Source organism: Aethalodelphis obliquidens, unplaced genomic scaffold (assembly GCF_003676395.1).
Source record: "Aethalodelphis obliquidens isolate GAN/ISIS:26980383/991018 unplaced genomic scaffold, ASM367639v1 scaffold2, whole genome shotgun sequence".
NCBI lineage: Eukaryota > Metazoa > Chordata > Mammalia > Artiodactyla > Delphinidae > Aethalodelphis > Aethalodelphis obliquidens.
Genome location: NW_020837946.1, coordinates 23,835,220 through 23,979,398, shown reverse-complemented (window position 1 = coordinate 23,979,398; position 144,179 = coordinate 23,835,220). Strand labels below are relative to the sequence as shown.

General features: G+C 38.4%; 1 protein-coding gene across 1 annotated transcript; it reads left to right on the top strand.

The window, feature by feature from the left end:
* The first annotated feature begins 40,656 nt into the window (after positions 1–40,656).
* LOC113625337 (PC-esterase domain-containing protein 1B-like) lies at positions 40,657–133,299 on the top strand. The gene is given in 4 exon segments (XM_027115810.1): positions 40,657–40,680; positions 41,052–41,580; positions 41,583–42,394; positions 133,147–133,299. Coding segments are annotated over 4 exon segments (1,518 nt in total).
* Positions 133,300–144,179: the final 10,880 nt, after the last annotated feature.

Here is a 144,179-nt window from a genome sequence, read left to right as displayed (position 1 = left end):
AGTCAAACAGAAATCAAAGGCAGGGAGACTTTCTGGTTCTTCTTTCCTCTGACTTTGAATATATAAAAATATTCCACAATATTGACCATATTTTAAAGTGATCTACTTTGCTGTTCAATATTTCCAGCAAATTAAACTTTTACACCGAAGGACAGTAAGTTCTGCGTCTAACAGCTTAGATGTACCTTATACCTTTAATGTTACATGTCTCATCATTTGACACAGTTAAATGACAACAGCTGCAAGAGAGTCAGTCTTAGACAACAATTAAGATAGTCTTGAAGGGACTTCCCTGGTGGCGCAGTGGATAAGACTCCGCACTCCCAGGGCCCAGGTTCGATCCCTGTTCAGGGAACTAGATCCCAGATACTTGCTGCAACTAAGGAGCTGGTGAGCTGCAACTACAGAGCCCGCCTGCCACAACTAAGACCCGGTGCAACCAAATAAATAGTAAAAAAAAAAAAAAAAAAAGATAGACTTGAAGATGAGGCAGAGATGTAGAAAGGTTCTGACTTATAGTAAAGTCTATGGAAGTGTCTGTTACACTAAAGAAGTAAGAAAACACAAATGGATTACACCTGAGGTGCAAAAGGCCCAAGGAGAGGGCATGGAAAAGCTAAATGGTCAGGGAGGTGGCCAGGAAGTAGACTTAAGAGCTAGCCAACCACCATCTCCCAAAGTCTCACAGCATGGAAGTCTCAGGTCTTCAAAGCAAATTCAAAGCCAGAGGAAAGAAGAACCAGAAAGTCTCCCTGCCTTTGATTTCTGTTTGACTCCCTGTAGAGACTGTTCTTCACATGTTGGCTGAAATAAAAATTGAGTTATGTAGCTCTCCCACTATGAGTTCTCCTGCAAATCCATCTACCTCTCCCAATTTATTTCAAACCATCTTATGTCTAATCACTCGACTGAGACCATACTGGCACCATTCCCTTTTCTTTTTTCTTTCAAGAGCCTGGGGCATTTTTACCCACCAGTAACTGTTGGTAGGTCTCTTCCTCTCAGACTTTTGCAAGGCTTACTTCCTCACTCCACTTCCCCATGTCCTGGTTCAAATGTTATCTCCTTACAAAGGCCTTAGCTGACCACCCTTCCTAAAACAGCAATTCCAATCATCCTGTCTTTTAATGCTGCTTTGTTTTTCTTCACAGCACTTACCTGGACCTCAGTTTATATTATTTATTTGGTTATGTATTTACCATCTCTCACCCCACTGGAATATTAGTTCAGTGAGTCCAGAAATTTATTTCATTCACTCATCTATTCCCAGAGCCTAGAAAGGTCCCTAGCACACAGCAGTCACTTGGTACATATATTTGTTGAATAAATGCTGGTAAAGGAGGTCAGTAGCTGAACGTCTGTGTTTCCACCACCTTTTGTTCATTCTAGTTTCATACTGTACAATAATTGTGAATTTCCATGTTCTAGTGCCACCAGTATTCTGTCTGTTCCTTAAGTAGAGTAAAGCCTACATCTTAATTCAACTTTGACTATACTGTCTGGCACACTGTGGCACCTGAGAAAATAGTTGTCTAGTAAACAGAAATTTTTAAAAACGAACAAAAAAAGACTAACTATTAAAACTATTGAAGTATTTTTAAAATTGAGGATCATAGTACATTACTAAAAGTAATTAAACATATCAAGATAAAACTTCTGTGGTGATCATTTTGAAATATATGCAAATATCAGATCATTATGTTGTACACCTGACACTGATGACATATATCAATTTTACCCCAGTTAAAAAATAAAATAAAATAGGGATAAAAAGTACTTCTGTGATATCAAATGCAGCCCACTAATAAATATCTCTCTGTCTCAGTCATTAATAAAAAGTACCAGACATTGTGATTTTATCTCGTGGAATTCTCAATATACCCCTGGCTGGATCTCATTATACCATTCCTAACTCATAGATGTAGAAATTGAGGCAAAGAATTGTTAAGTGTCTTACGCAGAGTCACACAGATAATAAGTGCCTACTCACTTGAATCCTAGTCACACAACAGCTCTGTTTCAGAGGCCTTTAATATCTACTCTTCAGACTGATCTTCTGACACTTCAAACATTATTTTCTCCATTTTCTTTTATCATTAATACCCATTTTCTACTTCCCTCTTCTAACGATCAAGTTAATAATCACTAAATTAAGAACTTAAATGATGCAAAGCTTCAGTAAGGTTTGGATGCCAAACTCTGAAAACATATTGAATAATAAATGCATATCCCCCCAAAAAAGGGGGGGTTAATGAAGATTAATGTTGTCCTTGGGGTGGTAGAATTTAAATTTCATAAGAGTGTCCTAAGCCTATTTAACAGAGAAAAAAATGTTGCCATCTTTTTGTAAAACATGCATTTTAAGGCACTTCTATGAATTTCTCTCCTATAGAGAGTGAGTGATGTATAGCTGGGGTCTAATTCATTCCAACTCATCACATGTATTTTGTAACTCCATATCACCCTTTGAAATCAATAGGCAGTTAACACTGAGAAGATGTATTTAGGTTTGAAAGAAGATAAAAATTGGACTGTGATCTATTCCTTGTATGGGATCCTGTTACCATCTTTTCATATGGTATCAGATCAAACAACTTAACTTGTTTTTTAGACTCATTGCCCAATATTCTTAAGCTCCTGTATAATTTACTCTTACACTAAGTTTGTAGGTAATATTAATTTGCATGGGTTAAAAAAAGGGTCATTGGTTTCTTACTAAGTATTTCATTCCCTTTGGCAAAGATAAAGAATAAGTAGTGACTGTGTGTGTCAAATTAATAGTCCCTCCCTCAGCACCTTTATTTTTAAAGTTTTCTTAATTTTGCTTTTGTTATCAGACAATTTATATAGTTCTATTCAAAAAGTTCATTATTTTGAGGTACCTTTCTTTTATTCACATATTTATTTATTCATTTACTCAACAAATATTTATTGAGAGGCTAATAGGCTCTGTGATTACACTGGAAATACAGTGGGGGGAAAAATAGACACAAAAAATGAAAAACAATGTGCAAAGGCATCTTTGAATGTCAATATAATTATAAAATTAAATGAATAGTCAAAACTTCTTGGTATATATGACATACAGGGCCAGGTCCTGTGGTTGAGGAAAACAATGCAGTACACACAAAATGTAAAATTAATTAGCTATTCTAATATTTGAACATGAAAATTGTAAATATGCAGGTTGCTCGACATTTTACTAATTTACTGAGGCATATTTATTTCTATGGAGTCTGCAAAAAAAAGAAAGTGTTCTTATCTTTTGGTCATGGTTTAGGTGTCTTTGGGATGCAAGACAAAGGACTGGGTTAATTTTTGAACCAAAAGTCCTGGTATTCCATGCATACAGAACCATATGAGATGAGGCAGGGGGTCTGTGTGCTCAGGACCGCAGTTAATCCCACTTGGTTAGGGCATAATGTAGTGCAGAAGAACAATCATGCTGAAAATGCAATTTGGCAGGAGTGTTGAGAGCTGCTCTTGGCAAGTCAAGAAGTTGACGTTTTTTAGGTAGGAGAGTAACACGATCAGAACTGGGCTCTTAAAAGATTACTCTGACAATGTTGTAGACAATGAATTGGGAGGGGGGGCAGACGAGAAGGAAAGAGACAAAAGGAGGACATATATGTCAACCCCAATGAAGGCCTGAGCTACAAGAGTTAAAATAGGAGTGCACAGATAAGAAAAGGGGCTGCAGAGAGAAAATCAACAGCCAGCATGGGGAAATGGACTAGGTTTGGGCTCAGAGGAATCTGCTCAAAAAATAAGGCAACTTGTTTAGAATACGTCTCACTAAAGTTTCTGATAATAATGAATCAATACAAGGGCTTTTAAAGTTACCTCACCTAAGACAGTCTCTAGATAAATAGAATTGCCTCTATAGAACATGTTACTATTTATTAATAATATTATATAATAATCATATGCTCAATATTATATTTACATATTTATTAAAGTCATTTTAATAATAAACTAATATTTATTGAGCACTTACCAAACAGCATGGTCAAAATGTTACGTTACATTCATTATCTAGTTAAGACCACAACGCATCTACAGTTATTACCCTGTTTTTCAAGTGAAAAAATTGAAAATTAGAGACATTAAGCAACATTAAGGCAGAATTTGAACTCAGCTCTGCCAGGCTCTGGAACATGATCACTGAGCCAGTCACACTTACATGTGAAAGAAGAATAATCACCTCACCCTGAAGATCAAAGAAGTTACAGAACTTGTCCTACCTCCTTATCAAAGTGAAATATTCAAATATTTTATTCAGATATGATGAACGTCTACTGAGCATCCACCATGTGCCAACCTCTGCTTTAGATGTTTAGACTCTGAATTCTTAGGAACTGAATTCTTACATGTCAGGCATGAAGGAAATAACAAACTTTCAGAGAATTCTTTCGTTCTTACTACTCAGGTACTTAAACTCTTTGTGCTGATTAGGGGAAGCAGTGGGGAAAAGAACCACACAGGGCTGAGAGGCAAACTTATTCTACCTATAAAGTAAGATGCAGCTGCCCAATGAACAACAAAAAAAGGCTCTGAGGGCTGGGATGGAGAAGTGACTAAGAATTAAGAATAGAGTTCGTAGGTGCTGAAGGCTTTGCAGGAAAAGAGGAGAGATTAAGCCATTTATGTTGCTGGAGAAGAGGAATTTTGGGAAAGAGGAGATGGTGAGCTGTGTAATCCCATCTTTCACATTCTCAAAAAAAATATTTAGGGAGAGACCCACATTACATTTCAAGAATTTGGGGGATTGGATTTTGTTAACTATGGCTATATCACCATGCTAATCAGGATATACTTAGATGAATCAGCTTCAACTTGTTATACACATGCTAAAGTATACATCATGACCATTCTGAGATATGGCCCCATGTAATTTGTTTCTAATAACCATTAAAGAACCAAAGTTTAAGAATAAATGAATTCCTTTTCCTTTGTAGATTAGAGCAGAGTCAAATATATGCCTATAATCATGTCACTCATTCAAATTCTGAAATCCTTTTTTTTTTTTTTTTTAAGAGGTGGCAATGAGGTAGAGGCATACCTAGCAGAGAGGCACTTGAATTTAACCTGAGTGGAATATGCAACAGCAGTTAGAATCATTTCCCATAATGGAATTCCAATGATTAAAACAATCTACCCAGGAGAAAAAGGAATGGGGTGGAAGTGAGAAATCAGGGATTCAGAATGGCAAACTTAGAAAAAGCTCCCACTCACAAGAAATATCCACCCACCTCTCTGTGTCTAATCCTACAGTCAACTCCCCCACCCTCCAAACTCTAGTACCAAGTCTTTCCATATTTAGAAGGCACATAAGAAACATTAGATCCATAGCTCACTAGGGCAAAATCAAAATTGCTTCTGATCTTCCCGTACCTTCATATTTCAGGAACTATTTTTGTTTTGTTTCGCTTTGCTTTGCATCCAATTTTCCCTGAAACCAGCTTCCTTCTCTATGCTCATGTTCTCCCATAACTACAATCACCAACGGATTCACGTTCCTAAACTGGGACCTATACTCTGAAAAAGCTTTGAAAAAATATATGTGAGAGAAAAACTCTGACAGATTATAACTCTGAAAGATTATTAAACATCATACCTGCTTGACTTTTTCCTATGAACTGTTAGCCAAGTATCAGACCCGTTTTTAGATTTGGATTCCTGTATAATTCCTTGGATAACTTACCCTGACATTACTCTCATTTTTGGACACTGTCTTGACCTCCAATATACTCAGTTTTGTTCACCCATCTCTTGGCCAGTTATAACTCTCTTCTTTTAGACTCCAGGATAACTCTGCCCCTACTCTCTTTCTAATACTCCATTCCCCAAACCAATCCCATCTTTAACTCTCCTGTTACTTCACTGTTGAGTCACCAGGGAAATGAGAAAAGCTAGGCTAGAACATGAGGACCAGCCCAGAACGATGTGAGGGCAAGTATGGCATACAAGAGAACATGTCTTGAGAAGTTCATATAGACAGGGGCCATGGGTATCATGAATTAATTCAGGAAGAATCTGGGCTGGCATCTAAGATCTAGATCCAACCAAAAGAGATTTATATGACACAGAGTTTGAGCCAACCAGCTGGAGGTTGACTATGAACACAGATGCAAGTTAGTCATGATGAAACAAGCTAAGGGGGTCAGGGATCCAGATTAAAACAGTGATGGGCAGGATGGGCTACTGGATAGATTCTGGATCAAGAAACCTAAAAATCATTTTAGTATGGTATAAACAAGCAGCCCGAACAGGAAGATGTGAATGATCCTAGGGCAAGGACAGGGTCCCTCCTATTCTGGTTATAAGAAACGTCCCTTCTTGGTTTAAGAAACCTTGGTTGCTTTGCAGAGTGAATCAGCACTATAAAGGTACTTTTGTTCAATACTTTTAACAGAGAGCTACAGACTTTTATTTAAGACTCATAATTAAATTTTCTAAACATATTGTACCCAATTATACAATCTATTTGCCTTAGTGATCGTTTCTTTCCCTAAAGTATGTGAGCATCGTTGCATACAATGTCTGCTCATTCAAAACTTTTCCATAATTCAATGTGAACTGAATAGCAATTATTTACTCTATAATAAAGACATTTGTCTAGCTAAATTTTTCTAAATAATTTCTCACACAACAAAATGTTAAATGCTATCATCTGCCAAGTTCTATGCATATTTCATAACCTATTGGTGGGATCTGGAATGAGTAGGTAAGGAGGTTAAGGGAAAAGAAATCATGGACTCAAGCTCTGTACCACAGTTATAGTGAAGAATGCAGATTTTTCCCCCCCATTTTAGCCAGCACTGCTGCTGCTGAGTGTGTTAGATTACCTTATTTCCTCACTCTACCCTAATGTCAACTCTTTGTGTACTACATAAGCATAAAAGGGCTAATTGTGAAGTTGTGGGTAAGGCTACATGAGCTCCTCTGAAAAATGTGTATAAAGAAGCACATTATAATTAAGACAATTCACACAGCCCTGAAATCCTCAAAAGGCCCCAGGCTTGGTTTGGTTTGGTACCAGGATATATCAATTTGATAGCCAACAGTCATTGCTTATTTCATTTCTTTTCAATAAAGAGAAGCCTTCTGGCATACTACTCCTGCATGCTACATCACCATGCTATCACAACAGTTTGATGAGTTTACACTGATTTAAGCAGCAGTCAACATAAAATGATAGAAACTGGACTGACATGAGGACAGGACAGCCATTTTTACCTTGGCAAAAAAAAGGGGGTAAAGCTGGCTTCTCTTCCTTTAACAATGCAGTGTTCCCTCCTTATCTTGTTTCTTTTAACTTCTGTCCAGTAGAAAATATTCAAAAACAGGTAAAGAATATCATGAAGATCTAAAATTACAAATACATTCAAGTAAGGCACACAAATGGCCAAAAGTCATAGGAAAAGTTACTCAGCATCACTAATATCACAGAAATGCAAATCAGAACCACAATGAGATATCACTTCACACCTGTTAGAATGGCTATTATCAAAAAGATAGGAGAGGGCTTCCCTGGTTGCGCAGTGGTTAAGAATCCACCTGCCAACGCAGGGGACATGGGTTCGAGCCCTGGTCTGGGAAGATCCCACATGCCACAGAGCAACAAAGCCCGTGTGCCACAACTACTAAGCCTGCGTTCTAGAGTCTGCGAGCCACAACTACTGAGCCCATGTGTCACAACTACTGAAGCCTGTGTGCTCTAGGGCCTGTGTGCCGCAACTCCTGAGCCCGCGTGCTGCAACTACTGAAGCCCATGCACCTAGAGCCCATGCTCCACAACAAGAGAAGCCACTGCAATGAGAAGCCCGTGCACCACAACAAAGAGTAGCTCCCGCTCGCTGTAACTAGAGAAAGCCTGTGCGCAGCAAGGAAGACCCAATGTAGCCAAAAATAAATTTTAAAAATAAATAAATAAATAAATAAAAAGGAGATATCAAGCGTTCTCAAGGGTGTAGAAAAACGGGAACCCTTGTACACTGATGGTGAGAATATAAATTGGCATGGACATCGTGGAAAACAGTATGGAGGTTCTTCAAAATATTAAAAATAGATCTAGTATATGATCCAGCAATCCAGCATCTGGTTATCTATCCAAAGGAAATGAAATCAGTTCCTCAGAGAGAAATGTGATCTCCCATGTTTATTGCAGTATAATTCACAAAAGCCAAGATATGGAAACAACCTAAGTGTCTGTCCACAGATTAACTGATAAAGAAAATGTGACATACATAGAGTGGAATATTATTCAGTCATAAAAATGAAGGAAAAACATGGAACATTTGGAACAACATGGGTGAGTGTGGAGGACATCATGCTAAGTGTTATTTCAATTATCTGCCAGACATAGAAAGACACACAGTGTATGATCTCACTTATATATACATGAGAAATACATATAAATATATATGTATGGAATCTAAAAAAAGTCCAACCCATGGAACCAAACATTAGAATGATGGTTGCCAAGGGTTCAGGGATGGGGGAAATGGGGCGATGTTGGTCAAAGGGTACAAAGTTTCAATTAGAAGATGAATAAATTCTGGGAAACTAATGTATAGCATGGCAACTATAGTTAATAATACTGTATGGTGTACTTGAAATTTACTAAGAGAGTAAATCATAAGTGTTCTCACCACACACATACCCAAAAAGGTAACTATGTGAAGTAATGGATGTCTTAATTAACTTGCTTATAGTAATCATTTCACAATCTAAACATATGTTAAATCATTACACTGTAAACCCTAAACAAATTACAAACACAAACTAATAGTTTGTTTTCTCTATCAATATTAAGTAGAAAATATTTTTAAAAGTGCGTTTAGTTGCCAAGATATGGAAGCAAACTACATGTCCATCAACAGATGAATGGATAAAGAAGATGTGGTTTATACATACAATGGTATACTACTCAGCCATAAAAAAAGAATGAAATGTTGCCATTTGCAGCGACATGGATGGCATGTTGGGGGGCGTTGTGTTAAGCAAAATAAGTCAGACAGAGAAAGACAAATACCGTATTATATAACTTATATGTGGAATCAAAATTACAACAAACTAGTGAATGTAACAAAAAAGAAGCAGACTCACAGACATTGAGAACAAACTAGTGGTTACCAATGGGGAAGGGAGAGGCAAGATAGGAGTGGGGGAGTGCGAGGTACAAACTATTGGGTATAAGATATGCTCAAGGATGTGTTGTACAACACAGGGAATATAGCTAATATGTTGTAATAACTATAACTGGAAGGTAGCCTTTAAAAATTGTATACAGGCTTCCCTGGTGGCGCAGTGGTTGAGAGTCCGCCTGCCGATGCAGGGGACACGGGTTCGTGCCCCGGTCTGGGAAGATCCCACATGCTGCGGAGCGGCTGGGCCCGTGAGCCATGGCCGCTGAGCCTGCGCGTCCGGAGCCTGTGCTCCACAACAGGAGAGGCCACAACAGTGAGAGGCCCGCGTACCGCAAAAAAAAAAAAAAAATTGTATACAAATTTTTTAAAAAATTAAGTGGATTTAGGATTAGAAACCCTAGAAACACTAAATAGTATGGGGTGAGCTAAGGAAGAGGAGCCCAGAAAGGCACAGAGAAAGAATGGTCAGAGAAGCTCAGAGACAGCCATAAAGAACTCTGTCACGAAAGCAGAAGGGTTACAGATTTTTTTTCCCAAGAAGAGTATATTAAATATGGCAGAAGAAACTTGCTCAATAAAGACATTGAATATAAAAAGGCCTGAAAGTGACCATCAGCAATGAAAATTAGGACAATGTTAATTTTCGTCATAAAGTAGCTTCAGCAGAGTTGAAAAAGGCGGATAAGGTATGTGGTATGTATGTATGAATAGAGAGGATCTGCACTTCAGATGGAAATGGGAGTGAGGGCTGTCACAAAAATGACAGGAGACAGCCAAAAAGAAGAATTCTAGGGAAACAAGGTCAAGGAAGACTTTTTTAAGAGTTGGAGAAAGAAGTATATTCATTGCCTAAACAAAAGGAGCCAGCAGAAGAAAACAGATTAAAGACATAGTTGACAGAGAAGAGTGCTAAGTCCATTCTGAATCCTACCTATGTGTTCAACTATCACCTAGATTCTGGGACTAATTCTTTGTCCAAGTCAGCCTTGCTGATTTCTGCCACTTTCTGTTACAGGCACTAGTTCCTGGGCTCTGACTTTATCCCCTGTGATCAAGCCCTTAACTTGAGCCCTAATTATTCAATACAAATTATTCTACTATTTGAAGTTCCCACCTTGATTAATATCCAAGAATCCTTGTTCTCTCTAGAAATGAGATTTTCACTTCATGCTCCACTTCCTTCTCAGATGTGGTACATATGCTTTGAACTGCCTAATCTCATAGCCATTTCCCCATCCCCTTCTTCTTGGTTAATATAGCCCCAATTCTAATCACGTGATTGTTAAGGGATATGATAACATATGTGTTAAGGGAAACTGAGCCCCTTGCCATCCCACAAAGAGGAATTTTACTTAGCACGGTTAGTTATGCTGTTTTCAAAGGGGATATGTCAAAATTCTCATCTGCGGCTGGTCTTCTAGGAAAGGAGAAGCCCCGGAAGAGATTTCAACTTTCTCTACTTTACGTAGCTGTGTCTACACAGAATACCTGGTATGAGGACATATCCAGTGATGATGAAAAAGCAAGACAGGACTGCTGAGCAAAAAGAGGGAAAAAATCTGGGTCACTGGAATATTGTTTTTTTGTTTCTTTGTTTTTAACATTTTTATTGGAGTATAATTGCTTTACAGTGGTGTCTTAGTTTCTGCTTTATACCAAAGTGAATCAGCTATACATATACAAATATCCCCATATCTCCTTCCTCTTGCGTTTCCCTCCCCCCCCCCCTATCCCCCCCCCCTCGGTGGTCACCAAACACTGAGCTGATCTCCCTGTACTATGCGGCTGCTTCCCACTACCTATCTATTTTACATTTGGTAGTGTATATATGTCCATGCCACTCTCTCACTTTGTCCCAGCTTACCCTTCCCCCTCCCCGTGTCCTCAAGTCCATTCTCTATGTCTGCGTCTTTCTTCCTGTCCTGCCCCTAGGTTCTTCATGACCTTTTTTTTTTTAGATTCCATATATATGTGTTAGCATACGCTATCTGGTTTTCTCTTTCTGAGTTACTTCACTCTGTAGGACAGACTCTAGGTCCATCCATATCACTACAAATAACTCAATTTTGTTTCTTTTTATGGCTGAGTAATATTGTTGAAGCTCTGAATTCGCTACACCCGGAATTGCCTACCTTCAGTCTTCTGGTTTCATGAGATAATTTCCTTTCTTGGATTCATTTTATTGGAGTTTCTGTTTCTTTAAACAAAAAGTATTCTAAGTGGCTTATTATGGAAGTAAAGGTCAAGAAAAAACTGATTTTACTGAGGTCATACTACATATCAGATATTTCATATGCATTATTTAACTTTTATAACAACCTGGTGAGGTTCATACTTGCTCCCCATGTAAAGATGGGTCTGACCCAAAAGCCTGCATTTCCCCAGAAGTTGGAAGTCCTGACACAAAATTCTAGTATGTGTCATTTAAGTGTTGCTTCTCAACTTCCCCGATACCAGTTTCCTAGGTTCAAACTTTTGTCTTATGAATATCAAAGTTCTGCAATAGAGCATAGGTCTATGAACGCAGAGAAATAAAACTGACTGTTCACACCTTAGTATATTTATTAGCTGGGTAAACTAAGACGTTACTTGGGTCCTAGATTCTGTATTATTACCTGTAAAAGACAATAACAGTACCTACCCCCAAAGGGTTGTTGTATTAAATTAGATGATGCCTGCATAACATTTAGCAAATACCATCACCGATTTAGTCATGTAACAAGTGTGTCTTTATTCGTATTAATACTGCTACTGTAAAATATACAGTCAATTTTTTAAAATCACATCATAGAAGTTTAAACCATAAGAGACCGCAGAGATGAAATTTTGTGATATCCCTGCCGTTGAGAAGTAATATTAACTAATTCAAAGACTAGCTCAGGGTAAAATATATAAATGACCTTTTTATGAGTTATTTTTAAAAAGCTAAATAGAATGAATTTATATCACCATTATGATAACGATCATATAGAATTAATGGCCAGTTAACTAAACATTGTAACATAGCTACATGGAGTATAGAAGAAGAATACATCTAGTTAAAATTTAAGAACACGATGATCTTAACTGCATTTTACCATATCTGGCTGACAACTTTGTAGTGTTGTACAGTTGAAAGAACACTGAACTTGGAATCAAAATAAGAAGCTGGGTTCAAGTTCCTTCTCCATTATTTATTAGGTCTGTAACTTTGTGCAAGTCATTTACCATCTCTAAATCTCAGCTTCTTTATCTTTAAAACGGGAGTGATGATTTAACCCTTTGTTTATCTCATAAGATGATTCTGAGAATCAAAGTATATGCAGAAGACTTTCATACATTGAAACGTGCAGTATACATGTAAGGGAAATAATAAAAATTTTAGTATACACAAATGGTGGAAACTTCAGACTCTGCATTCTGTAACATGTTCTTTAAATTTTTATCCTTGGGATGTTACTCGTTACTTATTCTGAAGCCTCAGCAGCCTTTCTGAAACTGCACAGAACACAGCACAGTACCACAGATGGCTGTAGGTTCAACCAGAGCCTTCTGAGGATGATGATCTTTGAAGATTTTCCACCTATAGAGCTGTTCTCACTTTGCTCACTTTAGCTGATAGAATCAAGCTACAAGCTTAACATGTGATAGTCAGTTTGAGTCAAGGTTGGAAATCACTCAATCAAGAAACCACTCCATCACTGTCTAGAAAACAAATGGATTAGAGAAGAAAAACCAAGATGACTCAGACTCAATTCTGAAAGTGTTTTTAATGGGGCATTGATTCAGCCTCTACTGAATATTTACTAAAAATAAAAAATGATATTGGCAATACTTTTTGCGGCATCTCTTCCAGACAGCTGTGACATTTGAGGAACACTTGGAACACTGCATATAAAAATTCTATAAACAATAGAATCATCCTTGTCTTATTATTTTTCTCATTCCAAAGGCCTTGAATAAATGAGCTATTTTCCAGGAATGTCAGAAAGCTCTAGAAATTAGTAAATTGGGCACCACTACTCACAATCTATTATTGAAATTTTCAGTTAGTAGAAAAGTCCAGAATCCCTCTTCCCCATAGAAACTATGCTTTAATGCTGGCTAGATTCTCAGACTTGTCCAAAATGTAACAGCAAGCTCCGTGTGAGACAAAATGGGAAGGGGATGCTCAGAAAGTTAAGGAAATCATTGACAGCACTGACAGTGGACACTATATAAGAGTCAGAACAAACCAGGGGCAAGAGGGTCATGTACCACTACTGGAGGCCATGTTCGAGGAGGAATATGTCCAGAAAAGACCAGCGAATCATGTATAAACCACAAGTTATCTCTCTCTTTCCCTTTATAGCCAAGCATCCAAAAGGAATAGTCTACATTGATTGACTATGGCCTATTCATTGAAAAATTTATAATATTTGATAATACAAAAGGAGATAACCAATTTTACAAACTAAAATATACATCTAGGACTACAATTATTTGGTTTTAGGGAATGCAAATGCCCAACTTTTCACGGAAATATCACATTTTTTTTGAGATTATTATACCAATTTATTATCCCACCAGCAGCATATAAATTTTTACACAGGTCTCTATCCTTCCCAATAGTTGATGTAGTCAGATTTTTTGATTTTTGTCAATCTAATGGGTATAAAGTTATATCTGATTATATTCTTAACTTGCACTTTCCTGATTATTAAAGAGATTGATTCATTTTTTTCATTTATTCCTCATTTTCATGTATGTTCATGTCATTTGTCTATTTTTCTATTAGGTTGCTTATATTTCTTATTGATTTATAAAGGTTATATACATATTTATAAACAGGAAACTAATCCTGTGTTAGTTAAATGTGTTGCAAATTGTGTCTCCAGTTTACCACTTGTCTTTTTATTTATGTACCTTTTGATGAACAGAAACTCTTCAATCCAATGTAGTTAAATTTATCAGTCTTTTCTCCTATGTTAGCATGTTTTATTTCTTGTTTAAGAAGTCTGCCCTTACCCAGAAGGCATGAAATACTCTCCTACATATTTTTTTTAAAGTTTCAAACATTTCACATTTAAGCTCTTAATCCACATGGAACTGATTTCTGAGCATGCTGTGGTCCTCGAATAACTTTTCAATTCATGCATTTTTAATTGTGCTGTAGTCCTTCCCCCAAATTTCTCTGGCTCAAGTCACAACTAGCCTTCATGTCATCAAATCCAATGTGGTATTTCTTGTCTCTCATTTTTCTTTTTAGCATTTAAGGTTCTCCAGAACCCTTTCCTTCTTGAAATCGTGTTCCATTTCATCTGTGACATTACTCTTCCTTGGCCTTCCTTCCGCCTCTTGATCTTATCTTCTTTGGCCTTCATAGATTTCTTCATTTATATCCTAAATGATGATGTGCCCAAGGTCTCCATCTTCAACCACTGCTCTTCTCATCTATTTAGTCTTTCCCAGTATCTTCCCCATACCCATCGTTTAAATAGATACATATCTTCTAACAACTCACACATGCGTTAAATTCAGCTCAGGTCTCCTCTATCCATAATGCTTGAGCCAAGTGCCTACTGGACACTGCTGTTGGGATATCCCAAAGACATTTCAAAATAAACATTTTCAAAAGAGAACCTTTCTTCCATCCTTTCACCTTCCAAAATCTGCTCCTCTTGCTTCATTCACTAACAGTGAGATTCACAGCATCCTCTACCTGGTTAACAAATCAGAACTAGGAAGCCATCCTATACTTTTTGCCTTGCCATCATTCTCCTTCATCTTTTACACCTAATCAATCACCTAGACCTATGGATTCCTTTACCTAATTAGCTCTCACATGTGCAGACTCCTCTCTATTCTCTCTTATGCTTCCTTAGCTCAAGGACCCATCACTTTTTACTTGGGTTTTTGCGGTAGCCTTCTAAATTGTCTTCCTGGAGCCAGGCTGGTCCTCAGAAACCATCACCTGCAACTGTCTGAATAATCTTTATAAAAAGTAAATCTGACAATGAGGCAGGAAGGGAACACCCTCTCCTCATATACACAGTATTCCTACACCCCTCAACCCTCACATTGCTCCAGCCCACACTTCCAGGCACAACACTCCATACGGAGATGGCCATCAATCCTCCTGCTATTACCATCATAGAAACTTCTGTTGAGCTGCTATCATTGGATTAGGAGGAATGTTTTGCCTGCCAGTCCTTACTTCTGCCAGTTCCTGGCCCACTCAGCTGCTACCCACAGCATGGATTCTCACCTCAGCCACTTTTCTCTCTACCTAAATTAACACTCTTATCTCTGAATTTCCCTCACAACTAAAATATTCTGTAAATTCTAAATTCTTTACCACACGTTCTCCTGACCTTAGACAAAATCTGACTCTCACCTGAAGATATCATCAATCATCTCAGGTCTTATCCAAGACCTACTATAAGGTCTGCATAAAGTCACTGCCATCCTTGCTCCTACTACCTTCAGGCCATGACTGTTCCATGAAGCTATTCATCTACAAACTGAGGTCTTTTCAATCTCCATCAAACAAGGAGGATCAACAGCAGTTTGCTTTCACCTGGAGTGGACAACAATACATATTAGTCTTGCTTAAAGCCTAAATTACTGCCCTTGATCTCTCATAATGTAGTCCAAAAGAGCTTTGATAATCTTGACATTTTCACAAGCACCACACTGACATTTTATTGATGAATCTGAAGAGTAGGAAGTGACATTACACGTGCCACTGGTAAGACGTACGTGCACCAGAGGGTGACAGATAAACCTTAAAATGATTCAAGATCCTGACGTATCGGTGAGGATTTTAGAAGTTCATTGTCTACAGATATTCTTGGATATCTTCTCAAAGCTAATGGACAGGCTCACATGGTGCCTCTTCTACTACTAAGAAAGAAGCACAACACTTAAAAGGCCTCCTTATATTTTAGATAGAGATTATACTACATTTGGAACTACTGCTCCTCTACATTTATAGGGTAATATGGACACAGCTTCCAAATTTGATTAGAGACAGAGAAAGAGAAAGAGAGGGCTCTGCAGCAGATTAAGGCTGCAGTGCAAGCAGACCTTCTACTTGGCCACCTTACGCACAAGCTTCCATTTTTCTAGAGATATTCCAGATAGATAAGAATGCTGTGTGGAATCTAAGATTTTTTTTGAGGAAGGTCATCTGATATACAACAGAGAATGAGTAAAAAAAAAAGTTTCTGGCATATTACCGGTAGAGACAAAGTGCATGGGCCCTAGTAGAAGCTAAATGGAAGACCATGGGAAATCAATTGATAATGCAACTGAAAATGCCCATCATAATTGGTTATTTTCAGACCCCTTATGCCATAAACACAGTACAAATCCATAGAAGAGTATAACTGGGAATTGAGTCCTAAAAGGCCCAAATGGTACAAGTTAACATGAAAAAGTGGCTCAGACCTACCCTTTTCCTCCATTCACACATATGGTCCCATGAGGCATTCCTTATAGCCTGATAGGTCAGCTCTACATGTTGAGGTAAGCCAGAAATTTACTGATGATGCATTATAGCCCAAGTCAGAGGTGGCTCTGAAAGATGGCGGTGAGGCAAATTGAACAGTATACCTGGTCATCAGCATCATGTGGAGGAAGAATCAAAAGCTCAGACTGCTCAGCGATGAAGAGAAAAAGTTCTGGGTAATACCACCAGACAGGAAGAAGTGTTGAACAAGATGAGGGAAATCTAGAATAACTGGTGGAGGACACAAATGATATATTTCCTATTTGGGCTTCTGACCAACTACAGCAGCAGGGACTATGGCTTATCCCACAATCTCTTCCATTGCAAGTCTTTCTTTTCTTAAGTTGTGACCAACAACTTTGAAGATCCACTGACAGAACAGAGAGGACTCAGTATGGGACGCTACAGTGAGCACATTCTACTGCAAGCACCCATGACTGCATGAGAGCTTTCCCTGGAGCTTGTTCAACCTACTGGCCAATCTGGAAATGTTGGGGAGTTAATATCCCTAAGAACAGCCTTCAAATCACTTACAGATGGAATTTGATGGATAAATAACTTGGCTCCTTACCTCTCAGGTATCACAATTATGAGGCATGCTCTCCACAGTCTTCCAGGGTTCTACAGAGGGACTGAGCTCCAGCTGTTCAAAGAGATAACCTGGTCATTAATACATTCTGTATTTAGTTTCTTACCTTCTCAATCTTTCTTCTCCACTCTCCTCTGATCATGTCCTAAATAAAACACTTTCACTCAAATTCCTGCCTCAAGACCTACTTCTGAGGAATCCAACTGAAGACAATATGAGCTTTATTTCAGATCCTCAGATATCTCCCTGCTCTGTTTCCTCTCTGGTACATTCTCCCCACCCCATCAACCTCCACCTCTTGGTTCTCCTAGCCAAGTTTTGTTTGCCTTTTTAGTCTTAGTATAAAGATTATTCCCTTAAGAAGTATGACTCTAATCCCAGGACATTTTAGATTCCGGAAATACATGTTCTCATAGCTTTCCATATGTCCCTTATTCTAGTACCAGATTTGTTGTTACTGTCAGTCTTTATTTTCCTATTGACTGTAAGTATTAAGAAGACAGGGATGATGTCTTTGTTCACAACAAATCCCAAATGTCTAGCATAGGCCAGTACATAGTAAGAACTCAATAAATATTTGTTGAATAAAGTCACTTACAAACTAAACTTATTATAAAGGCTCCCCTCTACCACAGTTTAGGACAGAAAGTCTTATTGTCCTCTCCAATCACTCCTCTAGCTATTCCCCTAGATGCACTCTTCAGTCCAAGAAATTAAACTGCTGGCAATTTCCTACCCACATTATAACCAGTCATATTGTCAAGATTTGCCCATTTGTTCCTTCTGCTATTACAGTATCTCCATCCTCTCTACCCACCTTATTTCTACCCATCTTTCAAGTCCCAAACTATAACCATCACTGGAAATCTTTCTCTAATGCCCCAGTAATACTTAGAAGTCTCTCTTTGCTCCCAAAGAATCTTGAGCATAAATGCATCATAATTATTTCATGTACTATAATCAGTTAAAACTAATTTCTCCCCCCAAGACCTTTAAGCTACCCAACAAATTAATCTTTGAGTGTTTTATTTTTATACAATGTCTACCAATGTTCCTGGGGGAAAAAGTAGGTGCTCAAAAATATTTTCCAGCTGAATATGAAATATTATTAAAGAACTAGGGATGTTTGGTCTTGAAAGGAGAAGTCTTAAGGAAGTCAGGACATCTGTTCTCAAGTGTGCAAGTGCCAGCCAAAGAAAAAAGTAAGCATCATAACTGAGCTGCTCTTTGCAGTGTATTATAGCTAATTGCATTCTGACTTTGCAGATGCTGGGAATGTTAAAAGGAAAGAAAAGAAAAAAAGCTTGTTGGTTGCAACACCTGCTGATGTGTGTATTTCCTTATATCAATTACTAAATACTGCTGTTGGCAGTTGTTAACAGTTTGATGTGTACCTGTATTTAGTAATAGCAAATGGCTTGGAATCTAGCTGCCTGGGTTCAAATACCAACTCTGTCTCTTAATAGCTGTATGACCTTGGGCATTGTAACATTCAAGGCCTCAGTTTCCACATCTGTAAAGTGGGGTTGATAAAAGTGCCTAACTCTCAGGGTTGTTGTGAGGGATAAATGAAGTAACATATGTGAAACACTTAAAACAATATGTGTTACAGAGATGTTTGCTATAATAAAAATTAATATTTTTATTAAATCCACTAGGTAAAAGCAGGTCCAGTAAGTGTGAGTATTAGAAAGCATACTTTGATTCAATTGAAAAATGACTTTCTGATGATTTAGGCTATCCAACAGTGTAATTAGCTGTCTTGCAATGGTAAATATTACACCACTGGAAATGATACCATCTAACCAAGCAGTGGCTACCTATTCTGGAAAATAGTAGAGATTATTTTTCTAATTTTAAGATATTCTGATTCCATAACTTCCCCAGAGCCACCTTGTGATAGCAAGTGACAATTTATATATAATATCTTTACTAAGAACCTCAAATCTCTTAAATTTTTAAACTTTTTTCTCCCTTTCAGAGGTAGAAAACTAAATATTGATCCAAGTTGGCAAAAGAGAAGATTTATCTTTAACTATTTCTTTAGTGTCTCTTTGAACTAGATAATAGCCATAACTATTTATCTGAAGAGGACACTGCTACAGGCTGGCTTGAACCATAACAGAACATGAGCACCAACTTTCTGTCTGCCAATATTATTCCTTAGCTGAGATCCTTTCTGGGTTTCACAGTCTAGATAACACATACTGGAGGGTCATAATATTGATACTCAGTTTACCATGTGCATAGGTAGGAGGATCTTGCAGAAAAGAAAGTTTGAAAAATATGACAAAGTATAAGGAAGTTCTAAATTCTCATTTAATACTTTGCAAGAACCTGCATGTCCCATAAAGAAAAGTCAAACAACAATTTACTAAGGCCCACTTCTGAGGTTTGGTCTGGAAAGAAGCACTGTTTTTTTTCCAATGTTCCATATTATCCAGTACCCCCGGCCCGCCACCACTCTCCTCCCCAGATATGTATCTAACCACGGACACACAGGAACTCTATGTAGAAACAGAACTCTATTTTTTCTCCTGACAAAGCTACTATATTATATTGTATTCCTTGTTTCACCACCATTTTTATATTTTCTAGCAGTATTCTAGGTTGCATAAATCCAAGATTTAGAAAAAGAAATTGGTACAGAGGTTGAATTGAATCGCTCAAGCAGAAGAATCACTATGAAAGTTCTCTAATGACAGTGCAGGAATTGAAATTCAATAATAAATTTCTAAAAAATTTGTAGGTTTTATTGCACTATTCTTTAAATGCAAACTTCACAGAAAACTAAAACTTCCATTAGCACAAAATTGTTCTCTCCCAAAAGAATGAAGACAAGTTGTAATCCTAAAAGGACAGCTTTACTAAGCTAATTGCACATGTATATTTTTTAAATTGTCACCATACTCCCCTCTCTTCTGTTGTGTACTAATTAAAATTTGCTTCTTAGGAAACACTATTTGCAGTTTCTGTTTGGAACTCTTAAGTGGTATTATTTATAAGGTGGCTTTCCCCAGACCAAATCCATATAATAGTCTATTTCTGGTTTTACAGTCTCTCTGTTGTAACATTCTTGTCATCTGCATGTATATTAAAGGCTACGAGTATGAGGGACTTGCCTTCTAAAAGGTAAACCAACTGGTTTAACTTCCCAGAGTAATTACACATGAAAACTCTAAAACTCTCTTTGCTAGGTAGACTTTTCAATTACTTTGTCTCTTCCTTTTTTGTGAAAGAAAAAAGAAGACTCTTTGGAGGCTAGTAAACAAAAGATAGACTAGCTATGGTTGATAGAAATGTCTCCCATATTAAGTTATTAAATATATAAAATAAAATCTTTTCATGAACATTTGTTCAGAGAGTCTTCAACTTTATTTTATAATCTTGAGTTAAATTCTACTCTTTTATTTTATAATGTTGAGTAAGTCTTTTAGCCTCAACTCTTTCTCAAACCCTTCATTTCCTATACCCTATAAAAGGCAATGGAAGTCTTAGTTCATAGATTGTTTTGAGAATCCTAAATTAAAGCCGCTAGTAGACAAGTTCTGAAATTGCAGGCTTTGTACCAGGAATGTTTGTCCTGGTGAGCCACACCACCTGGGGCATGTGTGTTAGCTTCCTTCCAGCTCATTGTCCTAACTGACTGTTACCTCTCATATTATTGAATATTCCAGAGAAACAGGTATTGAAAATATGGTAGGGTTGGCCTGCCTCAGCACAGTTTCTTTTGTTTTGTTTATAAACAGAGAATGTAGTATCTGCTAGAAATTTTGATTATCTGAGTAAAAATTCGAAGAACCCTGGGAGTTTGGGGGCAGTATTTACACTATGAGGAAGTATTTACACTACCTCTATCTCCCCCCAAAACCGATCAAGACTCACCCTATTTATGTGTAATCTGATGTGTTTATTATACTGGGCTAAATTGGGATTCCATTCTCCACAATCTCTGCCTTCCCAGAAAACAACACAGGATGCAGAACTCTTTGTTTCATCTCCTCATTTCCCTTGTACATCTTACGTGGTAGATGGTTAATGGCCTCAAATTCTTCCTATCCCAGAAAGCAGGCCTCTTTGTAATGTGACTTTGCTGCTTCTCCCATCTACAGGTGTTCATTTTTCTACTGCTTTGACTATGGGCTGTCCTGTGACTTACTTTGAGGGGATGTGGCAGAAGAGATGAGTAGTTCAGGTGTCTAGACCTCAGGAGGCCTTACAACTTCTTCCTTTGCCCTGTTGGAAGACTTCCCTGAGACTTTCAGGTAAGGAAGCCAGTCGAGACTACGGAAGAAACAGGAAGTCACGTGAAGACCTGAAGTGACCCAGCTGAGAGCCAGCACCAACTGCCATCTTGGCCATTCCAGCTGACCCTCTAGCAGAAGGACAGCCACCAGAAGGGCCCAAGGCAAGGCAGCAGAAGGTGCACCTGGCCAATCCACAGAATCATGAGAAATAATAAATCAGTCTTCTCTTAAACAAAGCCACTAAATTTTGGAGGAATTTGTATATAGCCATAGATAACTGGTATATCTTCTGTGAAAGTCCCATTTCCTCCAGTTCATTGTGGTTTTCTGGTGTATCTGGAATGGCAGCATATGCTTCTCACCTCTCCAGCTCTGGAGAAAGTGAGAATACAAAAGTCTGAACCTGGATCGATTCATGCTTTTCAACTTCTCCTGGCTTACCCTATGCTGCTAAGATCTGTAGCTGAGGTTTAGAGTTTTGAATCTTGAATGTGAATCATTCTTGGTCATCGGAAAAAGGCCTAATTCGGTTATTCGGGAATAAACTTCTATCTTCCAATTTTATTTACCCATAATTTTGTTGAAGATGTAGAACGATGAATACCCATGGGTTACTAGCAAACTATCTGATGTGGGAAGCAAGTTTAGGATTTTTGGACGATGAGTCCCAGTCTATTGTTTTCATCTAATGATAGTTTTGTGGTCTATTCTCATCTTTTTGGCCCTTGCCTGGGAAGAAGGAGCCATTCTGGCAAAATGCCTTTGCAGCTTTTTGGAAGCGATACAATCTGAACATGGCCATAAGTGCAACCAATGAAATATTAGGGTCTCAAAATTACTCTGAATCTTTCTGCCACTCTGCAATGGTCATGGTGTGATTAAAAAGTAAGGGTGAGCCACCATGGCTAGTATTTAGCAATGATTTTGTGACTTGTTTGTTCTATCTACCTAGAAACTACCTCAGAACAAAACAGGCAAGGATTTTATAAGCATGTAAGTGCTGTTTTGTTATAGTCGATTTGAAAAAGAAAGATAACGATGTGGTCTAGTGGTTTCCACATGTATTTGAGTGTCAGCAACTCTGAGTTGTAATCTCATCCAACTGTCTTTCTGGCTGACTCAGATTACTTAAGAAAAATTACCTTACTTATCTTTGTCTCCTTTTACTTACCCATAAAATGGAAGAAATTGCCCTTATTGCACAGAGAAAAATTTTAAAAAATTAACTGATATTTATAAACACCCTGGAAATAAATACCATGATTATCCCCAATACACACACATATAGACAGGCACAACTACATTTTTTTTTGACCCTCAAATTTCTTTTACTTCCCTCAAAATCCTAGGGAAAAATTAAGATGAGAGCAGGGAGGTTTATGATTTTTCTTTCCCCATTTTAAGGCATCTCACTCCTAGTTCAGCAGCATGGAGAAAGATTTGTTGTTAGCTCCCGTGCTGGGCAGTGATTCAAATTCCCAAGGTTAGTGGCAGCATCTCAGAGAGATTCTCAGAGATTTTCAAAGCTCCATTTTCTTTTAATTAGCTCCCTCTATGCCTCAGGGAACAAGTTCAGGGAATCAATAGGTTAGAATGAGTACAGACTTTGTTGGTATCAGGAGCTATGGTATGTTGGGACTTGTCAGACCCTGGATTCAGGTTTCAGGAGGTAAGCATCACTGGTCCAAGAACATTTAGAAAAGAGATTTCAAACTGAAGCAGCTCACCAGCTTCTGGAGACTGTCTGGCTCTGATTCCCAGACAGGGGCCGCCATTACTTGCAGCCACTCGATGGCCCTACACAAGTCAGTGAAGCTCCAGGGCTTGCCCTAGAGGCCTGCAGACTGAGCCAGACACTGGTTAAGAGTTAAATCACACTTGAGAGAAGCTGCAAGCATGAATTCAGCTGAGGTGCTAAAATACTCACGGAGAGGTTCTCAACTCCACACGCTCTCTGTTCCCCAACTCTTACTATTTCTTCTGTCATAATAAGGCTTTCTCTGCACCCAGAAGATATTGAGTAACACTAACAATGTTCTTACCTTGCGGGACGTAAATTTCATTTATGGCATTATTATTTTTTATTTATTATAAACATGAGCTCCACAGAGGCTGACAACAGCTTTGCTAAGAGGGATACGGTGGATTTGTTTCTAGAATTCAAACCTCAAGTGAATAGTTCCTGCTGCTTTAGGTGTTGCAATAATTGCTCTGGCACAAACTATACAGAGTCAAGGGCAGAACATTTGGGATTCTTTGCAAGCATTCATTATTTATGCTGGGAATGGAACTGCAAAATTCCTTTTTAAAAATATCTGATTAAGTGGCATGGAAAAAATAAAAAAGACAAAGCCTTAGTAATAAATCAGTCAGTAGCCAGTGTTAAGTGACAGTAAATACCGTTAGGCCCTGTTCTGTTTGAAGCTTCAAGCAGTATGACCCTGACTGTTTGTCTAAAGGATTCACAAGAAATCTGAAAAGTTGGGAAACACAGGTAAACTTATTTTTAAATTGTACGTTACATTTTCAAAAAAAACAGGCTCAAAGTATTTTTGGATGTAATACCTCTCAATTTCAAGCAATGGGTTTAATTTTGAATCTGAAAACGTACAATGAACATACACTGGATTGTCTAAAATGTCTGGAAACACAGAAAAATAATGTGCTTATTGATTTGTCGTTTGGGTGAGGTGGGTTGTTTTCTTCTTTCAGATTAGCACTTGGACCCACTGCTTTAACATTTCAAAATACTTCACCTGAAAATGTGTTTGGAAATTGAAGAAAAACATATATTGAACACATTTTGTGAAAATATGTTTAACGATGATTCCAAACTCTTTTGTATAAAGTATAATGATAAAAGATCCAACGCTGGGACTTTCCTGGTCCAGTGGTTAAGACTCTGTGCTTCCACAGCAGAGGGAGCAGGTTCGATCCCTGGGAAGGGAACTAAGATCCCGCAGGCCACACGGTGCGGCCAAAAAATAATTTCTTTTAACAAATAAAAAAAATAAAGATCCAACGCTGCTCATGCCAAAAACCAAAAGTAAGGGCTTAACTAGAATCAACCAATAATTTTAACAAAGCTAGGGAAAGACAAGTGTGTGGAGAAAAAGGAAGGTGTGATTGTAGGAGGATAAAATGCTAACCAAGAAAGTTAAAAGTTACTGTATGGCACTTGACAGAGAAAACTGGGGACAGGGATTCTGTTCAATCTATGAGTACATTGGGTCAGGGGCATTTTATCAGGCCTCCACGTGTATGAGGCGAAATACCCCTCAAGGCCAACCACCTCCCTTTGCTTTAAATTCTTGCTCTTGGGGAAACCTTCATGACTGCTAATTCCTGCTTTTCAGATATCTCAAGCCTGGAAAAGAGGGTGCTTTGGTTCCAATTTAGGCCTGAATTTGGTTCCAATTTAGGCCTGACTTTGGTTCCAATTTAGGTCTGGGGCACAAAAAGGATTTATATCTCTCAGCCCTTGTCCTGTTTTCAACATCCCTTCCTAATACGTGTGAGAGCAAATAAGCACCGCTAATATTTGGGATCTTAAAGCAGAGCCCTGTTAATTGTAGTGCAGAGATCAAAATATTAAACATGTAATTCCCCCTCTACCCTTTTTCTTCCCCTCAACCACAGACATTAGGCATTTCTTAACTTTGGGGATGGGAGAGAGTGAAAGGGCTGTGTCCAGACTTAGTCTCTGATACAAGAAAAGTAAGCTACAAGTCAAGTGCTTCTCTGACCCTTCCTAGTCACCCAGTAGTTATTGTTGAGCCCTTACAGTTTTTTGATAGTTAGCATAGAAAATCCATGCCATGTCTGTCCCTGGGGTTTCTATAATGGTGGAGAGATGCCAGCCAGGGAAGCCTCACTGACCTGATTGATTAGGGGTCTTTACTCTCCACTTCTCAATAGCAAAACTGAAGGACTGGTCAGCCATAATTAGAAATCCTCTGACCCTTTATTTTTGAACTATTATTACTTTTCTTCACATTTATTCAATAAATATCTCCACCTTTCTTAATTTTTCCCCAATACATGGCACAAATACTCAAAGCAATGAGGTATACTTGTCCAGACGATGAGCGCTTGCTAAGATCATTTTATCCTATAATATGTGGACAGTAAAAAAAATGCCAACCTTTCAATGTAAGTGATAAATTAATCAAGATTCATTATAATGCATACTAGACAGCATTCTATTGTGGATTTGGTCAGGCAGCATCACTCTGCAGTACCCTCTGTGGATACTACCGAAGTAGAGTTTCTGGATCTGCAAAACTGAAGATTAGATTCTACAATCTGATAAATTCACATACAGGCATACTCCTTTTTTATTTTCTTTTCATATCTGAAACTCTGGTTCTGCTTTTCCAGATTTTATCTTTACAGTGTTATATATCTATGAGAACTTTTAGAATAAGATTTAAACCAAACCCTGAAAAAGATAAAAGCATCATTCAAATTCCATGTTTTTCCAAAGAAAGAAAAAAGAACTTAAACTTTTTAAGTAAACAAGTGCAGTTTGAGGGTGACCTTGCTTTAACATCTGAGATCTAATCGTTTTTTTTTTTTTATGATCACATTTCAATCTCATTTATATTTTCCTTTAAATTGGTGGGTGAATTTGACAGCCCTGGAAAGAGCCGGAAAGAGGCCGTAATAGCAGTGCTGAGGGCCAAGGATTGAACAAGGTTTCCTACACCACCCCTGTATCTCAACAAGGGCTGTACCAAATGTCTAATTTTAGTATCTGGCTAAACACCAAACACCTGGAAATGGCATCCAGCCAGGGATGAACACAAAGCTAAACAGTGGGTGAGCAAGTGCATCTGTCTCCTCTTGTTTTCTACTTCTCAGCTATTAGGTAAAAAGGGTAGTTATTAGGTAAATAAAGTAGCTATTAAATGATGACTTACGCAAAGCCTGCAATTTTAGTGTTCCCACTTCATCTTACCAACATTATCAGGCTCCTCAGCAAGAAACATTTTGATAATATTTGTTAGGCAATTTGTGATATGAATATGACAATATTTGTGATGAAAACCAGTTTAACTTCCTACTCAATGCTATCTTTGAGGATGGATTTCAACCTCTTTTCTTCTTAGACCAGGATATATACATGAAGCATGTCAGGTGTCAGATTTGTTGACACGAAAAATTCAAAACTGATTAGTTTTCAATCACTGGTTTCTGCGTGAGCATGTCCTAGCCACCTTCCCCCCACCCCCAATACACATACACACGTACATGTCAGAGCACACAGGACTCCTGACTCCATTTCTTCACCCACAGAAACCACATTTCCTCTCACTCCTTCTCACTTCACCAATCCACAAACCCTTTAACTACCCCTGAAATATGGACCTATTTCCCAACATCTCCACAAATGTAACAGAAAGCTTTCGTGGTCTCATGTAACCAAACTTACAACCATATACATGCCTCACATGACCAAGAAAATCACTCATCTCTCTACTGTGTCCAATTCAGGATTCTTTGCAATAGACCATGGTGCATGGAATTTGAAGGCTATATTTTGGTGTTAATGGATTTCATGCATACATACAAAAACAATGAAAGCAATGACAGATTTTATCTAAGGCTTTGTCTTTTCAAGTATATAGCTTGCTTACTCATAAAGACTCTAAATTTTGCTTGCTTTCTGAAGGAAACATGTGGCTATTTCCCTTTGGTCTTAGAAGAGCTCTGCATAAACATGCTTTAAAACAAAATTTATTCATGTAATTATGAGTTCATAAATTATATATATTCCTAATGAATCCTACATAAATCCATGAAGTAGCAATAAGGAGTTTTATCCTTGATTATTATCATAAAAACCTTGTAGCTTTAACATGTTTCTGCATATTGTATTAATACCTCCTGTGCACCTCCTTGGGTACTTACTCTGTGTCTCACTTATCTAATTCCAGACACCAAAGTGACCACCTGGCCAGTGAGGGCTCTGGTCAGCCTCTCACAAGTGCAGCTAGACAGACTTTACCCTAGGACCCCATCTCTGGCTTCACACTCGGGGCTTTTCTGTCAACTCCTCAAGCTGGGGGCAGGTAGGGAACCTACTCTCCACTCACACATGTACAACCTAGAGTGTGAGGGAATTAACACCTGTATTAGCTTCCTGGGGCTGCCATAACAAAACGTCATAGACTGGGTGGCTTAAACAACAAAAATTTATTTTCTTACAATTCTGGAGGCTAGAAGTCCAAGATCGAGGTTTGATTTCTTGACAGGTTTGATTTCTCCCAAAATCATTCTCCTTGGTTGCCTTCTTGCTATGTGCTCACATGGTCTTCCCTCTGTGCATACTCATCCCTGGTGTTTCTCTCTGTCTGTCCAAATTGCCTCTTCTTATAAGGACACCAGTCAGATTGGATTAGGGCCCACCATAACGGCCTCATTGTAACTTGTAACTTAATCACCTATATCCAAATCACCTATATCCAAATCACCTCTAACTCTCACATTCAGAGATGCTGAGAGTTAGGGGTTCAACATATGAATTTTGGGGGAATACTATCCAGCCTATAAACACCCCATGGGTGACCAACAGGGGAAGGAAACTGATGAATAAATTTTTCTTTCACTCTTCCTCTAGCCAGGCAGTCCTGATTCACATTTCATGTGAAGGCTCTTAGACAGTACTTGGTGACCAAGCAAGCAGCACTTACAGCAATGGTCCACTAGCGACTCATCTTGATGTTGACTCTCTTTCCTTCTTTGGCTGGTTTCCCTGTCCCTCACCATTTCCAGCTCCCAGGATCACAAATGCTAACAAACAACCTGCACTCAGGTTCTGCTTCCTGGAGAACACAGGCTAAGACACGTAAGTTATCTCACTTCATCCTTACAACAACCATGCCAGATATCTATTATTACTTCATAAATGAAGAAACAGGAGACTCAGAGAAGATAAATTACTTGCCCAGGGTCACACAGCTAATAAACTACAAAGACAGGACTTTGATTTAAATCTTTTTTGATGCCCAATCCTGCATTATTTCCTAGGTGCCGTAATATCTCCTAGCAAAGTCTATGCATAATCAGATAAAATTTAAGCCATTTTCCCTACCAATTTTTAAAACTGTTTAAATGGACTAGAGGTAAGGCATTCCAAATTCATAATTCATCTCCCTATTATTTCAATGCTACTCCTTTCCTCCTTTCCCAAACCGAAGAGTTTGATATTTCTTTTTCAAAATTTACCTGTATCTGAAATCATTCTTTTTTCAACAGAAATCAGATAAATTACAATCTCTTTATTGGTCCTATTACAAACTGTACCTTTCCAAGCAAACCACATTTCACAGTCAAATTAGGGAGGCTCTTATATCTTAATCAAAGCTTAACAGTTTAATCGTTCATTAAACATGAGAGTAATTTAGTGTCCTATTATACAATCATTATTGTTTCCTGAAAATCTGATGTGATGAGGTGCAATAAATGTAAACTGAAATATAGCCTGTGGAAGGTTATTTATTATTTCTTCTGGCTAAAAACATTCATAACTGAAATTTATTGGTCCATACTCCCTTCATTATAAATATTTTATGTTCTGCCTCAGGGATCCATGTCTTAGCATTTAAATGTCTCAATCTGTGTCAGTAACAGGAAGAACAAGTTCACTGGGTAGAATTTTTGCCCTTTACTTCAGAATGTTACAATAATAATGGGCTATAAATATGTTATAATTATGCCTTTGATCACTGCTGTAGTTTTCTAGTCTGAATGAATTAAATTCAAATCTAAAGCTGAGCTGGTAGACATAAATGACAGTAGTTATCTTAAACTAAGACTTTGCTGAAAGCCATATTAATTTAGTGAAAATATTTAGAGTGGCCAGAATAGCAAACCATTTTTCCTCTTACTTCTACCTTAATGTGAAGTAGCACCCGTACCTATCACCACGTTTATATATCAGTAGTGGTTTATGTTTACAGTTACATAAAGCTTTATACTCTCAGCACTTTTTTTTTTTTTTGCTGTATGCGGGCCTCTCACTGTTGTGGCCTCTCCCGTTGTGGAGCACAGGTTCCGGATGCGCAGGCTCAGCGGCCATGGCTCACGGGCCCAGCCGCTCTGCGGCATGTGAGATCTTCCCGGACCGGGGCACGAACCCACGTCCCCTGCATCAGCAGGCGGACTCTCAACCACTGCGCCACCAGGGAAGCCCTACTCTTAGCACTTTTATAAACTGATCACCACAACAACCTTTGAAATACTACAGAGCAGCTGTAAAAACCTCCATTGTCCAAATGAGAAAACTGAGGTCCAGGTAGGTATAGATGTATGATTTTTGTTTTAATTCTTTAAATTTTAATCATGAGATAGTAAAATCATTCAACAATGTGAATCAAGTTCCTGTTTTCTGCCCATCTCATCTTATGCAGAGGTTGGTGGAGAGGAGGTGGAGGAGGGGATGGCAGAGTAAAGGACATGAATAAGTGACAAAGAGCAGATGACAGGGAACCCTGCTGGGGAAATGGAGATATGAGGCAGAGGGAATGTCCTGCATCACCTGTATTCTCCCAGATCTGTCTCCCTATATAAAGCCTATAGAACAGATCACTGGTAAATTAACTGAGAGATGCCTAGAATCAGTATAGTTTTCCTGGAAGTCCCAGTCAGCTATGGGACCAAGAGTTGACTCACTAATATGAGGCTTATTATAACACTTTTGTTAATGGATATTTTAAAAAATTGAAGTATAGTTGATTTACAGTGTTGTGTTAATTTCTGCTGTACAGCACAGTGATTCAGTTATACATACCCACACAGATATATATATTTTTTTGTATTCTTTTCCATTATGGTTTATCATAGGATTTTGAATATAGTTCCCTGTGCTATACAGTAGGACCCTGTTGTTTATCCATTCTTAGAGCTTGCATCTGCTAACCCCACATTCTCACTCCAACCCTCCCTGGCCCCCCTTAGCAACCTGTTCTCTATGTCTGTGAGTTTGTTTCTGTTTCGTAGAGAAGTTCATTTGTGTCATATTTTAGATTCTGCATATAAGTGATATCATATAGTATTTGTCTTTCTCTTTCTGACTTACTTCACTTAGTATGATAATCTCTAGGTCCGTCCATGTTGCTGCAAATGACATTATTTCATTCTTTTTTATGGCTGAGTAGCAGTCCATTGTATATATGTATCAGAACTTCTTTATCCTGTTAATGGATATTTTAAAGTTCCAATTGGAGGACCTTTCAGAGAGCTTTACCTCACTTCTTCTCTTCCAAATAAATTCTGGACATAGTTTTTGAAAACCACCCTACATATGGGAGCACACAGAAGAAAAAGTGAATTTCCTCTCAGTGAAGATTGAAAAGAACAACTGTACCCTGGGGTTAAATTATCCATACAGAAAAGACATGAAGGAAGGGCTATCCTCTTTTAGTATATACAAACATGTTGACAGGGAAAATTTCCTGAAGAAATATGTAATTTGAAGAAAAGGTGATTTTTTTTTTTTTTTTGCAGTACGCGGGCCTCTCACTGTTGCGGCCTCTCGCGTTGCAGAGCACAGGCTCCGGACGCACAGGCTCAGCGGCCATGGCTCATGGGCCCAGCCACTCCGCGGCATGTGGGATCTTCCCGGACTGGGGCACGAACCGGTGTCCCCTGCATCGGCAGGCAGACTCTCAACCACTGCGCCACCAGGGAAGCCCGAAAAGGTGATTTTTAACAGCTTGGATCCAGACTTTCTTGGGCACTGAATTGTCCTACACTATCCTATGAGCCTTTATGCTTTTAAGCGTATTCCTTGAAACAATGGTTCCTCTAGATATAAATAAGTTTACATGAAAAGAGTATTCTGTGATCAGATTTTCAAATGCTGGTCCCGCAAAATATTCTGTTCACAAAGCAGAGCTGAGTTTATTGCTTACTGTGGTGAGGAAAATGGTTACTCTGACAGTCTTAGTAACATCTTGATCAGTTCAAGATGATGGAGGACAAAGTGAAGACATTTATGAGATTTGGGGAGTCTGGTTAAAGTTGGGGATTGATTAGGATTGCAAGAGATTCATGATATAATAGGATTGGTGAGTAGAGCATGGATATGGTTTCAAAGAGAATCTTGAAGAGTTAGCCCTCCTTTGATACTATATTATCTTCAGAAAGGGTATTTATTCTAATCAGGATAAATGGAATATTTGGATAAATGGATTTTCTGTAAGTTCCTAAAATGAACAACAAAGTTATTTGTAACTGTAACATCCTGGACAATTTTCCTGAAGAGTAAAACCATGTAATGAAGAAAGCTACGTAGTAAAGTCATGTTAATATGGAATCTAGACAATAAATGTGCAGGTGTAAAAGGTTCTCAACGTAAGTCTAGGAATTCCAGAGTCAAACAAAGTTCAGCAAATGTTTTAATAGTGGTGTTTTTCAGATTCTTTAATACATGAATGGACATGCAATTTTCAAGGAAAAAGTACACAAAAAACACTTTTATTTTTTCGTCTGAATATAAAATAAAATGAATTTAGGATATTCATTTTAAAAAGAGGTTGTAAATATAAAACCCAAACAGAAAGTAACTGTAATCCCAGTCTGGCATTTCCCTGCACACAGACAGTAACATCTTAAGCAACTGGCACAAAGGCACACTGGGCTGGAATTTGGTTCAAGAGTTAGGCACAACCAGAATGCATCAGTGATTAGAATGAAGGTTCACAGCGCCAGTAGTTTGAGGAGGAAAGTGAAGTAGATGATACAAAAGGAGGGGAATCTTTCTAGTGGAGATATGTTGCTTAGCTAATAAAATGAGCCGTGCATGTATTTTATGTCTTCAATTTACCCTACAGTGTCAGTATTGAATTGTTACATAGTGATAATGCTCTTATTAGATGCTACTCTTCTGAGGCAAGAAACACTGCTTACTAAAAGTAAACAACAGTTAAAACAGCATTTTATTTTCATGCACAGATAATTTGAATGGCCAAACAGAGCTTGGGTACTTTTTATTAGCCAACAGAACAGGCTAACAACTACAAATAACAGGTCATCTACTTAGTCTGGGATTGGTAAATGCCACTGTAAGATTACTTTCCTTCATTTGATAGTGAAAGGAGTTGGTCCCTTGACTGGAAATGACATGAGCATTTCCACTATTTGATACAAAAAAACTAAGTATGGACTTTTGGAGAAACAGTAGAGGGAATAAAGCAAATGTTTAAAATATTATCTCAAAGATATTTTAATTAATTAAATATTAACTAAGGAAAAAAATAGGCTTGATTTTTATGCCAGGAAATACTGAGTTGATTCCAGGAGATACTGAGATGATTCCAGGAGTTCACATAAATGTAATTCTAACTGTGCAACTGCAAATGAAGCTACAGAGGAAGAAAAATTCCAGGTATTCTATACAAATCAATTTGGTTTCTGAGCTCAGATTTTAAAGGGACACATATAAAAGCCAAACAGCACTGGCCCTTCTTGTGGCTGGCCTGAGATGGTGATGTATGCAACACAGCAACCTCCAAGAAAGTACTGAAAAGTAATTCGGATATTTTGGAATTCTCTTAAAAGACACTTTATGAAAATTACCTATACCTTCTCTTACCTCTCATCCATTTTGACGGCAGTTGCTTCCCTAACACCTACCACCTTTCTGGATTCTTTCTTACACTTCTCCCCTAAAACTCTTTCACTTGTTTTAGTCCAAACTCAAACGCCTATGACCACTTTTTTTTCTAGGACTTTTTCTGTTGAAAATAAATTTGATCTTTCTCTGTTCTAGGACCCAAATGGAAATTTCCAAAGCCCAGCCCTAAAGATGCAAGAATAATAAAGAATTCTTCCTTCTTAGAGCTACAGGGGAATGGGGGCTGCCCAAAGTCTCAGAATTTGTGTATTAATGTTTTTGTCCTCTCCACATGTTCAAAACATGAGGTGAAAGAAACATAGACAAACAAGGATTCATATTAGAGGGTGGCAGAGAATTGATAGATTTGGGAAGTCTAAGCACCCAATAAACTGCAAAATTTACACACACACATACACACACATACACACACACACACACACACATCTTTTTAAGCCTTGATCATAGTATGTAGAAGATAGAGAAGAGAATCTTCTCTGTTTGAGGCCAATAATACATTGACTAATAACAAAAGAGAAAGCAAACCCTTCTTTGTACTGAAAAAAAGAGAAAACAGATTGGTAAAAGGGAATTAACTGGAGGTGTAGCTAGGGAAGGATAGGTAAGCTTCTGGTCTCAAATCATCTCTAAAGGTCTCCAAGGAACTTGCAAATTAGATCATTAAACCAAACATTGCCAATGATATTTGAGGGACTGTCAAGAACAATAAAGGGTAATAAAACTGGAGATAAGCAAATACCATCCAATTTTGAAAAATGAGATGAAGGGAGGTTTGACAAATTAGAGACAGATACAAGTTACATTGATTTCAGCTAAGATTTCAGAATCTTTAATATAGATGAATAGGTTTGGAAGCCTAAAGAAGCAATGATCACTAGGAACCAATAAAGGCTCACAAAACAAAATCAGACTCCTCTCACTTCTTTCTGTACGTCAGGGTCCTGGCAGGGAGCAAATGGCACACACAACCAGATGGTAATTGAGGTGAGTTTACAGCAGGGACTCTTCATACTAGCATGGGGTAGGGTTAAAGGAAACTTAGAGGGATAGTGAAGCAACTGTGGAGAACTGGCACCACCCAACACAGGACTGGCTACATAATTTACAGGGTCAAGGGCAAAATGAAAATGCATAGCCCTTTATTCAAAATCCACTAAGAATTTCAAGACAGGAGCAGCAAAGCATTACCAAGCATGAGGTCCTGTATGACAACACAGGCTGCAAGCCCATTGCAGCCATCTTTGACCCTTAAGTTTCAAGGGTCAAGAAGGGAAACATGTACTAGAACCTGGAGAGAGTTGTAGCTGTATCTTTAGCTGGAGGAGAGTCCACTGGAGAGACAAAAGAAGAGCTAAGCCACTTATACTAATTACTACACTGATGACCTGTGGCTATGAAGAGAGCGACTGGTGAAATTCATACCTTAATCCCATTCTTCTCCTGCCCTTCTATAATCTCAGACAATGGAATCCAGTTAATATAGTGCATGGAGGACAGGTTCCAGAAGCACAAAACAGGGTGGAGAGTGAATTGGGAGAGTCAGGAAGAATATTTTGCACACCTTTATGAAGTCACAATGCTGTGAAACCCATGAAACCTGGTAACCCTACTCTAGAAGGACTTTAGGAAGGTGTTTACCACAACTGCTCAGGAGCTCCTTTTGGACAAAATGGACAGAGATGGCCTACAAGCAAAGAGAATTATGTGGATCTATAATAGGTTAAATAATTACATCCAAAGTCTACTGAAAACTAGTACTACCCAGTTTAACATTTTTGCTACTGACTTGCAGATATAGAACGAATGATTATCAAAGCATGGTTTACAGATTACTGAATGGAACAGTGACTAACCAGGATGAAAGAATTAGAATCCAAAAAGATCTTGACAGGCTGTAGCAATGGGATAAAAAGATCTTGACCAGTTGGAACAACTGACTAAATATAATAGTAGTACATCTTGGGATTCGCTCTCAGGTTCAAAAGCCAGTAGCACAGGTTTGGGAAAGGGAGACAATACTTATGATGTCTGAAAATGACTCAGGCAGTTTAGGGGAAGGTAAAGTCAATGTGGGTCATGAGTGTGGTGGATCCTCGAGAAAAGCATATTAGGTTTTAGGCAGAATGAATTGAACAAGGGAGGTGATAATCCAAACCTGGGACTGTGTTGATCAAACCACACCTGGAAAACTGGGTTTATGTGAATGTCATATATGACTCATGATGTACTCTGAGAAGACTAACTAGGATAGGAGAAGAGACTTATGAACTAGGACCAACCCCAAAAGCTGGTCTGGCTTTAATAACTGATGCAAATGACAACATGAATGTGACAGTGTTGAGATTACTGCTCAGTCAGCAAACAAAAGAAGAGCAGAGGACATAAATGAGATCAAAGACATACGAGTGGATGAGGAAACTCTTGCCTTAGTTCCTCCCCCTGAGTTTGCAGGGTTAAGAATCTACAAGGACAGAGGACCCTAGAATTAAAAGCTCACTGCCTTTGAAAGGAAAGGGGAGGGGTGCATTTTCCCAGAGGGATCCACTTTACTACCATATAAAGAAATTCTTGCTAGGCCACAGTTACATACTTCTGAATGCTCTTTCTTATTTGTCATTACGCCTATTTGAAGAAAGCCAAGTACTAACACAGAATAGAAATTATTCCTTAGTAGTAATAATTGAAGAGATTTGTAGCCTATAATAAAAGACCACTCTGGAGAGTAATGGTATACAAACTATATCCAAATATATTAAAGACTGCCATATGGAAAAATAATTATCACTGTCCTTTACTAAATCAAGAAATAAAACAGTATCATTTTAAAAAATCAGAGAGAGGCATTTTTAACAGTCCCATTTCCTGAGAACAAAACAGACTGCCATGGAAAGCATAAGGTTCCCAATAACTAAATATGAATAACATAGGCCATAGTCTAGATGATTCTTTAACAGGTGTGTTATTTAGGCAATTCCAGCATTCAATAGTGTTTAAAGTAGTTTTTAATGATTGCTTCTAATACTGAGCTTCCATAGTTCATTCTTTCTTTCATTCAATAAGTATTTATTGAGAACCAGCCACATTCCAACATGGTCTTAAGAACTGGGGATACAACAACAAACAGAAACAAGCCATTTCTCATGGAGCTTAAATTATGATGGGATAGGTAGATAATAAACAAATCATTAATAAAATGTCAGGCAGTAGTGGTAAATGTGAAAAAAATAAAGCAGAGTCAGAAGCTCCGGTAATGGATTAAGAGAAGGAGTATAGGCCTCCCTGGCTAATAAGCTCATGTCTTTATCATACTAAATTTCTCTAAATCTTCAGTCCTGGTCTCTTCTTCAGGCTCATATCATTTTTCTTCTTTATACTAATTACCGTCCCTCTGGTTTATTCTTTAACTCCTAAACCCAGAATAACTTTAATTTTTAAACTCATAAGAATTTAGTAGTAAACCTATCATAGTGTAATTTAAGAGCAGGATGTGCCCAATACTCACAATTTCATTTAGAACCATGATGTGGGTATCTTCATACATCTAGGATACAGTACAATTCTTTTTCCCCACCAACCAATGCTTTGTAATATTTGGGCTCAGGCCTGTCTTCCTAATCTCAGATTTTTATTTCTTTGAAGAGGGGGCACAAACATTTATTTATCTGTGCCTCTTGCCCATCTCAAGAAAGTTTTATCTCCTCTTTATCTATGTCATTCCTTTTATTTAGTTAATAAATGAAATTTATTGATATTTAATTGGAAATTTTTATTCCATGATACTTTGACGCCAACATCTAATCAAATCTACTATTGGACAAAGGGAAGTAGGAAAATAAAGCGGTGTCATACCCCAAGCTTCAAAGCTAAGAGGAAGACAAAACGATTGGATTACAGACCCAAAATAGACACACACACATGCACATGCACACACACACATACCCACACACAAAATAGCCTATGACCTTTATTTTTTTTTCTTTCTTTCTTTTTAAACTAGTGTATTCATACAACTGAAGGACAGGAAGGTATCTGGAGGATCAGAAGGTTGAAAAGATCACTAGGATAAGAAATAATTTTCTGTTAACATAATATGCTAACAAGTTGTTGGTTTAACTTTCTAATCATAGATGCATAGAGTCAGACAACGTAATGAGGTGAAAATTACCTTAACTTTTCCTGCCACCAGTACCTTCTTAACAGAAACATCTTAGCAAGGTGAAGTTAACTGTACAAGATCATATACCTATTTCCAGAATCAAAAAGTTAAGTGGAGTTCAGCTCAAGAACAAGAACAATTTACTTTCCTCTTACTCATGGTAACAGTGAAATTTAAAAAAAAAAAAATTTTAATTAGCAGTAGTGGAATACAAAACAGAAATCCTGATGACAGTTTAAGAAAATACTAGGAGAGAAATAGCAGACCGGATCTGATCATTGGAAAAACCACAGCAGAGAAACTATGTCCCCAAATTCCCTAAGTAGAGGGGAGAAGAGCTCTGATGCATTACTGGACTGGCTGCTGAATTATGAGTGGCTAGGGGATCCATTTGGTGCTCACACACTGGCAATCTGGAATTGTCGGTGGGGGTGGGGGGGGGCGGGGAATGAATGCCCTAGGCAGTGAATGAACTTTTGACTTACGGGAGATATGAACTGGGAGATACATTTTTCTCCCCTCATCCTGAGGAAAACTGTCCTGAAACAGAGAAGTTTATACAGTCTTTGGAAAGATGATCCCATGAGATCACACTATCAGTTGCAACTGACACCCACAGTGGCCACAGTGGCTAGTCCAGTGATGCATCCCATCATGTCTGTTCTCCTTTCTTCCCTGACTCATTCTCACTCCTCTGGGAATACACTTGCTAATAAACTGGCACATCAGCTTTTTCTTTAAGCTGTTTTCTAGAGAACTTGGTCTAAGGTAAGATACTTATTATATAATGTTACATGAAAAAGTTACATGAAAAAGTAAGTTACAGAATAATATGGAGAATGACAAATTTTATGTAACAAAACGTATATATTCATATCTAAACATATTTTTGTCAAGGTATAAAAAGAGGTCTGAATCAACACATAATAAATCTTTGAGAATGTGTAAGAGTAAAGAAAAGACTTTGAATATATATTTTACTTCACTATTTAAAAGTTTTGAAGGTCATCTATTATATTTGTAATTTCAAAGAACACTAAAAAAGTAAAATATTATAAAATAAGCTATGTGATGGTATAATACTTCAAACTGAACATGTTTCAGATTTTTATATTACTGATAAAGAATTTTAGGCGCAGTTGAAAAATGGTCATATTGGAAAATGAGTTAAAGAAAGTAAATGTTCACATCTTTTCTATCTGCTTTAACATTCACTCGTGCTAAATTGAAATTTTTCTGAACTTCTGGTAGGGAATACAACACAAAGCAATGTCTTGCAAGGTTGTGTTTATACAACACAAAAGGAAGTGCAAACCTGTCAATTAGCTGATTTTTAAAAAAAATCAATGTGAATAAACAAGTAGATGAAAACTCTTCTTAAAAATTTAACTGGCTAAATGGCAGTATTTATGTCACTTGTGCTCTGAAGACAGACAAGCTCTTTATATTTACAACAACAACAAAAAATAGCTCCTTAAGAAAAAACTGAAACTGATCTCTTTCCTCTAATTTTATTAGATTAAAAATTTAGTTTCCTGTAATTAGTATTTGGGCATATAAAAGCTACAGTGATATTCTAATAAATATAATACTTCTTTAGCCATACATATGTGTTTTTAAGATGTAGTATAAGGGACTTTTTAAGATATCACCAAAACTTGGTTTCAAAGTTTTTTTCTCCATTTTATGCTGAAAGCAGGAAAATCTCTCCCAAAGAAAAGGCAGCATGTCCATGAAGTAACAGCAATATTAACAGAAGGTGATTATGTAAGTTATTCTAAATTGACTTTAGTTCCATTATGTAGTTATAATATTTAAAATGCAATATAGAAATAACCACTTTGTTTTTATAAAATAACATAAAATTTCAGTTAATTCTTATATGCACTACTGAATAATTTCTATTTGCTTTCTTGGCAGTGAAAAAAAACTATTGGTTTTAGGGGTTCAAAAGTAAATTGCTACACCAATGTAAACTATACTTTTGTTTGTAGTGAAGGTAAAAGACTTTGAAGATCCCACTGATAACTCTGTAAAATATGAGGAGAAATTACCAAACCAGGTGATTTCTTGCCATATATATATATATATATATATAAAATAAGAAGTATAGAGGCTCTAAAATAAGCTATTTCACATGAAAGTCTTCATGGCTGATAAACTTGACTATCATAGGTATATTTTAAGAGGGGATTGTTTATTAACCTGTTTTTTTTTTAAAAAAAAAAAAAGGTTAAAAATAGGTCTGGGAAGTTTGCATCCCCAGCCAAGGATCTAGAGGGAGAGGATTTATTCCGAAGGAAGTTCATATCCCTACAAGGATGAAGAGGCTCAGGTTGCACTGGCTAGAAGCTCACACCCATGCTTAAAGATGAAGGAGGCCTGCATTATACAACTTCAAGCTTATATCCATATCTAAGTGCAGAAGAGACCAGGATTCATGCAACCAGAAAGGTCATACCCAGGATGTTCATATCTACATCCTAATGAAGGAAAATGGCCACTCATTCATTGCTCCTGGGAATGTGAAATGGTACAGCCACTTTGGAAAGCAGTCTGGGCATTTCTGAAAGCACTAAATTTGCACCCATCACACAACCCAGCAATCACAGTTCAGGGCTCATCCCAGAGAAATGAAAATCTAGGTTCTCACAAAATCCTGTACAGTAATATTCACAGCAGCATGATTTGTAATAGCCAAAGACTGGAAACAACCCAACATACTTTCGGGTGAATGGTTGAAGTGACTGTGACTGTAGTATGTCCATACCATAGAACAGTACTCAGTGAATAAAAAGGGAACAGAGTATTGACACATTTGTACCACTGGAAAACTAATTTTCTAATGAAGAAAACAGTATAGGGTTTATAAAGTGTACACACTGGATGAACACCAGAGAATGATGTAGAGGGAAAAAGTTAATCCCCCAAAGTTATATTCTGTACAATCTATTTATATAGAATTCTCGAAATGCGGACAGTTTAGCAATTACCAGGCATTAGGGGAATGGCGCAGGAGAAGTTACCCATGGGGGAAAGTGGGTAAAGGGTATACGAAAATCTCTCTGTATTATTTCTTACAAGTGCATGAGAATCCACAATGAGGTGACAATAAGTAGTTTAATTAAAAGAAAAAAATTAGAGTTGAACCCTCTACTATTTGCACTAGACCCGAGTGTTCTGCCAATCACTGCTTGTAAATCCTGGCTGTAGATCAGTCCCCAGAGAGATTCTCCCGCTGGGAATGGCGTGTCTCCCCAGGCGGAGACATTCCTCAAATGCCTCTAGTAAAGGAGGTGGCAGTACAAAAGGAGAACCAAGCCAGCAATAAAGAAATTCTCAAGTAGAGGTGGGAACGCAGACAGGAAGCAAGAGCCAGGGGCAAAAAGAGGCATCCCAGATGCGCCCCGTTATTGAGATACTGGTAAAGCAAAGAAGGGACAGTGGACTGGATGTGCCCAGAAGTGCAGCGTAATAGCAGTCCAAGCCCGAGATATGAGAAAGCAAGCACGGATCCGTTGAAAGAGAACGCTCACTGCAGTTGAGCGGGGCAGGTTCCCGTGGGGGTCCTGCGCCTCACCTCCGCGGGTCAGAGGTCACGTCCCGGGCCAAAGTCAGTTTTGGCTGAGGCGGACTTCAGGGCGCAAACACGCTGCCTCCTTTCTCCTCGCTGCCCGAGACCCCCGCGCGCTCAGTAATGCCCGCGCCCAACTGCGCACCGCCCTCTCTTTCCCGTGCACTTCTGCCCTTCCCCCGAGCTCTCCTCTGACCTGCCCGAGGAAAGGCAGGAGCTAGGCCTCCCGCCTGCCCTCCCCCACCACGGCCTACCTGCGGGCTTGCGAAGTCCGGCAGCTGCTGCGCAACAAGTTTGTGGTCGTCGTGGGGGACCCCATGCAGAGGGCCGTGTGCAAGGACCTGGTGCTTCTGCTGCAGAAGGGCTGCCTCTTCTTTTCCAGCCAGCTCAAGGCCAAGGGCGAGCTGAGCTTCGAGCGTGATGTGCCGCAGAAGGGCTGAGGGTGGGAACGCCTGCACAGCTGCACGTATTACCGCGACGTCTGCCGGTTCTGCTCCGGCCACCACCTGGTGCGTTTCTACTTCCTCGTGCGTGCGTACTCCGCGTACGTAAAGACGTGTTCGTGCGAACACGCCCCGCACGTGGTGCTCATGAACTCCTGCCTCCGGGACCTCTCCAGGTACGGCCAGGATTTCCCGAGGAGTTACCTGGAGGGTTTAGAGAGCCTGTTCGGGCGCCTGGACGAAGTGCTACCCGAGGCTTGCCTCCTGGTGTGGAACACGGCCCTGCCAATGGCGGAGGTCGTCTCCGGGGCTTCCTCCTGCCGGAAGACCTATTCTGAGGTGCGCGCCTGCGGGAAGCAGTGATAGAGGCCAACTTCTACAGCTCGGCAGAGGCCAGCAGGTACGGCTTTGACATGCTGGACCTGCATTTCTACTTCCGGCATGCAGGACAGCACCAGCAGCGAGATGGCGTGCACTGGGACGAGCGCGCACACTGCCACCTCTCCCAGCTGCTGCTGGCGCATCTGGCCGATGCCTGGGGCGTGGACCTCCCCCGCCGCTACCCCGTGGGCAGGTGGATCAGGGATGGTCCCACCAGGGGACTTCCAGGCCCGGTGGACGGTAGGCAGCCCCGGGACAGCAGAGGTGACCCGGGCGAACAGCCCTTGTCCTGGTTCCCAGCCACGTCCACATGCCTCCGCAGCGACCTTCGGAACCCTTTCCCCAGGCGCGACCTCCGTTCCAGCCCTACTGCCAAGGCACCTGTGTGCCCTACCACTCATCTTCACAGCGTGGGCAATTCTCCAGGGATTCTTCAGCGCGCCAGGTCAGATACACACTGGCGAAGCAAACTCAGTGGTTGGCCGGGAGACACGTGTGGGCCCGATTCGCAGAACCTCTACCCAACATCGGAGCAGAAGGTCGCCTCCCTACCCTCCCCAGTGCCCCAGAGGGCCATGCAGACGCCAGCGAAGGCGCACCAACAGACGGACCCAAGCACACCCAGAGGCAAGACCCCAGTAGCCAGACCTGGACCTGGGCTCCTTCCCAACGTAGTCAATAGGCTGGACAGACTGCCCGACTTCTCTCACTCAAGCGTGGCCTTCAGCAACCCTGCGATGGTAAGGACTCCTTCACCCTCTTACTTTCACCGGTCAGCAACCTCACACATTCTTTGCCAGAGCCTTCACCCCACTTCTCACACCATTCTCCAATTAACGTTTGTGCAGAAATGAGCTCTAAATGAAAAAGTACACATACAGTTAAGCCTTGCCTAACTGTAAGTCTTCCAACAGTATTCTCCCTAGACATTTTTCCTGAAAAGAAAAGGGAACATTTTTGAACCTTAACACTTACCAAAACGTTTCTAGTGACTTCAGTATCACCATTAGTTTTTACATACATTTATAGAACTTACTCCCCAAAGCTTTCACCACAAATTGTCTTGCACATTCCTTAATTATATTCATCTGTGCTTCAACATAATATTTATCCTTAAAAAAAGTATTCCATTCACTAACACAAGAGTCCTTATTTTCTGTTAGAGACATATTTTCTACTCTTGAGCTCATCAAATACCTAGCATATTTTAAAAACTAGACTTCATTTTTTAGAGCAATTGTAGATTCATAGCAAAATTGAGAGGAAAGTAGAGAGTTCTCATATACTTCCCATACACCGCCTCCCCCAGTAGCAATATTCCACACCAAAATTGTACATTTGTTTACCTTCAGTGAAACTACACTGATGTATCGTTTCACCCAAAGTCCATTTTACACATTAGGGTTCACTGTTGGTGTTGTACATTCTATGGTTTTTGGCAGATGTATAATGACATGTATAGTATCATACAGAATAGTTTTATTGCCCTAAAATTCCTGTCTGCTCCTTTTCTTCATTCCTCCTCCATCCAACCCCTCGCAACCACCCATCCGTAATGGTTTCCAGAGTTTTGTGTTTCCTAGAATGTTATATAGTTCGAATCATACAGTAAGTAGCCTTTTCAGATGGGCTTCTTTTACCCAGGAATTTGCCTTTAAGTTTCTTCCATGTCCTTTCATGGCTTGATAGCTCGGTTGTTTTTAGTGGTGAAAAGTATTCTGTTGTCTGAATGTACCACTGTTTATCCAGTCACCTGCTGAAGGACATCTTAGTTGCTGCCAAGTTTTGGAAGTTATGAATAAAGCTGCTTTAAACATTCATGTGCAGATTTCTGTGTGGATATAAGTTTTCAACTCCTTTGAGTAAATATCAAGGAATGCAGTTGGTGGATCATATGGTGAGAGTATGTTTAGTTTTGTAAGAAAATGCCAAACTACCTTCCAAAATGACTCTACCATTTTGCATCCCATCAGCAACTAATAAGAGTTCCTGTTGTTCTACATCCTTGCCAACATTTGGTGTTGTCACTGTTTTGGATTTTCACCATTCTAATAAGCACAAGGTATCTTGGTGTTTCAGTCTGCACTTCCCTAAGGACATTACATTGAGCTTATTATTTATTTATGTATTTATTATTTTTATTATATTTATTTATTATTATTCATAAGCTTATTTGCCATCTGTATATATTCTTTGATGAAGTGCCCATTTTTAATCAGTTGTTCCTTTCCTTATTGAGCCTTAAGATTTCTTTGTATCTTTTGGATAACAGTATTTAATCATATGTCTTTTAGAAGTAACTCCCAGTCTGTGGCTTATCTTCTCATTCTCTTGGTGGTGTCTGTTGCAGAGGAGAAGTTTTTAATTTTGAGGAAGTCCAACATATCAGTTTCTTTCATGGATTGTGCTATTTGTGTTGTATCTAAAAATTTATCACCAGGGCTTCCCTGGTGGTGCAGTGGTTGGGAGTCTGCCTGCCGATGCAGGGGACGCGGGTTCGTGCCCCAGTCCAGGAGGATCCCAACATGCCGCGGAGCGGCTGGGCCCATGAGCCATGGCCGCTGAGCCTGTGCATCCGGAGCCTGTGCTCCGCAACGGGAGAGGCCACAGCGTTGAGAGGCCCGTGTACAGCAAAAAAAAAAATTTATCACCAAACCCAAGGTCATCTAGATTTTCTCTTGTGTTATGTTCTAGGAGTGTTTTAGTTTTGCATTTTACATTTAGGTCTATGATCCATTTTGAGTTAATATTTGTGAAGTGTATAAAGTCTGTGTCTGGATTCATTTTTTTTGCATGTGGATCCAGTTCTTCTCACACCATTTGTTGCCTGAAGTGTCTGTCCTCCAACTTTTTTTTCTCCTTTAATGTTGTATTGGCTATTCTTATTCTTTTGTCTTTTTGTGTAAACTTTAGAATCGGTTTGTCAGTAGCCACAAATAGCTTGCTGGGATTTTCATTAGGATTACAATGAATCTATATCAGGTTGGGAAGAATTGACATCTTGACAGTAGTCTGTCTTCCTATCCATGAATGTGGAATATCTCTCCATTTATTTAGTTCTTTGATTTCTTGCATCAAGATTTCATAGTTTTCCTCCTATAGATATCTTGTACATATTTTGTTATGTTTATACTATGTCATTGAGGGGGGTGTTAATGTGAATGGCATTGCGTTTTTTATTTCAAGTTACAATTTTTCATTGCCCGTATAAGAAAGCAATTGACTTTTGTATATTTATCTTGTATCCTACAACCTTACTATAATTGCTTCTTGGTTCCAGGAGTATTTTTTTTGATTCTCTCAGATTTTCTACAGACAGTTATGTCATCTGTTAACAAGTACAGTTTATTTCTTCCTTCCCAATTTGTATATGATCTATTTCCTTTTCTTGTCTTGTAGCATTAGCTAGGGCTTCCAGTATGATGTTGAAAAGGAGTGGCTAGAGGGGATATCCTTGCCTTTCTCCTGATCTTGGGGAGAAAGCTTATAGTTTCTCACCATTAAGTAAGATGTTAACTGTAGATTTTTGGGTATGTTTTTAATTAAGTTGAGGATGATCTCCTCAGTTTCTGGTTTGCTAAGTTTTCATCATGAATGGGACTGGATTTTGTAAAAGGCGTTCTCCGCATGTACTAATATGATTATGTGATTTTTCTTCTTGTTGATGTGATAGATTATGTTAATTTGATTTTTGGATGTTGAACCAGCTTTGCATCTAGAATAAATCCCACTTGGTCATAGTGTAAAATTCTTTTTGTACATTGTCGATTTGATTTGCTAATATTTTGTCGAGGATTATTGCATCTATATTCTTGAAAGATACTTGTCTGTAATTTTCTATTATTGTAAGGTTTTTGTCTGGTTTGGTATTAGAGTAATGCTGGCCTTATAGAATGAGGCCATCTACTTCTATCTTCCAGAAGAAATTCTAGACAACGAGTATAATTTCTTCCCTAAACGTTTGGTAGAATTCACCAGTGATCTCATCTGGGCCTGGTGCTTTCTGTTTTGGAAGGTTATTAATTATTGACTCAATTTCTTTTATAAATCTAGGCCTATTCAGATTGTTTATTTTGTCTTCTGTGAATGTTGACAGATTGCATCTTTCAAGAAATTGGTCCATTTCATCTAGATTAACAAATTTGTGGGTGTAGAGTTGTTCATAATGTTCCTTAATTATTCTAGTTCTTTTAATGTCCATGAGGTCTGTAGTGGTGCCCCCTCTTTCATTTTTGATATTAGTAATTTTTGTCCTCTCTCTTCTTTTAGTTTTCCAGGCTATTGTTGATCTTTTCAAAGAAGCAGATTTTAGTTCCATTGATTTTCTATATGGATTTTCTATTTTCAATTTCTTTGATTTTTGCTCTAATTTTTATTATTTTATTTTTTATTTTTATTATTTCTCATTTAGATTTAATTTCCTTTTCTTTTTCTAGTTCTCTAAGGCACAAGCCTCAATTATTGATTATTAGATCTTTCTTCTTTTTTAATACTTGCAATCAATGCTATAAATTTCACTTTAAGTGCTGTTTTCACTACATCCCCCAAATTTTGATAAATTGTATTTTCATTTTCATTTAGTTAAAACATTTTAAAATTTCTCTTGAGATTTGTTCTTTGAGCCATGTATTATTTAGTAATGTGCTCTTTAATCTCCAACTATTTGGGCATTTTTCAGCTATCTTTCTGTAATTGATTTCTAGGATAATTCCACTATAGTCTGAGAGCAGACATTGTATGCTTTCTATTCTTTCAAATTTGTTAAGGTATATTTTTATGGGTCAGAATGTGGTCTATCTTGGTGAATGTTCCATGTGAGGTTAATAAGAATGTTTATTCTGCTCTTGTGGAATGAAGTATTCTGTACATGGCATTTATATTCAGTTATTTTATGGTTCTGTGGAGTTCAACTATGGTATACTTAGTTTCTGCTTGCTGGATCTGTCCATTATGGATAGAAGGTCTTGAAGTTTCCAACTATGATGGTGGATTCATCTGTTTCTTCTTGAAGTTCTACCAGTTTTTGCCTCCTGTATTTTGATGCTCTCTTGTTAAGTGCATATCTAATAAAGATTGTCATGACTTCTTAAAGAATTGACTCTTTATCATTATGCAATGCCCTTCTTTATCCCTGATAATTTTCCTTGCTTTGACATCAGCTTGCCTCATCTAGCGTTAGCATGATATATCTTTCTCCATCCCTTAACTTTTAATCTACGTGTGTCTTTATATTTAAACCAGGTTTCTTATATATGACATAAAGTTGGGTCTTTTGATTCACAATCTATTAATTGGTCTTTTAATTGCTTTACTTAGAGCATTGACTTTTAATGTGATTATTGATATATTTTGATTAATATCTTCCCAATTTGTACCTGTTTTCTATTTGTTGCCCTTTTTCTTTGTTCTTGATTTTGTCTTCCACTTTTTTCCTGTCTTTCATGGTTTTAATCAAGCATTTTTATGATTCTATTTTTTCTTCTTTTTTAGCATATCAATTATTACTTCAGTTTTTAACCTTTTTAAGTGGCTGCTCTAGAGTTTTCAGTATACATTACAACTTATCCAACTTACTTTCAGGTAAACCTATATTGCTTCATGGGTACAGCAAGGTTATCCATACATTGAAGACCTTCTTGCTATTATTATTTTAAACAAACTGTTATAGGTTAAATCAATCATGAATAAAATTAAAAGTTTTTATTTTACTTTCACTCATCCTTTCATCCTTTCCCTAATGCTCTTCTTTTCTTTATACAGATTGAGTTTCTGACATATTATTTTCCTTTTCTCTAGAAAACCCTTTTTTAACATTTCTTGCAAAGTAAGTCCCTGCTGGCAACAAATTCCTTCAATTTTTGTCTGAGAAAATATGCCTCCCTCACTTTGAAGGATAATTTCATAGGATACAAAACTCTAGGTTAGTGTTTCCTTGTTTTTCTCTCTCTATACTTTATATATTTCACTTCACTTTCTTCTTGTTTGCCTGATTTCTGAGAAGTTTGATGTAATTTTTATCCTCGCTCCTCTACAGGTAAGGTGCTTCCTCTGGCTTCTTTTAAGATTTTTTTCTTCATCTTTGATTTTCTGCAGTTTCAATATGATATGACTAGATGTAGATTTTTTTTTTTTTACATTTATCCTGCTTGATGTTATCAGAGCTTCCTGGATATGTGGTTTAGTGTCTGGCATTAATTTGCAGAAATTTTCAGCCTTTATTGCTTCAGATATTTCTTTGGTTCCTTTTTTTCTTCTCCTCTGGTATTCCCATTATGCCTCTGTTAAATCTTTTATAATTGTTCTACTGTTCTTGAATATTTTGTTATATTGTTTTCAGCCTTTTTTCTCTTTGCTTTTTAGTTCTGGAATTTCTATGGACATATCCTCAAGCTCACTGATTCTTCCCTCAGCCATGTCATTCTGCTAATGGGCTCATCAAAGGCATTCTTCATTTCTGTTACAGCATTTTTTTATATCTACAATTCTTTTTTATTCTGTCTTAGAATTTCTGTCTCTGTGCTTACATTACCCATCTTGTTCTTGCATGTTGTCTGCTTTTTCCGTTAGAGCCTGTAGCGCATTAATCATAGTTGTTTTAAATTCCTAGTCTGGTACTTCTAACAACTCTACCATATCTGATCTGGTTCTGATGCTTGCTCTGTGTTGTTTTTTTTAACATCTTTATTGGAGTATAACTGCTTTACAATGGTGTGTCAGTTTCTGCTTTATAACAAAGTGAATCAGCTATACATATACATATATCCCCATATCTCCTCCCTCTTGCGTCTCCCTCCCACCCTCCCTATCCCACCCCTCTAGGTGGTCACAAAACATTGAGCTGCTCTCCCTGTGCTATGTGGCTGCTTCCTGTATTTTTAAACTGTGGTTTTTGCCTTGTAGTATGCTTGAAATGTTTTTGTTGAAAGCTGGACATGATGTACTGGGTAAAATAACTATGATTAATAAGCCTTTAGTGATATGGTGGTAGGGTGGGGGTGGAGGCAGGAAGCATTGTATAGTCCTATGATTAAGTCACCATCTTTCAGTGAGCCTGAGCCCCTGGACTGTGACCTTCATGAATGCTTTTCAGTTTCCCCCACTTAGATGGGACAGGTTGACTAGAGGGGGCTGGAGTTGGATAGTTCCCTTCTGCCAGGTTGGTTAGGCTCTGGGAAAAAAGCCTAGTAGATTAGGCTCTGGTAGAATAGTTTCTCTTAAGGGCAGACCTTGTTAAAGACAGGATGCTCTGGACATACTTCAGTGTTGCTACTTTGCCCATCCTCTTGCCAGAATCATGAGAGAAATTTTCTCTCATCTTCACTGTGAGAGCCTCCTTGGGGTAAAACTCACAAAAGTGTGGGACTCCCCTAAAACTGGACTCCTCTGGAGTTTTTAGATTTCAGATTTGTCCATACTGAGCTTCCAGCAATTTGTAAATTTTGTTTAGGTTTTCCTATTGGAGTACTAATTCCAACAAAGGTTTCTTCTTGTGGGTTTCTACTCCAGTAAATTGTGATTCTGTGTGTCTGTCTGTCTCCAGTTTTGGAGAAAGTGATTTGCTTTGTAAGCTCAATTCTGTGACAGATCTAAGAAGATTTGTTGATTTTCAGTCTATTCAGCTTTTTGCTTGTTAGAATGGAGTGATGACTTCCAAACTCCTTACATGCTGGACCAGAAACCAGAAGTCCAGTGTAGCACACTTTGGAAGGGCTCAGAGAACTGAAGCATACTGCAGTGTAAGCTAGAGTCCTCACCAAACAATGCCTCACAATTTTCTTGTGTCTGTTTTAATTCTTTAATGTTATCTCCTTCTTTCATAGTTTATGCATTTTTTTTAACTTTTGGTTAGAAAATTGGTATACTTCCCCATCAACTATCGTTGTTAGAATTTTACTACTGGTTACCCTTGCTAGAAATACTCCTACCTATATGATGAGACAGAGTATGGACTTACACCTGCCTGCCTTCAATCTCTGTCTTTGCATCCTTTCCCCAGCTTAAGTGTGGACATCATCTTGTGTTAGAAGCCCTTCTGCCAGGCTGCATGCTGCAGCATAACAAAAGTAAACAAGATAAAGTGAACATCATCACATTTGGTTTTATTACATCAGCAGGAAATTAAAACAACATTTCTGTCACATTTCCTCAATAAACAATGTTGTGGAGTTTCAATAAGGAAAGAGGGAGACTGACACATTGTGATGCAGAGTGTTTTCAGGGAATTAGGATATTGCCTAAAAATAAATATGGCTGAACATTCCCTAACTGTTAAGTTTACGCTGGGCCCCCTTCTATCTCCCTTGTCATAATTCTCTGTAGCAGGTTTCTTTGAAAAAGGCTCCATTCTTTCCCCATCCTTTGTTAGACTCTCCCCACTTTTTCATAGGCCATAAACTCTCTAATGTACACATGTGGCAGGGACAGAGTCTCATCTCAATGCATCTTGTGTCACAGTGTGCCCATTAATCCGCCATGCTCAGAGAAAAGACTGCAGCCCTACAGCCTCTTTACTAGGGTTTTGTGAATGCTGCTTAATTTCACTGCATCTGTCAAGCCGCTCTTTATCAGAGAGTCTAACAGCCTTTGAGTGCACGGTGCTCTATCACTTATGTAGGGGTCGTATTGATCTTTCTGGTGTGTGCTCTAAAGTGGCTAAGCATCAAAAGCTAGTGAGGCAGCCGGTTTGAACAGTACGGGTCATTTACAAACTTTAGGATGAGATGCCGCAGCATGCCAAGGAAAACGTTTTTGTTTTTCCAGAGAGAACCATAGTTCATGAAATGTGGTTAATGTACCATATTTGTATACCCTTAAAATCATTTTATAACCACACTGAGTGCCTCTGAGCATTAAATATATTTTATAAGTAGTTGGTTAACTAGCTGTTGTGTGCTTTAAATAGTAAATAAAATGGAAAGGCACTAAACAGTGACTATATTTCATAGAGTAAGACGCTTTTCCAGCCACTCAATAATTCTCAATGTTAAGAAAAATTGATTTTCTAACTGCTGAGTGCCTCTAAAAATTAGCATCTTATCTTCCTACAGGGGATGCTTTTCAGTTAGCCTCCTTTCTCCTAGCTTTTGATTTCATGATCTCTAAGGTTCTTTTCTTGCTAAAAAATTCTGTAGGTTCTGTTGGACTGTAATTTTACTTGGGCACATATGTAATTGGGAAAAATATAAAACAAGAAACAATTCCATCTTACCTTTTTGAATGTTTATTTCACAAGCAGTATCAGTAGTTCTTCACCTGCTGACTACTCCTAAAGTCCTACCACTCCCCTCTCCCCGCAAGAGCAGGACTGCATGGAGAGACCTAAGACAATGACATAGAACTTAAGGGTACTAACTTCCAAGTATCTTCACACAGCGCATCTGAGCAGTGGATGCCTTTTGCATTTGTGAAAGCCTAATGAGGGAAAGGAATTCCCTAAGAGGTGGTAATAATCACATACCTTCATAGCAAATTAACTCACTTTCCCAGTTCTTTATAAACTGTCTGGCATTTAAGAACATCAAATTGCCAATGTTGAGACCTTCCAGGCAGATATAATAATGGCTCACAGCATCACAGAAACTGAGAATTGAACTAATCATCAGTACACAATTACGGGAAACTGCGTTAAAAGGAGATTCAGCTCTCAGTTCTGCCTAAATCACAGCCAGCTGGCCAACCCTTGGAGTGTCACAGAGGCTCCTTGAGCAATCTTTCATAACCTTGTCAAGGTAACCAGTAAAATGTACAGTTTGAGGCAGATTCTAGAACGTGGCTGCTGGATAATCTCCATGGGCTTCTTTTGGATCTAATAATTTAGAAATGTCTTCTATACTCTTATCAAATTCTGAAGAACTGTGTTTCTCAAGTGTGCTTACCAGCACGTTGAAGCCTGAGGAAGAGCAGATAAGCATCAGACTTCCTGGGACATGTGCTTATAATTAGAAACAATGCAAGGAAGGAGTAAATAGAACTCTTCTCAGATATACCCTCAAAATTCCCACTAATGTCACTGGAAACTCTATGGGATCAGATGAGGACAGGTTGCTTATTGGGGAGCAGAACCCAGCGATGAGCTGGTACTTAGTTATCCACGTTAGACTGATGTGGTCACTTGGTTCACAGGCTTGATCAAAGATATGGCTGAGAGAAAAGCACCCCCAGAAGACTGTGAGTTCTCTGGTATGAAGAATTGTCTGAGTCACCATTGTACCCCTAGCACCTAGTCAATAGTATTTGCTCAGTAAACATTTGTGGAGCTAAACTAAATCCTTTAAGCAAAGGCAGACTACCAGACAGAAATGTCAATGTCTAAAATGGAAAATCCCAGAAGACTAGAGACAGCATTCAATATGAGCCTTCTATTCAATAGTATTACAAGAGAAACATCGTGAAAATCATAATTGTCCAAAGAAGCAATCCTTTTGATGATTCGATTTAAACCAGAAACTGCTTTTAAGCCAAAAAGCAGGGTAAGCTCTCACCCCTCCTCCCTGACACACACACATCCCAAAATACAGGAAAGAGAAATGGAGAACAGAGATCTGAAAATTGTAGCATGGAGTGTCCTTTTACTATGAACTCAGCAGTAGTAATTAACATCAATTGATGGCACAGTATGTGCCAGCTCCTGTGCTAAGAGCTCTCTATATATTATCTAATTTAAATCTCATACCAGATCTATTGGGTAGATATTATTATCACCATTTTATAGATAAGGAAAAACAAGCACCACTGTTTTTGAAAGCCCAAAGTCTGGGCAATTTAGAAGACAGATGACTAAATATATAGCAGTAGTCATTATAGATAGTTCTGTATTTAAAATCTGAACCTCTAGTGGTCAACCATTATGCAAATAAGAATATTCTCCAATTAAGGTAAAATTCCATGATGTGAGAAAGCATCATAGAAAAGAACAATATGAAATACAGGAAATGAGTCAGCAAACCAGAAGTAAAAAATGATGTGGCCAGGAAAAGACACAATTACCATAGCCACAATTGGAGAAAGTTTTTATCTGTTCCATGGGGTACGATCTCAGTGAGTACAATCCCAGTGAACAGGGTATGTATATATTCATACCTTATGATGCATTAGAAAAAGAAAGACGCCAGCAATTAGGTATACAAAAGGGCATATTTTTTCTCATGGCTGGCCCTAGGCAAAATCGTTGACTATGATGGAATAATGGGCTTATGTTTCAGATCTGGGTACAAATTGTGATTCTGCTACCAGCTGGTCACATGACCTTAAATAAGGTTACTAAATCTAAGTCTCAGTTTCCCTCAGATGGTAGAACAAAGGACGTGGGCTAAACAAACTCAAAGGCTACTTTTTTTTTTTTTTTTTTTTTTTGCGGTATGCGGGCCTCTCACTGCTGTGGCCTCTCCTGTTGTGGAGCACAGGCTCCGGACATGCAGGCACAGCAGCCATGGCTCACGGGCCCAGCCGCTCCGCGGCACATGGGATCTTCTGGACCAGGGCATGAACCCGTGTCCCCTGCGTCAGCAGGCGGACTCTCAACCACTGCGCCACCAGGGAAGTCCTCAAAGGCTACTTCTAACTCTAAAAGTGCATGTCTCAGATGGTTGGTTTATCTTGGTGTCCTCCTGGATCCTATTTCTGATCTATCGCTGAGCCAATGCTCCTGTTCCTTCTTCACAGTCTCCTTACAGCTCTCTTCCTTCTTATGAAACTTGTGTATAAGTCAGGGTTGCCGCCGGAAACATATGCCACTTTCAAACGAAGATAACCCAAGAAGATTTGGACTAGGAAAAAGGTATAGGGAAGGTGTCAGAAGCCATAGTGCAGTTCCTTGGATGAGGGAGCAGTTATCCAGACCCAAAAGGAGAGAGATAAGTAGAAATGACCCCTTTGAGAAAAGCCATGACTTTGGAATCAAGAGAATGATAACCAAAACGCATACTTCTTCCTTCTCATATCCTACTGAGGCTGCACATGGGATAAAGCCAATCAGACATGAGAAGAAAGAAAGCTTGTTGATGTGGTTCACATAGATCAACCATAGAGGGCACAGAACAAGGTACAGAGGGTAGAAGATAGATCTGGAGGACAAATGGAGGATATCCACCAGACTCATTCTTAAGGAAGTTTCTGCTATTGATCCATCTATTATATTTCAGGGTAAATTATGCCAATGTGTTCATGCATATACCTTTTTTCCTTTCTTAAAAATAGATAATGTATATACATAAAAACTAAAAGATGCAAACAACTTCAAAGAGAATAAAAACCTTCTTAGTAAAAAGTAAGTCTACCTCCCACTCTAATCCCCAAAGTCCAGCCTGGCCTCCTCTTCTGCCCCCATCACGTTTAATGCCTTTGTGAAAACTAGAAAAGCGTTCTGGGATGACATCCAGGGCAATGCAACCCCAGGTCAAGCACAGAACTTATTTATCTAACCCTGGCAGGATTTCACTTATGCACCTTGGTCAACACTTGCGTGCAGCACGCAGCTTGCACATATGTTCATGGCTGTCCTGACAGAGTCCCATGTCCCCTTCCTAAAAAGCAACCATGGCTAACTAGTATATTTTAATTCTTTCTTTTAATTGTGGAATGCAAACTCATATTAAGAAGATTTGGGGAAAACAGGTGAATAAACAAGAAAAGAGGAGCAGACTTGATGTTTGAGCCTCCCGGTGGCATAGGCTGGCATCATCTGCTTCACCTGTAGAAGACCAACCTTGATTATGATATTACTCGGTGCTTAGCCAACAAATATTTGTTGAAACATACAATGTGTCAAGCACTGATCTAGGATCCGGAGGTAAATCAATGAAAAAGGTCTCTACAAACATTGTTAACCAGGGAGATTTTAAGTGCTATGGAGAAATATAAAGTAGGATAAGTGGTTTGGGTGTGTGTGGGGAGGGGGAGGTGTAGAGAGGGAAGTGTAGTTATAACATATGATCTTGGAAGACATTATGGAAATTGTCTGCTGTGGACCTGAATGAGGTGAAGGACCAAGCCATATGGGTATTTGGGGAAAAGAGTGAAATACTGAAGTTCTGAGGTACATGCGTGCTGTCGTGTTTAATGAGTAGTAAGGAGTATAAGGATTGAGTTGGGGATTGGTAGCTGGTTAGCTCAGAGGGACGTAGAATTACAGCCGTAGCCTTGTAGGCCCCAGTAAGAACTTCAGTTTTAATGGCAAGTGAGATGAAAAACGTGGGAAAATGACATGATGTCATTTGGGTTTTTAAAGGACCATTGTGCTGCTGGGTTGAGAATAGAGAGGGGGCAGGATAGAATGAGATGAACAAGTTAGAAGACAACTGCAAATCCAAACTTCTTTTCAGGGTTTGGGCAAGGATGGTTTTGATGGAGGTGGTGGGAAAAGACTGTTTTGGGAGATATTGGGGGTTAAAGCGTCAGCCTTTGCTGCTGGATTGGATGCAAGGTGTGGGGGAAAGGAAGGAGGCAAGAATAACTAAGTTTTCGCCTGAGCAGCTAGAATATTAACTAAGTGGTTACAGTATAGTCTTAGTTTTGTTTCCTCAAAGTAATATGTTTAACTTTCAGGATAGTTACGGCACCACACAACTTGTCAGCATACACACACGAAAAAATAATTCTGACTGAATTACTCTATTTACCTCCCACTTCCTAAGCTGTGTTGAGGTCATTTATAATATTACAACGGAAATAAAGCCAAATAGTCGGAATGGAAATAAAAACATGATTAAATAGAACTGGAAAGCATAAAAACCTAGGAAATATTTCCTATTTTTGTCTCTCACTTGAAAGAACAAGCTAAATTACTTGAGTTATAGAACTTCGAATCAAGAAAGATGTTGCATTAGATTCTCCACTCAAACTTTAATAGTTTTTCAAGCCCCACCTCACAAATCCGGAATTAACACAGTTTGCTAAAGAAGGCCAACATCTGCCCAAAGGTTCATCAGGGACAAACACTCCAGAGGGAGAGAGAAAGCTCATTCTCCAGATTTGGATCCTAAAAGAATGCTTAATTATCCATTTCCCGATTTTCAAAGCCTGCTCGTCTTCTGTCAGTCCCCTTTACCACTCAGCTGCTGTCTCACATTCCTAGGTAAAGCGCCCTCCCCTTGTCCCCCAAATCTTTCCTGATTTCTGGAAGGTTTAAGTTTTTCTCCCAACCTTTTCTCCCTCAAATGAATACCCTTTCTGAGCTGAGGTTCTTCCCTGTTCTGTATGACCCCTTTCGTTTCCCAGGCACCCTGAGGCATATTCCTAATGTGGAACTGGAGGAGCCAACATACCTCTCTTCTCTTCTCCCTACTTAAAGGAACGTGTGAGAGTGATTTCCTTTGAGCCATTGCCCTGACACCTAATGTTCTCATAAGGAATAAACAAACTGCCAGGTTCAACCAGACTTCCACACTCTTCAAAGGCATCCTCAAAGTTTAAAGTCATGAGCACTAAGGTTACTCACCTTTTCAAACAGTCCAATACAGGCTTCGTGTTTGGGCACTGAGCCAGACTGACATACTTTGCATTGAGTCCTTCATTCTTTTAATTAGGATTTGATGAAACCCTAGGATTTTTTTTTTTCTAGGAGAGGCTCAGAAAGCACTATATAATTTAATCTATCCTGTAAGATTTCAGGAACTAGAATTAGAGGAATGGAAATACTCTAGAATCCAGGATCTATGCCCAATTTACCATGGACGTGGTCTAAAAATCAGGATCTAATGTGAGAGTTAAAAACACTTTAAATGAGGAAAACAAGTGAAGCCTTTTAGTCTGCCTGGGACATCAGAACCCCCTTAATGAGGAAAGCCAGTAAATCTTTCTGTTAAAATAGTGGGGAGAAGCAGAGTCCCCAGATCTGTTTCACTGAATTAATACCAGAACCAGAAGGGCCAAGAGAAGCAAGGCAGCCATACATTCCTGAAATAAAAGTCAGAAAATGGAAACACGATAATCTAATACCACCCTTCCCATATACAAACCAGTTTATATAAAATATATTTATGTAATATAAATATACCACTTTCATATACATTGTTCAAAGAGGAAAATAATAGATACTGTTTAAAAAGTCACAGGTTAAAACTATTAGATGACCTGTTTGTGGGAATAAGGAGACACCTGACATCCACCTCAGACTGAGCCACAGACACTGGCGTGGGAATATCTCTGATAGGAGTCTCCAGAGCTATCCTCTGAAAACTATGTATCGTTTTGACAAAACTAGGTATCTTTATGTCAAAAGATATTTTTATTGATTACTTACTACATTCCAGGAACTATGTGATTTCTTAGAGGTCATGGTAAGTTTAGGGAGTGCCCTTGCTTCCCTTAAGATACACATTCCTCATCCACAGTAGACTTTCCTTCCCCTAATTCTAAACCTCTGCTTATCCACATTGTTCTTTGGATGTTCAGAAGTAAGAACATTTGGTGATTGGTGAAGTTCAGAATATGTCATAATCTAATGAAAATTACTTTTAGGTACATCGCCTGGGGTTTGAGTCCTAATTTCATCTTGTAGTCTTATTTAGTAATGATTATAAAGTCCCTATTGCCTCCTAAGTAGTTAACTTGATTTAGATCTTGTTCCCATTCTGAAGCTTAGAATGGATTAGAAAAGTTGACTGGGTTCCACGAAGATATCCCAGTATATTTGTAAAGGGCTGGCTACAACCCCTCCTGAACAGATCTTATGCCTGGGAGACACCATTGGACTAAAAATCCTTCTAAGAACCCCCCAAATTGGGGGTGTAACAGACGCCCCTCCTTGCTGCTCTCTGATGTTTGACCTGTTAAATGATGGCTCCTGAAGATTCCAATTGGTATAATTGGATTCATTCAAGGGCAGAAACTATACTTCATTTTTCTTTGTAACTCTATACCCCGCACAGGGCCTGACATACAGAAGGCGCTCAGCCATGCTTTGGGAGAGAAGGGAGGAAGGGAGAAAAGGAGGGAATGGCACATATTATAGCTGATTCATTTTGCTGTACAGTAGAAACTAACACAACATCGTAAAGTAACTATACTCCAATAAAAATTAATAAAAAATAAAGATAAAAAAATAAACATAGGGCTTCCCTGGCGGCGCGGTGGTTGGGGGTCCGCCTGCCGATGCAGGGGACACGGGTTCGTGCCCCGGTCCGGGAAGATCCCACATGCCGCGGAGCGGCTGGGCCCATGAGCCATGGCCGCTGAGCCTGCGCGTCCGGAGCCTGTGCTCCGCGGCGGGAGAGGCCACAGCGGTGAGAGGCCCGCGTACCGGAAAAATAAATAAATAAATAAACATAGAACTAGACCAAAGACTATGTTGTGAATAAATATTGTCCTGTGCTCTCTCTTCTGTTTATAATCTCAAGATGATTTTTAAGCTTTTTACTATTTAACTTTTTATCCTTTTATGTTTTTCCTCTAATAGGAATAAACTATGAGAACAAAGATTTCTCTTTTTCTTTTATTTTTCATGTATACTTCATGGCAGCAAGCACAGGGTTAATAGAGTCTTTAAAATATTTATGATTTGATGATTTATTTGCAACCAATACTCTTCCATATTGATTTCAAATTTAAAGTAAAAATTTAGTGCAAAATATTTCCTAAATTCATCCATATCTAGAAGCTTTTTTTTTCTTTTTTACAACCATCTTCAGATTCTACAGAATCATGTCTACTGATATACTTTTTGTATTTTCTAACCATTTTTCAACATAGATTTCATGTGGAATTTTATTATCTAAATTATTAACTAAAAAGTTCAAGTGCATATTCAAATACAACATTCTAAAGAAGTTGCTAATGTTTCCTTCTAGGATCCATTATTACACTTTTATCTATTAGCAAAAGGATAAGTTGTTTTGACTCAGTTTTCTAATTAACATTTTTTAAAGTATACACACACACGCCAAAGAGCCTACAGCTTTAGTCTAATCTCCAAAACTTATATACAGAATAGAATTGTTTTAATCTATTTATTATGAATTCAAGGAATAAGATTATTCTTGATTTCCTTGCTGTATGGTACTAGATGAAATCATTACTAATAATAAGTCAACAAGTTAATACTTCATCCCTGTTAACACAGGGAGATCTAGATAACAGTCAAGATCAAACCAACAGAATTCCTTAAGTATGGGGAGAGGCAGAGAGAAACAAACCAGGGTTTGTTGTAGGAAACAGTTTTTTTAAAATTGAAGTTTGCTTAAATTCTTAAGTTCAATAAATTGGCATGATTGATTTGAAGTTGCTGGATATTAAAAATCCTTTTTCAACACAGATAGATTGTGTTCCTGAAACAAAGGCCAATAAGTATTTCCTGAGTGTTTACTACCTACGTGACCCTATTGGGTGCTGTACAAAGAACTATACAATATGATACATTATTACCCACATGAAGCTTATAATCATGTTAGAAAGGAAAATATATTCATGTAAGAAAAATGCAAAACCAATTAGTATTCTGCAAATTAGTCCATATTTCTCATGTTCTTATTCTTTTTCAAAATTCTTAAGAAGCAACATAAGACTTCTAGAAAAGGTGATAATGTAAACAACGTTTAAGATTTGGCAGAAACAATAGGCCTAAATAAATATTTAAACTGAAAAACTCAAGCAATTGTTAAAAACTCATTTTATGTGCAAAACAAACCATGGAAATTGTATGTATTAAAATCCAGTTGATTAGAAAAGCAACAGAAGAAACCGAACAAAAGAAAGTTCAATATAATAGTTATGGGGGAAAGCAGCTTTGGTGCAAAAAAAGGTGTCCAGAACCAGGAGGGTTTCAATCAGAAAGATTCCTTTCTCTCTGGACCCTGCAGACTACGGAAACCTCATGGTTGCAGGCTTAATCATTTCTTCACATAATATGGAAGTCCAAGCCAGCTTGAAATTCCAGCTAAAGCATAGGTCCTTAGGTATTAAATGGGGGTTCACATAAAGAAGTCTTTTCGCACTTAAGGAGAGACTGAACTACTATGCAACCAGAAAGGCTAATGGACCAAAAGTGCCCCCAGAGTACACCATTCACTATGTGTGCAATAATTCCTGTAGTAAGGTAGTAACAAGGATGGATGTCTGCCTCACAGATTACTCATCCAGAAAGCCTATTTTTAAAAAACGGAAATAAAAAACAGCAGATCAAAAAAGTACTATAGAACACATTTCCTTATAAAAATCTTATTATAAGTAAAAAGAGATGCCTTTTTATTTTGTTTTTCCTTTTTTTTTTTTTTTTCGCGGTATGCGGGCCTCTCACTGTTGTGGCCTCTCCCGTTGCGGAGCACAGGCTCCGGACGCGCAGGCTCAGCGGCCATGGCTCACGGGCCCAGCCGCTCCGCGGCATGTGGGATCTTCCCGGACCGGGGCACGAACCCGTGTCGCCTGCTCTCAACCACTGCGCCACCAGGGAAGCACCAAGAGATGCCTTTTTTATTAGCAAGGTCACTGTCACCTTCAGGAAACAATCACATTTGGGAGTTGAGTGTAGAACACCTTGTGTTTGGGGCAGACAGGGGAAAATGTAGGGCAGGTAATTATCAAGTGTGAAGCATTTACCTCCTGTCAGAATACCAGAGATGCTGGAAAATGCTTGCTTATTAAATAAACAAATAAAATGAAGATGAGGGCTTGATATAACTCAATTTAGGAAACACTACAGAAAAACATAAAGGTCGACAAAAATATTATTGCCGTTAAAGAACAAATGATTTAAAGCTAAGAAATTTGTTTTGGACTTCAATCCATGAGCAATGGAGAGTCCATTAGCCTTTCTTACGGGTACAGGAAGGCTGAGAAATGAGGCCAATTGGAGAACATGAATAAAACTCGTTTCAGAAAGATTTATCTGTCAATGTTTCATAACTCAAATCAAAGGAATAAAAATCCAGAACCCAGTAAGCCAATTAAGAAACTACTACAACAACCCAGATAGGATGTTAATAGGGGGTACAAATATATATAAAAAAAAACAAAACAGAAGTTTTGTGCGCAGGGAAAGAAACTCTTCTTTTGTAAGATATGTAATAATTCTGTTTTAGTAACACTGAGTTTGAGGTACAGGAGGGACCCCATATGAAGATATAATTTATACTGAGAAATCGAAATTTGGGGTCTGTAACTCAGGATAGCAGGGATGGCTGGAGGTATAGATTTGTGTCATCTACACAGAGGTGGTGAGCCATAAAGAGGAAGTCTCCTCAGAAGAAGACGAAGAGGAACAGGGGCTCCAGACTGATAACCTGCATTAGGGGAATGGAGGAAGGAGGAGAGTTTAAAAAGAAGGAAAAGAACAGCCTGATAAATAGGAATGGAAGCAGGACAGATGCCAACGGAGGAGGAAATTCCAGCCATTGTGGAAAGAGGCAGAGAGGGCAAAGAGAATGAGATCTGCCAAAAATCTATGAAAGTAGTGGTGAAAGCAGGAGCACAAGGTGCTAAATAATAATGATTGTGAAGAATGGAAGAGTAAATTAGTAGAGAAGCTGAATAGTGCAAACCACAAGAAACTTAGGAGATCAACATCTAAAATCCAGATGAGCCATATAGGTGGCTGCCAAATTAACCTGCTTAAAATGCAACTTCGCACACCATTTTCCACGATCAAAGAAAAGCAAACCATAACTCTCCACCCCTCGTAGGATTCAGTCTGTATCTCCTTATCCCAGCATCCAAGACCCTTTGCAATTGGATCTCATCTGTTTCTTCTCTTCCACACTCACATGTCTTCTGCTCCAATCAGACTGGTCACTGTTGCCAACTTCACTGACACAATTGTGGTCTCAGCACCGTTGCCATTCAACTTCTCTTACTCCTCATTCTCTTTCTTAAGCCTAATATTTAATAACTCTCCTTTCCTCCATATAATGTTTGCCCAGGAAGCCATTTTTTCTTGCACTGGCTCTGGGAAGACCACTTATAGTATCTTTTATGTGGTACCTAATATTACTAGGGAAGGAGTGCTGATAGTACTAACATCTGTCTGCTCTCCTTGTCCCATAATTCACCTATCCCCAATCAATTCATTTATCGAGTGTTGGCTTCTATACCCAGACTTCAGAATTTTGCTGAATAAAGTTGCATAATTTGTTCATTTTATTATCTTCTACCAAGGCAATGCCCTCAATGCACTCATATCAGGCCTTTGTACATTTCCCTTAACTCAGCCCCATTCTTTCCAACTTCTTTAAATTATCAACAGGTTCTTCAATGCCACCCTTCCCTCCTTCATCCCCCTCTCCAGCTTTTTGGCTTAATCAATCAGCACAAATGAGTTCCTTGGGTGGGAATTCCCTCAACTTTTCCTCCTGCCCCCAGGTATAAACCTGTCCATATCTATCCCTGTCCTTAAGGCTTTTCCTAGAGGAAGAACTTTCTTTTCTCCTTATAACTTCTATGTTCCGGATCTTAGGTTCTCCCGCCTTTACCAATTATCCTTTCTTGACCAACTCTCCATCCTTCTGAAACTTTCTCTATTCCACTGAAAGCAAGTTTCTTAGAAGAATAATCTTTAATCTCTCTCTCTTTACTTTCTCTCCTTCCTGCAGTCCTCAATTCATTGTAATCTGGCTTCTATCCCACCATCCTTTGTATCCCTTCTCATCAGGGTCACCAGCCACCTTATAATAATCAAATCCAGCAACCATGTTGATGTCTCTGTGACATTTTGTAACAGGTGACCACATCTTCACTCCTCTGTGAAAGGCCCCTGTAATGCTACAGCATGACTTTTTCTTGCATCCTCTCCTATCTCTAGTGTTACTCTTTCATTTGTGCTTTTACTTAGCCTCCTTTTTGGGCTATCCCATCCATGCCAATCCCTTAACTCAGTGGTCTTCAATCTTGGCTGACCATTAGAATCACCTAGACAGTATTTAAAAAATACTAATGCATGAGACACACCTTCAGAGATTCTAGTTCAATGAGACTGGGAGGGATCCCAGGCAGCATTCTTTTTCAAGCTCCCCAAATGATGCTAGTGTGTATCTGTGGTTAAAAACCATTGCCTTAACTCATGCTTCCCAACTTTGTCTCTTCAGAGGAATCACCTGGGGCAATTGTGAAACATAAATGTACCTAGATCCTGCCTCCCTGAAATTCTAGTTGAATAGGCCAAAACTCAGAATGCAGAAAGTAACCGGAGGCTCTCCCTTCCACTCACACCTATTGGGCAACACTTATAGCTATAATTTTGGGGGGCATTTGCTATGTGTTCGATAACTCACACTTATTTTCAAGCTTAGGGCTTTCTCACAGAGCACTTTCCATACATAAGTTACTCATTTGTGTCTCCTTTACTTTTTTTTTTTTTTTGGCCACATTGCGTGGCTTGCAGGATTTTTCTGCGAGCAGGGATCGAACCCCAGTAGTGGAAGCACAGAGTCCTGACCACTGGACCACCAGGGAGTTCCCTCTGTGTCTCCTTTACTTGACTGTGAGTTCCTGCAGGACAGAGATTCTGTTTTATTTTTATATGAATTTTATATGAACTAGCAAGTTGTCCAGTACATATTAGCAAATAAATATTTTTGTAAAATAATGAACAATTAAATTATTTTCATATACATAATCTGTTCCTAACACAAAATATAGATGGTGTTCTAAGCCTTTTTGTATTCTTGTCACTTATACACATTTGGCCAGCGTTCATGACGATGCATGAAACCTTTCTGCAATTGGTATTTTTACCTATAAAATCCTTCTGTATTATTATGTGATTCTTTTTTGTTGTTGTTATTTTTATTTTTTTTTCCCAGTTTCTTCTCTCTTGCTACTGATTCCCACTTGGCCAAATGACTTATACATGTTACAGTGTATTTCTGGAATCCCCTTGTGGGAGGTATAAAGCACATGAATTATGGAGTCAAACAGACTTGGACTTCTGTCTCTTCTCTTCTCATTTGCATAATGGGGATAAGACATACTTGTGATTATTAAAAATAAGAGAAGCTCTGGCCAGAAATGTTATATTTTTTCTTAGAGTGTCAGCTCTTATGAGAAAAACCATGCAACTTATATAAAACCAAGGGATAGTCTTTCTTTAGCTTTCTCATTGGCTCCACCTCCTATTACATGTGACTATATTTCACTAATCCTTATGTGTTTCACCACAGTCTCAGAAAATGTTGGGTCTCCTCCAATTCACACCTAACAAGCCCACATGTGTCTTTAATCACATTGGCCCCTTCTAGAATGTGCTACATCCTTTTTCTGCCTGGAAAACTCTGATTGGTCCCTTGAAACCCTCCTGATGCAGAGTTAGTCATTTCTTCCTGTGTATTACCTCTATCTGGACACAGGCTTTTTCATATTTGCACTTGTCGTAATGGACTGTAATTTTGGTTTACAAAGTCCATCCAGTAGATTTTGAACTCCTCTAGGGCAAAGATCAAGTTTTATTAATCTTTTTTATCCCAGGGCTGAGTGCGGTGCTGGAGTATGAACATGATATTTGTGGAGTTGAATTGCTCCTGGAACCAGACTTTTACTCCACATTTACCCTCGAATCTTCCAAAACTCCAGATCCTCACCATCATTCAACTTTAACTTTGGAGTCAGAGAGCTGTAAGTTCAAATCCTTACCGACCCTTGTTCTGGTTTTGTTTTTTTTTGAACTTGTTTTTTTGTTGTCGTGGTTGTTTTGTTTAACCGTGAAATGGAGATTATTAGACCTACTGACAGTGTTGCTTATAAAATTAAATTAAATAATAGATATAAATAGCTTAACACAATAAATGCCCAAAACATGTATTTAGTAATTGCTGATAATGTGGTGGTTATCATAATATGGTGCAGTTTTGGTTTTGTTTTTGGTGGTTTTTTGGACCATTCACTACAGGGTTCTATCAGTAAATTTTTGTACTGAAAATGCAGCTCTCTGTTAAGTAGTCAGGCATGCTGAGTAAATTTAAAACTTTCTTGTTTGGCATTTCTATCACAAACTGTTAAATCCCTCTTCTCACCTTTCATGCTTCCTTGGATATTTCCTGAAATGATGAGAGAGTTGTGTAATCCTTTCTGTAGATAACAAAGTCAAGTTTTGGGACTAATCACATCATGCCCTACATTCCTGTTTACTTTAGTCACTCCAGGAACCACGAGTCCTCTTTCATTACTTGACCTCTCATCCCCATATCAATTTTAATACCCCCTAATCTGGAGCAGTCTTTCAATCCTTCCTTCTCCCTTAAATCCTTCCAATGTACTCTCTGGAATTCCTGATACTTCATCAACTTAATCCCCGGGATTCTCAAATTCTTCTTTAAATGTTTCCTTCACTTTCCTGCTCTAACAAAAACTTCTTTGCCCTGTGGATACTGCATACCCTGTAGCCTCCAAAAACGTGATTTTTTTTTTCCTCCTATTTCCCGTAAATCTTGAGGGTGGAGTAGATATTCTCCTTTGTTTCTTCTTGGTAGTTCCAAACCAGTACTACCTCCTTCCTTTAAAAAAAAAATCCCTGCTCCTTTGTAGTTCATGCCATATGGTAACCTCCTATCATAGGCCCCCTCCCTTGTTCCAGTCATGTACAGACACTAAGATCAGCCCTTCTCATTCAATGAAAATTTAGCAAGTAGCTCACTGACTCTCTACCACTTCTTCAATCATCCTTGGCAATTTTGACACCTTTGTAACTCACATTGCAGAGGATCCTTCAATATTCCGGTTCTCAGTGTCTTGACCTCCTTATGTCCAATGGTCTTGCCCTCATTTCCCGCTACCACCTGCTTCCAGGTCATATCCTAGATCCTGTTGTCGTCATCAACTGCAGATCTCAACCTCCATTTGAAATACCCCACTTTGTGATTACTTCTTTCTCTTTATTTTCAGTTAATCCCTTTCATATACCATTCAAAGATTCTGCACTTTCATGGGAAGATGGATTCTATCAACTTTTGCTGGTCTTTCATCCTTTTCACATCCTCACGTCCCTCCTTACTCAGTATAAAAGGATCACACAATCCCTTGAAAACATTGCTCCCTCTCTTCCTTCATTGTATAGTAGCCTGACAAAACGCCACCGTGGTTGAATCCCAACTTTTGTGTGTTCTGTGCTTGACTCTGAGAAGCTGAACATGACTTGACATATGAAAACATATGACTGTGTTGACCTGTCTGACTTAAAATGTATGATCACTACTTACAGTGGGCCCATGATGTTCTTAGCAATCCTATTACATGTCTCAATTCAATTTACCTCCCCAGTCTCCAAAATGACTATTCCATCACTTACGCTTTCTTGTCAGAATCTCTAACACACTCTCTGTCTTCTTTAATTTCCTACTTCATATTTTACTGCTGAAGTAGAGCAATCAGAAAAGAATATCCACATATTCCTACCCCCAGTGTATACTTCACTATATCTCTACCAGGTACTTTGCTTTCCTTCCTGTTGCCATGGATGTACTCATACCTAAAGTCAACCCATCACCTCACACTGGTTAGGAATAGCTATAATAAAAAAGATAAGAAATAACAAGTGTTGGAGAGGACGTGGAACAGTCATACAGTTGGTGGAAATGTAAATTTACATTTACATTGGTACAAATGGTACAGCCGTTATGGAAAACAGTATGGAGTTTCCTCAAAATATTAAAACTAGAACTACCATACGATCTAGCAATCCCACTGCTGGGTATATATCCAAAGAAAATGAAATGTGTTGTCTCAAAGAGATATCTACATTCCCATGTTCATGCTGTATTATTCACAATAGCCAAGATATGGCACTACGTGTCTGTCCACAGATAAATGGATAAAAGCAATATAATTTTACACGCGCACACACACATACACACACACACAGAGGAATGTTATTCAACCCTAAAATGGAAGGAAATCTCACCATTTGTGACAACATGGATGAACCTAGAGGACATCATGTTAAGCGAAATAAGTCAGGCACAGAAAGAAAACTACTGAAAGATCTCACTTATATGTAGAATCTAAAATAGTTGAACTCATAGAAGCACAGAGTAGAATGGTAGTTGCCAGCAGTTGAGGAAAATGGGGGGATGCTGGACAAAGAGTCCTAAGTTTCAATTATGCAAACTGAGTAAATTCTGGAGATTTAATTTACAGTATGGTGACTATAGTTAACAATGCTGTACTGTATATAGGAAATTTGCTAAGGGGGTAGATTTTAGTGTTCTCTCCAACACACACAAAAACTGTAGCTATATGAGATGGTAGATATGTTAACTAGCTTGATTCCTAGTGACCATTTCACAATGTATACTATAACAAAACATCAAGTTGTAGACCTTAATATATACAATTTCTGTTTATCAATTATAACCCAATAAAACTGAAAATAAAGTCAACTCTTCCATACAAACTTTCCAGGGTCTATCCCCTGGAACTCATTCCCACTCACCTTACTCAAGGGCTTTCTATAACTGTCCCCAACGTCTCCTGAACCATTACTGATGCCTTATCTACTAGGATAATCAATACACAAGCATGCCATAAACTCCCACCTTAAAGCAAACAGATCAAAGCAAACTTTCTTTGATTTCACAACCCTATTTCACATTCCCATTTCTCCTTTCACTCTTTTACACAGAACTGATAAAATTTTTGTCCATACTAATGTCTCCACTTCCTTCACTCTTCTGAAAGCACTCTAGTCAGTCTTTTGACCCCCAACTCCATGGAAACTGCTCTTGTCAACATTGTCTCCACATTGCCTAATCCAATGAACAAACTTACTTGCCCTCATAGCAGCATTTAACATAGATGACCACCACCTCCTTCTTGAAGCATTTTGTATTCTCAGCTTGCAAAATATCTATTCCCATCTCAATATCCTCCCAACTTTTGGATTTTTCCTGTTAATGTATTCTCAACACAGCTGCCAAATTGATTTAGTTAAAACACAGATGAAATTATTTCACTGTTCTGCTCAACAAAACTCCATGGCATCCTATATCCCTCAGGGAAAAAGAAAAGCCCTTCCAGTGGTTTCTAAAGCTCTACCTTGACTTGATTATTGCCAACTGAGTCACACTTCCCTCTTTGGTCACTCTGGTCCAGCCATATAGACTACCTGTTCTCCTCAATATGCCAGGCGCACTCTTGCCTCAGGGGCTTTGTACTTGCTGGTCTCTCTGCCTGAAAAGGCACTCTTCTGAATATCAGAGTGACTGGCCCCCTGCTTCATTCAATTCTCTTTCCAAATGTCACCTTGTCAGGCGAGGACTTCTTAAAAATAGCTACACCCTTTCCCTCCTTGGTAGTTACTATCTAATCCATTAACCTGCTTTTTCTTTCTTCATAGTTCTTAATACCACCTGATACATAGCATATTATTTATTTATTTGTTGTTTCTCTTCTCCGCATAAAACTAAAACTCCCTGAGAACAAAAACAGTATTTGTTTTTTCTTTTCACTGCTATATCACCGGCAGCTAGTGGTTTTACTGCACAATAAATATTTGTTGAATGACTAAATAAAACCTTTCTTTTCAGTGTCTGCATTCCTGTGATCAGCATCTGCATGTGCTTTCCTAAAATCATTAAACATCTTTATCCACAACTTAAACGAAATCCCTAACATAGTAAATTGAGAATTTAGACAAAGAGGTTGGCCATAATCCTCTGTTAAGTGTCTTTCCTCTGTCCTAGCTCTAAATTTATTGACTCACTCTTAAAACTCTCTCCATTTCCCACAAAATACAAGGTGGTTGAAATCAATAAAAATAAGAATGCTTAGAGCAGGAGAGAAGAAAAAAGAGATAATAAAAGGAGAAAACATTTTAAAGGAACTCATAAACATCTTAGAACTGTACTTGGGAAACAAAGATCACGCAGAAGAATTTGGAAGAAAGCACCCCCACGGAGTATGTCTTCTCTTCCTCCCCTATCTCTGTAGTAGACACTAATATAATTCTTGCTTAGACTGGACTGTGCTCTGTCATGCAGAACAAAGGAGAAGCCTTTTGGCCTCAGCTTCTAGTTATCTGAGCCCAGATGAAGACAAACGGGATAGGCGCAAAGCAAAACTGTCAAGTGGAAAAACTTGGTTGGTATCTAGAAATTCCCTTTTCTCTGCTCCCTCCCAACTTGTATATACCTTATACCTTATACCTTATCCCCCTTTCACCTTCAGTGCTCAGTACCCTCCAGCTTCTAAAATCTTCCCTCTATCAAAAAATAAAAAGGACATCTTACAATATTTACATTTGTAACCTGCTTGTAATTTCACTTTTAATTGCGTATAAATCATAAAGACAGTGCAGATTTTGAATTTTCCTAATAACTAATCTGATATTCCACTGAATGGTAAGGAAAAATATTAGACTTAATCTAGTCCAGGAAGCTCACGCCAACCCACACTAGCTTCAATATTAGTATTTTCATGAAAAATTCTTAGTGTCTCTAGGTAAAATTCCCAGTCTCATGTTTCCCCTCTCTTGACATTTAGATGTGTGTGACCCCATGGCAGAAGGGGAGATGGGCTGCCCCATATTTTCTGAGTCTGGAATGGAGGAACTTCCGGATTTCCTGTGTAGGAAATGGAGAGGCAGAGGTGCTTCTCTCTCTCTGTGTCTCCTGCCTCCATGTGAGCTCCCCAGCTCCTGGCCATGCTGAGCATGAGAATTCTCTAGACATTGGCAGCTTCCCCTCTATACGCCCAGGAAAGCATGCTACTGAGATGGTGGCCAGGACCCCCCACCTTTCTAGATGTTTCTGTGGCCCACAACATTGAAAATGTGAGCCCCAAAGTGGGGAGGAATGAAGGAGTCTGGCATCTTCTTCCTTCCTTCCTTCCTCATTCCCAGAGGCTGGAGTCTTTCTCATCCTATTAGACACTATGCTCCTTTAATAATAAATAATCTTTGTCACAGCTTTTGCTATCCTGAAGTGGAAATCATAGATAATATAACTCTCCTCACAGAACTAAAATCAGTATCATATTCCAACTGTAATAAAGAGAGAAAAAGCAAAGGTAATTTTTCTTTATATATTTTAAAATATAAACAAATGCTTGGTCATAACTACAAGGAAAGACATACTGAATTGGTCTGGTGGTTAAGTCTATATGTGGAGATCACCTGAATGTGACTGTTATCATTTCTCTACTGAGAAATTATATTTCTCTACTGGACTCAAACTCCATGAATACTTTGTTGGATGATATACCAAAATAGTGACCAAATCTCAATAAACTAGCAAAGGAAACAAAGTATGATTTTCCTACAGCTCATACTGTAGCACACTTACGGAAGATTTAATGTATGCAAATTGGGTGAAAAATATTCCTGTTTTTATGTCAGTTAGAGTCAGGTTCTAGGCTCAGATTACTTTAAACACATTTTCGATGTGTCCATGGCTTGGGATATTACTTTATTTCAGTGAACCAGGCCACTCATTCTAGCTGTCTAGAATCCCTGGTCTCTCTTCATTAAAAACATGGCCTCCGAGCGTTGTTTGACAACAATAACAAAGAGCCCCACCATTTTCCAAAATGCCTCCTAAGGGGTAATTGTCCACCTCTTCTTCTACTTTTCTGCATCATTTTCTCCTTCTTCATTATAGGAGCAAGGCTCATGGTGCAGTGGTCATTGCAAAGGCAATATCTGCTCCAGGTGTGGAATCTGAGTTTCCAGGTGTGGCTCTTGATCTGGGAGCCCATTAGATAACTGCAGTTAGGAGGATTAAAATATGTTGGTTTAATAGCCCCCAAATGTAGTTTCCATTACACATTGAACCCCTTCCCTATCGTTAGATTACCCAGATATTAGCACCCTAAACTGTTTTATTCTGATACGTTAATTTGATGTTTTACAAATTACAAAAGCAATACATGACTTAATAGTAAACAAGTTAAATGATATGAAAATGACTACAAAAATCATTTCTCTCTTCTCTCATTTAATATCCTCTCCTATATAAGAAGACACACATCCACTCATATACCTACCCCCATACATACTCATTCACACATATATGCATGTGCACACACAGGGCATTGATCTTTTTATTTAAATCAAAACACCACCATATTGTACACATTGTCCTGGGTGTCCTTTTCTCAGTGAACAATATATTATGGTTCCCCCCAAAATCTGTAGAAATTAACTTTTGTAATAAATAATATATAAAAGCAAAAAGTGTACTTCACATGCACTCACATATAAAATTATCTATAAATAGGATTATATCACACTACTTTCCAAGGAACTGTTTATCTTCCACTCCACTCCCCTCTTCTCTTCATCTCTAACTGTACACTGTTCCATCCTCCTCTAACTTGCATGCTGCCCCCCAGCCCCACTTATTTCTTTTTCTCCATCCTTAATACCCATTATTCAGAGGGAATCCCTAATTTCAGTTATACAAATTGTTTTGCTTTTTATCTCCCCCCAGATCGTTTTCCTCGTGATTTTAATTTCTTGTGGGTTTTGTTCTGTGCTTTATGATATTTCTTCCCCTTGGTCTTCAGGGTCACACATTTATATCTCTGTACTCTTCACATCACCCACTGATACGTATTTTGGTTTGCCAATCATCTTTTCAAAGTAGAAAGCCTTTGTTGTACTGTATTAAGCCTCCTTAAATAATGCTATTGTGTGTTTTATCATTGGTCAAGTTGTTATTTGTCCTTTCTATCATGGTTCTCCCATTAAATTTCATCAGGACACCTGTCCTCAGTTTTTCTTACTCTTCTTGTCCAGGGAAACTGGATCCCCATAGGTGTTTTGTTATTTTCATGTGTATGCTCATGTGTATGCTCAGGCAAGGTTTGGAGAACTTTTTTAGGTCCTATAATTAAAATAAGTTAGTATGGAAGGACGTTTAAGTTCCATAGAATGTCTAACAATTATTGAGGGTTTTTTTTTGAGCCTAACACTGCATAGTATCATCTTATTTAATCATCACAACAGCCCTATGAGTTAGATACTATTATGACTTCTCATTAATAAAAATAATAATAAGCACTGTCCAATTAATTTTCAGTGGTATTTCATTCTTCATTATAAACATTTAAGAGTGTACTTTTTCTTCCCTACAATTTCAAGCAGACACTCATTGATTAGTTTTGCTTGACTACTTATAACATGAATGCTACAATTTACTCTCTACACTTATTTCTTCAACTGACTGTTTTATACCTTTCTGATTTTATGGTTTATAGTTATTTATTCTCACCTCCTACATTTCATCACAGTCCCAGAGACAGAGAGTAACTTTGATGCTTTTGATGGAAAAAGATTAGCTGAGCTGATCATTTTTTTTAACTCCCTCTTAATACATAGGAAGGCACAAAATGTTGGCTATCCAAGATAAAGTCACTCCAAGGCAGAGGTCATCAGCCTCCTTGTAACTGAAGTTGGAAAATCTCTAATGCAGGATTTAACGTTTTCATATTCCTTAAGTTTATCCTAAAGTGTTACTACTCCTGTTCTGTAGTTCACTTTATCTCTCCATTTTCTATGTTGTTGTTTGGTTCTTTCTCTAATTATTGCCAAGGGAAACCATTAGAAATCCAGGGTTATGTTCAGACCTAAATAGGACTAAATATCAAAAAGTTAAATGGAAGTAAATTAGTATAAAGTAGAATTTCATGCCAATAAAATGAGATATTTGTGAGAGATTACTGTATTTCTCAGTCACTTGGGAAAAAGTCCAGGTATACTAGATTCCTTCCGTTTTTGTCTGACCAGCATCTACTTCCCCTTCTTCTAGTAACAGAAACAACACCTCTTCTGCTTCAGCATCATGGGGTTTGAATGGGACTGACTCAAGTCCTTAGCCTCAGGAATGGATGGTTGCCCTTTAAAGTGAAATTTGGCCAAATTGTGGCCTAGGGGCAATAGTGGAGTACAGTTGATCTATTAAAATGAAATTGCCAGACTCAAGTGGTCATTCAGAGCACTTCATCCCCTGGCCTTGGTAATTACTCAGGGATAAAAAGGAGCTAATGGTAGCCATTCCAGGAACTTTGGCCAAAGTGACAAGGACAGAGGCACTTTTATTCTTATGATGTTATTAAGCTAAATTTGGAATATTTACCATCTTTGACACCATTTGAATATTACCTGCATAAGAATTAAGAAAACACAGAGGAAAAAAAAAAAAAGAAAGAAAACACAGAGGAAAGAAAGTTGAGAGCTGAAATGAATCAACTTTCTGACAGCATTGTTAGATCATTGGGATCCAGGCATACCTCCAAGCAAACACCCCCCAAATTTACATTTACAAGAATCAATACATTTATCTGGTGTCTAAGCTCTTTTGAATTTCTGTTGTTTACAACCAAGAGTCCTAAATTGCCAAGTAAGGCAATAATTCTATAAGCTACAGTTCAGGTTACATATTCCCTACCTTAAATTCTTGTAAATTTGAGTTGGGTAGAGAATTTGGGGGTGTGAAGTAAACATCATCTTCTATCTGTGGTTTATAAACTGGTATTATTACATGCTTCCAAAATAAATGAAAGAAACTAGGTAAACTACTGTGAAAATCTTTGAACATGAAAAATTAGTGCTTTATTAGCATTAAAAGGAACTTTGGAATCTACGTAGTCAGCATAATGCATTATGGTTGCTAGACCACTCAAGTCTGGCAATTTCATTTTAATAGATCAATTCTGCCCCACTATTGCTCCTAGGCTACAACTTGGCCAAATTTCACTTTAAAGGGCATATTATGGCAAAGATCCAAACCCTTTCACAGCAAAAGCTGAATGCTAATGGAATTGTTGTGATTTAAAACTGTGAAACGCAATCTATTTTTCAATGGAGGAAAAAAAACATAACCACAAATATTTCCAATGTCTTAACTCAACCTTGAAGGCTATTTTTGCATTTTTATTCATTATTTAATGATGAGAGATACTGTAAAAAGAGTTTCGGGTAATGTCAGAGCTTCTGATTAGAAGACCTAGTAGTCTTCTAGCTAGTAGATTTTGGCAATGTCACCTACTAGCTGGGCGACCTAGACCAAGTTACTTAATAACTTGTACCACCAGTACTAAATTGTAGCATTGATATTAAATGAGAAGATACTTGTAAAATATTTTTCTGAGTCTGGCATATGGAGAATGTTCAATAAATGGCTATTGTTGCTATTATTATTATTGGTAGTAACACTAGGAAAAATAGTATTACTACTAGTAGAGTATTAACTTTCAATTTTGGTTTTAGTGATTGGAAATTTTTACATGCATTATATTTTTTCCTTCCTTCCTTCCTACCCTTCTTTCCTCTTTTCTTTCTTCTTTCCTATCTTCCTTTTCTATTCTTTTATTTTCTTTTTATTTTTCTTCCTTCCTTCCTTTATTATAATTTGAAAATATCAGAAGAAACTGCTCTAGGAGAAACCTTAGGTATGTAAAATAAAGGTGGCCCTTATTTCACAAAGAACAAAGACAAGACAACTTCTAAATGCCAAAGGATTTTTCAGAAATATAATTATGTAAAATAACTCACAAATCTAAGAATCTATACTTCCCAACTCAAAGTCTTTGATTCATAGACTGCAAAAACTTCAAATTTTCATAAGAAAATTTGTTTCTAAAATATACCTTAAATTTGGGAAATAAAGGTAGAGAAGTTGCTTCCTAGTGTAAAAAAGGATAATAATATTTCCTGATTAGAAAACAAAGATTCGGGATTGGGTAATAAAGAAATTCAATCTCTAAGTTTATCTCTAACTTTCATTGCATATTTACTGGCTATTATAACTATAAAAAATATATTATAGCATCATCCAACAAAAATAACACTGGAAAAACCTTACAATTCTCATAAAACCAACACAAGTTAGCAACAGAGGAGAGGTAAGGATTGTTCTGGTTGTGTAAAGAGGCAATGGTAAAAGGGCAAGGTTAGAAGAAGGGAGACAATTATTGAGAAATTTCTTGGGGTCATTTACATATTTATAAGACAATGATGAAAGCTTGGACCAGGAGAATAGCAGTGAAGAGTATGAAAAGTGGTTGGATTTTGGATATGGTTTGGGTGTGAGGTGATAGAACTCACTGATGGATTAGCTATGAGGAATGAAGTAGAAAGAGAAGTAGAGGACAACTCCAAGGTCTAGGGGCTGAGTGACTGGAAGTACTATGATGTCATTTATTGAAATGGGGAAAGTTTATGTTGCAAGTTAAGTAGATAGTTGCCAAGCAGGCTGGAGAAGAATGGTATTCCAAACAAAGGTAACATCAACATCATTTACCAAGGCATAAAGGCTTTAACGAGCCTGGCATATGCATGGAAAGACAACATATTTGAAATGGAGGACATGAAGAGTACTGGGTGAGGACAGGGCAGGTTGATAAACAGGGCTAAAGATGTTACAAAGGGTTAGATTACTCTGATTGGACTTGCTCCTTTAGGTTGGAGAGGGATTATGAGCCATGTAGGGGTTTAAAGCAACTAGTCTTCTATAAAATAAATCAAAGAATTCAGAAATAAAGAAGCTACAGCAAAAGGAATTGTTTATGCATATTGAATTAATCTAAATATATATCTCCTTTTAAAAAGCGATAAAATTAAGGTTACAGAATAGAATTTAAATATTATACAAATATGATAAATAAAATATAATATAACCAACAAGAATCAGACTAAAGGAATACGAAGGGCAAGAATGAATAACAATATCTAATACTTGCAGAGGGCATATTCATTTTTCTTAAGTGTTCTATGACTCAGTCCTCACAAAGCTCTTTTGAGGTATCTGCTATTACGCTTGCTAAAATACAGTTGAGAAAACTGAGGCATGCAGAGCTTAAGAAATATGCCCAAATGTATATAGCTATTGCGTGATAGAGACAGGATTTAAATGTAGCATTTTTATTTCAGATTCCGTAGCTTTTAACCATTATTTAAAAGGCTAGTCTCTGAAGAGCATGGGGGGAATCTTTCATAACAGGAAGTCAATTTATCTTGAGTGAAACTAAAGCATCGGTTTAAATAGGCTCCTTCTTAATATTTTCTATAAAGAAGGCATGTTTATCATAAGTTCAGTAACTACTACAGTTTTAATCTGATTTCATTTTTTCTATTAAATTCCTTCCAAGTACAATTAAATCAAACACATTTTATTTAAATATTCCATTATTATTGAATTATATTGACAAATCCCCTTTCCTCTCAACATATCTCTTTTCTGTATATATTCTTAAGGGATACCTGGAATTAGGTTTACAAAGTGGTAACAGTGGTTATATTTGTGTTCTGGTGTTTCAAATGATTTGTCACTATTTTTCTTTATATTTTCTTTATTGATTGATTTTAAATTATGGAATTTGCATTATTTCAATAAATTATAAATCACTATTGTTATAAAAGAAAAAAAGGTGGATGAGGATGAGAAGAGCATACCATTGATGAGGCTCATTTGTTCTGTGCTTACAATTGTTTAAAAAGGAAAACACTTTTCATCTCCAACAAGTACAGATCTCTTCTCTAGGTTACAAGTATTAATTCCATATATAAAAATAATGACTGTCTTCTTTTAGCTACAATAATTGAGAGAATTTAAATACTTCATCATTCACTAGGGCAACACATATATATTGGGACAACAATGGAAAACACTTTATACAAAGAGTGAGCCAGGAAATGAATTTGCTATAATCTTGAGGATATTGAATTATTTAACAAAGTAGAGGTAAGTTCCTTAAAAATTCAATCATTTGTATAATGAAGAGGAAAGAAGACTGTTTTTACTGAGAGATTATGTTGAGTCACAGATCTGGAGTCTAGTCCTGGTTCTGTAACAGAGCTCTCAATGACTCAGTCAAACTATCTTTCCAGGATTTTGTGTTCCTACAAAAATGAGTGGTGAAACTTTTTTATTCCAGTGGTAGACTGGAGATTTCCTTTCTGGAGAAGTTGCACAAGACAGGATCCATACTTAAGGAATCAGGCACAACTGAGGGTGGAAGTAAGGTTCCAAGAGCATCAAATAAGAGTCTGAAAACTAAGTGATCAAACTCTCAAAACCCCTCCCCTACCCCATCTGCATCTAGTGCTTCAGCTTTTTAAGACTTTACTCAATTAAATCATATGAAATTGCCAATACTCAACATTTTTAGCCTATAAATATGGTAAATTCATGTGATTTATTTAATATAAACAAACATCAAAGGATCATTAGACATTTCAGAAAAGTCTCAAACATGAAAAGCAGAGTCCAAAATAAACAAACAAAAAAACCCACAGATGAAATAGGATCAAAAGAAAACATACAAAAAAGTTTCAGCCATTATATTCATGAATTGAGAAAAATATCCTATAATTTTTAAAGGCCACAACCAGAGATGATAAAAGAAATATTGAAAATGGAAAAAATATGAGAGCAGAAGTTAAAAGTTCATGAAATAAAATTAGGGAAATGTAAGAAAATTGGATAGAAAGTCTAGGAGATATAATTTTTAAAAATTGGAGTTCTGATGAGAAAAAATAAATTAAAACTGTAGAAAATTTCCCAGAACTAAATACAGGTATATCTTATTTTATTGCACTTTGCTTTGTTGCCCTTTGCAGATACTGCATTTTTTTTTTCTTAACATCTTTATTGGAGTATAATTGCTTTACAATGGTGTGTTAGTTTCTGCTTTATACCAAAGTGAATCAGCTATACATATACATATATCCCCATATCTCCTCCCTCTTGCTTCTCCCTCCCACCCTCCCTATCCCACCCCACTAGGTGGTCACAAAGCACCCTGTACTATGCAGCTGCTTCCAACTAGCTATTTTACATTTGGTAGTATATATAAGTCCATGCCACTCTCTCACTTTGTCCCAGCTTACCCTTCCCCCTCCCTGTGTCCTCAAGTCCATTCTCTATGTCTGCTTCTTTATTCCTGTCCTGCCCCTAAGTTCTTCAGAACCATTTTTTTCTTTTTTTTAGAATCCACATATGTGTGTTAGCATATGGTATTTGTTATTCTCTTTCTGACTTATTTCACTCTGTATGACAGACTCTAGGTCCATCCACCTCTCTACAAATAACTCAATTTTGTTTCTTTTTATGGCTGAGAAATATTCCATTGAATATATGTGCCACATTTTCTTTATCCATTCATCTGCCGATGGAAACTTATGTGGCTTCCATGTCCTGGCTATTGTAAATAGAGCTGCAGTGAACATTGTGGTACATGACTCCTTTTGAATTATGATTTTCTCAGGGTATATGCCCAGTAGTGGGATTGCTGGGTCATACGGTAATTTTATTTTTAGTTTTTTAAGGAACCTCCATACTGTTCTCCATAGTGGCTGTATCAATTTATATTCCCACCAAGAGTGCAAGAGGGTTCCCTTTTCTCCACACCCTCTCCAGCATTTACTGTTTCTAGATTTTTTGATGATGGCCATTCTGACTGGTGTGAGATGATACCTCTTTGTAGTTTTGACCTGCATTTCTCTAATGATTAGTGATGTTGAGCAACCTTTCATGTGTTTGTTGGCAATCTGTATATCTTCTTTGGAGAAATGTCTATTTAGGTCTTCTGCCCATTTTTGGACTGGGTTGTTTTTTTTTTTTGATACTGAACTGCATGAGCTGCTTGTAAGTTTTGGAGATTAATCTTTGTCAGTTGCTTCATTTGAAAATATTTTCTCCCATTCTGAGGATTGTCTTCTCGTCTTGCTATGTTTTCCCTTGTTGTGCAAAAGCTCTTAAGCTGGGCTTCTCTGGTGGTGCAGTGGTTAGGAATCCGCCTGCCAATGCAGGGGACACGGGTTCAAGCCCTGCTCCGGGAGGATTCCAGATGCCACAGAGCAGCTAAGCCCGTACGCCACAACTACCGAGCCTGTGCACTAGAGCCCGCGTGCAACAACTACTGAAGCCTGCATGCCTAGAGCCCATGCTCTGCAACAAGAAAATCTACAGCAATGAGAAGCTCGTGCACCACAGCAGAGTAGACCACACTTGCCACAACTAGAGAAAACCTGCATGCAGCAACAAAGACCCAATGGAGCCAAAAATAAATAAAATAAAAATAAATTTATTTTTAAAAAAAGCTTTTAAGTTTCATTAGGTCCCATTTCTTTATTTTTGCTTTTATTTCCATTTCTCTAAGAGGTGGGTCAAAAATGATCTTGCTGTGATTTTTGTCATACAGTGCTCTGCCTATGTTTTCCTCTAAGAGTTTTATAGTGTCTGCCCTTACATTTAGGTCTTTAATCCATTTTGAGTTTATTTTTGTGTATGGTGTTAGGGAGTGTTCTAATTTCATTCTTTTACATGTAGCTGTCCAGTTTTCTCAGCACCACTTATTGAAGAGGCTGTTTTTTCTCCATTGTATATTCTTGACTCATTTATCAAAAGTAAGGTGACCATATGTGCGTGGGTTTATCTCTGGGCTTTCTGTCCTGTTCCATTGATCTACAGTTCTGTTTTTGTGCCAGTACCATACTGTCTTGATTACTGTAGCTTTGTAGTATAGTCTGAATTCTGGGCGCCTGATTCCTCCAGCTTTGTTTTTCTTTCACAAGATTGCTTTGGCTATTCATGCTCTTTTGTGTTTCCATACAAATTGTGAAAGTTTTTATTCTAGTTCTGTGAAGAATGCCATTGGTGGTTTGATAGGGATTGCACTGAATCTGTAGATTGCTTTGGGTAGTGTAGTCATTTTCACAATGTTGATTCTTCCAACCCAAGAACATCATATATCTCTCTATCTGTTTGTATCATTTTTAATTTCTTATAGTTCTATGTATCTTATAGTTTTCTGCATACAGGTCTTTTGTCTCCTTAGGTAGGTTTATTCCTAGATATTTTATTATTTTTGTTGCAATGGTAAATGAGAGTGTTTCCATAATTTCTCTTTCAGATTTTTTATCATTAGTGTATAGGAATGCAAGAGATTTCTCTGCATTAATTTTTATCCTTCTACTTTACCAAATTCTTTGATTAGCTCTAGTAATTTTCTGGTAGCATCTTTAGGATTCTCCGTGTATAGTATCATGTCATCTGCAAACAGTGACAGCGTTACTTCTTCTTTTCCAATTTGGATTCCATTTATTTCTTTTTCTTCTCTGATTGCTGTGGCTAAAACTTCCAAAATTATCTTGAATAATAGTGGTGAGAGTGGACAACCTTGCCTTGTTCCTAATCTTAGAGGAAATGGTTTCAGTTTTTCATCATTGAGAATGATGATGACTGTGGGTTTGTCATATAAGGCCTTTATTATGTGGAGGAAAGGTCCCTCTATGCCTACTTTCTGCAGGGTTTTTATCATAAATGGATACTGAATATTGTCAAAAACTTTTTCTGCATCTATTGAGGTGATCATATGTTTTTTGTCCTTCAATTTGTTAATATGGTTTATCACATTGATTGATTTGCATATATTGAAGAATCCTTGCATTCCTGGAATAAACCCCACTTGATCATGGTGTATGATCCTTTTAATGTGCTGTTGGATTCTGTTTGCTAGTATTTTGTTGAGGATTTTTGCATGTATGTTCATCAGTGATATTGCCCTGTAGTTTTCTTCCTTTGTGACATTTTTTTCTGGTTTTGGTATCAGGGTGATGTGGCCTCCTAGAATGAGTTTGGGAGTGTTCCTCCCTCTGCTATATTTTGGAAGAGCTTGAGAAGGATAGGTGTTAGCTCGTCTCTAAATGTTTGATAGAATTCACCTGTGAAGCCATCCGGTCCTGGGCTTTTCTTGGTTGGAAGATTTTTAATCACAGTCTCAATTTCAGTGCTTGTGATTGGTCTGTTTATATTTTCTGTTTCTTCCTGGTTCTGTCTCAGAAGTTTGTGCTTATCTAAGAATTTGTCCATTTCTTCCAGGTGGTCCATTTTATTGGCATATAGTTGCTTGTACTGTTCTCTCATGATCCTTTGTATTTCTGCAGTGTCAGTTGTTACTTCTCCTTTTTCATTTCTAATTTTATTGATTTGAGTCTTCTCCCTTTTTTTCCTTTATGAGTCTGGCTAATGGTTTATCAATTTTGTTTATCTTCTCAAAGAACCAGCTTTTAGTTTTATTGATCTTTGCTATTGTTTCCTTCATTTCTTTTTCATTTATTCCTGATCTGATCTTTATGATTTCTTTCCTTCTGCTAACTTTGGGTTTTTTTTTTTTCTTCTTTCTATAATTGCTTTAGGTGTAAGGTTAGGTTGTTTATTTGAGATGTTTCTTGTTTCTTGAGGTAGTATTGTATTGCCATAAACTTCCCTCTTAGAACTGCTTTTGCTGCAACCGATAGGTTTTGGGTCGTCATGTTGTCATTGCCATTTGTTTCTCGGTATTTTTTGATTTCCTCTGATTTCTTCAGTGATCTCTTGGTTATTAAGTAGTGTATTGTTTACCCTCCATGTGTTTGTATTTTTTACAGATTTTCTCCTGTAATTGATATCTAGTCTCATAGGGTTGTGGTTGGAAAAGATACTTGATATGACTTCAGTTTTCTTAAATTTACCAAGGCTTGATTTGTGACCCAAGTTATGATCTATCCTGAAGAATGTTCCATGAGCACTTGATAAGAAAGTGTATTCTGTTGTTGGATGGAATGTACTGTAAATATCAATTAAGTCCAACTTCTTTAATGTATCATTTAAGTTTGTGCTTCCTTATTTATTTTCATTTTGGATGACCTGTCTACTGGTGAAAGTGGGGTGTTAAAGTCCCCTACTACGATTGTGTTACTGTAGATTTCCCCTTTTATGGCCATTAGCATTTGGCTTATGTATTGAGGTGCTCCTGTGTTAAGTGCATAAATATTTACAATTGTTATATCTTCTTCTTGGAATGATCCCTTGATTATTACGTAGTGTCCTTTCTTGTCTCTTGTAATAGTCTTTATTTTAAAGTCTATTTTGTCTGATATGTGATTTGCTACTCCAGTTTTCTTTTGATTTCCTTTTGCATGGGATATCTTTTTCCATCCCCTCACTTTCAGTCTGTATGTGTCCCTAGGTTTGAAGTGGGTCTCTTGTAGACAGCATATATACAGGGTTTGTTTTTGTATCCATTCAGCCAGTCTATTTCTTTTGGTTGGAGTATTTAATCCATTTACGCTTAAGGTAGTTATCAAGACATATGTTCCTATTACCATTTTATTAATTGTTTTGGGCTTGTTATTGTAGGTCTTCTCCTTCTCTTGTGTTTCCTGCCTAGAGAAGTTCCTTTAGCATTTGTTCTAAAGCTGGTTTGGTGGTGCTGAGTTCTCCTAGGTTTTGCTTGTCTGTAAAGGTTTTAATTTCTCCATCGAATTTGAATGAGATCCTTGCTGGGTGTGGATTTTTGGTTCTAGGTTTTTCCCTTTCATCCCTTTAAATATGTCCTGCCATTCCCTTCTGGCTTGCAGAGTTTCTGCTGAATGATCAGCTGTTAACCTTATGGGGATTCCCTTGTATGTTATTTTTTGTTTTTCCCTTGCTGCTTTTAACATTTTTTCTTTGTAGTTATTTTTTGATACTTTGGTTAATATGTGACTTGGCATGTTTCTCCTTGGATTTATCCTGTATGGGACTCTCTGTGCTTCCTCGACTTGATTGACTATTTCCTTTCCCATATTAAGGAAGTTTTCAACTATAATCTCTTCAAATATTTTCTCAGTCCCTTTCTTTTTCTCTTCTTCTGGGACCCCTATAATTCAATGTTGGTGCATTCAATGTTGTCCCAGAGGTCTCTGAGACCATCCTCTATTCTTTTCATTCTTTTTTCTTTATTCTGCTCTGTGGTAGTTATTTCCACTGTTTTATCTTCCAGGTCACTTATCCATTCTTCTGCCTCAGGTATTCTGCTATTGATTCCTTCTAGAGAATTTTTAATTTCATTTATTGTGTTGTTCATCATTTTTTGTTTGCTCTTTATTTCTTGTAGGTCCTTGTTAAATGTTTCTTGTATTTTCTCCATTCTAGTTCCAAGATTCTGGATCATCTTTACTATCATTACTCTGAATTCTTTTTCAGGTAGACTGCTTATTTCCTTTTCATTTGTTTGGTCTGGTGGGTTTTTGCCTTGCTCCTTCATCTGCTGTGTGTTTCTGTGTCTTCTCATTTTGCTTAACTTACTGCATTTGAGGTCTCCTTTTCACAGGCTGCTGGTTCATAGTCCCTGTTTTTGTTTTTTGGTGTCTGCCCCCAGTGAGTAGGGTTGGTTCTGTGGGTTGTGTTAACTTCCTGGTGGAGGGGACTAGTGCCTGTGTTCTGGTGGATGAGTCTGGATCTTCTCTTTCTGTTGGGCAGGACTGCATCCGGTGGTGTGTCTTGGGGTGTCTGTTACCTTATTATGATTTTAGGGAGCCTCTCTGCTAATTGGTGGGGTTATGTTCCTGTCTTGCTAGTTGTTTGGCATAGGGTGTCCAGCACTGTAGTTTGCTGGTCGTTTAGTGGAGCTGGGTCCTAGCATTGAGGTGGAGATCTCTGGAAGAACTTTTGCCATTTGATAATATGTGGAGCTGGGAGGTCTCTGGTGGACCAATGTTCTGAACTTGGCTCTCCCACCTCAGAGACACAAACCTGACACCCAGCTGGAGCACCAAGACCATGTCAGCCACATGGCTCAGAAGAAATGGGAGAAAAAAAGAAAGAATGAAAGAATAAAATAAAATAAAGTTATTAAAATAAAAAATTATTAAAAATTTAAAAATATAAACGTATTAAAGAAAAAGAAAGAAGAGAGCAACCAAACAAAAGAACAAATCCAGGGCTTCCCTGGTGGTGCAGTGGTTGAGAGTCCGCCTGCTGATGCAGGTGACACGGGTTCGTGCCCTGGTCTGGGAGGATCCCACATGCCGCGGAGCGGCTGGGCCTGTGAGCCATGGCCACTGAGCCTGCGCGTGCGGAGCTTGTGCTCCGCAACGGGAGGGGCCACAACAGTGAGAGGCCCACGTACCGCAAAAAAAAAAAAAGAATAAATCCACCAATGATAACAGGCGCTAAAAACTATACTAAAAAAAAAAAAATGGACAGACAGAACCCTAGGAAAAATGGTAAAAGCAAAGCTATACAGACAAAAATCACACAAAGAAGGATCCACATACACACTCACAAAAAGAGAAAAAGGAAAAATGTATTTATATCTATATATTAAAAAAAAAGGAAGAAGAGAGCAAGCAAATCAATTTACAAATCTACCAATGATAATAAACTCTAAATACTCAACTAAGATAAACATAAATCCAGAAACAAATTAGATGCAGATAGCAAACCCCAAGTCTACCATTGCTCCCAAAGTCCACCGCCTCATTTTGGGGATGATTTGTTGTGTATTCAGTTATTCCACAGATGCAGGGTACATCAGGTTGATTGTGGAGATTTAATCCACTGCTCCTGAGGCTGCTGGGAGAAATTTCCCTTTCTCTTCTTTGTTCTAACAGCTCCTGGGGTTCAGCTTTGGATTTGGCCCTGCCTCTGTGTGTAGGTCGCCTGGGGGCATCTGTTGCTTACTGAGACAGGACGGGGTTAAAGTAGCAGCTGATTAGAGGGTTCTGGCTCACTCAGGCCGAGGGGAGCGAGGGGTAGGGAATGCAGGGCAAGCTTGTGGCGGCAGAGGCCAGCATGACATTACAACAGCCTGAGGTGTGCTGTGTGTTCTCCTGGGGAAGTTGTCCCTGGATCACAGGACCCTGGCAGTGGTGGGCTGCACAGGCTCCTGGGAGGGGAGTTGTGGACAGTGACCTGTGCTTGTACACAGGCTTCTTGGCGGCTGCAGCAACAGCCTTAGCATTTCATGCCCATCTCTGGTGTCTGCACTGATAGCTGCGAGTCATGCCCATCTCTGGAGCTTGTTTAAGCAGTGCTCTGATTTCCCTTTTCTCATGCACCCTGAAACAATGGTCTCTTGCTTTTTATGCACCTCCAGGCATTTTCCCGGAGTCCCTTGAAGCTAGCTGTGGCACACTAGTCCCCTTCAGGCCGTGTTCACACAGCCAACCCCAGTCCTCTCCCTGGGATCTGACCTCCGAAGCCCGAGCCTCAGCTCCCAGGCCCCACCCGTCCCAGTTAGTGGGTGAATAGACAAGCCTCTCAGGCTGGTGAGTGCTGGTCGGCACCAATCCTCTGTGTGGGAATCTCTCTGCTTTGCCCCTGCACACCTGCTGCTGTGCTCTCCTCTGTGGCTCTGAAGCTTCGCCCTCACTACCCCCCCTCTGCCAGTGAAGGGGCTTCCTAGTATGTGGAAACTTTTCCTCCTTCACAGCTCCCTCCCAGAGTGGCAGGTCCCGTCCATATTCTTTTGTCTCTGTTTTTTCTTTTTTCTTTTTTCTTTTGCCCTACCCGGGTACATGGGGAGTTTCTTGCCTTTTGGGAGGTCTGAGGTCTTCTGCCAGCATTCAGTAGGTGTTCTGTAGGAGCTGTTCCACATGTAGATGTATTTCTGATGTATTTGTGGAGAGGAAGGTTATCTCCACCTCTTACTCCTCTGCCATCTTGAATGTCCCCCGATACTGCATTTTTCTACAGATTGAAAGTTCATGGCAACTTTGCATCAAGCAAGTCGACTGGTGCCATTTTCCCAACAGCATTGTTTTTTAAATTAAGGTATGTACATTGTTTTTTTAGACGTAATGCTATCGCACACTTAATAGACTACAGTATAGTGTAAACATAACTTTTATATGCACTGGGAAACCAAAAAAAATCAAATGCTTTGTATTATTGTGATTTTTGCTTTATTGTGGTGGCCTGGAGCCAGACCCACACTAACTCCAAGATATTCTTGTAATGTGAATTCCCAGATTGACATGACTCTCAAGAGCCCATACAATGATTAAAATAAAACCTATACTAAGGGAATCCCTCAGAAATACACAATGCTTTTCGAGTTTTGAAGAGAAATTATTTTCAATTTATAAGTCTATACTCAGACCAAGTATTAATCAAGGGTAAGAGTAGAAGAGAATTTTTTTAAGCATGGACTTAAGACATTTATCTCTTATGAATCTCTCTCAAGAAGTTGTTGGATGGTATTTCCCACCAAAATTAGGAGGAAAACCAAGAAAAGGGTGTAGGAAAATCTTAGGATATTAATCCTCAGGATGATAGTGACATTGGAGGCCTAGAAATGAAACATCTAAATTGTAACTGGATAAAACAAGGGTCCCAAAAGACATAACTCAAAGAACAAAATAATACTTGATTTTTAAAATACATCAAATGGAGAATTTTAGCTTTGTTAGAAAGTTAGGAAGTAAATTAATACTTGGTATATAGGAAACTAAAGAAACAAAAACAAAGGCAAGTATAAACTTTAGGAAATACATAAAGTTATATAAGAAGCAAAATGCAATTATCACTATATTGATCATCTCTAAATAATATTTACATAATTATATTAATAATATAAACTCGAACTATTTATTTAGCTCCAAATAGTGAAATCTCTATTAGAAGAATAAGACTGAAGAGTGTGTGAGTGTGTGTCAGAGGGAGTGTGGCAGGGTTGACAGGGCAGGTGTGTACAGAACTAAATTCTTACCTTTCATAATGGGAAGTTCATAGTGTCTAAAATTAAAGAATCAAGAAATAGTAATAGAGTGTGTTACTTGAAAATACAGAATTAAACACTAGAATGTATAGCTTAAAGTGTTGCCTATGGTTGCCTTAGGGTACAGCGAAGTGGAATGAGATTGGGTGGGTCAAGTTTCTGTTGTTTTTATTATAAACTCAGTAGTATTATTGGACTTTAAAAATGTATATACATATATAAAATCTCTGCTGGTAACAAATTTTCATATATCTATGAAAGCAATGATCATACCTAAAAATGTACCAGGAAAATTTGATCTTTGGATGCAAAACAAATCACATTCTCATGATATATCTTCAAGTCAGGAAGAGCAGCATAACTTTGAAAATAAAGTGATTACATAAAAGTTAGATCAGCAAGTATCTAGCTTTTTTTTTTATATATATTCACCAGACGATGTCTGTGTGTCCAGGAAATAGTGAAACTAGATTTTGATCTATACTAGGAGCAGTCTCAACTCATCCCTCCCTCGTTTCCCCAATAATCCAGTTTGATGAAATTTAACTGAGTTTAGAGCCTTCCATTTGTTCAGAGTGATGATTTAATTTATACTTCTTATAAGACTTTATTCACTGTTTATCCAAGTTGTAAGTGACAGTTTGGGAATCTTTTTGTGCCTCTCCCCATGGTGTCACCTCATGTGACCTCCTTATTGGCCTAAGTTGGCTTTCGTTGAGAAACCCCTGAGGGAAGCTACTATTTAATGACACTTGGGCTCTCAAAATTCTTTCCTCTGTCAGAAGGGCACCCTGCACATACGTGCACACACACGCATGCACGCCTGCACACAAGCACAGATCCTTAGAATAATATGTCAAAATTATAGCAACTCATAATGGACCATATATGCTCTGTATCTTTTTAGTTTGCAGCAGTCAACAACAGGTTATTTGTGTCATTAATATGTATAAAATTGTCCTTTAATCTTGGTTAAATTATTTGTTATATTTATTTCCCACGAGTGATTTTTGTACATTACTTAATACTACGAAACACATTCATTCTTGTTACTTTTAAATTAATTCATAGGCAGCTTCATCAAGCTTCCTCTTGCCCTTTTATTCAACTGAGAAAGATTTTAAAATACTGTATTCTGAAAGAGGTTTTTTAATCTGTTTTTCATTTTTACCTTACCCCTAAATGAGACTTCACTGTTATAATCATCACCTAGTACATTTTCAAAGTACACTCAAGGTTTGATGATTCTTTCACTAGCTATTGATGTAGCTTAATCTATATTAAGGGGGGGAAGTTCTTAACACTACTTAAACCACTGCTATACAGGTTATCTTAGAATTCTTTGTGACCTTCAAAGGTGATGCTTGCTTACAGGAACCACCCTCCTCCCAAAGGAGGAAAATTAAGAAGAAGCCACTATTTCTTGCATTGCACCCCTTTGCCCTATATGGACCCAGTTTAATAAATGTTTTCACAAAAAAGAAGTGACCAAACTGATATTTCCTATCTTTTGCAAAGTCAAAAGTCACTGAAATTTGGATTACTACCAAAAAATATGATCTCAAAATGCAGCCACTGGATCAGGATTTTCACAGGTGGATTAGACTGAGGATTGAGGGTCCAGCTGCTAAAATGTAGGAAGAAAGACAGGCGATGACTAAGGAGCATGAAAAGATTGATACTCTAAAGGTTTAATGATTCCTGTACTAGTTCTCGATGTATTTTAATCAGTGTTAAGAAAGGAAGTTATAATACAACCTAAGCTATTGCTATAAATTTTTTCTTAAAATTCTTTATGACCATGAAAGGCAAAGGGAAAAAAAACTGTATAGTCAGAAAATCAGTTGCGGTAAGCAGAAATGCAAGTGCTGTATACAGAATTCTATACAGAATCCTTGCTGAGAAAGGAAAGAGAATAAGAGAAGATATAAAACAATAAAGGAAAACGAGCTTGTGAAGAGGATTTTGGGGACTTCCCTGGTGGTCAAGACTCTGTGCTTCCACTGCAAGGAGCGTGGGTTCTATCCCTAGTCATGGAACTAAGATCCTGCATGCCTTATGGTGTGGCCAAAAAAAAAAAGGAAGAGGCTTTTGGATTTGAAAAATAAAATGGGGAAAGGTGGTTTACTCATTGCAAGTGTATATACTTAAGAGACTACAGGGGCATAATATCTGAAATAGGAATTGACCTAAAACATCTGAGACCTGTGATTACCACTTATGATATATAGCTTTGACAAAGAGATCACAATATTAGACTTCAATAGTTCGGAGACCAAAGTGTCCCTTTATGTAGCATTTTTTTTTTCTTATGTGCATTAAGAGAGGTCTTACATCAAAAATCTAGTAATTTATTTGATTTCAAATATTCTCTTTGCAATTTACTTTATAATTTTTTTCATTTGTTTTCTTTAATTTTGTTTATTTTATAGTTACATTTCTCCTAATGAGTGTACCCTATATTTTATAATATCAACAAAAATTATTGGTATAATGACTCCTTAAAAAAGTTTTGACAGTCCTAATAAAGTCTGACATGTCATTATTTTATTCAAGTTTCATTTTCCCATATTTATCCTTAATAATTATGCAGGAAGAGATTTTCAGAATTCCCATGACTCATCCAATAAGGCATCCGTTGGCATTAAACCATATCTTAGCCCATTAAACCATATCTTAACAGGGTGCAAAAGTTAGAGAAGACTTATTACAATTTGAAAAAAATGTTAAACTATATTACCACAAATTAATATTTAATAATGCATTGGGACAAAATAAAAGAAAACTGTCTTAGAGGACTGAGAAAAAAAACCACACTACACTGCAAAGAGAGGCATAAATATAGACAGGCTGATGGGAAATAAAAACCCACCTTCTACTTAGTAACTGCTCTTAACTATGAGTTCTAGTAAGACCACAGCTCTTTGATTGCCAGGGGAAGGGGGCTACACAGAACCATCATGCAGTGGGGCACCATCTGGTAACAGAATGAATAAAAACCACAAATAGAGCTGATTAAATCTGCATGAATTCCGTACCCAAAGATGGGGGAGGATAAAGCAGGGAATCAAACTAAAGGCAGTTACATTCCCTCCAGTTTCTCTCTCTGGCATTCTCCCACATTGAATTCTAACAACTGTCTTCCTAATTAACTTTCTCCCTAACACCAGACTTATGGAATATCCAACTGAAGAAAAATCAGGTTTGTTTAACTTTTTCAAGAGAAGTAAATGCATTTTGAGCGAGTCTTTAAGCTTGGAACATTTCCCAAGCTGTCTTCACTAACTCTTAGCACTCAAAAAGTCGTCGCTTGCCCTTTGTTAAAGAAAAGAAAATCCAATATTTTTAAGACTTTATCACCTGGAGCTAGAATTTGGACCTTTTATTATTTAATTTTAGAATTTTCTATATACCCTTAATGTGAAGTACAGAGAAAGATGCTTATAAAGTCAAAGAAATGTAATGAAAGGATATTGCAGAAATAATCAACTAGGATCAAACTACTTTGCAAAGTTGCCAAAATGTAGTCTTTAGTAGAGTATGGATCAATTCACATCCACATGAAGCAAGGGCAAGAGAAACATTTCTGGGTTTGATTTGTTAATGTGAATTGTCCCAGTGTCCTATTGGTATTTAAATGTTTGTTGTTACAGTCGAAGAACAATGAAGTCTGTGCTTCAAAAGAGGCTTTTTGCATGGTGTCCTATCCCTTTAAAGTCAATAGCTTTTCTAAATTCTCAGGCTGACCCTAAATTTAAAAAAAAAAAAAAAATTCTGAAGGAGACACTCCTGACACTCCAAAAATCCATTAGGCTGCAGGACTGAGTTAATCCTGTAAGTGTTTTACTGCACAGCAGACGTATGGTGGCTTTGGTGGATTATGGTCTTGCTGCCCTAATGGAATTCCTCTGAGCCCAGTGGTGGTTAGGGAAAGGTTCTTGACCACCCCCCACACACTACTTCCCCCCAAGAAATTACTACTTTAAAGTCTAGGGAATGTGGGGATTTTTCTTTTCCTAAACAATTTCACCTGTTTCAGTGAACTTGTACACTACCAGAAAAACATAGCGGAACACAGAGGTAAATAACCTGATTTTATTCATTTATTCCTTCATTCATTCACTCATTATTCAACTATTTATTGAACAGATACTAAGTGTCAGCCAGGTACTTTGCTAGATAATAGAAAACTAATGAAAAAAAAAAAGGCAGATGTGGTCTTTGCTGTCATAGAGTCTATAACCCAGAGTTTGAGGCAGACATTAAACATTGCACAAATATTGCCCAATTCATTATTTCTACAATGTTTTAAGATCTTAAAAGGAAAGGTACTGGGTGAGAAGAAAGTGTATAAAGCTGGACCTGATGTGGTAACATCTCTCATTTTTATACAGTTTATAAAGTGTCTTCACATGTGAAATTGCGTTAAGTCCAAAAGACAGCCCCGTGGAAGGAAGAGTGGTTGTTAATGTCATTGCACAGATGAAGGACTTAGTGGCTCTGAGACTAAGTGCACTTCACAAGGTCACAAACGAGTGGAACGCATGGCCAGGAGCAGGGCTCAGGTCTTCCTTTCAGTACTCTTCCTTATATCACACTGCAGCCATTTTTGAAAGTAAAACATTTGAGGAAGCTGTCAGTTTTGCTGGTTATCCCTCACAGCCATCTTCAGTGAAAAACAGCTGAACATAAGTTTTTATATTTCTTTTTAACATAGATTTTTATATTTAAGCCACTTGCCCAGAGTTACCCAGCTCTTTCAACCTAAAAATAATGACAATTTGGGTATAAAAATCTCCCTACTTCAAAAATTTTAGATAGCTTCATAACTAACACTTTAGTAAGAAAAAACTCCTTTTGAGTTTTTCTGCTCTTTTCTTTCCCCCAAGTGGAAAAACATGGAAATAATCACACTGTTAAATATTACAAGTAAAATTGGACATTTTCATTGCATCAGATTTGGGCTAAGAACAGGCAATTTATTTTCTCCTTTTAAAGTTCTTATAAAAGTAATAAATATATACCTGATTTTTTGGTAACAAATTAAAACAATGGAAAAGGATGTAAGAAAAACATGATTGTCTCACCTGGCCCACTTCCTTCACCAGATAAACACTGTTGACATTGTTGAACAGGTAAACACTGTTTGTCATAGATTATTCCAGAAGTTTGTTTTATATGTTAATTTTATTTTGCATTTCTTGATATTATAAACAAGGCTGTAACAAATATATTTGTTCATATTTTTTGTACACATACAAAAGCATTACTACACAATAGATGTCTAGCATTAAAATTGCAGGTCAGTATTTTTTCACATAACTTTTTGAGTACTGATACTGCCTTCCCAAAAGTTTGTGCTATCTTACACTACCAACAGCCTTGCATGTGACTGCCATCCTTTTTTTTTCAGCTTTCTTAAGTTATAATTGACAAAATTGTAAGATACTTAATGAAAAATGTGATGAGCTTTTTTGTTTTTTTTTCCACTTTTGGACAGGGCTTTTTTATTCAATATAAATATATATATTCAATATACCTATATGGTTGCCTGTTGTGATCATGTATTGACACGGTTGCATAGGATTCCATAGTGTAAACATTTAACTACTAAGTAATTTATTCCAATGTGTATTAAAATATGAGTGATTTTCAGTTTGTGTCTGTTGAGAATAGCATTGGTATATAAATTCTACAACTTGAGCTTTGGTGGTATGTGTATAAATTATTGTTCAGTATACATGTAGTAGTAAAATTTTTCAGTCATAGCTTTCATGTGTTTATCTTTTTAGATACTTCTAAATATTTTAGAAACATTTGTATGAATTTTCATGCTCAGCAGCAGTGAATGAGATTCAAGGATTACACACACTCTTGTCAAACTTGATAATACCTGTTGTTTTCATTTGAACTTTGTGGATCGTGAGTGATAATACCAAAGATTGCTTTTGTTTCATTTAATTGACTACTAAGAAGCCAAGCATCTTTTGATATGTTTACTTAACATTCTGTACTCTCTTTTTTGAAATATCTTTTGGTATATTTTCCCCATTTTTGCTCTTATATTATCTTCTTATTGAAGACTTTTTTTTTTTTAAACATCTGAAGACTTCTTATTTAGGAGTTTTTTATATATGCTTGATATGAGTTCTTCTCTCTTTCTGTCACTCCTTCTCTTTCTTTAGGTGATTGTCAGCTTTTATTATTTATTTTTTATTTTTTTAGTTATTTTTACATCTTTATTGGAGTATAATAAGTGAATCACTTATACATATACATATGTTCCCATATCTCTTCCCTCTTGCATCTCCCTCCCTCTCACCCTCCCTATCCCACCCCTCTAGGTGGTCACAGAGCACCAAGCTGATCTCCCTGTGCTATGCGGCTGCTTCCCACTAGCTATCTATTTTACGTTTGGTAGTGTATATATAACCATGCCACTCTCTCACTTTGTCACAGCTTACCCTTCCCCCTCCCCATATCCTCAAGTCCATTCTCTAGTAGGTCTGTGTCTTTATTCCTGTCTTACCCCTAGGTTCTTCATGACATTTTTTTTTCTTAAATTCCATATATATGTGTTAGCATACGGTTTTTGTCTTTCTCTTTCTGACTTACTTCACTCTGTATGACAGACTCTAGGTCCATCCACCTCATTACAAAGAGCTCAATTTCGTTTATTTTTATGGCTGAGTAATATTCCATTGTATATATGTGCCACATCTTCTTTATCCGTTCATCCGATGATGGGCACTTAGGTTGTTTCCATCTCCGGGCTATTGTGAATAGAGCTGCAATGAACGTTTTGGTACGTGACTCTTTTTGAATTTTGGTTTTCTCAGGGTATATGCCCAGTAGAGGGATTTCTGGGTCATATGGTAGTTCTATTTGTACTTTTTTAAGGAACCTCCATACTGTTCTCCATAGTGGCTGAACCCATTCACATTCCCACCAGCAGTGCCCTTTTCTCCACACCCTCTCCAGCATTTGTTGTTTCTAGATTTTCTGATGAAGCCCATTCTGACTGGTGTGAGATGATATCTCATTGTAGTTTTGATTTGCATTTCTCTAATGATTAATGATGTTGAGCATTCTTTCATGTGTTTGTTGGCAGTCTGTATATCTTCTTTGGAGATATGTCTATTTAGGTCGTCTGCCCATTTTTGGATTGGGTTGTTTGTTTTTTAGTTATTGAGCTGCATGAGCTGCTTATAAATTTTGGAGATTAATCCTTTGTCAGTTGCTTCATTTGCAAATATTTTCTTCCATTCTGAGGGTTGTCTTTTGGTCTTGTTTATGGTTTTCTTTGCTGTGCAAAAGCTTTGCAGTTTCATTAGGTCCCATTTGTTTATTTTTGTTTTTATTTCCATTTCTCTAGGAGATGGGTCAAAAAGGATCTTGCTGTGATTTATGTCATAGAGTGTTCTGCCTATGTTTTCCTCTAAGAGTTTGATAGTTTCTAGCCTTAGATTTAGGTCTTTAATGCATTTTAAGCTTATTTTTATATATGGTGTTAGGGACTGATCTAATCTCATACTTTTACATGTAGCTGTCCAGTTTTCCCAGCACCACTTATTGAAGAGGCTGTCCTTTCTCCACTGTACATTCCTGCCTCCTTTATCTAAGATAAGGTGACCATATGCGTGGATTTATCTCTGGGCTTTCTATCCTGTTCCATTGATCTATTTCTGTTTTTGTGCCAGTACCATACTGTCTTCATTGCTGTAGCTTTGTAGTATAGTCTGAAGTCAGGGAGACTGATTCCTCCAGCTTCATTTTTCGTTCTCAAGATTGCTTTGGCTATTCAGGGTCTTTTGTGTTTCCATACAAATTGTGAAATTTTTTGTTCTAGTTCTGTGAAAAATGCCAGTGGTAGTTTGATAGGGATTGCATTGAATCTGTAGATTGCTCTGTGGAGTAGAGTCATTTTCACAATGTTGATTCTTCCAATCCAAGAACATGGTATATCTCTCCATCTATTTGTATCATCTTTAATTTCTTTCATCAGTGTCTTATAATTTTCTGCATACAGGTCTTTTGTCTCCTTAGGTAGGTTTATTCCTAGATATTTTATTCTTTTTGTTGCAATGGTAAATGGGAGTGTTTTCTTGATTTCACTTTCAGATTTTTCATCATTAGTATATAGGAATGCCACAGGTTTCTGTGCATTAATTTTGTATCCTGCTACTTTACCAAATTCATTGATTAGCTCTAGTAGTTTTCTGGTAGCATCTTCAGGATTCTCTATGTATAGTATCATGTCATCTGCAAACAGTGACACAGCTTTACTTCTTCTTTTCCGATTTGGATTCCTTTTATTTCCTTTTCTTCTCTGATTGCTGTGGCTAAAACTTCCAAAACTATGTTGAATAAGAGTGGTGAGAGTGGGCAACCTTGTCTTGTTCCTGATCTTAGTGGAAATGCTTTTAGTTTTTCACTATTGAGGACGATGTTGGCTGTGGGTTTGTCATATACGGCCTTTATTATGTTGAGGAAAGTTCCCTCTGTGCCTACTTTCTGCAGGGTTTTTTATCGTAAATCGGTGTTGAATTTTGTCAAAAAGTTTCTCTGCATCTATTGAGATGATCATATGGTTTTTCTCCTTCAATTTGTTAATATGGGGTATCACATTGATTGATTTGCATATATTGAAGAATCCTTGCATTCCGGAATAAACCCCACTTGATCATGGTGTATGATCCTTTTAATGTGCTGTTGGATTCTGTTTGCTAGTATTTTGTTGAGGATTTTTGCATCTATGTTCATCAGTGATATTGGTCTGTAGTTTTCTTTCTTTGTTACATCCTTGTCTGGTTTTGGTATCGGGGTGATGGTAGCCTTGTAGAATCAGTTTGGGAGTGTTCCTCCCTCTGCTATATTTTGGAAGAGTTTGAGAAGGATAGGTGTTAGCTCTTCTCTAAATGTTTGATAGAATTCACCTGTGAAACCATCTGGTCCTGGGCTTTTGTTTGTTGGAAGATTTTTAATCACAGTTTCAATTTCAGTGCTTGTGACTGGTCTATTCATATTTTCTGTTTCTTCCTGATTCAGCCTTGGTAGGTTGTGCATTTCTAAGAATTTGTCCATTTCTTCCAGGTTGTCCATTTTATTGGCATAGAGTTGCTTGTAGTTATCTCTCATGCTCTTTGGTATTTCTGCAGTGTCAGTTGTTACTTCTCCTTTTTCATTTCTAATTCTATTGATTTGAGTCTTCTCCCTTTTTTTCCTTCATGAGTCTGGCTAATGGTTTATCAATTTTGTTTATCTTCTCAAAGAACCAGCTTTTAGTTTTATTCATCTTTGCTATCGTTTCCTTTATTTCTTTTTCATTTATTTCTGATATGATCTTTATTATTTCTTTCCTTCTGCTAACTTTGGGGGTTTTTTGTTCTTTCTCCTCTAATTGCTTTAGCTGCAAGGTTAGGTTGTTTATTCGAGATGTTTCCTTTTTCTTAAGGTAGTATTGTATTGCTATAAACTTCCCTCTTAGAACTGCTTTTGCTGCATCCCATAGGTTTTGGTTCGTCGTGTCTCCTTGTCATTTGTTTCTAGGTATTTTTTATTTCCTCTTTGATTTCTTCAGTGATCACTTCGTTATTAAGTAGTGTATTGTTTAGCCTCCATGTGTTTGTATGTTCTACTGATCTTTTCCTGTAATTGATATCTAGTCTCATAGCGTTGTGGTTGGAAAAGATACCTGATACAATTTAGATTTTCTTAAATTTACCAAGGCTTGATTTGTGACCCAAGATATGATCTATCCTGGAGAATGTTCCATGAGCACCTGAGAAGAATGTGTATTCTGTTTTTGGATGGAATGTCCTATAAATATCAATTACGTCCATCTTATTTAATGTATCATTTAAAGCTTGTGTTTCCTTATTTATTTTCATTTTGGATGATCTGTCCATTGGTGAAAGTGGGGTGTTAAAGTCCCCTACTATGAATGTGTTACTGTCAATTTCCCCTTTTATGACTGTTAGTATTTGCCTTATTTATTGAGGTGCTCCTATGTTAGGTGCATAAACATTTACAATTGTTTTATCTTCTTCTTGGATCGATCCCTTGATCATTATGTAGTGTCCTTGTCTCCTCTAATAGTCTTTATTTTAAAGTCTATTTTGTCTGATATGAGAATTGCTACTCCAGCTTTCTTTTGGTTTCCATTTGCATGGAATATCTTTTTCCATCCCCTCACTTTCAGTCTGTACGTGTCTCTAGGTCTGAAGTGGGTCTCTTGTAGACAGCATATATATGGGTCTTGTTTTTGTATCCATTCAGCCAGTCTGTGTCTTTTGGTGCTAGCACTTAATCCATTTACATTTAAGGTAATTATCAATGTGTATATTCCCATTTTCTTAATTGTTTTGGGTTTTTTATTATAGGTCTTTTCCTTCTCTTGTGTTTCTTGCCTAGAGAAGATCCTTTAGCATTTGTTGTAATGCTGGTTTGGTGGTGCTGAACTCTCTCAGCTTTTGCTTGTCTGTAAAGGTTTTAATTTCTCCATCAAATCTGAATGAGATCCTTGCTGGGTAGAGTAATCTTGGTTGTAGGATTTTCTCCTTCATCACTTTAAATATGTCCTGCCAGTCCCTTCTGGCTTGCAGAGTTTCTGCTGAAAGATCAGCTGTTAACCTTATGGGGATTCCCTTGTGTGTTATTTGTTGTTTTTCCCTTGCTGCCTTTAATATGTTTTCTTTGTATTTAATTTTTGACAGTTTGATTAATATGTGTCTTTGCGTGTTTCTCCTTGGATTTATCCTGTATGGGCCTCTCTGTGTTTCCTGGACTTGATTAACTATTTCCTTTCCCATGTTAGGGAAGTTTTCAACTATAATCTCTTCAAATATTTTCTCAGTCCCTTTCTTTTTCTCTTCTTCTTCTGGAACCCCCGTAATTCGAATGTTGGTGCGTCTAATGTTGTCCCAGAGGTCTCTGAGACTGTCCTCAGTTCTTTTCATTCTTTTTTCTTTATTCTGCTCTGCAGTAGTTATTTCCACCATTTTATCTTCCAGGTCACTTATCCGTTCTTCTGCCTCAGTTATTCTGCTATTGATCCCTTCTAAAGTATTTTTAATTTCATTTATTGTGTTGTTCATTGTTGCTTGTTTCATCTTTAGTTCTTCTAGGTCCTTGTTAAATGTTTCTTGCATTTTTTTCTATTCTGTTTCCAAGATTTTGGATCATCTTTACTATCATTATTCTGAATTCTTTTTCAGGTAGACTGCCTATTTCCTCTTCATTTGTTAGGTCTGGTGCGTTTTTATCTTGCTCCTTCATCTGCTGTGTGTTTTTCTGTCTTCTCATTTTGCTTATCTTACTGTGTTTGGGGTCTCCTTTCTGCAGGCTGCAGGTTCGTAGTTCCTGTTGTTTTTGGTGTCTGTCCCCAGTGGCTTAAGTTGGTTCCGTGGGTTATGTAGGCTTCCTGGTGGAGGGGTCTAGTGTCTGTGTTCTGGTGGATGAGCCTGGATCTTGTCTTTCTGGTGGGCCGGTCCACTTCTGGTGGTGTGTTTTGGGGTGTCTGTGGACTTATTATGATTTTTAGGCAGCCTCTCTGCTAATGGGTGGGGTTGTGTTCCTGTCTTGCCAGTTGTTTGGCATAGGGTGTCCAGCACTGTAGCTTGCTCGTCATTGAGTGAACCTGGGTGTTGGTGTTGAGATGGAGATCTCTGGGAGATTTTCGCCGTTTGATATTACGTGGAGCTGGTAGGTCTCTTGTGGACCAGTGTCCTGAAGTTGGGTCTCCCACCTCAGAGGCACAGCACTGACTCCTGGCTGCACCACCAAGAGCCTTTCATCCACATGGCTCAGAATAAAAGGGAGAAAAAGAAAGAAAGAAAGAAAGGAAGAAAGAAGGAAAGAAGGAAAGAAGGAAAGAAAGAAAGAAAGAAAGAAAGAAAGAAAGAAAGAAAGAAAGAAAGAAAGGAAGGAGGGAGGGAGGGAGGAAGGGGAAAGGAAGAAAGAGGATCAAAGAAAATAAAATAAAGTTATTAAAATAAAAAAATAATTAATAAGAAAAAGTTTTTTTAAAAAAGTAAAAAAAAACGGACGGATAGAACCGTAGGACAAATGGTGAAAGCAATGCTATACAGACAAAATCTCACACGAAGAATACACATACACACTCACAAAGGAGGAAAAGGGGAAAAAATAATAAATCTTGCTCTCAAAGTCCACCTCCTCAATTTGGGATGATTCGTTGTCTATTCAGGTATTCCATAGATGCAGGGTACATCAAGTTGATTGTGGAGCTTTAATCCACTGCTTCTGAGGCTGCTGGGGGAGATTTCCCTTTCTCTTTGTTCGCACAGCTCCCGGGATTCAGCTTTGGATTTGGCCCCGCCTCTGCATGTAGGTCACCTGGGAGCGTCTGTTCTTCGCTCAGACAGGACGGGGTTAAAGGAGCCGCTGATTCGGGGTCTCTGGCTCACTCAGGCCGGGGAGAGGGAGGGGTACGGAGTGCGGGGCGAGCCTGCAGCGGCAGAGGCCAGCGTGACATTGCAGGAGCCTGAGGCGCGCCGTGCGTTCTTCCTGGGAAATTGTCCCTGGATCCCGGAACCCTGGCAGTGGCGGGCTGCACAGGCTCCCTGGAAGGGAGGTGTGGCGAGTGACCTGTGCTCACTCACAGGCTTCTTGGTGGCGGCAGCATTAGTCTTAGTGTCTCATGCCCATCTCTGGCGTCCGCACGCTTAGCCGTGGCTCACGCCCGTCTCTCGAGCTCCTTTAAGCAGCGCTCTTAATCCCCTCTCCTCGCGCACCAGTCTCTTGCCTCTTCGGCAGGTCCAGACTTTTCCCCGGACTCCCTCCGGTTAGCTGTGGCGCACTAACCCCTTCAGGCTCTGTTCACACCGCCAACCCCAGTCCTCTCCCTGGGCTCCGACCGAAGCCCGTGCCTCAGCTCCCAGCCCCGCCTGACCCGGTGGGTGAGCAGACAAGCCTCTCGGGCTGGTGAGTGCTGGTCGGCCCTGATCCTCTGTGCGGGAATCTCCCCGCTTTGCCCTCCGCACCCCTGTTGCTGTGCACTCCTCTGCGGCTCCGAAGCTTCCCCACTCCGCCACCTGCAGCCTCCGCCCGTGAAGGGGCTTCTAGTATGTGGCAACTTTTCCTCCTTTACAGCTCCCTCCCACTGGTGCAGGTCCCGTCCCTATTCTTTTGTCTCTGTTTATTCTTTTTTCTTTTGCCCTACCCAGGTATGTGGGGAGTTTCTTGCCTTTTGGGAGGTCTGAGGGCTTCTGCCAGCATTCAGTAGGTGTTCTGTAGGAGTTCCACATGTAGATGTATTTCTGATGTATCTGTGGGGAGGAAGGTGATCTCCGCATCTTACTCTTCCGCCATCTTCTCCCCTCCTCCAATGTGATGTTTTGATATACATATACGGTGTGAAAGAATTCCTCCATCTAGTTAATTAACACATCTATGGCATCACATATTTATCTTTTCTTTTTTTTTTTTTGGTGAGAACAATTGAGTTTTACTCTCAGCAAATTTCAACTCTACAATACAGTGTTATCAACCATAGTCACCATATTATAACTAAATCCTCAGAACTTATTCATCATATAACTGAGAGTTTGTACCCTTTTATTAACCTGTCCGTACCTTCCAGTCCCTGGTAACCACTTTTTTGTCCTCTATTTCTGTTAGTTCTACTTTTTTTTTCTTCAGATTTCACAACTACGTGATACCATGAAGTATCTGTCTTTGTCTGGCTTACTTCACTTAGCATAGCACTGTCCAGGTTCTTTCTTGTTGTTACAAATTATAGGGTTTCGTTCTCTTTTAGGGGGAAATATTAGTCCGTTATATATGCATCACATCTTTATTCATTCATCTGTGAATGAATGGATGACTATTGTGAATAATGGCTATTGTGAGTAATGCTGCAATGAACACAGGAATGCTATCCTTTTTAATGTTTGGAATCTAATGGCAAAAACTTTGTCATTTAATTTGCATCCATCTGATTAGTAGTGACATTGTGTCATGTTACATAATTTTTATTTCTCTATTTTTTCCTTTTTGAATCCTTTGCTAACTTTTCCACTCTTTGACTGTTGTGGATGAGTTTTCTTTCGTATGATTTGAAGGACCTCTGTGAATTATAGATATGTATATGTTTGTGTGTGTATAATATGAAAATATTTTTTCCTGATCTCTCAATTGTGGTTTAATGTTGCTTACATTTTTTCACATCATAGCTATATTGTACATTTTTAAGCAGCTGTGTTGGGTATTTCTGGTGTTTTCTTTGTTGCTTTTGGCTGTTTAACATTCATTTCACATATTTTAGGAAAAGAGCCTGATTTTCTCTTCTCCGTTTGACAATCTGATAACACCATTGATTAAGATGCCCTACCCTAACACACCATTGTGAAGCAATTATACCCCAATAAAGATGTTTAAAAAAAAGAAAAAGATGCCCTACCCTCTTAAAACCTGTGTGCTGAAATGAGATTTATATCCTCTACTAGACCAAATCCATTTGCTTTTTAATGAAGTGGACTCATTTGCTGCATTATGGACATGAAACATCTGGATCATCATCAGCCTTCTACAAGCTAACTTCCATCTCTACAGAATTGCTATAGACCTACCAAAGAAAATCAAATGTTCACACACCCATAGAATCAGACAATCGTCAGACAGTCTGCTGGACAACACTCTGTATTTCTACTGAAAGGACAATCAGTAATCTTTTTCTTGCCCATTTCAAAAGTCTTTCATCATAATAACCCTTGAGTCACTGTCCTTACCATCTATGTTGGCCATACTAGATATATGGATATAATATCCTGTAGATATCTTTTAAGTTCAACTGGTCTATTGTATCATTTAAGACCACTGTTGCCCTATTGATTTTCTGTCTGGATGATCTGTCCATTAATGTCAGTAGGGTGTTAATATTCCCTATTGTTATTGTATTATTGTCAGTGTCTCCCTTTATGTCTGGTAGTATTTGTTTTATATATCTAGGTACTCCTGTATTGGGTATGTATATATTAATGAGTATAACATCCTCTTCTTGTATCAATCACTTTATCATTATATAATGCCCTTCTTTGTCTTTTGTTATAACCTTTGTTTTAAAGACTAATTTGTCTGATATTAAGTATTGCTACCCCCTCTTTCTTGTCATTTCCATTTGCATGAAATATCTTTTTCCATCCCTTCACTTTCAGTTTGTGTGTGTCTTTAGCCCTGAAGTGAGTCTCTGGTAGGTGGCATATTGAAGGGTCTTGTTTTTGTATCCAGTCAGCTACCCTATGTCTTTTGATCAGAGCATTTAGTTCATTGACATTTAAAGTAATTATTGATAGGTTTGTGCTTATTGCCATTTTATTACTTGTTTTCCAGTTTTTGTAGTTCTTCTCTGTTCATTTCTTCTTTTTGTTTCTTTGTGGTTTGATGATTTTCTTTAGTAGTATGCTTGAGTTCCCTTCTTTTTTTTTTTTTTTTTATCTGTTGTAGGTTTTTGATCTGTGGTAACCATGGGGTTCATATATGTTGATCCATAATTATATCTACTTGTTTTAAACTGATAGTCATTGAAGTTCAAACACATTCCAAAAGATCTACCTTTTTTTCTCCCCTCCCCAACATTTTGTGTTTTTGATGTCATATTTTATATCTTCATGCTTATCCCTTAACTGTTTATTATAGTTATAGTTGTTTGGTTTTTACAATTTTTTTGTCTTTTAATCTATATACTGCCTTATTTAAGCAATCTTCAATCCTTACTATATATCTGCTTTCCTAGTGGGATTTTCCCTTTCCTATAGATTCTTACTTCCTTTTCATTTAGAGAAGACCCTTCAACATTTCTTTTAGGGTAGGTTTAGTATTGATGAATTCCTTTAGTTTATTGTTTGACTGAGAAGTTCTTTATTTCTCCTTCTATTCTAAGTTATAATCCTGCTGGGTAGAGTATCCTAGGTTACAGATTTTTCCCTTTCAGCACTTTGAATATATCATGTCACTCCCTTCTGGCTTGCTAAGTTTCTGCAGAGAAATCAGCTGATAGCCTTATGGGGATTCTCTCGTATATGACTCTTTGGTTATGTATTACTGCCTTTAGAATCCTCTCTTTATCTAACTTTTGCCATTTTAATTATGATATGTCTTGGTGTGGGTCTGTTTGGGTTCATCTTCTTTGGGACCATCTGTGCTTCCTGTACCTGGATAACTTTCCTTCTTCAGGCTTGGGAAGTTTTCAACCATAATTTCTTCAAGTATAATTTTAATCCCCTTCTCTCTCTCTCTTCTCCTCCTGGAACCCTTATAATGTGAATGTTGGCATGTTTAATATTTTCCCAGAGATCTTGTATATTGCTTTTGTTTCTTTCTTTTTTTTTTTGTCTTTATTTCTGCTGTTCTGATTGGGTGATTTCCATTATTCTATCTTCCAGATCACTCATGCGTTCTTATGTATCACTTAGTCTGCTATTGCTTCTAGAGTGTTTTTTATTTCAGATATTGAATTATTTATTTTTGACTGGGTCTTTTATATTTTCCAGTTTCTTGTTATAATGATCTGTGTTTAGATCGATTCTCTTCCCTGATTCAGTCAGCACTTTTATTACCAATGTTTTGAATTCTTTACCTGGTAAATTGTTTATTTCTGTTTCATTATTTATTTTTTAGGGATTCTTTCAGTTGAGAGTAGTTCCTTTGCCTTTTGAAGTAACTTAACTTTCTCTGCCTCTTGTTACCTATTGTGGTCTTAAAGCGGGTGTTCTTTTGTGGGAGTGTCTCCATGTAGACTGTGCATGCCCAGTGCTTTTTGTGGGAGGGCTGGATTTGATGTAAACACCAGTCATGTCTTTCCTCAGTGAGTGCTGGCAGCTACCACCTTGGTAGGGGGTGGGGCTGGAGACCGAGGAGCTAGAGCCTGCACAGGGTGTAAGTTGGGACTTCCTCTCTGCTCAGTGACAGTCACCACCCTGTCAGGGGGATGGGTCTGCTTCCCAAGTTGCTAAAGCAGAAGCCCTGAGGGTCAGGCTTGAGCTGACTTTGTTCCCTTTAAGTGTTTGTTTTTCCTTCTACCTGCACTGAGGCCTTTGCTCCAAAGGAGGGGAGTCCTGAAGCAAGTGAGACTTGTGAGCCTACAGAGGTCCAATGCTCTGCCTGTGAAGGCATCTGTGGCTCTGATCAGGTGCAACCCAAAGTGTCATCTTTTCTCTGGTCATGGTTGCCCCATATCTAGTGCTGCAAATGTGGTGTGGAGTGAGTGGGGCCAGGGTGTTTGCTTGGCTTGGGCTGGGACACAGAAAAAGGCAGCCATGGGAAACCAGGCAGCCAAGCTGCCATCAGAAGTCTGGGCTGCTTCTGCTGCTTGAGTAAGTGCTAACAGTGCCCACCACTGCCCCACCCGGGCCCTGCCCCAGGACCAGGTCGCCTTTGTATCCCAAGGCTGAGTCTTTTCCCAGGTCCCAGGTTCCATCTCTTAGTTCCCACAGCCAAGAATCCTGGCTATGGGAGAAATAGCAACATTTGTCAGTGATTGAGAGCATATACCACATCTTCAAAGACATTTCCATAGCATTTCAGTGTGCCACCAGCTGGTGCTGTAACTGAGCTATCAAAAGGCCACTCTACTGTTGTATCAAGTCAGCTGCTTCAGAGTAATGGGGAACATGGTAGGGCATGAGCCCATTGCTGTACTTCATTCACTATAAAGTGGATTTTTTGGTAAGAGATAGTGTTGTGTGAAGGGCCATGGTCATGAATAACACATTCTGTAAATACATGGATGGTGTTTTGTCTGAAGCACTCTGCAGGAAGGTAAATCCAGAGTTAGTGTGTAGTACATTGACAACAAAGCACTATCCCTTCTACCACAGAAGTAATCTAGTGAAATCTACCTGTGACCATGTGGCTAGATGATTCCCCTGAGGCATGATGCTATATCAAGCCTCAATGTTGGTTTCTGCTCTTGGCTAATTGGATATTTATCAGTGGTCATGGCCAAATTAGCCTTAGTGAGTGGACGTTCATATTGCTAAGTCCATGTATAGCATTCATCTTGCTGCTGCGGTCACTTTGTTCATGAGCCCATTGGGCAAGGACAGGAATGGCTGGAGAAAGAGGCTGACTGACATCCATGAATAGCATTTGTCAGGTTGATATCTGTACCTACAGGTGCCAAGGGATGTGTACACTTATTCCAGCAACAAAGATCATTTCTCGAACAGCAGCTAGAATTGGAGTCACCAGCTAATTAAATTTATTATAATCCACTGTCATTTTTCAAGATTCACCTGTCTTCTGCACAAATCAACAAGTTGAATGGGGATATGCTAGGAATGACCATCTCTGCATCTTTCAAGCACTTGGTGGTATCACTGATCTCTGCAATCCAAGCATTATTATCTGTATGCAGAGCCGATTGTAGTGCTTCCATGTGGCCTTTCTGCCTTAATAGCCAATATGAGATTCCAAAAGTTGCTGAGTACATCCATTCCAACTATATATTCTGAAATTTGGAGAAAACTTCACAGGGAACATTTGAGGACATACTGAGCTCAGTGCGTTTGGGGACAGTCTGACCCCAAGCCAACACTCCATCAATTACTTGACCACCCTAAGTGCCTATTCTGAGTGGTGGTCCATCATGGTGTTTGGGTGTCCAGGAATTAATGTCATTTCAGAGACAGTGTCTAGTAATCCCTGCACAATCTTGATTACCCTTTCCCAATGAATATTCATGCTGGTAATTGTCCTTAGTTCCCTTTGGGGAAGGCTAGGAGGGAGAGTACCCTATCAATTTTTTGCTATATAGTGGGGTTCTTCCTCAAGGGCATCTGTTCTCCCCCTTTGTTCAAGGTACTCTGAACCTGTTAACTGGTTCAAGTCTGGGAATTGGTTGAAGGATTCATCATAGCTCTCTGTTGCAGTGACTCAAGTCCGACTTCTGTTCATGAGACCTAGAGCTTTCCCACCATGCTAAGTAAGACTTTAGTAGGCTGCCAATTGATTTCAGTTCTAGAGATATCATCCAGCCAATGCCAAAGATCACTTTGGTTAACTCATCCTAATTACTACCTTGGCTTGGCTGCCCACTACAATCATCAAATCCACATCGTCTTTGGTGATTTTTCACTGCCATTTGTCTGTGGCCACCGAGGAATTCCCAGTGAATTCCAGGAGTTCAGTTTTATGGCAAGAATTTCCTACCATTCCTGACCTATAGGAAATATCCACCACAGAGCTCTTCAAGGATGCCAGAGTTCTCCTTATGAATGTATTTCTTTCAGCCTTGGACAGCCTTGGTAGAAGGAATGTCCTCTGGGCCTTCCCAAGTCTAAGGGGTGTGTGAGAAGATCTTACATAAAATCATTCCACTCTGGCATTCCGATCTCCCTAAGCCTTTGGATACCTTTCTCTGAAGTACACCAAGAAAGCTCTAGCATTACAATTTTATTTAATATAAGTTAAATTTGGGTCTAGATTTCAGTCAACCAGTCAACAAAATTGTTGAACTCTTTCCTTGCTGCTCAAGGTGTCACCATGAACCCAGAATTTATACACAGTGCATGCTTATCAACAAATTCAGCTTGATTCAACATTATTTTTTTCCACCCTCACCCAATTTACTTATCTGGGAATTTAAAACTCCAACCACATCATTTTCTTTTTCTAAGTTTTCTAGTGCATTGAAAAGCAAACAATCTACCCCATTATGCACCTTATTTTCACTAAAATGTTCTATAGCAGAAACTTGGTCTTCCCAATCCTTGTCTCCTATAAGCACTAGAATACAGGTGTCAAAAATGAACACTGAAAAAATTGTTTGTCAGCGGATTACCAGTATCCCTTTTACCACTGGCCACAGTAATACAGATGCCTTTAAATCGAATAAGATCAGATACTCATCTTTAAATTTTTGTTGCCCTGGAAACTTAAAGATCCCATTACCAATGACTTCAGCAATCAGTGTTTAATCAGGGAAGCAGAACAACTATGATATTATAAAATAAAGAATTTATTATAGAAATTACACCTTGTATAGTTGTGGAAGAAGCTGAGTAAGAAAAGGTCTAAAAAAATCAGAAAGAAGTCATTAACCATCCCTGGCATTAGTAAAACAGTTGAGTTTTCAGGAAGCTAAGCATGGCCATCTGCTGGTGTAGACTATGAAGTAGGCTAGTGGAAAAATCCATTGGAGGTTTGTGGTCCTTTTTGGCTTTTGCTTCTGTGATTTAGCAGCAAAGCATCAGGTGATGGACCTGGCGTAGTTCTTGATCAGAAGTGCCAGGAGTTGAAAAGAACTGGATGCAGAATTGGAAAAGACAAGAACACATTGAAGGACTTCCCTGGTGGTACAGTAGATAAGAATCCACCTGCCAATGCAGGGGACATGGGTTCGATCCCTGGTCCTGGAAGATCCCACATGCCATGGAGCAACTAAACCCTTGTGCCACACACAACTACTGAGCCCGCACGCCACAACTACTGAGCCCATGCACCACAACTACTGAAGCCCGCATGCCTAGAGCCCATGTTCTGTAACAAGAGAAGCCACCACGATGAGAAGCCCATGCACTGCAATGAAGAGTAGCCCCCGCTCGCCACAACTAGAGAAAGCCTGCGTGCAGCAATGAAGACCCAATGCGGCCAAAAATAAGTAAAATTAAATCTTTAAAACACACACACACACACACAAAGAACTCACTGAAAGAAGTAGGCGCAAAGGTCCTGAGGCAGGAAATGGTTTGGTTTACTTAAGACAGTGAAGGAGAGCAGTGTGGCAAGAGGTAGCAGAAAAGAAAAGAAGGTTAATTCAAGATGAGGTTGGAAAGATAGAAACGAGTCAAATTATGTAGGGCCTTATAGGAATTTGCAAGTTATTCTAAGTGCATTGGGAAACCATTAAAAAGATTCCTAAAGCTCCTAAGTGTGATCATTATCACTATCATCATATTTACTTATTTTGTGCCAGGGACTATGATACACATTTTACATAATTATTCACCTAACATTTATTGAGCATCTGCTGTGTGCCAGACACTCTGTTGGGTACCAGGACTGTGAACATAGTCACTCTTTTCAAGAAATTTATGATCTAGTAAGCACTGTTGCATTTAATCTTTATGATAGCCCTGTGAGAGAAGAAACTGAGGCACGGGAGGAAAGTGGTAAATTAAATTGCCTAAGGATATCCAGCTAGAAATTGACATGGCCAGTGTTTGTATCCTGCTCAGTCGTATTCCCAAAACTTTCCTTTAAGCAGTGGTCTATGTGCTTCCCATGCTGTTATGTAAACACTCAGATAAACCTAAGGAATAAATCACTGGGATATGATTAATTTCTTATCTCTTCATGGTCCTCAGTTCTCTATGCCTCTGTCAATGTGTATATCTTAGGTTATAAATTTCACTTGATCAAGGAAATGAGACAGCCTTGAGTATATGAAGTGTCCTTTACAGAATTCAGAGCGATTAAGTTTACCAGCTCTCTCGGTTTATCATGAGCATGGTATATGCTGAGCAGGTGCTTGGCTGTCCATCATGAGACTTGAAGTTCTGCATCACATTGGACATGTTCACTGGGATGACACATCTAATTTGATGCCTTCTTCTGGGAATCACATCGTTTTGTCATGTTCTCTTTCCTTAAACAGGAAATGTAATCATTAAGTATTTTTTTTTAAGTTTTAAAAAATAGCTTCCCACTGACTCTAAGAAAAAAGAGTTAATTTAATGCTGAATACATTGAACCAGCATTAGGCAGATAAAAATCTAAATTTGGTTGTCATAACTGTCAGGCCATTTAGAAACCAAATAACTCACATCCTGCTAATTGCTTTTATGTTCATTTATCCAAGAGACATGAGTCATCACTCACAGAATCCTAATTATGAATGACTTACACCTTGTTGATGACAGATCTCTGTGTTATCCTTACAGAAACTTCCCAAGATGTATTTTTTCAAAATAATTTTAACTTTCTCTGATTTAATTTATCTGATAAACTGGATTTTTTTTTCTCAGAAATATGTGACCTAGGGGCCTACCTTGCCTGCCTTTCTTTCCTGTAGCCAAAGGATTGTTCAGAAACCAGGAAAACTGAGTTTCTGAACTTTTTGCTGTGAAGAGTGTTGATGCTATGATGACAGATTAATCCAGGCATATGATCGCTGAAGCTCTGTTTTAGAAGCACTGATTCTTTTTAGTAGAGAATCCAAAAAACACCATGAAAGACAACATAGACATGAAAATCCATGTAGTGCACGTTTGGGTCACCACATTCCAGAGTGATCAAGAAGTTATTACATCATTATTAAGATTCTAGGTATACTTTTCTTAACTGGGTATTAATTATAAGGAATTATTGAAGATTGAGGAGGGAGAATTAATATAAATGTAACTTACAGAATATAACATTTTATATATTCATTGACATAAAAAGTCTGCTGATTCAGATTCAAATGTTATCAACAGGTTTTCGTAGTCATATGTTTTGGGTATTTCTTTGGTCTAACTTTCTTTTACACCATCAGCTGTCCATTATAGGGACCATGTTGGATTGTCCATATGAAATATTAGGTACAAGGGTGGCTTTACAAGAACTAGAATATAGGGACTAATTCTTGATTCCTCTAAAATAACTCTCAAAGTCATTGTATCCCACATACCTGAGAATTTCACATTAAGGAAAGATTGACATAATTAAAACAAAATTTATGTATTTATTCAGCATAGGGAGTGGTAGTACAAACTGTCTGGGACATCATTCCAAATGGGAGGATCCAGCAATAGGGATCAATCTTTCTACTGAGTCAGATGTTGGCTTCTCCTCTGAGAATTCTGATATATGGACATCAAGGAGTATTATGTATGATGGTAGCTTTTGTTATGTGCAGATCATGCCAGTAGATGCTAGTAAAAAATATTAATCATTTTTTCTTTAAATCAGCAAACTTTCTGATATTTTTCCATTAATACTTATAAATTAGCATAAACGTGGTACTTCAAAATACCCCGAGCTTTGATAAAATAAATGAAAGGATTTCTGTTTTTCATAGTGGAAATAAGAGCATGGATAGGTAGCTTAAGTTCACATGTTTACCAGCAGGCAGAACCAGTGAAAAAACAACACCTGGCCTATTATTTTAAACTGACCACAATAAATCACACCCTTTTGAAAATAGTCATAAAATAGGACTTGAACTCAAGGCCTGATGTGATTTCTTTATCATAGTAAGAGTTCCTTGGAGTTTAATCAGTTTAAGCCTCCCTATACTCTGCAACAAATACAAGTTAGTTTTTGGTCGATACTACATTTGGACTCCCTGGAATTAAACAATCTCTACAGGGAGAATGCTAAATTCTCTAAACTTGGAAATTTATCAGAAATATTTTATTAATGGGTCTTATGAGAAGAGAATAATTTCTCTCTCTCTCTCCATCTCCCCCCTTCCTCTAACCCTCTTACCCTTCCTCCATCTCTCCCTTCCTTCCTTCCTTTTCTTCTTCTTCTTTTCGGTCTTATTGCTTATTGAGACAGGGAATCTCATTACATTTCTAAAAAGTGGATGTCGTATCAAACTACCACATTATTATAAATTGCTCTGTACACCGTAATATAGATCCCTTCCCTCAGATTTCTACTTATCCTCTTCCTGCTGTTCTCTCATTCTTAACCAAGGAAAAAGTACATTACAACACAGATAATAATTCTCCTATAAGTCAGGGATTATCAATGCCAATCTAAGTCACTCGAAGCCAGTGTAAATTCCACACAGAAAAGGGGTGATTATTATGATAAGACACACAGAATACTGTCTGTTTTACTGATACATATGTCCATTGCCATAGGAAGAATCCACATTGCAACTCTGGTTGATAGTTTTATTTCTGCATTAATAAGGAAATTAAGATCTTACTCTTGGGATCATCTTATTACAGAAAGTTCACTTCCTAGAGCAAAAGTTTATTAGGAATTTTTCAAAAACCAGTTTGTAGCTAGGATCAGGAACCAGGAAGCATGGGGTAAAGTAGACCACAATCATTAAAGAAGGACTTAGTTACCAAGCAGCGGGGCAGGATCAGACAGGTTGGGACCCTGCTGGGCATTGTGCTTCCTGGTTGAAAGAATACAGGCCAATTGTAGGAGCTCAGAGCTGGGCCCAGAGCAGGATGAAGAGGCAGAAGAGGCAGGAGCTAAGCTGGAAAACTAATGCAGAAAAATAATTTTATTCGTGATTTTGTCAAGAGGCCACAGGTACAAGGAGATCATGAACGTGATAAATTTTGACCACTGTGTATGAAATAGCCTAGATCAATAATTCCAATTAATTAAACATTTTTAAGCATGGGCTGAAAATGTATTGGTGATGATTGACATCAGAGATAACTGTTTTCGTAGATTAAAAAATTACAGAATTGGGGCTTCCCTGGTGGCGCGGTGGCTGGGAGTCCGCCTGCCGATGCAAGGGATGCGGGTTCGTGCCCCGGTCTGGGAGGATCCCACATGCCGCAGAGCGGCTGGGACCGTGAGCCATGGCTGCTGGGCCTGCGCGTCCGGGGCCTGTGCTCTGCAACGGGAGAGGCCACAGCAGTGAGAGGCCTGCGTACTGCAGGAAAAAAAAAAAAAAATTACAGAATTGGCATGGCACAATATTTATCTATACAGGTACAACTTTGTGTTTCTGAAGCATAAGGATAAAATGGTAGTGTTTTATTATTGCCAATAAAGTAACTTCACCCAGAGAAAGAAGACCATATTTCAGAATCTTATCAACAAATTTGTAACAAGGAAATATTTGCTCTACTTTTTCCTTACATTTAGTAATACTCTTGGTATAACACGTAAAGCGATGTATAGAAAAAGTAATTCATTTATTCATCCATCCATGTCTCCAACAAATATCAGGTCTGGAGTGGAGAAGTAGATTTGTGGGTCATCAGCCAATAAGAGGTAGTTGAAGCTGTGGATGCTAGAAATGGTGCATCATAATTTCAAGTCAGATAAATTTTAGATCCAATAGTGTTAAATGATACTAACAGGTGAAGTAAAATAAGGATTGAGAATTGACCTTTGGATTTAGCAACATGAGGAACACCAGTGGCCTTGACAAGAGTCGTCATTTCCTTGGAGTGGTGGGGGCAAAAGACTAGTTGGCCTAAGTTCAAGAGAGAGTGAGAGAATTTAGAGGCTGTAAATGGTCTCATTACTTGCAAAGACTTTGTCTAAAAAGGAGGAGAGAAAGGGGGTGTTAGTTGGGGGTGCATCAATTCCCAAGAGGACTTTTTAAACAGCATGTTTGTATGTAGATGAGAAAGATCCAGAAGAGAGGGGGAAATTGTTAATGCAAGCAAAAGAGAGAAGAACTGCTGGGACGATATCCCTCAGGAAGCAAGAGGGAATAGGCTCTAGATCCTAAGGGGGGCAATTAGCCCCTGCTTGGAGAGTAGATAGTGATAGCAGAGAAGGTTCTCAATAAATAGTCATGAATGAGTTTTAAAATGCTTAGTATGTTCTTTCTCAAAATTTTATTTCTCATATATATGTGTGTATATGTGTATATGTGTGTGTATATATATATATATATATATATATATATATATATATATAATCTGACTTGTCCATTTATAAAAGGGGATATTTAAAATGTAGTTCAGAATTCATGTGGGGGAAAATAATCATCTCAAAAGAATGAACTTTCACCCATTAATGTTTATGGGAAAGATACTGCTGTAGACTATCCTCAAACTAAGACATGGTTAATGAAATATCCTACAACATAAGGATATGGAGAATTAACTCTTTCTTGAGATATTCTTCACAATAGCTCAGGGCATCAAGAAGTAGGTAGTAAAAGCAAGGGCCACAGAAAATACTTTTCCCCCAATATTATACATTCCTTATACCTTTTATCCCATAGACTGCTTGGCTACGTGCAGACTGAAAATGTGATGATGATAAGCACGAAGTGCATTATTACCAAAAACAGATAAGCATCGTACCATTTCATGAGAGAAAACATCTTACATCTTTGAGCTTTTCAATGAGAAGTGTAGGATCAGTTCCTCCCATGTGAATCACTTTGACATTTAAAGAGTTCTTGGAACCAAGAGAAAGGTAAGGACCATTATTGTAAAAGGAAAATGTTGTAACCCTCATGCAATGTTCCTGGGTTTCTGCCATACAGAGGAAGTGACTTGTGGTGGATGGCAAGAAGGAATAATAGTCATCCAGGTGAAGAGTAGCCAATCAAACCACTTAAGGTTTTCAATCATCAAGGCAATAAAGTGTCAGTCTCTGCCCAGGTTGGGCTCCAGTGCTAGTAGCCCTGACTACATTTTATCATCAACCACACAATGTGTGATCCAAAAGTATTAAGAGACTCAAGCCCTTCCTTTGCTCGCTCCTCCAAAGAGTGAAACAGACGTTGGTAAATATTTGTTTAAGAAAGATTCTTTCTGAACCAAACTGGATGCTTTTTCAGAGTAACCACAGAGGTAGGATTAGAATTGTCTGGGTGAGCTAAGAAGAGGTGCTTGGAGAAGGGAAGTTGGGTGTTACCATGAAAAGCTGGAATCCTGCTCTACTGGTGCGTTAGCCTCTGCCACTTTGGAATCTTTTAATTGCCACAAAGCCCCATTTCTGGGTAAACACAATGAGACTCAGTTTGAAAGGAGGAGGGGGAAAGCACAAAGAACAGAGAAGCAGCCTTCCTATTCAGGGAAAATGGTAGGTAACTAGCACTTCATCTGCTGGGAAAAAGAATGAAAATATTGTATCTGAAACCTCAATATGGCATGAAAAAGACCCAATATGTTCAGAATTACCGATTCTAAAGCTCAAGCCCTTGCATTAAGAGAAGAAAGAGGGAGGAGGGAAGGTCTCAAGTTCCTTAGTTACCCAAAAAATCATCAACTTCTCTCCCCTCCATTTTACTGGGATCATCTCAGAGAAGGAAACTAACTGTCCACAGGCCAGGCTAGACAGCTTGGGCTTAGCTGAGTGCCACTGGCTAAATTTAACACCGTGGCTTTCTTGTTCTTGAGTGTTAAGGCGAACAGTAATCAGAGGTGCTATGCTCTAGTTCTTTTTAATCCATTTTTAATTATAGCATAAACACAATACACACAGCAATAGAGTGATTTCCATGGATTGTTTTGGCAGGTATTTGCTTGTTTCCAACTGAATGACTAACTTTCTTCCTTTTTTCCTACTACTCTTTTTTTTTTTCTTTTTTCCCCTGAAGTAACATCTTATTTGAAAGGCCAATTGTCCATCGTTTTAAATTAATTACTTTTCTAAAGTAGTAAAAAAGTGTGAGATTTAGAGCAAGCAAGGCAAAGCAAGGTCTGTCTCTTTCTGTAAAAATGATTCAAAGTTAGAGAAATAAGTAAAAATTTTATACTTTTTCAGAAAATAACTTTTTGAAATAATTTACATCTTGTGTTTGGTAAACTTGTGTTTCACAATGAAGGTGAGGAAAAATTAAACTCTAATATTAAACAAGTACAATAAACGTGTTCAAACTCAATGATTTTCAATTTCATTATAGGTAGAGACTTCCTCATTTTCTCTATATTATTGTAATTGCTATTATTATTTCACATGTGTATAGTAATGACCTCTGTAAGTCAAAAGGCTAACAATAAGTGGAAGAGTCCGAATTTGAATGCAAGACTTCCAGCTCCAAATTTAGTCATCTTTATTCTACAAACACTGTAAAATTCTCAGTATTCCTCATTTTCATATTTTTCCCCAAGTCCCATTCTCTTAGTACCATACACAAAAGTAAATAGATTAAACTTGGGTTAGTATTTCTTCGGGGCTAAATTTATTAGCTATCTCGCTTTTACCTGTTTCTCATCAAGTATTTCTAAAGTGTTTCAGGCAAAGTTTAGCTTATTCAGTTAAGATGTGCTTTCACAGCCTACTTAGTCTGTCTGAACCTTGATTTCTAACTCTATTAAATGAGAATAATAATTGCAACTCTTAGTAGAATTATTCAAATATGATTGAAGCAAAAATGTATCTTCCTCATTATGCTTTGTTTTTAATTAGAAATGCATCATAAGTATTTATTAATTTATTTTTTTTTTTAAAAAAAAGATGATAAGATTTTATTGCAAATGTCATTAATAGACTAGGCTCTTATCCAGCATAACTTGGTGGTAAATTTAAAGAGCCACATAGGCAAACAGTTTTCAAAAATAAAAAGGAACAAAAATATGAGAGAATAAAGGAATTTCTTATTTGTTTTATCATGTGATAATAAGCAGGAGGGATTAGCAAACATTTAAATTATCTTAGAATAATTACATTTTTGGATGTTGCAAAATTTCAAACTTAGCTTGACCTTTTGGTGACCTTTTGAGTTTGTCTACTTTTGGCATAAGATAGTTTCCTGACTTTAAAGGCATCAGGCAGCTCTTACCAATGAAAGTTTTAATTATTCAAGTTGCATAAATGACTTGAAAACATATGGAATCAATTTCCCACACAATATTCCTTGGTTAAAATATTGTGAGAAAAGTGGCTTTACTGTACATGAATTCAATTTTCTTCAACTTCAGATTTCATGGGGTTCAAGGTAGAAAGATTCCTGTTAAATCTCAAGCAAATCAGAATCGACCACAATGCCAGGGCCCTTCTGAACCGTTTCAAGTATTATTAGCTTACATCGCAATCAGTTTTTATCTACACAGTATATTTATCACTGCCCTTCCCCTGCCCCTTAACACACACTCATATTACCCTTTAAAACGATGCCAAACCTCTGCAGGATAAACCTGGCCTGCTACAATCCACGGAATATCAAAGAAAGCCAAAATATATGATTTGTGGCAATATTCATTTTGCATGGACTTTTGATGAAAAAAACAAGCCCATTTAATGACAAAATCATATTGGAAAGGCCATCGTTTATCAACTCAGCAGTGTTTACCATGCTCCAAACATCTCCATTATATGATTTTCACTACTTGTTTTCTAAGTCTGAATTCCAGGCCATAGGGAGATACAGCTCTGCTGTTCTATTACTTATTTTTCTGTCACTTCACTTAATAGCACTGAGCATCATGTGGACTGTGTGGGATTATAACACATGGTATGAAAAACTAGTGGGAGGACATTATAGCAACAGTTATGTTGAAATGAAAATCTGGCATACACACAAAACCATCTTCCAATTCTTTCACATTTCCAATTTTGGCCCTACTATCTTTTATTATTACTAACATTATTTTGTTATCCCTCTGAGTGATTTAATTTTGTGTTACAGTAACTTTAAAATTCATTATATTTCAGTTGGTTTATCCTTAAAACTTTAGTACAAAATGCATTATTAGATTTGAAATGGTACAGACTGAAGCAAGGTTGATCATTACCCTAATAACTGGTCCCCAAACTCCCAGTATGAAAATTAGGTCCATTGATTTCTCAGTGTGGATAGGAATGTAAGTGGCCACAGGTTGAAAACTAGTTTTGTATGGTTTGTTTGCATTTGCAGTTGAATGCCTTTGTTCTCAGATTCTGTATTTGTGAGTTCACCTACTCACTAAAACTTATTTGCAACCCCCAAATCGCGGTGCTTTGAGGTCATTCATAGACAAGCCCAGAGCAGCAGCGAATTTGTGTCACCCAACAAGCATATGTCCAGCTGAGGTAGAACAAAGGGATGCTCTCATACTGTAAATATGTCCTTTTCACGGTCTCTTTAGTGTCACATTTTTTGCATTTTTTTGCTTTTTGTTGTGATTCGATGTTTAAAATGAACTCCAAGCACAGTGATGAAGTGCTGTCTATTGTTCCTAAGTACAGGACAGCTGTGATGTGTCTTCTGGAGAAAATATGTGTGTTAGATAAAGTTTACTCCAGCAAAAGTTATAGTGCTGTCAGCTGTGAGGTCAGTGTAATGAATCAACAATAATAGTAAATAAAGTGCTTTTAAACAGAAACGTACACAAAACAAGGTTTGTATTAATCAGTTGATGAAAATGTGATGAATTGTAGGAACCTAACCCTTTATGTCCTCTAGGAGCAGTGGTTTAGTATTCAAGGCAATTTTATAGAACAGAACTACCACAAATAAGGAGAATTGACGGTATGTGTGGTATTTTCATCATCTTCAGAAACGGTCAGATGGAGAGTTTAGAGGAAGGTATTAATATGCAGGGTTTATTTTAACGAGATGCTGTGTTTTACCATATGTCTCATGCTCATCATATCCTCTTTTATTATGGCTTTTAATTCCTTTTTTAAAAATCTTGCTCTTAGTTGTTGTTTTTTTTCTTAGTATTGTTTGGGTGTCATTGAAGATATTTCCAAATCTAAAGCTCAACAAAGAGTGAGTTGCTCAGAGTTCCCTGGAAGTAACCTGGCGGTTGTGCCCACTTGGCCATGCAGAACGTCTCTGCAGTCTTCCAGGTGGCCACATCACTTCTTCGACAAGATACATACAGCAGAAAAGAGTACTTCCTTTAAACATAAATGGATCCAAATTCAAGCTTTACCAATGCATGCTTATTTAACCTAGAATGAGCTATTTACCTTTGAGTTTCTTTCTCTCTCCTCCTCTGTAAAATAAAGATAATAATACAGCTAACAAAGAAAACTTTTACTTTACTAAAACCAAACCTAGAAACCCCTAGCCATGGAAGAAGCTTGGTGTTGATTTGGGTGGGGAACCAAGTTGCTTTGGCATTTCCCCCAGTTTTATCTTTCTGTGTGGTTGTCTAGATTTTACTACCCCTGCTAGCATCAGGAGGGACCCTCCCAGGCTTGCTGTTCTCTTTAACTGATCTGAAGGTCATTATAGCCTCCAAGAGACTTTGCTAACTATCAAGGTATACAAGAGCTCTGGGTAAGCATGTGAGGCCTATACTACAGATTGTTCAAAATGGCATTTGGAATCTCATGAGGGCTGAGTTCTAGTTAGCAGTAGCTGAATCAGGAATCTGCACTGTGTAAACTCAGCTTTTGGTCTTTTCTATATTTGTGTCCTTTTAATTTTTTTCTTATTATTTAGTTAAATCCCTTTAAAAAGAGGTGCCTAGAAAAAAGGTTGCAGTTTCGCTAATGAATGCTTTTGGTATTTCTGACCATGCATTAGCTATAGCTTTAAAAGGGGTATAACTGGAGATGGAAGGTAAACATAGTATGCAGGACAGCAGTCTTATCAAGAAACACCCAAGAGGGCTTCCCTGGTGGCGCAGTGGTTGAGAGTCCGCCTGCCGGTGCAGGGGTCACGGGTTCGTGCCCCGGTCTGGGAAGATCCCACATGCCGCGGAGTGACTGGGCCCATGAGCCATGGCCGCTGAGCCTGTGCGTCCGGAGCCTGTGCTCCGCAACGGGAGAGGCCACAGCAGTGAGAGGCCCGCGTACCACAAAAAAAAAAAACAAAAAAACACCCAAGAAACTTTAGGGAACAGAGTTGAGTTTATTTGGTTAGGTGTAAGTCCCTACTAGGAAGGTAGCAAAGTGGTTGTCACAAGGACCAAGTGTGACAGTATATGTAAATGTTTAGTACAATAATATGGTACATTCTTCTGAACTATTTTGACAAGTATAAACACATATGTTAAAATTAGATAATATTTTTAAAACTTTTTCATAAGAAAGCTACCAAAGTTCAACTAGAAAAGGGGAGGGCGATATGATGTTTTAAAAAATTGTAATTCCGTCTATTCAGCTCAAAACATATCATGTAATAAAATCATATAACTTTTTTAATGAAATCTGTGTTAGGGATAATTATCGCTATTTTACCAAAGGTAAAAAGACATTACATACATATTTCCAAATCACGGATAGAGTTTAAATTAGGACTGAAAACCTTTGGCCCCTGTACAAAATCAATGCTCGATAAAATTTGTTGCCTGAGTTAATGTTTTTAGTTGAACTCTACTGCTCTCTAGAATATGTCACATTTCATGATTTTTAAGTCTCAGAAAATCTGTTCGGTGCGCATTGCAAGACAATAAAGAAAAATACTTCTGTAAATAGTGTTAAATGACTCCTGCCAGCTGGTAGAATCAGGGAAAGGGGAATCATAGCCACTAATTTATTTCCTGATTCAGAAAATGACTCACAGTGTAACTTTGTGAACATTGTTTAACCTTTCAGCATTCCAGTTTCTACAGCTGAAAAACAAGGGTAATATTTGTCCACCTTGCAATGGTAAATGCTCTAGAAATACACACACAAAAAGTAATTTCATATTAAGGGACAGTAAAGCTGGTTTTTCATGTACTTGAGATATCACTGACACATTCACAAAACAGTTTCTGCCACAGTTGTGTGGTTACTGCTTCCAGATCACCTCCCTAAACACCACATTGTGCACTGAACTCTCTTTATCCTGCCCTGAATCAGAATGGTAATCGCCGCGGGGTGTGTTCAACATGACTGATGAGGCAAGACGTGCAGCCTTATCACCCGCTTGTGCCAGAGTGCTTTCTGCATGGTTGTCAAGGAAAACAACACTCAACAGAAGGAAGAAGATCCATACGATGGGAAGAAACTTTCTCCTTGAATTCTGATTCTGGGAAATATGACTAAAATTATGAATGAGCCAATTTCATTTGCAGTCTTCCTGCTACAGTACACAAGTGTTCAGTTTCCCTCATATTCTGGATATCACACTTTAAGAAAGATATGTGTGTGTCCTCTCTGGGGCCTGGCTTATTATCTTCTTCCCCTCTTTGCATGCTTTGTTTTCTTTTGTTTTTAAAGAAGAGTTATTTACAAAGGTTAAATCAGAATCTCCAAGATCTGTTGCTTGACGTAGCTAAAGCTTGCCCCATTATTCCCACAGCTGGCAACAATTACGGTTCATTCAACTAAAGTCACTTTAAATGGCTTTCTCCTCAATCATCTATTGCTGACATGGAGCGTTATTTTTAAGTGGCAAATTCAAATATACCTTAACTAGATAGGGTCAAAATGTTATTACCACAAAGAGTTAATGAGCAGGCAGTATCAAAGTACATGGCTACCTTGACCAAAGTTCTTCTGTCACAGAATAGGTACGGGATTGACATCAAAAAAGCCCATGGGGTTGTCACATGCAACTAGACAAAAGCAGGGCTCCAAACTGAGAAGGAGTGGAGAGAAACTGGGCTGTTTAGAAAATAATTAAGATTTTACATCACGAAAGAAGATTTGTTTTTCAACGTAAACACTTTGGGAGGGAAAAAAAAATAACATGACTCTTCTCAAACACCGTGTTCCCTTTGTAAATACAAAAGAACATCTTCTGACTGTATTGAGCTGCAATTTAAAGCCATTGCTTTCAGTGCTCACTGACTGGCCTCCTCTCTAAAACTAAACTTGGATTGTTTTTTTCCTTTGGCTTTAACTATCCACCACTGCACATCAGAATAGGGTCATTAATGTTCACATTTACGTCAAGAAGTATGGATGTCTGAGCATAAATACTAAATCCACACATAACCGGAAGTAAATAAAATGGACTGCCACTGTGTATTGGGCACGCTATCAAGATGTTTAGATTTGACAACATGATATAACCTAACCAGAAAACTTAGACCAATGTTGAAGTGCTATTTCGTTCTATGCCAGTATTTTCCAACCTGCTTTCCTTAAAATATATGAGATATTTTATACTGCCAAAAAGCTTTATGGTTGAGAATTGTTGCTTATCACATACATCCCTCTCTTGAAAATTCATAATATGTATCAGCCTACCAAATACTCCAAAGTTATGTAGAAGGCAATAACTTTCTTTAACTCAGCCTTTCCAAAAATTCTTTAACCAAGGAACACCTTCTATATTTAATTTTTGTGGGAGTTATAATAGAAGATCTCAGACCCTCTGCTGGAGTTTGGAAAATAATATTCTATACTTTCTATACTTTTCAATCCCTTTAATGTGGAATTGAACTTCTGGCTCTACTCTTTCATCCATGATTCCTTCAACATATTCTTAAATGTGTATTTATATTTAAAATACAAATAACTTCCCTATTAGCAGAGACCTATTTTAGGTGTGACCTGGGAAAGGATTAACTACAATTCCTTTTTCTTCTGAATCTTCCTGTAGAGCATTTGTGGGCAAGCAGCTTCCTCATTTTGATGGTGAGCAAGCAGAAAGTATTTGTTTAATTGAATCAGAGTATACCAACATCAGAAAATTTTGTTTCCTACAATAAAAATTATCCCAAAGGGCAAAAAAAGAGAGATTATTTTTTCCTTCACTTTTGCATATTTAAAGAGCATCTGCCAAGACAAAAAAGACAAAGACAGTGAGACATTTTATGTGTTAATCATTTTTATTTGCAAGTCCCTGTAATTTGAATGCTGAACTGTCCTGACCACACAGGTGTCTCCAGAGACATGAATTAACAGTGAATTTAGGCAACAGACACTGCAATGGTATCTAGCCTTTCTCTTGGGAAAAAAAAGAGAAGTACATGAAGTTCATACATACGTTCCTTGATAAATATTAGCGTTTTTTCTTTTCTTCTCCCCACCTCTTCCTCCATTCCACTGTCTTCCCTTTTCAATGTAACTTGAATTTCTCTTTTAGTTTTGCTGGTAAGTATGATTTTGCTTTCACTTTTTCAGATAGCACCATAGAATCACAGAGTCCCCAAAACGCAGATCTTTCCTTCTAATGATGCATGCACTTTATTACACGAGTCTCATGTATCTTGAAGATATTTTTTGTTAAGTAGTGACATTCTCAAGTATTCCAGTCCCCCTTTTAAAGGTAGAGGACAGAACATGGAGACTAGGTGACATGCATTGTCACCTAGTTGGTGACTCACCCACTTGCCTGGAAGAGGGAACCATTTTCTCTATCCATTCAGACAAACTTTTTTTTCCTTCTGTTTTCGCCCTGAGCCTTGTTTCCACTGTCTAATACATTTAGTTGCTTTAGGCATGCGCGCGCGCACACACACACACACACACACACACACACACACACACACACACACCCTTTTACATCATTGCAGCATTATCCTTGACTTTTTTTTTTTAACATTTAATTAGCATTTGTACCAGGTCAATGCTAGTTTCCCTGTTATGCAAACCCACACCCATGCTAAGAGTCTCTAAGGTTAGGAACACAGTGATGATATGACTATTTGGTTTCTGTGTTTGTGTACAAGGAGCCCCAGGTCATTTCCAGAGAGAATGAAAGATTCTGAGGACAGCCTCACCATTGAAAATGACAGGTCTTTTTTCTTTTTTTTTTTTTTTTTTTGGTGACGACGAAAAAGAGCAACCATGATAAAGGGTCAAGGGAATATGGAATATCAAAAATAGACAATCAACTCTCCGTTCAGTCAAGAGAGTTGTAAAGCTAAATCTGGAGTGCACTGAAGAAGTGGCTTTATGAGAACTCTAGATGCTTAGGGAGAGGGAGTACACCCAGATGAGGAGACATATTATCTTGATGACAGCTCCTTGAAATTTAGATATTTGTGTAAAACTCCCCCAGTTCCAAGAGCTGCTTCTGTGACTTCTGCAAATTTCCTCAGGGCGAGAGCTCCCATGAGCTCCTCTGCTTCTGGGATCCTGTGTCCCTACTTCTGCCCCTGCTAAGCACAGAGATGATTTTCACCCCTTCCCAGATTCCCACCAAACATCTCCTCCCATCCTAAGAGATGCATGGATGGGACCCAGCGTATGGGTGGGGCGCTGGGGAATGGTTTAATAGGGTTTACATTGAAGCAGTACAAACACTTCCAAATAAAACTTTAAGAAAGGCCCAACTTAAATACTTAAATATCCTTTATTGTACACAGACAACCTCCTCCCCTGAGCCCCACCCTGCCCCAGAAATCCCAGGGGCATTTTCACTTGCCCTTTCAGCCATGTAGTTCCCGAACACTTACATTGTCACTGTTTCCCTTTTGGGCACCAGTCTCATCCCACTACCTGCACTCTCCTCACAAGCAAAAACAACTATTTTTTGCTTTCTCAAGCTGACTGAGAGAGCCCTTTCTTAGATGCCCACGCCCTCACTTTCTATCCCAAGCAGCTGACAGTGGGTTTTCCCTAAACAGTGGGATTCTGGGGCCATCTCATTACAGATAGAATCTCACCCATGTCACAGTTTTGCCCAGGACTACTCACGGCTTCTTCTCTCTCAGAGGCATTGCCGCTTAGAGACCAACTTTGTGAAAAGTTATTATCAAATTCAGGTGCTCAGTTAGAGTGAGTCTTTCTCTATTCTCCTAAAAATTTGAAACTTTATTGAATTAGATGAAAAAATTAGGATATGAAAGCTTGCCCCCTCCAGCCCTCCCCACCCCCAGTGAATCTGTTATCTCCACTGAGACCACTCACTGCCTTGTAGCAGCATAACAAGGGGGTTAAGAGACCAGAAGCTCAGCAGCTACTAGTCCAATTGGCTCCACTCCTTTTTTAAAAAATAAATTTATTTATTTTTGGCTGTGTTGGGTGTTCATTGCTGCACACTGGCTTTCTCTAGTTTCAGCGAATGGGGGCCACTCTTTGTTGTGGTGCATGGGCTTCTCATTGCAGTGGCTTCTCTTGTTGCAGAGCACAGGCTCTAGGCATGCGGGCTTCAGTAGTTGTGGCTTGCGGGCTCTAGAGCACAGGCTCAGCGGCCATTGCTCACGGACTTAGTTGCTCCGCGGCGTGTGGGATCTTCCTGGACCAGGGCTCGAACCCGTGTCCCCTGCACTGGCAGGCAGATTCTTAACCACTGTGCCACCAGGGAAGCCCCTGGTTCCACTCAATCTCTGGGTTCCTCAGTTTCCTCATCTGTAAAATAGTAGAACCACCTTGTTACACAGGCAAAATGAGTTAACATGTACGAACCATTTTGAAAAATACTTGACACCTGTAAATGTGAGCTGGTTTTGTTTGAACTTGGCCAGATGACAAAGGCTAGGGAAGGGCTGGGCAGAGCACAGACAGATGGTGGCAACAGAGCTCATTCTGCAGAAGTTTTCCCCACGGGAGGCAGAAGAGATTGTTGATGTTGCTATTGTAAGAGTTTGGAAAACTCTACTCAGGAATTAGTCCTTTTGGCAGGCTTTTGGCTATAAACTTTTGTAGGTGGAAATCCTAAAGAAAAGCTAGGTGTCTCTCTGGCCCCAGTATTTTACAACTATCTGGGCTTTTTTTCTGGATAAGGCTTTATTTTATGAGCAAATCTGGGTATTTTCACAAGTAGACCCTAGTTTCCATTGAAATGGATTTCTGTTGCTCTCATGTAATATTCCTTCATTTTCTGAACAAAGTGCACTTAAAAGTCTCTGAGGGAAAAAATAAAAAGAATGAATTGCATATGCTTAACATAGGGCTTGCTCACTGTCTCTCTGAAGAATCCCTATCTTATAATCTCATATCCATAAAGTGCCTTGTATATAGCACATGCTCAATAATTACCAGTTGGTTTGATTTTAATCATTAAAGAGAAAAACAACACTGAAAGATCATTTTAAAAGACTGGCAACTTCCACACAGGTTTAGCAGCAGCAACAGCAATTTAGATAAGTTTTCCATCCAATTGTAAAGGGACTTAATCACTTGGGTTTGTATGTTAACTTGCTGCACTTTAACCACATAGGAGTCTTAGATCTGGGAGTAACCAAGGAGAAAAGAATACACTTGTTCTCATTTTCAAGTGTCCTAGGATAAATTGCATTCTACTCACTGGTGCCAGAAAAAATCAATACAGACCATAAGAGTAAAAATATTCATTATTCGTGAAGAAGAAAGAAGCAAAAAGCAAAAGAAAAAACCCATGATGCCGGGAAACCGCAGAGAGAAATTTTCAAAGCATACCAGTATCATCAAGTGACACAGTTCTAGGAGCTGTATTTGCAAAAACTATGTGAAATGTCACCTGGAATTGCTCAAAAGGTGGCCTTGAAGAACACCTTTGGTGTCTACAATTTTAAGTGACTTGCATTATGGTCACAAATGGGTCATTCGTTTTCTGTTTACATGGGGTGATCACATTTAAAAGGATAAGAACAACATTTTTTGAGTACTTACTATGTGCACAGTATAGCCTAAGTTTACGCATATTAATTCATTTGATTTAAAGATAAAAAACATGAGCTAGGTACTCTTATGTCCATTTTAAAGATGAGAAACCTGAAGCCAGAAATGTAACTCACCCAAGGTTATACAGTTACTAAGTAGTGGAGAAAGGGTTCAAATGTATTTGGTCAGGTTGTTCTAGGGTCTGAGGTTCTGCAATGCTGCCTTATTTATCTGGCCTTAGTGCCTGCCAGGGCACCTTGGTATTCATGGCTATTATGGCTGATGCCAACATTTTCTGGCTGGGTACACTGAGCATGAGCTTTTTTTTTTTTTTTTTTTGTGGTACGCGGGCCTCTCACTGTTGTGGCCTCTCCCGTTGCGGAGCACAGGCTCTGGATGCGCAGGCTCAGCGGCCATGGCTCACGGGCCCAGCCGCTCCGTGGCACGTGGGATCTTCCCAGACTGGGGCACGAACCCGTGTCTCCTGCATGGGCAGGCGGACTCTCAACCACTGCGCCACCAGGGAAGCCCCAGCATGAGCTTTTTGATTAGAATTTTAGAGAGAATATGCAAGAGACTCATCTCTTCCCTAAGACTATGGGGATGTCTGACTGATTACAGAGACCTCCGAAAAGCCACTCACTGAACAAATTCAGAAAAATTGGATGTCAAACCTTCTGAACATCCCACTGGGAATTCATGGAAACCAGGGACAAAAAGTCTTCCTGCTTAATTGGTGAGAGTGGGGGACTCTCTTAAGGCCTGGAGTGCTTCTTGTCTCCAGCAGGAAGAAAGTGAGCCAATGTCTACATGGTCTTCTCTAAGTAGGAGGACCCAGATGCTTTTGGACTCTAGCAGGAGGCCTCATTCATACCCTGGATTTTAAGACATCATACCTCATGTCTCATCTCCCATGTCTCCTTTGTGGGGAAATTAGAAAAAATCACCATGATTGTTAGGTGCTTTGAGTTTTTAAGTTGGATGCGTCCTTGTGAATGTAAGGCAGTTATTTTCATTTAAAGTCATTTGATTATTCCCAGATCAGCAATTCTGTCTCATGACAAAATCTTTGATAGTCACTTTTTATCTTTGAAGAGAATAATTTCCAAAAGAAAGTAGGTCAGGGAATTACCATAAGAGGATAGACAGTTGGCCCTCTGTATTCACAGGTTCCCCATCCTTGGATTCAACCAACTGCAGATCAAAAATATTTGGAAAAAAATTCCAGAAGCTTCCAAAAAGCAAATCTTGAACTTGCCGCAATCCAGCAACTATTTACCTAGCATTTACATTGTATTTACAACTATTTACATAGCATTTACATTGTACTAAGTATTATAAGTAATCTAGAGATGATTTTAATGTATGCAGGAAGATGTACATAGGTTATATGCAAATACTGCACCATTTACTATATAAAGGACTTGAATGCTTGAACATCTGTGGATTTTAGTATTTAGTAGGGGGGCAGTCCTGGAACCAATTCCCTGCGGATACTGAGGGATGACTACAAAATATTTGGGATTACGAGATGGTTATTTTAGGCAAAAGGAATAGGGAAGTCAAAAAAGAAAAGAAAGAGAGATTTTAGTTTTCTCAAAAACTAACAAAGTCCCACCTTAGGCAGTATCAGGTTAGAGCAGTTCTGAAAGGATTACCTGGCCCTCAGCCCTTGGGAATTCTCAGCTCTGTGGTGTTTGCTTTTGTCTCCCAACAGAGGTGTGGTATGAAGGGGTCACACAGAAGGTGAGCAAGACGTGGAATGCTTCACTTCCCCACAGTAAAGTAACACTCTTCAGTCAAACCAGGTGAGTTGAAATAACTGGATATTCTCCCTGAAGCTAATACATTTCTATCAGATACTTCTTCAACAATTCTTATTCCCTGACTGGAGCATTCTTTGCTGATATCAATTATAGGAGGATGGAAGTAGTCAAAACACCTCCAAAAAAGAAAATGGCAAAGAAATAGAATGATATTTTATGTTGTCTACAAAAGAGATAATTCATAGTACACTATCTATACTTGAATGAGTTAGAGATTTGCAGCTTGGTCTAATAAAGAAATAACATGGTAAGCTTTTAGTTTTTCTTTTTAAATCAGATTGGCTTAACAAGCATTGCTGGTATAGAGCCAACTGAGGATATTTGAGGGAAAACAACTGTTTAGGAAATCAGGCAATGAGGCTGAAGAGATTCTAAGCCAATCTGAGTCTCAGTTCCCTAGTGTATGAAATAGTAGACTGGACTAAATTATCTCTAAGAACAATTCCTGCTCTGAAAACTCCTTGGCTATTTGTTAATTTATAAACATATGCTACACAGTTAGTCACTGTGAACAAAAGCAATTGAACAGTATTATTTGTATTTCACTGAATCTGCTGTGAGAAACTGTCCTTGGCTTGTAGACAAAATACAGGAATAAGGGACTTTGAACACAAGCAGTATATATAGGCAATGAAAGATAAGACACCAAAACTTTCTTGAAGCTCTCCTGCATTGCCTATCTCTACCTTATTAGAACTTTCTTAATGGCTATTTATCCTTTAGAAGTTCTCATGTGAATTACCAGCTACCTGTAAAAATAAATCATCATTTATTTCCAGTGGAACTTTTATTTCCTCCTTGAAGATGAATGCAGAAACTCAAAGAATCAAGGAAATTGGGACTACTTGGAGTTGCCAATGTAATCAAACTCCCCTCAATAAAAGAAAACCTGTATGTTCTGAAAGGATTATATTAGTGGGCTGACAAGTTCTTGAACATAGGAATCCACTTAAGCAGATCTACGTAGAGTGGAGTCTATTGCTGAAAGGAATTGGCTCACTCAACACTTTCACTCCTACCTAGTACACCTCCTACTCTTGCCGCACGCTTTTACCTTTTTTTTTTTTTTTGAGGCTTCTCCAGTTCTCGTTAGGTTTCAAATAAAGTTTGGCATCCTCATCCAACAGTTAGTGCTGAGCATAACTAGAAGACAGTCTGTTCCACTGGAAAGAACATGGGCTTTGTAGTAAAATAGATCTCCCTTTGAGCTCTTTGCTAGTTTTATTAGCTAGGTGATTTGGGGCAAATTATGGACCCTCTCTGAGTTCAGTTTCCTCTCTAAATAACTGGAAGGATAGCATTAACTTTTCAGGGTTATTATGAATAATAATAATTTAATGTAAGTGAAGTATTTAGTATCATAATAACATTAAATAAATGAACTAATTGTAACTAAAATTAAGAAAGTAACTTTGATAGGATTTTTGAGTGAACATATAATCTGATCGTGTTGCTTCCTACTTTTATATTTTAATGAGCCCGTCTTGCTCTGAAAATTCCAAGCTTCTTCATATAGCTTACAATGTCCTTCCTGCTCTGATTCTGACCTCTCTTGTCCTGTTATCTGTCCCCACACCTTTCACTGCACTCTGCTTCAACCCTACTGAGGGCTTTGTTGTGGCTCTTGTATCATGCCCAGAGAAAATTCATTCTTCTGCCTGAAACTCATGTTTCCCTCCTTGACCTACAGCTAACTCTTAGCCAACTCTCAGCTTCGTTTAGTCACTGCTACATCCAATGTCTTCAACAGACTTCCTCAACCAGCCTAAATTATGAGTTGCCATAACATCCTGCATTTTTTCTGTCTTAGTACTTACCACGCTGTCCTTGGATTTCCTAGTCAGGTAACTGTGTCGTCCTTACACTGAGTTCATTGAGAACTGGATTGTGTCTGTCTTGTTATCTCACCATAGCCTAGCAACATGCCTGGCACATACTATGCAATCACTAAGTAAGTCACAGTAGACAAATAAATGAATGTAGTCTTTCAATTTCATTTCTCCCTGTTGCCAGTTACACAACTTTGGACATCCATGAGAAAGATATGAGCTTCCTGTTTCCTGCTTACTACTCCCTGTTCTAATAGGAAAGGAACATGTGGATTAGTCAGAATGCTTAATTATTAAGGGAAATTCTGCTGATTAGCGCAAAACTGGTTAAGATATTCTGTCTCAAGAGGTCAGTCTTGGAGAAACAGCCTTGATCAGTAGAAAGAGGTGATTTTTTTGTAAAGTTAATTATTAAAAATATGTAGTGTACTGCACATATGGTGTGATTCCAATTACATAAATATATGTATTCATACTTATGCAAAGGAAAAATACCAGAAAGAAAAGGAAAGTTTCAGTTAGGCATCTCTAGGTGTTTTTATTTTCTTCCTCATGTTTTTCTGTATAGTCAAATGTGCCGCAATGCCCATGCATTAATGACATAATTTTAAAAGGATTAATGCAGATAAAATCTTTGAAAAGAGACTTGTTTTTATTTGTGCTAGATACAAGAAGAGAATTCTAGGAAACTACTAATTTTTTTGCTCACCTATATCTATTACTTGCTTAAGTCACTATTTCTCACGGATGTTAGACTCTCCCAGGCTTTACACTATCCCCTCTACCTAGAACCCCTGTCAGGTAATGTACATTTCACTATGTCTTCAGAATTCACTTCCTTTGCAAAGTCTTTCCAGATAAGACACTTGTCAAATGAGAAAGGTCTTCCTTCCCCTTCAAGGGAAATCCTGTAGCAATTATTCTCAGGTCTATTTTCTCTATTCCTTTACTGTTTTCTTAGTTTTTTTGTTGTTGTGGTTGTTCCCTAATTTCCCAATTATATTTCTCGCTCCCTAAAGTTAGAAGCTTGCTTTTCACAGATTTAATGGTTTTTAGGATGACACTGGTTACACAGAAGATTCTTCCAAAATACTATTGATGTAATGAATATTGCATAAGAAGATGCATTCTGCAACAACTTAGCAAGTAAGAGTGCAGGTCCATCAATTCCCGGCATATAGGTGATCAGTTCCTGACATTTTAGGCCATTATGGGATTTGGATCTCTAGTATGTCCTCTTTTAAATTTTAATTTTTCCCCAATATGTTCTTATATCAAGTGCAATGAATGACAAATGTTTAATTAGACAAAGTTTTCCTTTCTTCTAAAAAAACCAAAATTACCTAGCTTTGGAAATCATTGAGAAGTTGTATCTGTAAAGTATGTTGTCTTTAAAGACAAATGAAAAATACAATCAAATGATAATGTTATGTTACTAGATCATTAATGGTTCTTACCTGTCCACTAAAGGAAATTTTAAAAGGATGCATGAATAACTTTGAAATAATCACAGCAAACTTCTTGCTCAATATTATGACGAGAATTGTTTAAAAATGAGAAAGTCAGTAAAGATTTCTTCCTTTTAAGAAACTCCAATTTGTTAGAACTATGAAATTAAGATAGATCTTTTAAAACTGTATGAAGTTTAATATATTAAGGTTTTGTACATCATCAGCTATTGTGCATCATCAGATCGATATGTTTTGCTGATTGGTGTTGCTTGTCAACAATTCCCCTAGTTCATACCAATTGCTCTTGAAAGGAATAAAAATCAATTTTTAGTATTACCAGGAAGAGAAGTTCTCAGTTTTAGGAACCTCTCCCCCTGCCAACCCTGCCCCAAGGAGGAAAGAAAGCATTTCATGGATATCTGAAAATGGTCAACCAGCTACCTCCAGAACCCTTTGGAAATGATCAACATTCCTTGGTGCTGGACCTGGAGTCCTGAATTAACCCAAAAAGACAGGATCATATTTTCTGAGTCTTAATATGCTCTTTTACCTGAGCAAACCTGCAAGAATAGGAAAGGAAGGAAGTTAATGCCAGTACTCTGACCCTCTATAAAACCTCAAGGTTCTGGGACTTGCAAAGATTCAGAGTAAAAGTGCATTGTGCCCTGCACATAGTAGACATATCACTGTTTGTTTATGTCATACTTTAATAATTGAAATGCCAGCCACAGGAATCCAGCTAATGCTTACTTCACTGCAGCATGAGGTTACATTCAGCAACACCACTCAGAATAACCAGGAGAAGACAAAGGAAAATGGTATGACAGTAACGTCAAAGGCTCTGATTTCTAGATATAGTTGTGCTCTGAGTTTTTTATGTTTGCCCTTTTCCCACTGAAAAATGGGAATAATACCCTTTTCACTGACCATTGGAATGTTGAGGAGACAATAAGTTAGTAACTGGAAAGAATTTGTGGTGAAAGGTGCTATGTGAGTTCATGGTATTTGTTAATGTTATTACTCAATCAGTTCTGGCCCAATGTGGAAACAGAAGCAACTTCTATTACAAACAATGTAAGTTGCTAAAATAACCTTGGGAAAGAGAGAATAAATGAATCTACAAAGACAAATAGGTACCAGCTGGATTATTGAGACCTCATGTTGAGGCTGCAGGCTTTTAACACTAAAAACAATGTCCTTTTAATTTCAAGGAAGAATCATTTGGGGAAGAAAAGTAGGCAACCTATTAATAAATGAGTGACATTTCTAGGTGCATATTAACAAATATGTTTATAAAAACAATTTCTATTACAAGACTGTACTAAGCAGAAGTCTCCTTTAGCAGATTTTAAAAAATGGGATATGTAACAAAAGGTCCATGTGTGAACTCTGGAAACACTCAGGACTTAACCAGACTTCAGCACGTTCATTAGGGTCTTAGAAACAGTACAAAGGGAAATATATATATATATTAATTTAATTTATTAAAATTTGTATTAAAATTTATAAATATTAATATATATGTAAATTCAAACTGACAACAGCTATGACTTTACCATCTGCCTTTAAGCTTCTTCCAGTCAATTTCTAAAGGATAGAATGCTATGTTTCCTGCCCATGGATAGCTATTAATCCTGGGGTAGAGCCATCAGAAACGGAATTAAGAATAAAATCTTTTGTTCTTTCTGTATATAAAGCATATGATGGAATTATTCACATCACTGATATGAACTTGGCATTTTACTATTATAGACAACATTCACCTTTTATCTAAGATCTGTTGCCTTCTTAGGCACACTGAATTTCATTTTACTTTTTAAACCAACATTAGCGGTTTCCTTTGTATTGTCATGTTCCATCCACATTCAAAAGATATGCCACTTGGCAAGTTACTGCTTACACTAAGGTGAGTTGGAGACAGCAAGTCATGATGAAGGGTAGGCGCTCACCTTCTGCTAAGTACTCTCACTAGCTAAGAATCGTGTACTCAAGACCACACGTGCACTGGTTCAGTTAGGATAGGCTATGCTGTAATAACAAAGAGATCTCCAAATTCAGTGTCTCAGGGAATAAGACATTTATTTCTCTTTCAGATAAAAGTCAGGAGGAGAGTTTCAGGTCAGTGGCAGTCATTCAGTGGGCCAGGATGACAGAGTTCTGTCATCCTGTCAAGGTGGCTATTGGGTCCACGTCAGGAAGCCAGACAGTGAAGAGGGATGTAAGAGCACACCAGCGCCAGAACTCTAGCACCTGGCCACTCTAGCCTTGCCTGACCGCAAGGGAGACCGGGAAATATAGTTCAGCTGTGCTCTCGGGAAAACGAGGAGAAGGGATTTTTGTGAGCAGCTTGCAACCTTTACCACATTCACTATACAAATTTCTGCCTCAGCAAAATAAAAGATACTGTATAAATGGTGATCATGGCATTTGGGGTTGTCACAAGCATTCACACCTGCAAACTGCAAGAAGTCATTCTACCCAAGCATCTATTTATACTTAATCTCAGTTAAGGAGGGGAAAAGGAAAGGAATGGTTTATGGGGGGGGGGGTGATAATATAGGAGGTAATATTAGCTTGTATAAATTGTCTCCAATGATGGTAATGCAAGGCTAAAGTCTTTTTTAAAGTACATTTTAGTATTATATAGTATATGTTGAGAAGCTTTTCTCTCTTCAGTTCTTCAATCTATTGAGGAGGGAAATAGGCCAAGGAAGTTAAACTTCTCTTCTCAGGGGGCCTAACTGTTGGCCCAGGCTGGTTTCCAAGAGCTGAAACAAGGGATGGTAACTGGTGGGGCTGTTCTTTTGCTGAATAAAGAGAAGAAAAGAAGAAGTCCATGTCTGTTTCCCAGGCACAGGGAGGACCAGGAAGCAAGGAAATCTCCAATTTTCAAGTCCACTGAGCAGAATACAAGAACAGGGTCCAAGACAAAGAGTTCTCCACTGAGAACCACCAAGATGGAGCAATCGAGTCCTGTGCGCAGGCTGAGCCTGGAAAGAAGCCCAGAGGCCACAACTTTCTTGGGAGGGAGGTTTCTCTGGACCCTTAAGGAACTGAGACTTTGACATTCCAACCCTGCCGCTAGTTTGAGGGTGGTCCACTCCCTCCATTTGGAGAAGAAGAATCTTGAAGCTAAATCAGCACGTTATGATCACGCTGATCCATGGCAAATCATGAAGCGAAAACAAAAGTTCACAAACAAAATTAGTAGAACCACCTGTAGGACCTGTGTGGAAAGAGAAACTAGCTTTCGTGGAGAAGAGGTGTTAATAGCATGGGAATTAAACACACTGACTTTGGATTTAAAAGGTTTGATTCAATTCCTGTTCCTGCCACTAAGTAGCCTGTGACTTTGGGTGGGTAGTCTATACTCTTCAAATCTTAGTTTCCTATCTGTAAAATGGGAGATAAAAATAATACCTAACTCATATGTTTTCTTTAAGATTTAAATGAATGTTCAACTGTATTTAATAAGGTATAGGAACTCAACAAATATTAGCTAAAAGTATTTCCAAAAATGGAGTTTTTCTTTACTTTCTTTCTTGGTATAAAATTTGTCCCTTATATCTAAAAACCAATCAGTCAATCAAACCTGACCCCCATGACCTCATAGGCTCTGTTGAGTACAAGGTGAGGGTTAAGTTATGACAGCTGACACATCTAGCAAAAATATATGTTAATTTAAGACATTTCCTTTCAGACATGAGTGTTCCACTGCAAACCTAGGTATATTTCTAAGATCTTAAGGAAATAAATACTATAAAACATGACATAGTTCAAGTAATGTAAAAAAAAATGTCCACAGGGATATCTCTGAGCATTCTTTCATATGAGATGTCCCATATACTAAGAATTCATGATTCTCCGCAATTTATTTAATATTTCCCAAACAGGCCATCTTTCCAATCATTACTCTTTCCAGATCAGTATAAATTCTATTTTCAAGGACTCCCAGTCCTTTCGTAGGAACCCATCATCACTGGGCATGCCAGTACATCTGCTGGCAAACTGTGAGAACAGTATTAGTTGACAATTGTGAGAACTAAAGGTTTTTCTAAAGGTGATGAGGCAGAAAGGGAAAGCAGATGCTTCTGAGGAACAGGGAGAAATGTCAAGAGAATTGGTCTATCTTCTTGGCACCCTGAAGCCTGAAGATGAGGGGGGTATGCCAGTTCATGGCCTAATGAAGGCCGAGAGGGAAGGATCCAGCTGACTGCTCACTAAAGGTGACTTGGAAAAGGAACTTGACCACAGTCATAGAGAAGAAGAGTTGCAACATAGATTGGAGGCATAGAAAATTCACTGGTGTGGCATATGTGCTGGAAAAATGAGTGGAATCTTTAGATTATTTCAAAACTGTTTCATAATAGTGATATTAATTAATATTTATTAAGCATCTGTTATGTATCCTATACTGTGCTAAGTACATTACATGCTTTACTAGAGTTAATATCCCACCCCTAAGGGTAACCACCAATATTGTCCCCAGTATCCAGATTGGGAAGCTGAGGTTCACAGAGGTTATGTCCTTAGTCTTAAGTAACTTTAAGGAATGAATGCAAAGTGCAGAGCAAAAATTAACTCAGAACCTAGCTAGGGAAAGAGTTCTGCTCATAAACATACTTTTCGGTGATACTTAAATTCTAAGAAAACTTTGCTCACATCCTCCTGGATGAATTGATAACTAGTTTTTGTGTCAGGAAAGGCATGTTTCTCTGAGGTCATGTTGCAACACTTTCAAAAGGGTTTCCCTCAAAGGTGTTTCATCTATTAGTATCAGCAAAGATCTCATGGAATGACTAATTTTTAGTAGTTGTGACCGGCAAGTCTTTATTGAGTCATTCTCTTTAGAAATAACATGCTGATTCATCAGATCTTTTTTTAACGTTAATTATATTTAACATCTGACATCTTCTTTACCCTTTATCCAAATCACTGAATACCAGGGAAAAAATAAGCCAAACCCAGATTTAGGTTAAAATAATACTCGATTATTAGTGATTTAAAATGAAAATTGAGTAACTTCAACATCCCATTAAAAAGAAAAGCTTACATTTCATAAAGTAAAAAGGAACATTAAGTATTTTTTCTTAATACTTAATGTTAATTTCATCCATAAGTTACATGATACAAATTGTATGCTTTTACATACAAAAGATTTTTTTTAATGCGATCATTCTAAGAAATGCAATAATCAGCAAGAAAGCATCTACTAAAAATGAGCTGCCTTTCTAGATTCTTGTGGAACTGTAAAATGATTTATAATAAATAGCTAAGCCTTCTAAAATTGTCACTAATGTTTGTACAATAAGGTGTGCCCTGGCCTTCAATTGAAAATGGTTAGTATTTGAACTCCCGATGTGCAGAAAGATGTCAGCAACACTGGATCAGATAGACTTAGAGAGAAACTTCTTTTTCCCTTTGATAAAACAAAAGTACCTGTGGTGAACATTTGTTGTTTTTGCCAGTGCAGCATCCCTTCTCCTTGGCTTGATAATGTCCCTCTGACTTTCTGGGGGATCTACCCATCCCCATCATGTACCATTTGGTGGGCTCATTAAATTATGAATCAAAGTGCAGAGGGGTACGTTGGCATTTCTCATCTCTACTCTCACTTTCCAAGACCAATCAGATAGGAGTCCTAGGAATTTGGCCCAAGGACAGAACACGGTCAGAGCTGAGTCTTTTGATTACAACTCCCCAAAGAGATTGTCCTTGTTTCTTCCTGCCACTGTCCTGCTTCTCTCTGGAGGTCTGATTGTGCTTCCATTTCTTAGATCTTAGGAGCTACTCCACATTCTACCACTAAATTCCCCTCTTAAGTTAGTCAGTTTCTGTTGTTTACATTAACTGGTACTGTACATGTTCTTTCTTTTTTTTTACTGAAAATCTTAGTAAACACTTTTGTTCTTTTTAACATCTGAAATGAGATCAAACCTTTCCTGACAGTGTTTCAGTTTTAACAAACGTAGTATTTTCAGTTGGGATGAGCTCTTCTTGATTAAGAGAATCATACCAGAATCTAAACCGTGTCATAACAGATACAAGTAACTACATTGTAGTAAAAACAAGAGCTCTCTTTCATTCTTAATTTATTTCTACTAAACACTTACTATTTTGAGTTATCATCACTGGGGGAAACAAACAGAAAATATAACTCTTTTGTTCTTGAGCTTTTTCAAAGCCTGCCTTCTAGCGTGTTGTTAGAGCCAACAAAAGGATGCTGATGGCTCTCTTTTCGGGTATTGAAACAGGTAAGAAACTATCTTTCTGGGTTAGGCTAAATGTCTGTCCAAAGGTATACTATAAAGAATGAAAACAATTTTTTTTAGACATTTCAGGTAAAATTCACTTAGGTCTAAGTTATCTGGCCAATTAGATTTGAAATGGTTAGCAGCTTGAAGTTTGGTTAGATCAGTTGAAGTTTGGTTAGATCAGTTGAAGTTGGTTAGATCAGTTGAAAATAGATCTATCTGGCCATTCACTGAGGAGTGACAGTTACCAGGCTGGGCATGGGGACGTCCTTCCCCACCAGCCAACATGCCAGCCAGGCTGGGACCACCCTAGATCTCTCATTGCATTCAACACCAACATCCGTGATATCTGAGGTTTTTTAATTCATAACATGTACATACAGAGAAGTGCATAAAACATGTAAGTACATGTAAAGAACAATTATAGGGGGAATACATTCAAAACTGTTATTACATTCATTATATTCAGCATTTTATATCTGCCTACTGAAAGCTCCCCTAAACCCCCAAGGCCAAGGTTCCAGACACCTCATGTGATGACCCTTAGTCCTTGTCTTATCCCTATCAAGGCACTTATCCCACTCTTTCATCTTTTTGTCCAGACATCACCCATACCAGTGTTCACACATAAAGCTTATTAAAGACACAGATTATGCCTTCTAACCACTGTATTCTCTCAGCTAGGCATGGAGTGCGTCACTTTGTAAATAACTGATAATAAATGAATGAATGAAAATAAATAAATGACCCATCACTGTCTTCAAGTAACGTCAAGGACAGTTGGAGGAGGGAAACCAGTAAAACAAAAATTAAATACAATCTGCTAAGTGTTTTCATAAGAAGAGCCCAAGGGGTGCTGAGATTCAGGAAGTTGGCACCCACTTCAACCAAATCTTCCTGGAAATGGTGTGCTGAGCCTTAGTGGAAGAGCAGGTGTCTCTAGCTGAGACAGCAACAAAGGAGTATGATGCAGGAAGGACAGGAGACCTCATAGCTTGAGATGCTGTTAAGAGACTAAGACACAGCCTAAGTCAAAGTTTCTTAATCCAGAATCTGCAGATCCTGACAGGGTCCATGGATAGAATACGGAAGAGTCATGGACTTGGATGGGAAAAAAAATCTCTGTTTTCATTAACCTCTAACTGAAATTTAGCATTTTTTAAAAATTAATTAATTTAATTTATTTATTTTGCTGCATTGGGTCTTTGTTGCTGTGCACAGGCTTTCTCTAGTTGTGACGAGCAGGGGCTACTCTTTTTGCAGTGCACAGGTTTCTCATTGCAGTGGCTTCTCTTGTTGCAGAGCACGGGCTCTAGGTACATGGGCTTCAGTAGTTGTGGCACACGGGCTCAGTAGTTGTGGCTCTTGGGCTCTAGAGTGCAGGCTCAGTAGTTGTGGTGCATGGGCTTAGTTGCTCTACGGCATGTGGGATCTTCCTGGACCAGGGCTCAAGCCCATGTCCCCTGCATTGGCAGGTGGACTCCCAACCACTCTGCCACCAGGGGAGTCCCTCGCATTTCTTTTGATTATAAATGTAGGTGACAAACAACTGCAATACTACAATACTATTATACAATCATAGTATTAGTGATAACCTATGACCTTTGTTATAAAGACAAATAATAGAAAATTTCATATCATAGTAGCGTTGTTGTGGATATCTTGAAATACAGTTTACACTCATTGATAATTTAATATTGTGGCAGTAATTGGATACACTAAAGATCTTTATATTTAATGTTTTAATAAACACAGGTACACATTTACAAATTTGTTTATTAATATTTAGGTGCCTATTTCTCTAAAATTGATTTCCTTTGTTATTCTATGTATTGTATTATGTGTTTAAATATTTAAAACTGTTGTTGAGAAGGGATCTATAAACTTCTCCAGATTGGCAAAGGGGTCCATGAAAACAAGAAGGTAAGGAACCCCTGCTCTAAAGGCTTTTCAGGGTGGAAATCATAGAATGGGACTAATGGAAGAATAAAATGTAACCTTTGAGCCAGTGCTCTCACTAGAGGAACCCACTCAGTCCTAGAGGAATTTTCCTGCATATCATTATTTTTGTTTTATTCCTTGCATGGGGCTCACACACCATGAAAGCATTATTTGCATTTAATGTTATCCAGAAAAAAAAAAATCAAGGCACAAATTTGCTAACTAGTGATTTCATTATACCAAGGACACAGCTTTCAAATTTTGAACCAAGTCAATTTTTTTACAGATTACAAAGAAGAAGGGGCCAAATATTGAGCTTTAGGAGATGAATACATAAATTATATTTGAAAGTAAATTTATGAAAAGAAAATTATAATTATCATCATCATAATAAATTATCTTGAATTTGTACTTCTTTTCAAAGATGTTTCATATCTACCATGTTTGTCCTCATAAAGTCTTTGAAATAGGTAGAATATGTATACAGGGGAATAAAAAGAGGAAATTGTGACACGAAGGAAGATGTTAGGGTTGGTTGACTGAAACTTAACAAGTACTTAATGTCTACCATGTACTCTCCATATTGTGTGTGACAGTGGAATGACACAGGGGGTAAAAGACATCATTTCTAACTTCAAAGCATGCCCATTTTATTCCATATATGGAGCCAAACCATGTATCTGTGAAAGAGTATGAGACTGTGTATCCGTATAACTGGGGACAAAACTTCCAAAAGTAACCTACCAGAGTAGAGTAATTTTAACACACATAAATTTGGGGATGCTTCATGGAAAAGGCATTATAAGCTCCACTTTTAAGCTCAAGAGTAGTAGATGAACTAACAATTATTGAGCATTTAGTAAATTCTGGGCACTATGGTAAGTATTTGTCACGTTCCTTAGGGTCATACAGTAGGTAGGTGATAGATTCTGCAGTGGAACCCAAGACAATCTGAATTCCAAGTCAGAGCTCTTAAATAATTACCTCCATGGGAACTAGGACTGGGTCTCTTTGTTATGTTGTTTCTGGAGCAGCTAGCACGGTGTTTGGTAGATTTTAGATGTTTGAAAGTTTGCAGTTGAGTGTATTTTAACTAAATCAAGGAGGAATGTCTCCAACCTAGTAAGTGGTTAACACTGAAATTCAACTGAACTGGCTGTTAATTCTTTCCATTAAACCCATTACTCCAAACAACTAACAGCTCAGACATAGACAAAATCACACTTAATCATCCCTTCATTCCTATAGCTCAACACTGAACGACGAAATACCTAACTATATATAGAGAGGGAGTGAGGTTGAGCACGTGTATGTGTGTGCATATATGTGTTGTTATTTATGGGAAACTCCTGTTCATCATTCAACTTCTTCTTGGCCTCCATTTCTTTTTATTATCATAAGGCCTATACTTCTTCTTTTCATTATGATGTTCTAACTATTTTAATGTGAGCATACATTGGATTTTAGCCTTATTTATCATTTCTTTATATTTAATTTTCACTTTGTATCTTATAATATCCCATCTCCACAAATCGTATGGGTAGATGACAAATTGTTTCTTCCTTGTATATATTTCCAAATAGACTATCCTTCCTGGATGTATTACTCACTTGTTCTTTATTCTTTTCTACTGAGAGTCCTGACAGGAAAATCACAGGTCTTGATTTTAAAAGGCTTGCCACTCGGTTTCCTTGGAATTCCCACCTCCATGCTACCTCTCCCCATAGAAATCCTAGTTGAACAGTTCTGATTGAATTACCTCAATCCTTTGACACCTTCCTGTCAAGGTTTTACACAGGACAATTACCTAAAATGAGCGTTTTATAAATAATTACATCAAATGCTTCTCAGAGTTCAAATTTTAAAATGCCATCTCTTTAAATATTAGCTAAAGAGATGTTCATAAAGAGATGTTCACATTGTCACATTCCTATTTCCAATAACAAACTATATGAATTATTCTGCCGTGCCATAAACACTAGAAATAATCCTTCAGATTTAAATTGAGTCTTTCTTCCAGTAAAAATGCAAAGCATTTCAGGCATATTAAAGGTAATTCTTTCATTTTTTCAGTCTTGAACACGGTTTTCCAAGATCTTCAAGAAAATGCAAACATCTTAAAATAAAATAAACTCAAAAGTCATTCCTTCCTTACCACCACTATAATATCCTCATTCTCTTTACCTACAAATATGAAGGGAATAGAAAATTACAATATATGTTTGGTCTAGTTCAAGTTTTAAACAAGTCAAGGAGTAGTTTTCTAAAAGGACAGCTTTGATTTATGTTGTTGCTCATAATATTAATTCATGTTTAAAGTTATGAGTTTAACTTAACCTCCTAAATATTGTCATTCCCGTGACAATATTTAGGAGGTCGTATCCACAGAACAATTCAAAAGCAATTCCGGGATGTGCTCTCTATTTCCCAGGCTGGACTTCATTTCTTCAGAGGCGAGGTAGTATTTCTTCAGTGGCTCCTTGATTCAAGCAGCAGTAACTAAACAAGGGATGTTGCCTACTCAAACTGTGGTCCTTACAGCAGCATCTGCATCACCTGGGACTGCAGAACTCTGGCTCCACCCTGGGCCTGCTGAATCAGAATCTGCATTTTAGACCAGATGCCCAGAAGACGTTTGAAAGGTTTAATCCAGTGCTTCTGCTCTAGAGGATTAGTAGTGAGTATTTAAGGATACAGTATGGAGATGAAATCTTCACTCAAATTTGGGCTCAGTGAGACAGAGTGAGGGAACTGACAAGTGAGAGCATGATTACCTTAGGAGTGGGGTAATTGCATCGCCATTACAAACCCTTCCTAACTCTTCTTCATCTTCTCCTTCTCTACCAAATTTATATCATCTTGAATTTTTTTTTTTTTTTCGGTACGCGGGCCTCTCACTGTTGCTGCCTCTCCCGTTGCGGAGCACAGGCTCCGGACGCGCAGGCTCAGCGGCCATGGCTCATGGGCCTAACCTCTCCGCGGCATGTGGGATCCTCCCGGACCGGGGCACAGACTCGTGTCCCCTGCATCGGCAGGCGGACTCTCAACCACTGCGCCACGAGGGAAGCCCAGGAAGTGCTTTTTCCTACCCAATGGAGTTTCAAATGCCCATTGGTTGGTTGACTTCAACACACCACAGACTGACCGTGGTAGAAGGGATGAGACTAGGGAGACACGAGGGTCTGCAGCTCTGAGGAGCCTCCAGTGCCTCCGCCAGGACAGCCATAGCTCTCTTGAGCACACCTGGAGGTGAGTGATGGCCATGTAGAGGGAGAGGTAGGAGGTAAATGAGGAGGGAAAAGTGGGTCTCTGTCCTTAAGACTGCTGCCATTGATGAGTCTCCCTGCTGGTCTGGGCAGTGCTGTGTGTCTTCCCAGCAGCCCCCAGGGCTGGGTTGGCCACATTCTCTCTGGTAATGACACTGGGGCATTAGCTTTCTATTTTTTAATAAACTAATTCCCATGCCCGTGCCTCCTTCCCTAGAATGTTTCCCTCTTAAAAACAGCATCCTTCCTTACCTAGACTGTCTGCACTCAAGGAGGAAAAAAGAATACTTTTCTGTTTACCCTGTGGTTTGGGGGTCCTGCCCTCATATTCACAGGGTCAGGATCAAAAGTACAAACGGGGCTTCCCTGGTGGCGCCGTGGTTGGGAGTCCGCCTGCCGATGCGGGGGACGCGTGGTTCGTGCCCCGGTCCGGGAAGATCCCACATGCCGCGCAGCGGCTGGGCCCGTGAGCCATGGCCGCTGAGCCTGCATGTCCAGAGCCTGTGCTCCGCAACGGGAGAGGCCACAACAGTGAGAGGCCCGCGTACCGCAAAAAAAAAAAAAGTACAAACGGAGGTCCATATACTCTATGTCTAAATATTTATAAAGCTTAAGCCAACGAATGCTTACATGAAATATGTTCCAACCTACACTCTTGACCTAGAAAGCTAGGCTCAAATTTAGGATACATCATAGCCCTGAGTTCTGTCCACGACAGAAATAAGAGCTAACAATAGGTGCCCTTTATCACAGTCTTGGGCACAGTCTACCCTTTGGAGGATGGACAAGACATAGATGCCAATGCAGATCCAATACAGTCAGTGTCTTTTGGGTGCGGAGTTCTGGGGTCTCTGAAATGCAGGCAGTGGTCTTAGAACCGGGGTCACACACAGTGAAAAGGGAAAGAGCCAGCAGAGGGCTAGAGTCAAATCTCTGACACAGGAGTCCAGAGCAGAGGATTCTCTTCCCCAAGCCTAAGGGCAGTACTGAGGCTGGGGGTGGGAGGCAGACAGGGACTCTTGTACATCAGTACAAAAAATTGTCACCGCACAGCAGAGAAAATGCAGAGAATACAACCCAGTGGAAAACTCACACATATACTACTCAGGTCAGAGAGTTAAATGTTGCAGTCTCGGGAACTTTCCACACAAACAAACAGGCATCTGGTATTTTCAGCTGATACTGGAAAGAATTCAAGTCCTTCACACAGGGCAATTGGAAAAATCTCCATACATAAAAAATGTACTTGGTGTCAACTGCATAAATAAGAACTCGGGCCTTCCTGAGGCTTTTACGAAAGCCCCTGAAACAAGATGCCGACTCCCAGGACAACCAGGTTAAGATACAGAGAAAAGGATTATTGCCAGAACCTAGAAAAAGAAGAGTCCAGACCATCCTAGGTCAGAAATTATGTTCTTGGTTACAGATCTATGATATATCCTCATGGTTCACTGGACAGCAAAATGTACATAGTTCTTTCAGGGTCAGGGCACGATGACCCTGAATATATCCCGTTGTTATCTATATGAATTCTCTAAGTCATATTATTTATAGCTCTTTACACCAGCTCAGGAGAACCAATTGTGCCCTCTCTTCCCATCCCTGCCTGCAGTGACTTCAGGGTGGTTGCTTGAAATTGGCATTGGTGAGGGTATTTTTTTAACACCGTAGAAAGCCACAAACGCTATAAATCAGAGCTGTCTTCCCCTGGAGAGCCTTGTGTTATGAATTTACCAGCACACAACTGTACGTAGGCCCAAAGTGGGCAAAAATATCAGGTAAGTAGTTCTCTTCTTAATCATGCTAATTTCTGAGTAGGCTACCTATTTATGACACACAACCATGATTTACATACTTGTAGCTAAACTTTATTTCAAGATATAATTGTCCAAAAACACTTTAGATTTTGTTTTCAAAGTGTTATGAATCAGAAATATTTTAAAATTGTCAGGGTTATCTCCCAGATTATTTTATCCAAATGTGATTTGAAAAGAATAATTTATTGCACAAGAAGTTAATAAAAACTAGTTCCATGTTTAGGAAAAAGGAAAAAAAAGATTCTCCTGCACCTGGTCAGAAAGTGCTACTTAGCTTTTGAGAATAATTTTGAACGGCACAAAGGCATTCTCGTGTTGATGGTCTTACTCTGGGGCTTGTTTTCTGAAACTGCCTAGAGCATCAAATCCAAAATAACAGGTGTGCGTGCATTTCCTATGGGAGTCTGTCATTCCTTTGGTTCCCCTCTCCTGTAAAAAATAAAAAAGTCAAGTTTCCTCCTTCGAGTCATGCTTCAACATGCCAAGGGCGGACATGGCACACCTGCTCCACCTTCGCCACACGTCACTCATCATCAGTGGGAAGAGAGGCATCGAGAGAGAAGAGCGTGAAGATGTTCGTCAGCCACCTGAAGAACTTGGCACGGCTTCCTCAGTTGTTTTCTATGTCTGAAGGCATAAAGTTACAAAATTTGGAAAGGTCAGAACTGCAGGGCAAACTAGCTGCATAACTCCTTTACTGGGAATAGGGATGGAAGAGAGTGTTTACGGTTTGTCAGCTTTCAGCACAGTTTGGAGAATACTAAACACAGGTGCCATTACTCCAGCCTTTTTCTGATTTATTTGCAACATCTGTGGAGAAAACCACAGCCTAGAAAGAAATCACCTTGACAACTTCTTTTACTCAAAGAGCTGTTGTATTTTCTCAATGTTCTAGTCTAACACTCGCTCCAAAAACACATTTGTAGAGCTGAATTGGAAAGTTTTTCATTTGAATTGACTTTACCAGTTCTGACCTGGCTGGAGTTAATTTGTCTCATGAAAAGTAAATATTTTGATTTCTAACAAAATTTTAAAGAATAAGTATCTTCTTTATTAATTTACTATGGTGGGCTTAATGATGGCCCCCAAAGATGTCCACATCCTAATCTCCAGAACCTGTGAATATGTGATGTTACATGGCTAAAGGGGTTTTACAGGTGTGACTAAGTTAAGATCTTGAGATGGGGAGAGCATTCTGAATTACCCAGGTGGGCACAATGTAGTTACAAGGGACCTTATAAGAGGGAGAGGAGAAAGCAGGGAGGTTTGCCGTTGTGCTGCTGTCTTTGAAGGCTGAACAAGGGGTCTGGAGCCACGGAATATAAGTAGTCTCTGCAAGCCGGGAAAGCAGGGAAGTGAATTTGCCCCTAGAGCTCCCAGAAGAAATGCAGCCCTGTTGACACGTCGACTTCAGCCCAGTGGAAGACATTTTGGACTTCAAAGCTCCAGAACTGTAAGAAAATACATTTTTGCTGTTTTTAAACCACTAATTTGTTATAGCACTGGTAGGAAACTAATACTTTTACAGAGTAAAAGTGAAAACTCTGTTCAACTTTTTTGGGGGAATTTGTATCTGAAGCCCACAACGTTAGAGACCGTACGATTACGTTTCACCACACACTGTTACTTGTCACAATTATATGCAAATAACTATCTAGATTTTATACTCAAGATACTTGTGATTCAACAACATTGTTTTTATTTTAAGGCTAAAGGATAATTTCTAGACTTAAGGAAAAACATACGATAGCATCAGTGGAGAGAAACATATTTAAAATACTAACACAGATTCAGCACTGCTGAAGCAGATAGGTT